We start from the raw sequence: 143,392 nt of genomic DNA, 5'->3' as shown, positions 1-143,392 counted from the left end.
CCGTGGCGTTGGTGCGACGCCGCCGGCACAGCGGACAGTTCCTGCTGACGGGATCGGTGTCTTTGCTGGCTGAGGGCGGGGGCTGCTCCTGCTGAAGGTGGAGGGGCGGGGGAGGAGCAGGCAGGGAGGTGAGGCTTTTGGAGATGCTGTGGTTGTCCGATGAGTACCACCACTCCAGGAACTGCAGGAAGAAGACCCCCGACGACAAGGCGGTGGACAGGGACGCGGCCGCGCCACGGGTCGCTTGGGACATCGACCGCCACGCTCTCTGCACCAGGCTGCAAACAGAAAGGCAATGCATTGTGGGTGGTGAATGTTAGAGTAAACTAACTACTGTTGCAAAGCTCTTGTTCCAGCCTGATTAATGACACCTGTCTGTGACGGCTAAAAGCATTCTGTGATGATACAATCAGCTTTGTGTCATTGGTCTGAATATAAATTTCAGTTAGCGCGGTATGTTTGGTTTTCATTCTGTTTTATTTCCCTCATACATGTACCAAGCTGTTATATATTTTTAACATTGTTTCATGCATGTTTTTGCTCTTCTAATTGTTGTACGCAGCGTATCTGTAACGTCACTACTGTTTGTTTCTTAAAAAGAGAAAAAAATGGCAAAAATTGCATGAATACAAAAACACGGTTCAAAGCGGTAAGACACATGGAGTATGTAAGACAGGACTCATCACACTGCAGCATAAGACGAGAATCGGACGCTCATAAGTGAATATGAGGAGAGAATATACTGATTTACATATAAGAAACACAATTTATTATCATACACATATGTAGCCAATTATAGTCAGATCTGTGATGATATAAGTACTCATTTAGGCATTTACAGTTTTTTTCTGAATTTGTCAGGTTCTTATGGTCGGGATTATACCGCATGCCAAATTATTATGCACATTGGATTAAAGTGTCATAAACATTTCATTTTTAGTTTTTCATGGATGAAACTCATGGATGGTATTGTGTCTCAGGGCTCTTTGGATCATTGAAATCAATCTCAGACACCTGTGTAAATTAGTTTGCTAGTGAGCCCAATCAAAGGAAAACTACTTAAGAAGGATGTTCCACATTATTAAGCAGGCCACAGGTTTCAAGCAATATGGGAAAGAAAAAGGATCCATCCATCCATCCATTCACTTCCGCTTCATCTGGGGCCGGGTCGTGGGGGCAGCTGCCTGAGCAGGGACACCCAGACCTCCCTCTCCCCGGACTCTTCCTCTAGCTCCTCCGGGAGGATCCCAAGGCGTTCCCAGGCCAGCCGGGCGACGTAGTCGCTCCAACATGTCCTGGGTCTTCCTCGGGGTCTCCTCCTGGTGTGGCATGCCTTGACCACCTCCCGAGGGAGGCGTCCAGGGAGCATCTGATACAGATGCCCGAGCCACCTCAACTGGCTCCTCTCGATGTGGCGGAGTAGCGGCTCTACTCTGAGCTCCTCCCGCGTGACGGAGCTCCTCATCCTATCTCTAAGGGAGCGCCCCGCCATCCTGCGGAGGAAGCTCATTTCTGCCACTTGTATCCGGGATCTTATACGACCCAGAGTTCATGACCATAGGTGAGGGTAAGAACGTAGATTGACCGGTAAATCGAGAGCTTCGCCTTTCAGCTCAGCCGATACAACGACCGCATTGCTGCGGCCGCTGCACCGATCCGCCTGTCAATCTCACGTTCCATCCTTCCCTCACTCGTGAACAAGACCCCAAGATACTTAAACTCCTCCACTTGAGGCAGGAACCAAGCTCCTGCTCCGATTGTACAGGGACCGTACAGCCCTTAGCAGAGGGCCCCCGACCCTGTACTCCCGAAGTACCTCCACAGAATGCCACAAGGGACACGGTCGAATGCCTTCTCCAGGTCCACAAAACACATGTGGACTGGTTGGGCAAACTCCCATGAACCCTCGAGCACCCTGCATTTCCTCGAGGCCGACCGATAGTCCTCCTCCATGGCCTCCCCGAACTTTTCCCAGACCCGAGCCTTTGCTTCAGCGACCGCCCGCACTGCAGCACGCTTGGCCTGCCGGTACCCGTCGGCTGCCTCAGGAGTCCCCTGGGCCAACCAGGTTCCATAGGACTCCTTCTTCAGCTTGACAGCATCCCTTACTTCCGGTGTCCACCACCAGATTTGTGGATTGCCACCACGACAGGCACCGGAGACATTACAGCCACACCTTCGAACAGCCGCGTCAACAATGGAAGCGGAGAACAAGGTCCATTCGGACTCAATGTCCCCAGCCTCCCTCGGGATCTGGTCAAAGCTTTCCCGGAGGTGGGAGTTGAAGACCTCCCCGACAGAGGGTTCCACCAGACGTTCCCAGCAGACCCTTACAACACGTTTGGGTCTGCCAAGTCTGTCCAGCTTCCTCCCCAGCCAGGTGCCAGATCCAACTTACCACCAGTGGTGATCGGTTGACAGCTCAGCCCATCTCTTCACCCGAGTGTCCAAGACATACGGCCGGAGAACAGATGACACGATCACAAAGTCGATCACTGACCTCCGGCCTAGGGCCTCCTGGTGCCATGTGCACTGATGGACACCCTTATGCTTGAACATGTTCGTTATGGACAAGCACAGAAGTCCAACAACAGAACACCACACCAAAAAGACCCCGGATGGTCCAGATGGATGGAGTAGTGGATGGTAGGTTCATCGAGACCACCGAGTTACCTCGCTAACCCCATATCCTGCTTCGTAGAACAGCACTCTGGTGTCAGATATCAGCAGGAAAAATATCAACAAGTTGGGGCATATTTATGAGAATACAAATACATCTGCTGCCTCTGATCCTCAAAGATGAGCAAAAAAAAAAAGATTGTTCTTTGGAGAAGGGCACAGAAAGGTTACAACTCTTACCCATGACTGAATTACCATTAATATAACACAGACACACACTCTCACACAGTCAGGATGTGTTTAAACTGAGCCTTACCTCCCCTCAGCTGGGTTGCCAGCGTCGCTGGTTTTCTGCTCCATGTCTCTGATATCTTGAACGTTCAGTCGTGCCAGTCTGACCCTGGCCAGCCACAGCAGGGGACTGTGGGTCCTGGTGGCTCCGAAGACAAAGAGCAGCTGCTGGCAGAAGACCCAGGCCTGCCAGGCGGAGCTGACGTATGGGTACGCTGCCACGGCCGCCCGGTACAGCCTCTGACTCCTGGTCTGTGCCAGCCGGATGGAGAAGTCCTCCTCGTCCCTCTGGCGCGCCAGCGTGGCCTCCAGCTTGGCCCGCAGGTAAGGTACCAGGCACAGAAGAAGAAGAGAGCGCCAGTGGGACTTCCCCTGCAGCCCCAGGCCGACGGGAAGACGCCCCCCACCTGAAACTCTCTTCAGGCCGTAAAAGTTCTCCGAGAAGGAGGCACTGCAGTGAGACAGGAAGTGGTTCTGGAGGAGGAGGTCCAGCAGGAGGTAGAGCTCATCAAAGCGTCGCCACAGGAAGCCAAAACGGGACGGGTTTGATTCAGCCAGAACCTGAGGGGAACCACCAAGGGGTTAAAGGCTTGGCATGATGGAAAAACAACACAAGAAGGTAACGGACACACTGACAAGCTGCACCCCCTCACCTTGACGGCGTGCCTCAGGGCCGGTCGGACTGCCTCCATCAGAGTCTCCTGTGCCAGGACCTCAAAGATGGACGGCTGCTCGTTCACGGCAGTGGAAGTCAGGTGGGCTCCGGCCTCAGCCATGGTGACTTCTTCCTTTGCAGCTCAAGTGGACAAATAGTGAAATGCCCTGGAAAGAAGCAGACATGGAATAACATTATAATCAAACTTGTTGTTTGTCTATAATCCTTAAAGATTTGTACTGAACCACTTATTGAGCGCTATTGTATCTAACCATATAGATAAAATAACAATTCTTCTGAATTTATGAGATTTACTACTGTATCTCCTTGCTTGTTGACGACGCACAATTATAAAAAAAAAAATTGTGGACATTCTGCAGATAGAATAACTGTTGAAAAATCACTAAAATGTTGTGCAGCATTGATGCTGACTTTGCCTGAGGGAATTACCCAGAGTTCATAGCTTTGGAACCCCGGAGGAATTTAAAAAAAAAGGTGAACAAAGAGGACGCCGCATGTGTGGAATATTACATTTAAACAGAAACTTTAACATTAAAGATTTAATATGGTGCATACATCGTGAAATCATAGGAATGTCATCATAGGCTAGACACCTGGTTTATAGTTATTATTACTATATTAAACACCTGGTTTATTCATCAACCAGTTATTTTAATTTAGCTTGTTGAAGCCGTTTGAACAATAAGCAAATACATGATGTGACAGGTCCGTCTGGTATGAGATCCTGAGAGATGCTCAAATCAGGCTGTAAAACGTGAAATAATGACCAACACTTTTAGTTCATATATTTAGTGTCATCAAAGTGCCGAGTGTTGTCCTATTTGTATTCAACATGTCGGACCCTCACAGCCTCTCACACTCACCATCTACCAGGTGACGTCAGTGAAGTCCCTGAGGGTTCAGGGTTTAGACCTTTGGGGGGACGTCGGGATTTGGCCTTAGTTTTGTGTCCGATTTGATCCCAACTCTCTCTGACGTCATGAACACGTGGGCAACGGTCTCACGAGATTAAAGTCAGTTTTTGGTGCCGCAGTCGCTCTCCACCGACTGCAAGCCCCGGGGCATGATGGGAAACGCCTCGCCTCATCTAAGGGCTGATTGTTTCTTAGTTTTGACAACAAACAGCACGTTTAGTAGAAAATGCACATTTCCTGTGTGAGTCTAATATTTAACACTGGTGGGCTGTTAGTCTCATGTGTGCAATAAAAGTTTGTTAACAAACAATCATCACAATCATAATAAAGGTTATTTATATAGCCCTTATATTTTAATCTACAGTGTGTTAAGAGGCAGACATAATAAAATGCCACACACACACACACACACACACACACACACACACACACACACACACACACACACACACAACAGTATAAATGTCAAACGTATACTTATTTGACTTGTTCTCCTAACTCTTATTGGGTAACTGCAGCTGTACAATTTCCAGAGGGATTACGATTTCCACAGATACTTACGAACAATATAAATAAATGGGACGTAACTTTTTCTATGACTTCCTGTTAAATCTTTGAAGGCTGCTAGAAACTGTCCGGCCGGAGCGCAGCTTTTTGTCTCCGCCTGATCAGTTCACCTCGAACGAACCTGACAACATACGCGCATTGATATCAAATCACGGCTGCGTCCGAAGCGGGTTCTGGGCGCACTTGTTGTACGGCTCCTCCGAGTTTACGTAAGCGGCCCGGGTGGAGCTAGCTGGTAATATCAAGTTCAAGAGAGGCTCATTTCTACGGAAGCCCTAAACGGCCATGCATACATATATTTTATTTCCTCCGTTTTCCCGTGATAACGAGATAATTCCTCCCTTTTCTCGTGATAACGAGATAATTTTACGCCGTTTTCTCGGGATAACGAGATCATTTCCCTCCGTTTTCTCGTGATAACGAGATCATTTTGAAGTTCGGTAAAGTTGGAAAGATATTCACAGAGTCGAACTTCCGGGATCAATAAATCAGAAGTGAAACGTTTTTCAAACACAAATGATGCATCAGTCTCACCGTAATATCAAAGACTACGAGCTACAAGCACCAAAACTCCGATTTTTTTTACATAAATAAGCCGTCCTGCGAGCTGAACGGAGAACATTGATCTCCATGCGCAACCGGCAGCCGGGCGAGTGCGCAGGCACCGTCTGCAAATTGCAAGACAATAAATAACTCCACTGTTATACAGTAGGCCTACAGAGACCCCAAAATCACTACACACATCAAGGGTCTCTTTATGGTCAGTTCGAATCTGTGAATATCTTTCCAACTTTACCGAATTTGAAATCTCGCCTATCACGTTTCATTTGTTATCTCGTTATCACGGGAAAATGATCTCGTTATCACGAGAAAACGGATGAAAATTATCTCGTTATCACGAGAAAACGGATGAAATAAAATGTATGTATGCATGGCCGTTTAGGGCTTCCGTACATTTCGGCGTACGCCGACCTCAATAACAAGCACACTCTCTCGGTACTTGCGTACAAGTGATTATGCATAAGGCTCAAAGTTCACTCAAACTTACTAACTCCATGTCAGCTCTAAAAGCAGGTCACTTCAAGCACAACACCTTTTGAGTTTTTCGAATGTAACCTCCTTCAAAACCCACTAACAAACGCTCATTACAAGGCGGCGTTTAACCGAACTAATTAAATAAATAATAAGGAGGACAGACGGGCTTGTTTCGGACCGGTTAGCCGTGTGGTTAAACTCCAGGACGCTAACTTACCCTCCTAGCTTGAAGTTAGCCCCGGGACGCGGATGTTTCCTGGCGTCTCAACATCACACGGCCATTTAAAACACGGCTGTGGCTCGTTATTTACCATTTCCCTTCCGTTATTAAACACCTGACGCTGTGCATGCACTGCTTCCCATAACGAGCGCCACTTCCGCACTTCTTCTTCTTCTTCTGCTGCTGTTTACGAGCGTTGGCAAACACAATTATGGCGCATTACCGCCACCACCTGGTATGATCCAAACGACTTCAAGCTACACGCACGCACACACACACACACACACACACACACACACACACACACACACACACACACACACACACACACACACACACACACATATATATATATATATATACACAGTGTATATATATGTAACGGAGTAATGTAATGTGTTAAATTATACCTGTAATAAGCGCAACACTGCCATCTAGTGGCGCGGCAGTGGCGAGGGAAAATTCAGTATGACGAAGCATTTCAATGCGGTAAGATGGCCAATTCTGTGTAGTCCGGGAAAATGTAGTTTTGAATGTTCGCACTTTGTATTTTACAGCGTAATGTCCTTGTAATGCTAACTGCTTTGAGCACAATATATGATTTGTTAGTTTCCAAAAATATTCACTCATTAAGTTAACCTTATATTAAGCTAAACTAGCTTAATTGTACTCATTCATAGTGTGTATCCCATGACTGAAGATTCCCTCGTCATTCCCCACTGGAAACGCTGTGTTGCAGGTAATATATTTTGTTGTCATATGTTCATGTTATAAATTGTATGATTGTTTTGTTTTGGTGTGAGTTGCCTTTTTACCCGTTGGGTTAAAAGGCCCACGTTATCCTGGCTAGCTTAAGATTTGGACTGGCAGCCCGTTAACTGTGAATGCTGTTGTTATTTATGTTCACCTTCATTGTAATGTGATGTAGTTTGCACACAATATATCCACTATACGATCAAAGCAAGGTTCAATAATGCTGTTTTGTGTTGAAACACTCGATTTGTATTCTTTTTAGTTAAAAGAAATTCAGTATGACGAAGCATTTCAATGTGTGTGTATCCCATGACTGAAGATTCCCTCGTCATTCCCCACTGGAAACGCTGTGTTGCAGGTTCGAAATAAAAGTGCTGTAATCAACCTGGTCGTCGTCTGTGGTTTGTGGAGCAACAACTGTGCGAAGTTTCAACACGAGCCACATCCGTCACATATATATAGCTTGAAGTCAGCACTATTCTTTTCTTTATACACAGCATAGTGTATCTGTATCTGTTGAAGTAGTAGTATCATAGAATATAGTCCACATAAGTATTATTGCACATAAGCTAAGTTTGACATACCAAAGGAAGACTGAAAGAAATGTTTCACAATTTTAACTATAACCACCAAATCTGGCAACCTACACAATCACATTGAGGTAAACCATCAAACCACTGCTCTATAATACTCGGGGTGTATTCCAGAAAGGGTGTTTTGTTCAAATTCTGAGAATGAGGATACTCAGAGTGGACTTAAACTTTAACTTAAAACTCTGAACGTAACCTGCTCGCTGGCAGAGAGTTTCTCCCTGTCTCCTCCCTTTTGCTGATTGTTAAAGCTACCAAGTTGAAATAGTAACAGATACTTACTTTGTTTAATATGTGAAATATGATTTAAACTGCCTTCGGGCTAACTGTTTGCACAATATTGTTATGCTTCATTTTCAGCCGCAGTGATTTTTTTGGGAAGGCACCTAAATCATAAGGAGTTCCTTCTTTCCATCCACTACAGTTGTGGAACACACTCCTGCGCTCACCTCTCTACAACACCCAGAGACTCTGACGGGGTTTGTTATGGTGGGAAGAGACAGGAGTTCAGGAGTTCAGGATTGTGGTTGAGACCTCGTGGCACTTTATTCGCTCACAACACACAGCGTTCATCATCCTCTGCTGACTTACTGCTGGCTCAACCGTAACAACATAAATATTTTATAATACTTAGAACAACACTAAAAATTGTTTTAGGGAACATATTTTTAAAATGCTTCAGACCATCATTAACACTACTTATCTTACAGAATGAATGACAGCATTCAATGAAACAATATGGCCTTGAGCCGTTTACTCAAAGGGAATAAACAGTACAACAGTAACACCCAGTGACTCATAGAAGCCAATGCCTTACATCTACCCCCTCTTTATTTGATGACGTCTCAGCCATCACACCAAACAAAATAAAAGTCAACCCTCTTGTGAGATAGCAAATATATACAGTTTATTTTATTTGAATGCATGAAAACAAAATGTCCAGAGAAGGGCTGAATGTCGGCCAAAGCAATACAGGGATGGAGGGCAACGGCATGGTTGAGTTAAAACTACATGGTTGGACCAATGTGAGCCTGGAACATTCCATCAGTGGTGCAAATATAGGGCAGCAATTAAAATGGTCACAAATTACATATCAATAACTGCACAATTCCATCTATCTATCTATCTATCTATCTATCTATCTATCTATCTATCTATCTATCTATCTATCTATCTATCTATCTATCTATCTATCTATCTACAATTGTCACACTACACATCAATTTGCCTATTCAATGCAAACAAAGGTGGCCATGCACACTAAACCACATGCAAAATTGCTACCCCAAGGCTCAGTCCCCCTCTTAAATGAGAAAACCAACAATAAATACATATAAACACATCTTACAAAAATATAGAAATAATATACCTTACAAGCCTGGAGCACAGTGTCCTCTCCCAGCAGGGCCGGCCCGTGGCATAGGCCGTATAGGCAAATGCTAAGGGCGCCGTCCATCGGGGGGCGCCACGCCAGTGCCACAAATGGTAAAAAAAAAAAATAATAATAATTTAAAAAAAAAAGTTGGTACAAGAAATAATCCCACGTTAATTAAAATGCAAAGCCTATTTAATAGAAATAATATTTGTTACAACATTACGTTGTTAATGTTAATTAAGCAATATCACATCAGAGAGAATGCTGTTTTGAATATGAGCACTGCTGTGATTCGGTCAAAGATAATCATAACATAACATTCTCATATATATTACTGCTACTTTGCATTCTGCTATTCAGCATTTTACTGTAATGATGACAATACATTGAATCTAATCTAATTTGCATATCAGTTAACATCATACATATACCTCTTTGGTTTTTCATTTATATTATATCATTTCATTTTATTCCTGGAATCATATGTTTTTATTATTAGACTGTAATACTCAATGGTGTCACATACTCCTCTCTTCAGATGCACTGTTGAAGTTTCTAAATCCCACCCCTGGGCCATCTACCACATCTACCACTGCTGCCTCCAACTCAGCAGCACAACCCAGCCATGATGCAGCAGCATCAAGCGGTCTTCCTGTTGCCTTATTTATACTGTATTTTTAATTTATTTTATGCAACTTGTTGACACGTTTTATTTTGTGTTTAGTTAGATCTTATACTTAAGACTATTTATGAATGTGTAAAAATGATTGTATTTCATATATTCATTTTATTTTTTGTATTCATTTATTTATTCATAATTTTTTTATCTTGTTAACTATTCTGATTGTGAATTTGCTTTCTTTAAGTAAAAAAAAAGGTCAAAGACAAAGCTATTCGGTTTCTTGTGAGTATATACACTACAGTGCCGATGCAAGGGGGGCGCCACCTAAAATCTTGCCTAGGGCTCCAGATTGGTTAGGGCCGGGCCTGTCTCCCAGTTGGGGGCATGCAGGTACGCAGACAACCAGATTATGTTGAATTGAAACAGACGCAAAGATTAATTCAACATGTCCACATTGTGTTTGTGCCTCAGCAATCACTTCAAGTTTACTCACCAAACATGAGTCTAGCAAATAAACCACTATTTATTAAAGTCCCAGTCTGCAACATGTTTTTGATCATATCCACTGAAGCCGACACTATGCTCCGTTAGAACAACATAAATCATCCGGTTTTAGAAAAAAAAAAAAGCGCCTCTACGTGCACAGCCTGTATGTTTCGCAAAGATCGATAGAGCCCGGATCATCCTGTCCAATCAGCATGCAGGGCTGTGTTCGTGCACACACAGAGCCCCTCCCCCCTCGGGTCATACCACTACCACAGGGTTAAAAACCGAAATGAGGAGGTCCAAAACAACTAAGGAAAAGAAAACACCGATGGAAAAGAAGGAAAAAAAGAAAGATGGCGAGGGTGCCCGTGATAAAACCAAAGTCAACATCGGACCCGTGTTTCAAAGGTGGTGTGATCTAAGGGATTTCAAAGGGACTTTAAATATTTAACAAAATGAGACCAATAAAGCAATCATTGTCCTACAAATGAACTTTTAAGACCATATTTTGAAAATCACGCTTTTAACATTTAAAACATTTTAAAAGAAGGGATCCTACCAAACAAGGACAGGGAGACATTGTAAAATATGGAAACCTTAACAACTCGTTAGCTGTTGGGTTAGCAAATCGGACGTTTCACTTCTACAAGTGGGGTAAAAGAATCCCACCTAGTGCCATGCCAATCTGTATTTAATTCAGTGACACTTTACACTCTAATTCTTCAAGTTGTACCAGAACAAGGTAACATTGTTTCAATGATTGTTTGTTTGTTTGTTGTTGTTTTTTTGCAAGAAGTACGATTTAAAGTGACAGTGTTGGCTTTAAGCTTGAAGATGGACTTTTTGCAGTGTAGGTGGACAGTAAGTAGTTGGCAGTGAGGGATATTGTGGAGATTAACGCAGAAGGGGGAGGGGGTGGTGGGGGGGAGGGTTGTGTGCAACACTACTCATCAGTCAGTGGCGGTGGATTTATCAAGAGCACATTTGGATGCAAAAGAAAAATAAAGGAGAACCAAGAGGGACTGACACTAAATAAGGTGAGTTGCACGCTGTGTTCGCTTTTATAATAACTATTATATATATATTTATTTATATAATTTATATATATTTATATATATATTTAGTGTCATTTGTTGCTGTAACCTTTTTTTTTTATATAAATAGCTTATTCCAGACACACTTATATATTTAATGAAAAGGGAGAAAAGCCGGCAAGCCATTGCATGTAATAAGCTGGAAACAACAAATGTTATGAAAATGACTTGATCCACAAACATGAATCATGTTCTGTATTTATTAGTGACTAAATTCATCTGCAGATTATTCGAATTGAAGCTAAGGTCACCTTACTTTCTCTTTCTCTATGTATTTCAGTCATGCAGCAAATCTGTAAAGAATCACGGGGACCACAAAGTTAATGTTCATTCATTGGATTTCATATTTGAATTAAAATTTCCAATGTCATTCTCCGTCTTTGGATGAGTGCACGTCGCTGCAAAGATCTCACGTGAGCAAAAGGTTTGATTTTTAAGCTTAGTGGAGGATCTTTTCTGAACCTAGCAAAGATTAGTTTAAGTGGATTATAGGAGGCTAATGTGCATCTATTTACAGAGTCTGTTTTCATGTGCAGTCGCCCACAATGCACCTCCATAATACTGATGTGGAGCTCTGCAGCCTATATGACATTGTGTCTGCTATTATAACCTTGAGTCCTGCAGTTTGATGTTGGAAGGACAAGCTTTAACAGACGCCAGACGTCGTTTGCACATCGCTCATTGGATACTGTAGTGTTTCTTGGTACGTGCCTTTTTGTACAAAGCTGGCCCATAACTTCACTTGTCCTAGATTCTTTGAAGAAAATTATACAAGCAGCATGCAGTTACACAGGTCACCATAGGTCAAATGCCACTGCCAGATATGAGGATTATAAAAGCAAATCCAGTATCCCAGGCACAGACCTGTTTATAGAAGCACTGGATGGATGCTACGCTAATATGATGCTCAAGTTAGCATCGTTACACCAAAGAATATCCGAATGAACAAATGCTCTCTCCTATGTCAAGGCTTCAGTGGGAACTCAAATAAAATCATGCTATTATTTTTTACAATATTTCAATTTCAACGTTGTTTCTCAGATCTTCTGCAAAGTAATGGCAACTTAAGAGAAACGTTTGTCGTGTTGAGGATAAGAGGAGTCATACCTATGTCCCGTCTGTATGGTAAATATGTAGCTACAGCTAGCATCTTAGCTTAGCTTAGCACAAAGACTAGAAACAGGGGGAAACAGCTAGCCTGGCTCTGTCCAAAGGGAAAAAAACTCAAACAAGATGGGGGCTGCTTCCCACCATAAAACATGTCATCGGTTAGCTTTCGGCTGCTGCTAGGTGGAGTTTGTTACCAGTAGACAGAGCTAGGCTAGCTGTTTACCCCTTGTTTCCAGCCTGCTAATTTAAGCTAACACGCAACAAATTCCAGCTACCAGACAAATTCCAGCTACCAGACTCCAACTCCTGACAAGAAAATAAACAGCAAATTAACGCATTTCCCAAAAATGTCTGTAATTATATCTTAAATCTAATATATTTCAGATTAGCTTGAATGTAAATACACTTGGGCAGAGCGTTAGCCTAATAGGGCCTCCAGTTCAGTTTAGAGCCATGAGCTTTTAGACAAAATCCCTCCGCCGGCTGTTCACCATCAATCTGTCTGCACGGAGGTCAGACCAGAGAGCTGAAAGGCAACCGGTGGAAGACGTGGACTTGTCTCACTACAATGGCTGACCAAAACTTTAGAGGTGTCTTGTACATATATGTTCACATGTATTTCAACCCTTAGTTACAGTAAATCAATTAGTAATGATAACTTTCATTATTGACTAATCTGCCAGTTATTTTCTGGATTTTATTAATGGTTTGATATTCAGATTCAGAAGCCCAAGAAAAGCAGCAAATACTCACACTGGAACACTGTCATTTTTGGGGGGATTTACCTTCGGTATAACTGATTATCAAGATAAATCCAAATACATTGATTTAATTAATTGTTAATTGACTATCATTTCAGCACTAAACCTTATTTTGTTTAGGTACAGAAATTTTCCCTCATATTGAAGCAACCAGAAACTAGAAAACCTCATTGGTAATAAACCTGTGAGACAGCTTGTATTATATCCTCCCTTGTCAACCCGTTCTGACTCCCAACTCATCAAATAACCTATACCCCCACTTTGCCAGTGGCCCTCAGCTTTCTTAGATTGATGTACAGAGGCTCCCTGTAGTGACTGAAAGCAGAACACCAGGCTTTCAACTCACAAACTAAAGCTTCCCGCGGCATAAGTGGATGGAAAGACCACATGCCAGAATAAAGCACGTGAGAGGGGTGATTTAGAGTGGGCAGGATGGATGGTGGATAGGTCAAACAAACACAGGACTTTCAACCAGAAGACCACTGTTTGTGAAACAAAGAAGTAAACCTTGACGCATTTTGATGTTTGTTTTTGTCATGTTAGTCAAGCTAATATCGTCACTTAAGACGTTGGTCATGTGACTTTTTCATCACTTGTCTAGTTAGTCACATGACTTGTCAGTATCGTGTCCTGGGCGTGGCCATGGCATAGTCACCCCAACCCCACCACCCCTCACCTGGTTCGGTAGGGTTGTGAACATCGTGTGGGTGGATGAGAGCAGATTGGGTTATATTTGCATAATATGTTTATTTTTTTCTTTTGATAACATTAGTTATTAACACAGATGACATTTTTTCAATTAGATTTTACGCCAGAGCATTTAACGTATCCATTGCTATTGGTATGTTACGAATTAATATAACAAAGTGTTTCTGAATAAAATGACAGATTCAACCTTTAACAGACATATTAAGCATTAGGAAAATGAGATAGCTCGTAAGCAGTACAGAGTATGACATTTTCATGCAGAACTTCCTCTCTCAGCTTTTTGTGCCATTACACCGCACTGGTGGTTCTTTAATGACTCATTTTCTTGTGGATGTGGGTTTTTAATGTGGCTGACTTTGTTCTTTCCAAGAGGCTGTTGTCATATTTTGACACCTTCATTTACCTGATCAACTATCTATTCAACCACCTCCCTCCCTCCCTAGTTTCCTCCCTAGTTCCCTCCCTAGTTCCCTCCCTACCTACATACCTACCTATCTACCTCCCTCCCTCCCTCCCTCCCTCCCTCCCTACTTAATTTCCTCCCTAGTTCCATACGTACCTACCTACCTACCTACCTACCTACCTACCTACCTACATACCTATCTACCTACCTACCTACCTACCTCCCTACTTAACTTCCTCCCTAGATCTATACCTACCTACCTACCTACCTACCTACCTACCTACCTACCTACCTACCTACCTACCTACCTACCTACCTACCTACCTACCTACCTATCTGCCTACCTGCCTACTTAACTTCATCCCCCTTCAGCCACATATCTACCCATCCATCCATCCATCCATCCATCTACCGACTTACCTAGCTACCTATCTACCCATCCATCCACCCATCTACTCACACACTGTGGTTTCCCTCTCTAATCCTCTGTTTATGCAGTCCACGGAGATAAAAGGGTCAATGTAACACATCTTGCCACCTAAATCACATCTCATTATGGAAATAAGTTGTGTATGCACATCTGCGTGTCTATGTCTCTCTTCCAGCTGTCACGAGGGAGGATAAATAACAGAGCGAGGGGGACAACAGAGGGGAGGAGTGAAGCAGAGATGATGGTGGGATGGGTGGAGGAGGGGGAGGAGACTCCGGAGAGGCAAACTGTCCTTAATTTGTTTAAGCCGAGGGATTTTTGGATTACCTTTGGCAATTAATCTTGTTACATCTCTGCACAGCGACAGAGGGACGTCTCCTGTGGGTGGGGCATATGAGTGTGTTTAAAAGTCAGTGTGCGTATGAGTACAACAACAGACCTGAACTCTTCACAGGGCAAAAAAGAGATTGTCATGACGACCAGAATCTGATATTTTTTCTTACTTTATTGCTTCTGACCCAGGGCCACAGGCAGGGATTATTTGGCAGAAGGTAAAGCCAGTTTTCTAGTTGCACCTCATCCACCTTTACAGCCTGTATCTCATTCTGGTAAATTCACAGTGTGCCTTATTAAAGTGTTAAACTGACATGAACCCTGTGAACACAAGGTTTGGAAGAGACCAAAGCAGTAAGTAATCATGTTAATAATTGTATTTTCTATCATTGTTCCAGACTTATTATGCATTGGGATAATGTACTCAATGGGCAGAAGACATTTTGACATGCTACAGTAGGAAAAGGTGTAAAGAAAATGTGTACTAATGGTTGAATTCCATTTAGCTGCTTCAGTTTCTGGGTCCTTGTACTGTTCATGCTGGCTCATCATCACATACGTCATACTTTACTTGAATAGAACAGAGCCATTGTTAATGCTAGAACATCTGTGCTTCGACAAGTCAGAATTTGTGCTGTGGAAATAGTAATTTTAAATACTGAGGATAGAATTATAGATGCATAATTAAAAGATTCAAGTACAAATACCTCTTAAGTGTTCTGAAGATCTGTACTTAATATATGCTCCTCTGGTTGACATTAGCCAAAAAGCTATCCAGCCTGTGACTGGTTGTTAGCTAGCCAATTTGCTAACATGCTAGCTTATCAAGCCCCGAGGTCGGATTTCAGACTCGGAAAGTCGGACGATCCACACAAGCCCGAGTTGACATTTAAAAATGGCTGCCCGACATGTCGGTAGTTCTTATCACCAAGTTGGGGATATCATATCGTCCTAATTTCTCTGACTCTGAACTACACATCGAGGCTGACATGAAAAAATGTCACCACTCCCAAACCTAATGTCTTTATCTTAATAACTGTGAAAAAGTGTTTTTGTTTTTAAACCTTGTTTAAGTAAGCTACAGTTTGCTCATGTATGGTAGTAGGTATTTACCTAGGTATTTATTTAGAACTGTATTTAAGTAGAATTCTAAAGGCACTTGACTTTACTTGAGTAACTTTTATGCTATACATCTTCACTACTATGTCAGGAGATAATATAGTATATATATATATATATAAATATATATGGTTATGTGTTTCTAATTAAAAATGAAAGCGTTTTGTTCTTGATGAGGATACTGTGTTAGTCCTTGTGAGACGCTTGAATCTCTCGGGTGGATGAATGGCGAGAGGATTTAGTGAATCGAGTGAGAGAGGATTAGAGAGATTAGGTAGGTGAAAGGTCAGACAGCGTGAAGTTTGGATGAAGGGTGTGAGAACAAATGTGTTGTTACCTCTGAGGGTTCAGCGTTTTGTGGGAGTTTGCGATTTCTCCCGAACCTCTCCTTTGATTCCACAGAGCAGCGATGCGATTGGTCAGCGTGGCCGGGTTACGGCACCGCAGGGCGGCCGAGGAGGAGGAGAGGGAGCGCCCGCCGGCTCCCCCGCCCCCCTCACACCACTCCAACCACCAGTTCGCCAGCATGAAGAACAAGTTCTTCAATGAGCTCACGCACCTGCCAAGTGAGCACACTGACACAACTGCATATACAGTATACTGCTATAAATATATATATATATATATATATATATATAGCAGCATAGACACTGTTGCCCATAAAGTTGGAATATTGATTGTTTTTCAGACATAAACTCTCTGTTTATTCCTTTTTTATTCCTAAATGCATCAGTAATCACTTTTGACCAGGTGCAAGGATTACATTATGTGTTACAATTCACATTCACCCAGGTGAAAATGTATTCATGCATAACATGTGTTTGGTGCTATAAAAGACGAGACATTTGCAAATTATACCAAATTTATATATATATATATTCAATTGGATGTGTTCTGAAAGAATACATTTTTCAGGCAATGTACAAAAATGTGCCTTGTTAAGTTAATGAGATTAACCAATTTGACACATAAAGGTCAGTGGACCAGCCTGTAAAAACAACAGAATAATGTTAATGTTTAGAGGAGCTTTGTTGAGTCTACAAAATCAACCCTGCTGATATTTGTTTAGTTTGTGGTCTACAATTTGTGTACAGTATAACCAAAGTAAAGTATGAAATCGCTGGGGAACCCCTTCAATGATGTTGATGCCAAAGGCCTAACGTACAGATCGCAGTTAAAATAAACACGAGAATCAACGTATCAAGTAAACATACCACGCCAACCTCAGGTTCTGAAAAGTGAAGCCAAGGCTCAAGTGCCTTAAATTGACATTTTCTCAACTTGCCATCAGGGGGCAACTCCAGTTGGAAAAATTAGTCTGATTACATAGAAGTCTATGAGAAAATGGTCCTACTTCTCTCTTGATGTATTATCTCAGTAAACCTTGTAAACATGAGTTTATGGTCTCAATCTCTAGTTTCAAGTCTTCTTCAATCCAGCATGATTTTCATTTAGTACATTATGGTAAATTTAGAGTCCAACAGACCAGAAAGCAGGGGATGCTTTAGGGGGCGGGGCTTACCTGCTGATTGACAGGTTGCTGCCAAGGCTTCACCACCGCGGCCTCGCTGCCACGCTACCAATGCAATTCAATTCTAAGAATACTTTAAAGGTGTGTTCAGACCAAACACAACACTATTTCTTTTCTTTTTTTTTTTTTTCGTGGCACATTGCATCAAGTCAATGCAAAGAAAAAGTGAAGCAAATACATGTCTGCCCAAAGCTGCCTGACACGGATGATGCAATTGACGTGGTGCAAATCAGGGTTTTTTTGTGCTGTGATGCGAAAGGAAATCAGGAAATCACAAATGAAGACACAACACCTAGTGGTCTTCAGCAATTAAATCACAACAGAATTGTTTGTTTTGGGCTCATACCACTGTAGCCGAAGTGCGTCTTGCTATTCACAGTGAACACAGCTCAATGAAATTCACCGAGCACCTCTGGGTGATGTCATGAACCCAGACAGGACGCTGTTGGTTCACCCGGCGTATCTGGGACTTCACAACATGTACAAAGCAACAATAGTGGTGATTTCAGCCATGAGTGATGAAACATTGTTGGTGTCTTCATGGATTTATGTCCTTCCTCTCCGTTGCATACATTGTATGTTATGCATTAATTTCCCATATTAGACATATGAAATAAGCAGGAATCATGAGGATTATTCTGGACTTGTATGGTGATAGTATTTTCAATGTTTTTCGAGGCTGTCAAAACTGGAAACCAGTTAAGCAGATGAACCTGTGCATCCAGAAACCCACAGACACACAAATTTAAAATAATCCATCTACAACCAGATTACAATCATTTAGCCATCACTTCATCTCATGTCCAAATTCTCATGGTGTTCGTTTCTTCATTCTGTCCCCTAACACTTCTCCATGTGACGACTCTGCTCTTCAAGATCATAAACTCAGGAGTAAGTCCATCTCATTTTTTCCTATCATTCACTTTTTCCTGTTGAATTCATTCATTCTTAAACTTTCATCACAGTATTCTTTATTATTATATTGTATAATGTATTAGTATGGTTTCTGATTGAGTGTCGTCTCGTTGTAGCTGTATATATATATTGATTCTTTGTTGTCTGTGTGTAAGGCGTTTTGAATGCAGGGGTATGCAAATACATTTTCTTTTTAGCCTCTAAAACAAAGTGTTATTATAAACAGTTTAAGCTCCCTGCAGCTCCTCGACTTGATTGGTTCACTCTCGATATTCGTCGACGTTGTGTTTGGCCACAGCAGGCAGCTCAAGCAGACACAATTATCTGGTGAACATAGTGGAGCATTCAGCAGCTAACGAGCAGTTGAGTGGAACCAAAAACCGAGCAAAAAGAGAGTATTGGACCTTGATTCAGAAGGGGGGCAGAAACACAACTCCGAATGAATTCAAATTTCTGCTGGACGTGTAAATGAGCAATTCAATTTAAGAGTTGATGATGTGGCATTTTTGTGCTTCTGCTGCCCTGAAGTGACCAAAACCATCAGTTATTGCAGGAAATGTGTGGATATGCGGCTACATGGCTACAAAAATGCTAACATGCTGACATTTAGTAGTATGTCTACTGATGTCCACCATCATAGTTTAGCATGATAGCATGCTAAGATTTGCCAGTTAGTCCTTAACACAATGTACGATTGAGGCTGATGGGATTGTCTAAATCATTTTAAATTTAAATTTAAATGTATTGTCTTGGAGCCATGAATGTCCAAAATGACATGCTAAAATGCTTAAATACTGGACCAGCCTTATCCCCAAACCAATCAACAGACAGTTATTAACATAACTACTTCATGTGGACACCAGTCTTGCGCTGTTTTTTACGCAGCACTCAAAATGCATCACAAGTCCAGCTCACCTCCGTAGGAATGAAAGCCCTCACCCAGGCAGTGTCCCCCGTGTTTCCTGTCAAACTACACAGAACCAAACTGCCTTTCTCCTTCCTCCAGTGCCCATGTGGGCGGTGGGAGCCATTGTGGTCGTGGTCCTTGCCCTTATCGCCTGCATGGGATTCTGCATCTACAAGAAGTGCTGCAACAAGGGCAAGAAGCCCAAGAAGGTCCGCGAGAGGAAGGGAGGAAGAGGACGAAAGAAGAAGGACAAGGACGGAGAGGACGGAGACGATAAGAAGGTGGGGAATGGGGTGGATCGTTGTTGTCACATGGCAGAGGACTTGTGTCAATTTGACAAAGTCAGCAGAGTCTCTACAGTTTCACTTATTCAGCTGGTCTCAAATTCAACAGGTGAAGTTGAGAGTTATCGTTAATTAAAGTCTGGAATGAAGAATAAATCATTCACAGATACTACTACTTCTGCCAAACGTGTACTTATGCTGTACTTTTAACAGTTTGAAAATACATTTAGCTGATAATCCTTCTGTAACTTTTACTTGAGTCGGATATGAAATACAGAAGTTTTACTTGTCATGTATTTCTACATTGTATTGGTGCCTTGACTGAAAATCGAGCTGAAAAGAAGAATTCATTTTAAAAATCTTCTAGATCACGTCTCCGGTAAAACTTTGCACTTATTTAACAATATATTCTGAAAGATCCAATCCAATGTTTTCAGATTTTGGAAATGTGCCATTCTCTTTCTTGCACAGAGTTAGATGATTAGATTTATTCCACTCATATTTGCAGGATTTTGTACCAGGCTAGTTGTTCCCCCCAGTTTCCATTCTTTGTGCTAAGCTAAGCTAACTAGCTGCTGGCAGTAGTATCATATTTAATGTCGGACATGAGTGTAGCATTGATTGTCTCATCTAACTACTCCTTTAACAAAAGCTGCCACTGCGGACAGGAAGAGGAAGTGCGTGGCTGACTTCACCTTCCAAAGGCCAACAGATGGAGTTAACAGCAGTCTGAGCTGCACGGATTGCAATCACTGCTTCGCTGTCCACAGCTGTTTGGCTTTTATCCAGGTCGAGACTAGTAATGGACGAATTGACAGCTTAAACTGGGCACAAAAGCCAAAAGAGATGAGGGAGTCACAGCTGCTGTTCCCTCTGGGGCTGGCGAAGCTTGTGGGAACAAACATCAATACAGAATATAGATCATTTCAAAGAATTAACTAACAAGTAACAAGTAATTCACTTTACTTGTTGCAAAACTAAATGGGTGAGCCCTGTGGCATTTTCCTTGCTTCAAACACATTTGCAAAGCCCATTTTTTTGTTGAACATTTGATGAAAACTCATCATAACACACTCATAAAAATGTCACTTCATAATGCCACTGGTGGTCAAAAACTCCAAATGGTAAGTTTAAGACATGGGTATGGTCAATGGCTAACCATGTTGTTTGTCTTCCAGGAGGGAGAGGAAGGGAAGGACGAGGAGGAGAAGGAGTCTCTTGGCAAACTAGAGTACTCACTGGACTACAACTTTACTGATAACCAGGTACACACAACATACATTTGCACCAATAGCCAACTTCCCCCACACAGAAACGAAAGCTAAGCTCCATTTCAGGATTTAGTCCCCCCCACCGGTCTACTAACTTATCTCTCCCTCCTTCTCCAGCTCATAGTCGGCATCCTCCAGGCTCAGGACCTCCCAGCCATGGACATAGGAGGGACCTCAGATCCCTATGTCAAAGTCTACATGCTGCCGGACAAGAAGAAGAAGTTTGAGACCAAAATCCAGCGCAAGAACCTCTGCCCCGTCTTCAACGAGACCTTCACATTTAAGGTGAGTACATGGATAGTGGAGAGAGTTTCTTTTTTTAAACTGTCAAGCATGAACACTTCCAACCACCTTTGTTTCCTTGCTATCCCTCTCTAGATACCCTATAATGAGTTGGGTGGTCAGACTCTGGTGCTGCAGGTTTTTGATTTTGACCGCTTCGGCAAACATGACGTCATCGGTGAGATCAAGATCACCATGAACAGTATCGACCTCGCACAGCCGATACACGAGTGGAAGGATCTGGTTGGAGGAGAGAAAGAGGAGGTACGTGATTGTTGTTTCTTTTTGAAACATATAGCGGATTATCTAACAGTCGTTTCTAGGGATGTGATGATGTAGGATCTGGATCATGTGCATATGTATATGTGACGTCCCCGACAGCAAGAGAAGCTGGGTGATATCTGCATCTCCCTTCGCTACGTCCCCACGGCCGGCAAGCTAACGGTCAACATCATGGAAGCCAAGAACCTGAAGAAGATGGATGTCGGAGGACTGTCAGGTGAGTGCACACACTTGCGACTAGCTTGAACTAAAGAAGCATACCGGATGGTGGTTATGTTTTTGCCTATGTCTATGCTGGCTCTTCTGATCCCCCATTGTGTCCCTCTCTCTCTTAGACCCCTTTGTTAAGGTGGTGCTACAGCACAACGGCAAGCGACTGAAGAAGAAGAAGACGTCAGTCAAACAGAACACTCTGAACCCTTACTTCAACGAGAGTTTTAGCTTTGAGATCCCCTTCTCCCAGATCCAGGTTTGGACACTACACAAGAACACATTCCACCAGCAGGGAAGACCAATTCACTTCTACCTATCAGCCCTCATTGATATATGGCTCTAACTATAGCTTCTCCCCCTCCACGTCTGCTGTCTCCACGCACAGAAAATCCAGGTGCTGATCACCGTGTACGACTACGACAAGCTGGGCAGCAACGATGCCATCGGCAAGTGTTGGATCGGCTACGGTGCCTCAGGCGTCGGGCTACGCCACTGGTCGGACATGCTGGCCAATCCCAGGCGTCCGGTGGCCCAGTGGCACACGCTGCTGACAGAGGAGGAGTTGGATGCTGCTTTGAAGGCCCCCATCCGCTAAACACACACATATATGCATACACCATCATCTGCATAGATTCTTTCCTTTAAAACCAACAACCCTATGTTTCATGAAATCACCTCGAACTTGGATAGAAACCTTGGGGATCTCTTTATATGACTACATATGTGCTTTTTATTCATTCATGTATTTATTTTTTTAATTCAAACTATTAAAATGTACACAAACACATTACGTGTACTTTTAACACACTGAAAACCTTAACGTTTTCTCTCACTGACTTACTTGTTTAGTGACTCACCTATTCATATATTAGAGGGGTACTGCAGCAGTTTAGTATTGTATTTCCATAAATTAAATAAATAAGGAGACTTGCAAGAGACAAATCCCTCGATACTACACGACCCATGATGCAACTGCAAATTAATTTTGATACTAAAGTATAAAAACACACTCTTTATTTCTGCAGAGCTGAAGAGTGAACCTTCCTCTTTCAGTTCCCGTTTCCTTATGTTTTCCTCTTATTTAGCCTGACGGCTCTTATCTTACATTCTAACTTGATTTTCCCAGTGAGATGTGTCATATTTAATTCACATGGTTTTACTTTGTCCATCTCTGTGTCTTTGTCTTTGTCTTCTTTTGTGTTCGTGTTTGAATGAGTGGAGCTCCTGCTTGGAGTGTCTGGTGCATGCACATATGGATCTGCAGGTGTTTGCGTGTGTGTGTGTTTGTGTGTGTGTTGCATATCATTTAAAAAAAGAGGAAAATATTTAACATTGTGATTGTAAATAAAAAGCTGAACAAATAAAGTGTTTCCCAACGATGACAGATTGTTAAAGGGATGTATGACTTTACATGCACACATGCTATAATGCCCTCATGCGAACATGATATCCCTCCTCTCTCCCTCTCTCTCACACACACACACACACACACACACACACACACACACACACACACACACACACACACACACACAGTCAGTTAAGTGCATCCTTTAGGGTAACAATATTCTGAAAAATCAGCTTGAACCAGAAAATATTTCTGATGTATCATGCTTCGGAATGGGATTGTGCTCTCTAATACAATCAACTGTATTGTCCCGCTGGCAGTCACAATAGCTGAACCGTTGACTATGATTTCCCGATGGTAACTAATCCTTCACCCTGTGATTATTGCTGCCATTTGTCCCAGTAATCCCATTACGTGCAAACGGTGGTCTTCACATTACAAAGGCACCGATGAAGTGAGGTCAGTGTGCATCTGTTTTTCCTGAATCGATGCAGTGAGTGAAAGACTGGATTACCAGTGTGCCCTCTTTAGTCCTAGTCTCACGCAGTGGGCCAAACACATGAGGGAGGAATTAAAGGGGGGGGGGGGGGTGCTCTGGTCATAAGTCTGATTGCATAGAAGTCTATGAGAAAGGGACCCTACTTCTCTCTTGATTTAGTGTCTCAATCTCTAGTTTCAAGTCTTCAATCCAGCATGATGTTCATTAAGTACATTATGGTCCATTTAGAGTCCACCAGACCAGAAAGCAGGGGATGCTTTAGGGGGTGGGGCTACCTGCTGATTGACAGGTTGCTACAACGCGACCAATACCGTTAGCTACTAAGATGACTTTAACACTTGGCTGTAAAGTTGACCTTGAATTATGAAGCTAACTTTGTTAACAGCTTCACACCAGAATCCAGATGGATCCAGATCCAGTCAGTTGATCCCTTTTTCTGTTGTAAACTTTATTTGAAATGGTCAGAAATACCACAAAAAGACATTTGTTTTTTTATAGGTTTTTCCCAGGAAGAATAAAACATTTGGGTTTGATATACAAATGAAGAAAAAAAAAGATTTTCTTGTATTTATTTCAGCATATATTGTTAAATAGGTGAACAATATGACCGGGGATGTGATCGAAAAGGTTTAAAAAGGTTGACCTTGAACATTTGAACATTTTTCTTCCAGAATATTCACTTTTGCTGTAAAATTGCGTTCAATGCAGCACAAAATTCAAAGCGGTTGTCCCTAATGCCATCGCACAATCTATCTAAACCAGAGAACATCAGCTAGAAACAGACCAGAGAACAAACTCAGTGCATTTCGTTTTATTATCAATACATCTCATCAAGAAACATTCAATCTGTTCCACAAACAGGAAAGGCCTACAGAGCGGCTCTGTTAAAAGAAGACCACGGAGAGGAAACGTGGGATTCCTCCGTTCCTATTCAGCCTCTGCTCCTCGTTTTCTATTGTGTTTTGCCCCCCCTTTACTTCCAGCGACCGCCCACCTTCCCTTTGCCGTGGATCTTTTTACTGCAGGAGAGGAAAAAGGAGGAGGGAAGTCAGAGAGGGCGAAACAGGGATTTGGAGGAACTGATGGACTCATCAGAACAAAAGTTAGCACTCACAATTTCTGGGCGTGTTGGATTCTGTTCAGCAGCACAATGATCTGCAGGAGGCAAGCAGAAGCACATTTAGAGGTACCAGGGAGACATTCTTCATCATATGAAAGAGACCACTACATCTGACAATTCATCTCCTTTTGAGTATTTCTTTATATCTTTTAGTCTATAACATACATAAAAAAAAAACGGAGCCAAGAGAGGTGGGCAATCGTCCAAGAAAAGCAAAACGTTGTCACATGCTGTGATGTATTAATTAGAAAAATACATTTCACATTAATGGGAAGGTAGCTAGAATAGATGCCGGTTGTTAGCATCGTAATAAAGTACTCTAAATGGACCATAATGTACTAGATGAACATCATGCTGGATTGAAGAAGACTTGAAACTAGAAAAAGCATTTCCTGTGGAAAATGCGTGGAAATGCTTTATGCTGAAGCAACACTGAAAAAAAGCTGAATATTTGAAGAGAATATTAAAAAAGCTGAATATGCGAAAAGTTGAATAAGCTGAATAGCTGAAGAGAATATTAAAAAAGCTGAATATGTGCAAAGTTGAAGAAGCTGAATAGCTGATCAGAATGTTAATAAAGCTGAATATGTGAAAAGTTGGAAAAATCTGCATAGCTGAAGAGAATTTTCAAGAGCTGAATATGTGAAAGTTTAAAAAAGCTGAATAGATGAAGAGAATTTTCAAGAGCTGAATATGTGAAAAGTTTAAAAAAGCTGAATAGCTGAACAGAATAATAATAAAGCTGAATATTTGAAGAGTTTGAAAAAGCTGAATAGCTGAAGAGAATATTCAAAGAGCTGAATATGTGAAAAGTTGAAGAAGCTGAATAGCTGAAGAGAATATTAAAAAAAGCTGAATATGTGCAAAGTTGAAGAAGCTGAATAGCTGATCAGAATGTTAATAAAGCTGAATATGTGAAAAGTTGGAAAAATCTGCATAGCTGAAGAGAATTTTCAAGAGCTGAATATGTGAAAGTTTAAAAAAGCTGAATAGATGAAGAGAATTTTCAAGAGCTGAATATGTGAAAAGTTTAAAAAAGCTGAATAGCTGAACAGAATAATAATAAAGCTGAATATTTGAAGAGTTTGAAAAAGCTGAATAGCTGAAGAGAATATTCAAAGAGCTGAATATGTGAAAAGTTGAAGAAGCTGAATAGCTGAAGAGAATATTAAAAAAAGCTGAATATGTGAAAAGTTGAAGAAGCTGAATAGCTGAAGAGAATATTAATAAAGCTGAATATTTGAAAAGTTTGAAAAAGTGTGTTTGTGTGTGTGTGTGTGTATGTGTGTGTGTGTGTGTGTGTGTGTGTGTGTGTGTGTGTGTGTGTGTGTGTGTGTGTGTGTGTGTCTGTCTGTCAGTCTGTCTTCTTTGAAAAACTACAACTCCCACTGAATGCTCCTGTCCGCCAATCAGAGCGCACCTGCTGTCACTTCTGAGTGAGACAGAGAGAGATAGACAGACATTTTAAAGTTTAAATGGAGTTTCTAGGTGAAAGTATGCCTGAGCAGGAGATGTTTGACAAAAAAAACTACAAATCCCACTGACTGCTCCTGTCTGCTGCTCCTGTCTGCCAATCAGAGCACACCTGCTGTCACTCTCAAGATCAGAGCCACAGGCGCGTGTGAAAATTTTCACACCTTTAGCGCCACAAGACTCTGCTGAAGACAATGATCACTTTTATTTTTTCCTAGTGTCAGAAATGTGGACGCTAGGGCGAGTTAGAAATGTGTGATTTTCAGCGTTTCTTTGAAAATCTGCTCCTCGATTCGCATTAGATTGAATGAGGAGGAAAAATAGACTTGGCCGCGCTTAGAGGTTGCTAGTTCAAATTCTGTAAATCTCACAGAGATTTTGAGCACATTGTGAGAGACAGGACAAGTTTCTCTACAAAATTGGAAAATATCACGTGTGTAGAGTGAAAATTGTGGCCGGGAGGAGTTTGGAAAGGAAAAAAATCTGAAGTATGACGAGGAGCTCTCACACTCTAACGATGATGTCACGCACTCTAGCAGGCGCAATACACACCCATTGTAAACTCTGATCAGGTCTTAAAAAACCATCAAACATAAACTGTGATTGTAGGAAAAGTGTAAAAGATACGAAAGTGAAAAGACATAGCCGTATAGATCACATTCTTGGGCATTTTAAAGTTTGAATGAAGTCTGTAGGTGGAAGTTTGTGGAAGTAGATACAGTTGAAAGAGCAGCATGTTTCAGAGGATTTTAAGCGGATCTCCATTGGTTTCCATTATAAAAAAAATATGGAAAAAGCTGAATATCTGAAAAAATATGAAAGGCAGTAAAGAAGTTGAAGAGGAGCCAACGTGAGATGAGAGAGCTGAACATTTTGATAGTTGAATGGTTTTTATAGCTGAAAGTGTGCAGGAGTTACAGGTGACCAAAATACGTACGGAATAATAACTAGAACTAGAAAAAGCATTTCCTGCGGAAAATGCGTGGAAATGCTTTATGCTGAACAGCAACACTGAAAAAAAGCTGAATATTTGAAGTGAATATTAAAAAAGCTGAATATGTGCAAAAGTTTGAAAAAGCTGAATAGCTGAAGAGGGAATTAATAAAGCTGAATATGTGAAAAGTTTGAAAAGCTGAATAGCTGAAGAGAATATTTAAAAGGCTGAATATGTGAAAAGTTTGAAAAGCTGAATAGCTGAAGAGAATATTTAAAAGGCTGAATATGTGAAAAGTTAAAAAAGCTGAATAGCTGAAGAGAGAATTATTAAAGCTGAATATGTGAAAAGTTTGAAAAGCTGAATAGCTGAAGAGAATATTAAAAAGGCTGAATATGTGAAAAGTTTGAAAAGCTGAATAGTTGAAGAGAATATTAATAAAGCTGAATATTCGAAACGTTTGAAAAAGTGTGTTTGTGTGTGTGTGTGTGTCTGTCTGTCTTCTTTGAAAAACTACAACTCCCACTGACTGCTCCTGTCCGCCAATCAGAGCGCACCTGCTGTCACTTCTGAGTGTGAGAGAGAGATAGACAGACATTTTAAAGTTTAAATGGAGTTTATAGGTGAAAGTATGCCTAAGCAGGACATGTTTGACAAAAAAAACTACAAATCCCACTGACTGCTCTTGTCTGCTGCTCCTGTCAGCCAATCAGAGCACACCTGCTGTCACCCTCAAGATCAGAGCCACAGGCGCGTGTGTATGACTGCCTTTAAGCCTCTCTTTCTCTCCATTTCAGCTTATTGGGGGCTCCGAACAAAAGCTTGCCACGCTCACACCAAAACTCCTATGGCCAAAATGTTTACACCGTTAGCGCCACAAGACTGTGCTGAAGACACTGATCACTTTTATTTTTTCCTAGTGTCAGAAATGTGGACGCTATGGCGAGTTAGAAATGTGTGATTTTCAGCGTTTCTTTGGAAATCTGCTCCTCGATTCGCATTAGATCGAATGAGGAGAAAAAAAGACTTGGCCGCGCTTAGAGGTTGCTAGTTCAAATTCTGTAAATGCCACAGAGTTTTTGAGCACATTGTGAGAGACAGGACAAGTTTCTCTACAAAATTGGAAAATATCACGTGTGTAGAGTGAAAATTGTGGCCGGGAGGAGTTTGGAAAGGAATAAAATCTGAAGTATGACGAGGAGCTCTCACACTCTAACGATGATGTCACCCACTCTAGCAGGCGCAATACACACCCATTGTAAACTCTGATCAGGTCTTAAAAAACCATCAAACATAAACTGTGATTGTAGGAAAGGTGTAAAAGATACGAAAGTGAAAAGACATAGCCGTATAGATCACATTCTTGGGCATTGTTTAAAGTTTGAATGAAGTCTGTAGGTGGAAGTTTGTGGAAGAAGATACAGTTGAAAGAGCAGCATGTTTCAGAGGATTTTAAGCGGATCTCCATTGGTTTCCATTATAAAAAAAATATGGAAAAAGCTGAATATCTGAAAAAATATGAAAGGCTGAAAAAAAGTTGAAGAGGAGCCAACGTGAGATGAGAGAGCTGAACATTTTGATAGTTGAATGGTTTTTATAGCTGAAAGTTTGCAGGAGTTACAGGCGACCAAAATATGTACGGAATAATAATAATAAGCATAAAGATTAGGATAGCTAAGGTTGGAAATGCTGCATAGCATTTCCACCAACTAGAAAAAGCATTTCCTGCGGAAAATGCGTGGAAATGCTTTATGCTGAAGCAACACTGAAAAAAAGCTGAATATTTGAAGAGAATATTAAAAAAGCTGAATATGTGCAAAAGCTTGAAAAAGCTGAATAGCTTAAGAGAGAATTAATAAAGCTGAATATGTGAAAAGTTTGAAAAGCTGAATAGCTGAAGAGAATATTTAAAAGGCTGAATATGTGAAAATAATATTTAAAAAGCTGAATATGTGCAAAAGTATGAAAAAGCTTAATATTTGAAGAGAATATTAAAAAAGCTGAATATGTAAAAAGATGAAGAAGCTGAATAGCTGATCAGAATATGAATAAAGCTGAATATGTGAAAAGTTTGAAAAATCTGCATAGCTGAAGAGAATATTCAAGAGCTGAATATGCGAAAATAATATTTAAAAAGCTGAATATGTGCAAAAGTATGAAAAAGCTTAATATTTGAAGAGAATATTAAAAAAGCTGAATATGTAAAAAAATGAAGAAGCTGAATAGCTGATCAGAATATTAATAAAGCTGAATATGTGAAAAGGTTGAAAAATCTGCATAGCTGAAGAGAATATTCAAAGAGCTGAATATGTGAAAAGTTGAAGCTGAATAGCTGAAGAGCATATTAATAAAGCTGAATATGTGGAAAGTTTGAAAAAGCTGAATAGCTGAATATGAATATTAAAAGAGCTGAATATGTGAAAAGTTGAAGAAGCTGAATAGCTGAAGAGAATATTAAAAAAGCTGAATATTTGAAGTTTGAAAAAGTGTGTTTGTGTGTGTGTGTGTTTGTGTGTGTCTGTCTGTCTGTCTTCTTTGAAAAACTACAACTGCCACTGACTGCTCCTGTCCGCCAATCAGAGCGCACCTGCTGTCACTTCTGAGTGTGATAGAGAGATAGACAGACATTTTAAAGTTTAAATGGAGTTTATAGGTGAAAGTATGCCTGAGCAGGACATGTTTGACAAAAAAAACTACAAATCCCACTGACTGCTCCTGTCTGCTGCTCCTGTCTGCTGCTCCTGTCTGCCAATCAGAGCACACCTGCACAGGCGCGTGTGTATGACTGCCTTTAAGCCTCTCTTTCTCTCCATTTCAGCTTAGCGGGGGCTCCGAACAAAAGCTTGCCACGCTCACACCAAAACTCCTATGGCCAAAATGTTTACACCGTTAGCGCCACAAGACTGTGCTGAAGACACTGATCACTTTTATTTTTTCCTAGTGTCAGAAATGTGGACGCTAGGGCGAGTTAGAAATGTGTGATTTTCAGCGTTTCTTTGGAAATCTGCTCCTCGATTCGCATTAGATCGAATGGGGAGAAAAAAGACTTGGCCGCGCTTAGAGGTTGCTAGTTCAAATTCTGTAAATGTCACAGAGTTTTTGAGCACATTGTGAGAGACAGGACAAGTTTCTCTACAAAATTGGAAAATATCACGTGTGTAGAGTGAAAATTGTGGCCGGGAGGAGTTTGGAAAGGAAAAAAATCTGAAGTAGGACGAGAAGCCCTCACACTCTAACGATGATGTCACGCACTCTAGCAGGCGCAATACACACCCATTGTAAACTCTGATCAGGTCTTAAAAAACCATCAAACATAAACTGTGATTGTAGGAAAAGTGTAAAAGATATGAAAGTGAAAAGACATAGCTGTATAGATCACATTCTTGGGCATTGTTTAAAGTTTGAATGAAGTCTGTAGGTGGAAGTTTGTGGAAGTAGATACAGTTGAAAGAGCTGCATGTTTCAGAGGATTTTAAGCGGATCTCCATTGGTTTCCATTATAAAAAAAATATGGAAAAAGCTGAATATCTGAAAAAATATGAAAGGCTGAAAAAAAGTTGAAGAGGAGCCAACGTGAGATGAGAGAGCTGAACATTTTGATAGTTGAATGGTTTTTATAGCTGAAAGTTTGCAGGAGTTACAGGGCGCCAAAATCTGTACGGAATAATAATAATAAGCATAAAGATTAGGATAGCTAAGGTTGGAAATGCTGCATAGCATTTCCACCAAAAAGCATTTCCTGTAGAAAATGCGTGGAAATGCTTTATGCTGAAGCAACGCTGGAAAAAAGCTGAATAGCTGAAGAGAATATTAATAAAGCTGAATATGTGGAAAGTTTGAAAAATCTGCATAGCTGAAGAGAATTTTCAAGAGCTGAATATTTGAAAAGTTTGAAAAGCTGAATAGCTGATCAGAATATTAATAAAGCTGAATATTTGAAAAGTTTGAAAAGCTGAATAGCTGAAGAGAATATTTAAAAGGCTGAATATGTGAAAAGTTTGAAAAAGCTGAATAGCTGAATATGAATATTAAAAGAGCTGAATATGTGAAAAGTTGAAGAAGCTGAATAGCTGAAGAGAATATTAAAAAAGCTGAATATTTGAAAAGTTTGAAAAAGTGTGTGTGTGTGTGTGTGTGTGTGTGTGTGTGTGTGTGTGTGTGTGTGTGTGTGTGTGTGTGTGTGTGTGTGTGTCTGTCTGTCTTCTTTGAAAAACTACAACTCCCACTGACTGCTCCTGTCCGCCAATCAGAGCGCACCTGCTGTCACTTCTGAGTGAGAGAGAGAGAGATAGACAGACATTTTAAAGTTTAAATGGAGTTTCTAGGTGAAAGTATGTTTGAGCAGAAGATGTTTGACAACAAAAACTACAAATCCCACTGACTGCTCCTGCCTGCTGCTCCTGTCTGCCAATCAGAGCACACCTGCTGTCACTCTCAAGATCAGAGCCACAGGCGCGTGTGTATGACTGCCTTTAAGCCTCTCTTTCTCTCCATTTCAACTTAGCGGGGACTCCGAACAAAAGCTTGCCACGCTCACACCAAAACTCCTATGGCCGAAATGTTCACACCGTTAGCGCCACAAGACTCTGCTGAAGACACTGATCACTTTTATGTTTTCCTAGTGTCAGAAATGTGGACGCTAGGGCAAGTTAGAAATGTGTGATTTTCAGCGTTTCTTTGGAAATCTGCTCCTCGATTCGCCTTAGATCGAATGAGGAGAAAAACAGACTTGCCCGCGCTTAGAGGTTGCTAGTTCAAATTCTGTAAATGTCACAGAGTTTTTGAGCACATTGTGAGAGACAGGACAAGTTTCTCTACAAAATTGGAAAATATCACGTGTGTAGAGTGAAAATTGTGGCCGGGAGGAGTTTGGAAAGGAAATAAATCTGAAGTATGACGAGGAGCTCTCACACTCTAACGATGATGTCACGCACTCTAGCAGGCGCAATACACACCCATTATAAACTCTGATGAGGTCTTAAAAAACCATCAAACATAAACTGTGATTGTAGGAAAAGTGTAAAAGATACGAAAGTGAAAAGACATAGTCGTATAGATCACATTCTTGGGCATTGTTTAAAGTTTGAATGAAGTCTGTAGGTGGAAGTTTGTGGAAGTAGATACAGTTGAAAGAGCTGCATGTTTCAGAGGATTTTAAGCGGATCTCCATTGGTTTCCATTATAAAAAAAATATGGAAAAAGCTGAATATCTGAAAAAATATGAAAGGCTGAAAAAAAGTTGAAGAGGAGCCAACGTGAGATGAGAGAGCTGAACATTTTGATAGTTGAATGGTTTTTATAGCTGAAAGTTTGCAGGAGTTACAGGGCGCCAAAATCTGTACGGAATAATAATAATATTTTGTTGAATAAAGATTAGGATAGCTAAGGTTGGAAATGCTGCATAGCATTTCCACCAATAATAAGTTGTTTAAAGATTAGGATAGCTAAGGTTGGAAATGCTGCATAGCATTTCCACCAACAAGAGATTGACTTCCATGCAAACTGATGTTTTTTTGCAACCAGAGGAGTCGCCCCCTGATGGCCAGCAGAGAGAATGCAAGTTTAAGGAACCTCAGAACCGGAGGTTGTGGTCTGAATACTAGGTTACGCGGCCGCGGTGATACCTCATATTTCTGGTGCTTCATGTACTCCATGTAGTCAAACTTCTCAGACTCCAACTGGTAGACGCAGTTCCACATCTCCTGGGCCTGTTGCCTTGGAAACAAAAAGACTAGATTTTAAAAGGGTCTGGACCCTTATTTTGTGAATGTTTGTGACAACATATTAGGAGGGGACTCACTTCAGACTGTCCTCCCTCATGTTTTCGGTGTTTAGCGGCTGCCGTCTCTCAGCCAGCGTCTTCTTCTTGATCTCTCTGCCCGTCAGACGCTTGCCCTTCCTTGTCTCTGCCTGGGACACAACACAGTCCACAGTCGTCATCATCATCATCATCATCATCATCATCATCATCATCATCATCATCATGAACTCTACTGAGGATAACAGCAGACCTTGGCCAGGAAGCCACCAAAGTTCGCTCCTATGCCGGACAGCACTTTCTTCTTCTTGAGTTCGTCATCGGCCTTCCTCTTGGCTTCCTCTTCCTCCCTTCTGTGACGTTCCTCCTGACAGACAAAAAACGATGGAGGAATGTCAGGAGTTTTACACCGTGTTGCACTGAGCAGCTCTTTAGACATCTTACTGATAAACAGTGGTTGAGAAAAGAGAGTGTGTGAGCTGGGTCATGTGTGTGTGTGTGGGTTACCGTGATCCTGTTCTGTCTGTCCTTCTCCTTCTCTGCTCGAACCCTCTGGATCTCAGCTCGCTCTGACCGACGACGCTCCTGAGGGAAAGGAAAGCAAAGAAGCCATACAACGTTTGGGTGCAATTTCTTCGAAATTATATCGTATTTGGTGCATGTAAAAGGTCTCCAGACTGTCAAAGCCTACAGTCCATAAAGGGAGTTCCTCTCCAACACAGAATATCTGCTCCTGAATTATAATTGTGATCTTGCATTTACTTCCGTATGCACCAAGTAACACATTTGCATAATATCTGCCCTCATGCATGGAGTCTCCATGTTGAGAAGACAAACATAAACATCCTTCATGGACTTCTAGAAGAGTTATCTGGTTCTGGTAAGGGGGTGGGACATTTCTGACAAACATACTTAGCGGTTGACCAATCACAAAAGAGTGGGCCAGCTGACCAATCAGAGCAAACAGGGCTTTTGGGGAGGTAGGTACAGGAGCATGTTTCAGAGAGAAGCTGAGAAGAGCTTTTTGAGCATTGGAATATGTAAACATATTTTAGCAGCAACCTGGCATACAAGTATGCAAAAGAAAAGGAGAAGAATAGGTATTCCTTTAAGTCAAGCTGAAACAGCGTTCCAAGGGCATCCGTATTATTATCTCCTACCTCGGGGTCAAACCATACAGTTCAGTTTTGGACTTTTCTTTCATCTTTGCTTTTTTCTGTATAAAATTGGTAGAGGTGTCAAAAGTTCATCCCTGTCATTTTGGTCCGGATCAAACTCAGATCAAATGAGGTAGATGTGCCTGATTTGAACTTACAATTCGATCCTTGAGGCCGATGAGTTCTTCCTCATCCTTCTTCCTCTGATCGAAGTGGACGTCGATCAGCGTATGCAGCTCCAGTAAGTCCTTCTCCATACGCTTTCTGTGGATGTCCTGGTGGGGAAAGGGAGTGTTTACTTCATGTGGGCATCTCTGCAGAGCTCCGTACGGCAACATCTTTTGGATTCTGCAGGTATGCAGGCCTCCAAAGGCACCACATTGCTCTGATGTCTATACGATCTTTAGCTTCCTGTCTCACAAAAAGGGGCGGGTCCTACTTTTTCCGAAGTACCCGTATGTGCCGAATTTGATGCATTGGCTGGTACAAGAAGATGTATATTGTGTACATTTAACAGCAATGATAATTGCATGGTATTTTATGAAAATATGATTAAGGGGAAGATACAGAACAAATCAGCTTAAAGGTTCTTGAAGACAAGAGGTTTCTTCAGTTCTCACTGGCCGCTGTCATTTTCCTCTTCAAGAACTTGAAGAGGAAAGTCGTCTAGAATAAAACTTTCAAGGATTATGGATATTGTACAAATTTGACTTTGGAGTAGAAACATATCCAGCACATTATGTTGAGTGACATTAAGTGAAACAAGCTAAATGTCCCATATTGTAAAAGTGAGTGATTATCTGTCTTTGTTTTATTTATTCATTATAAAGTGCAATATAAATACTGTGAAAGTATTGAAATGCACCCTTGGGATCAATAAAGTATCTATCTACCTATCTATCCATCTATACCAACCAAGTTGAACCAAGTCGTTGCTTAGCAACAATATCACATTGAAATGTGCTAAAACTGAGTGTTTCAGACATTTGATTACAGATATATTTAGTTTTTCATATATTGAAGCATTTAAAAAGGCCCAAAATACAAGTATGAACCTGAAAATGATCTTGCTATGTCTCCTTTAAACAAGCCGACTTTTCTCAAACTACAACACTGACAAGCTGTGGTTCCCATTTAAAATGACTTACATCAAAGTCCACCCTGTCCCCCTCAGGAATCTTTGGAGGGGCAAGTTGAGGCACCATAGGTCTGAAGAAAACATGACAGTTTTAAAAGAGTATTTGAAATAAATTTGAGAGAACATGACACATAAAAAAATGAATAAAATAAAAAAGAACCAGTGGAAACAAACAAATAGTAAAATAATGTGGAACATACTTGGGTTTGGGGCGCTCCTCCTCTGTTGATGAAAGAGGGAAAGACAAGCAAAAATCATGATTGCATGAATGGATAAAAAATATTTCCCCCAAACACATTGTTAAAATGAGTGTGACTGAAAGCACAGCAAGCATTGGACTGTGGGAACGGCAGTTTTCTATTAGTTACTAATAGATACAAATTTTTTATAAAAATGATTTTAAAAAGACATAGTTTCTTTATGACCAAACACATCTAAACGTTATCCTAAACAGATAAGGGTGATTATAGTTTGGAAGGTACAGCTTTTTTATTATTCACTCCATAACGTGGAACTCAAGTCTAGTGGTTGTAGATCATTTTCGTATGTAAGAGAAGTCATTTGAGCTAAAAAAGAAAAAAAAATGTCTGAATTAGCAATGCTGAGTTTGAGGAGAAAAAAGACTTTAACCCTTTTAGGGAACCACACGTCTTATATTTCTCACCTTCCTCCTGGGCGTCTTGATCTGAGGGACCAACCACATGAAGACAGAATGAAAGATGGCAGGAGGGTAACAAAAAAAACACATGGAGCAACACATTAATGATGAGTCATTAATGATGTGTGAAGAATACACGGGGAAGGCAAGGGAATGGAAAGGTAAGGTGGAGGAGAGGGAGCAAGGAAGAAAAAAATAAGATAAGAAGTGGGAGGACAGATGGGAGGAAGAATGGAAGGAATACGAGTGAAAATACAGAAAGAAAGTGGGAAAGAAGGAAGGTGGCAAAGGTAGGCGAGGTAGGAGTATGACATGTAAACGGAAAGAACCAACGGAAGGAAGGAGGAAATTCAGACACCGGGTAATCGAGAAGCATCCATTAAAAGAGTGGGAAAACAAAGTGACAAATCAAAGATTGGGGTAAAAGCACGAGGAGATAATTAGGCAAGACTGTAGAATGACTGGAACAAGTCCCAAGTTAATATCTGATACTGCACAGTCAGCAAACATAAAGAAAAAGTTGGCTCGATGAGAAGATTGGCCGCTCGTGTCTAGGCTTCTATTATAAGAAGCAACCACAAAAACAGATAGCCTGGCTCCGTCCAAGTTAAGCTGAGGGGTAAAGCTAACTATTAACACAGCTTGGAGGTAGCTAGCTAGCTAGCTGTTTCCAGCTTTTGTGCTCAGCGAATACAACCAGTTCTCACTGCCAAACATGTGAGCGTTTGGTTGTGGGACACCCACCTGCTGCATTATGGGTAGCGAAACAGATGTACTGTAAAAAGATGAACAGAGGACTTTTGTTTGGAGAGCGCTGTTTGTGTCCCGTGTCCAGTCACTAGTAACGTGAATCGTTAGTGTCAGTTTTGTACGTGGGTTTGTTGTCTCAATGTTACTTCCGTCTTGGGGGTTATATAGGGCGTCATAGTTTGACCCTTTTATCACTGACCAAGCTGCTTGATTTGATGTAATTGAGTGAGAACACTTCACTGCTGGCTGTAGCTTCAAACTGACCCTGAGCCAGTCTCAAGAGTGTTCTCAAGCTTCCCATCCAGGGGCAAGAAAGTGTATAAGCGTAGTTCTCACACTGTTTAACTTCTGCTTTCAAACATTTCCCATCATGCATTGAGAGCCACACCTTTCACTGGCTTTAATAGAGCTCATTAGTGACTGCCCACTTTTTGAGTTGCCATTCGTTCACTCCATTGAGGTTTCATAATGGTTTTTATAAGGAGTTTTAAGCATGGAAGCAACGAAGCCGACGAGATGAATCGTCATATTGGAATTGGGGAGTGGACCATGCAGCAGACACCGTGAAGAAGGACCTTCACTAGCTGTGACTGGCTGCGGTAACATTTCCGCCAAAAGTTCCACCAATCAGAGACATCACTATTTCAATTTAGGATCGTGGGTAGTACTTCTCCATGAAATGACGAACAAAATGTTTCACAATCCCATAGTTCATGTTTAAGTCTATGTTGGATGGTAACATTAAAATAATCATAAGCCTTGCTTCAGAATGAGATTATAATATATATGAGATTTCCACTTCTGGAAATTAGCTGTTGAGCTCTATATGAACCACTCAGTGTGGTGACTCATAGAAACATTTGTCTGAGGCACAATTCATATTATTGCTTGAGTTGAAACTTAATGGGCGTGGCCAAAGAATCACTATCTAGCCTTCTGACAAGTGTTCTCACCTTCATCGGCTAAATGATCATGAACGCACACAAAACCACTCAAGTATTAGTGCTGTAAAGACAGTGGCAATTCTCACTGTGAGTCCTCAGAGGACTTTAGAAGTGGACTAAGGACTAAAACTAAAACTCACATCCAGGATGTGCATGGTTATGAATGTCAGAACACATACAATTGCAATTGTATAAATTAACAAAACACTGTACAAGTTTTAAAGGTGAAACATATTTAAAGTGGCATACCCATATGATATTTCTATCATCTTTGACCAGTGATGAACAACTCTCTCCAAAAGTTAGACAAGACAGCTGTGACTTTCTGAGATAATACCTGAATACCAAAGTTGAAAGTTCCACTGAAAATGTAAAACTAGGACATTTTTTCAGCCAGGACACACAATTTCACAAATGTACACATCCAGCAGACACAGGACATTAGCATTTGTTTGGAGATGTGTTTCTGGCCATTCTCACTTTAGCTTTGTTTTGGTCTCCACCAGTCCTGTTATTTTTTTTTTTTTTTTTTGTAAATATGCCAAAATGTTCACCAGCTAGTTGCTAACTGTGTACGCTGATGACTTTGTCCTGTTGGGTGTTGGGCAGGTAGTGTACAGTGTTTTATCCCAGCTCTTTTGGTGACAGCTGATTGTTCATGAGAGTTTATCAAACCCCAAATTTTACACTAAAAGAAGTTAAATCACTCAATTTTACTGAGTGGAAATGCTGTTGGTTGATACTTTTGGTGGATTTGTCACTCCAGGCAACCCTTTTTGAATTACACATGGTCTTTTCCCATGTTAGAGGCCTCGTCGCAACAGCCAGTTCAAAAAATGCTTGGCAAAGTGTGTTGGGCAAAACAGCTGATCAGCCTGATCAACACCATCGGAGGTACAATCAACCTGTCAGCTCAGGTATGACCAGTGGTGTATGGTGGGTATACAGGGTATACAGGGGTATACCCACCTATCAGCCAGAAATCCAATAGAATATTTAGGAGAGTATACCCACTTCCTCTTCTGTAACCTACCCATCTACCTGGCAGTACACCCACCACATCAACTACCACTACACTACTGGGAATGACGTATGCTTTTATCCTAACGTGGAAAAGTTCTGTATGAGTAATGACGTGTTTCATCGCTATTTATTTATCCTATTTACATAGGATGCAGGTAAACGATCCAGTGAGCAGTGAGTTTTAGGGTTGGTCACGAACGGCGTCTTAAAATGTGAATGATGTTGTCAGCGTACCTTGATACTCTTGCTGCTCTGATAGCCCGAACCAGCACCATGTCAGCCAATGGGAAAGCAGGATCGAGGGGAATTTGAATCAGAGTTAGTACCATGTCATCCATAACAGTTATGAAATAGAATAGGGAACAATGATTGTAGCACATTTTTATAAATGATCACAGCCCTTTTAATCTTACGGTTTTTACTTTATTTGCATCAGCTTTAACACATTTTAACAAAACAGTTTTTATCTCTGGACTTGTTATACGACAGGTAGCTGTCCTGTTGCATTCTGGGAGTCTTCCTGACCTTACCTCCTCCATCTTCCTCTTGCTCCTCTACCTCCTCCTCGGGCTCGTCTTCCTGCTCCTCTTCGGCCTCTGGGAGAAAGGACACCCGGAGAAATGAATAAAGATTCATGTTGTTGAAACTGTGTTGACACGCGACACATATGGACGCCAAACTTACCCTGCTCCCTGGAGAGACGAGGGGAAGGAACAGAGAAACAGATTAACATCGCAGGTATGCATTTAGGCTGAAAGAAACAACTGAGGGATGCTGCTCTACTCACTCGTACTCCTCTTCCACATCTGACATGGCTGCAAGAAAGACAAACAAATGATAATCAAACAAAGTTGATCATGTCTAACAGAGAACTCTCAGCTGTTTTTGTCCTGCTTCTTCTGTTACCTGCAGTATGCAATTTGCATACTGTTATATTATCATGTTTCATCACTTTATTAAATATAAAACAAAAACCCACAAATATGCAGAGCTGTCTGTTGTATGTAGTATAAAGTATGTTACCCTATTTTAATAATTTATGGCGTGCTTGTAATTTGGTATAATTATTGTGTATTCTAATATATTCTTAATATTGTGTATTTGATAGTGTTGATATGTAGATTTCCTGTCATTAACACAATCATGTCCCAGTTTGGAATTAATGAAGTACATCCAACCATCCATAATCATAGGTTTCTATGTTTTAAAACTTACGTTCACAACAAAATACCTGCAAAACTAATGGCATAACCAGGGACGTCACTAGGATTTAAAGACAGGGGGCTTAGCCCCCAGGAGAAGCATCTTTTTATTGTTGTATTAGAACTACAACAAGTGAAGAAGTCCAGCTAGTAACAAGTTAAAAGAAACAGTCTTCTTCCGTTCTCTTCTGTTGAACAAGAGTTACTGTCATGTTAACTTTTAGACACATTAAAGCTGCATGCTTAGAACCTGATGATGTAAATGTGTCTTAAAGTGATAGCGTATCTAATTCCTCTCTCAGAGATAAGCTGCAGGTCTATGAATGTACTTGAATTACACCAGTTACTGTCCTGTAGATTGGTTCAATCAGAGTGTGATTATGTCATGAAGTATACAGTAGAATAAACCAAGACTGGGTTTAAAGGTCACAGTGAAATCTGACAACATAAATATGAACTTTACCCAAATAACTGTATTTTGTATGGATTTATTCTGTATTCATTCCAGCTAAATGAGGATTCAGTGTCTGTAAAATAAAATCAAAAACAAAAAGACAAATATGTTTTACAGAACTGCTTCTTTCTAAAGTATGTTCTTTCTACAGATATGATGCTACAATCCTAAAACTATATGTTTACCCTTTCATCAACATGAGATTATTCTGAAAATAAAGATTAAATAAATAAACCATCAGCCTCAGCTATGTCTAAGGAAGGGCTACAACTCAACAGGTGTGTTTGTTAACATTATAAATGGTTCTAAAAAAAGATGGCTACCTGGATTAAAACCATTCAAAACCGTATCAGGTGTGTTTTAAAATACTGACGTAAATGCAGGCTTGGCTTTTCACAAGTACGCGAGTGAGTCATCTTTGTTAAAGCACAGGTGGCCAGAGTCTCTACTCTGCTGTGATTAATCCCTTTGGAGATAGGGAAACACACGGACAAGCAGAGGCAGACACAATGCACACCGACGTGGTTTGGGCTATAAATTGTCCCTCTGAGCTGCCATTGTCCTGACATGAAACCACACAGTCGCGGTGGGTGTGGGCCGGGTGACACCTTCCTGGCAGGGGACGCAGGAGTGATTGATGGAGCGTCAACAGGTGAGAATGTGACGGGGGTTAAACGCAGAATAACCGGGGGGGAAGAGATAGAGTTTCTGTCGCCATCTCCTTCCCATTATGTCCTCACTCACCCTTTGAAATGGGATGATTCACGTTGAAAGACTGCATGCCTGTAACGCCTCATCACCAACAATAAAGGGTATTTCTAACAAGTATACTGAAACGTAACACCTCCAACGGATTGGTAAACTCCAGTGTTTTCACACAGCTCAACACATATTTCTACATTGTGTAAACCTTGTAAGAGACGCTGTTAAAACCAGATTTCAGACCAAAAGAAACTTCTTCAGACATCCAGCCCCATTTCCATCTATTATCCCTCTACATCCCTGTGCTCTGCCATATTTCTGTCATCAGGAAGGATTCATAGTGACCTTGTGAGGGCACGCATGAATTTATGGAGGCTGTTACTGCCGCCTGTCGTCGTGCCCATCGGCGTGCCAGACCCGGAGGTTTGGCATCGGAGACCTTTCGACTGCCAATCAGCAAGTCTTCTATGCGCTGTGATTGATCCTCTCTCTGTTTCTGTTTATACAAACAGAGGTCTTTAAACGCAACCGGTTCAAGCCTTCACCATTTTTATCTTCAATTTCAAAAGTGTTGTTCCACAGCCTTTTTATTTCTTTTCACTATCAAGCAAGAGCAAAACGAAAAAGAATCCGAGAGAAATAGTTTGACATTTGGGGAAATAAGTGAAGATTGGAAGATTGATATGAACTTAAGTCAATGCTGTAAATATGAAGCTACAGTCAGGTGCCCGGTTATCTTAGCTTAGCATAACTAGCATAACTGGAAACAACTAGGTCTGATTTCTATGAGCTAGGCCTATTTCCCTGAAAGTGACACCCAACCCAAGGAATAGTCTGTCTTATAACCCCTTCTAAATCCACAAATTGTTTTAATTTATAGAAAAACAGAAGAAAAAGTGACTTCTGTTTTTCTATTGATTAAAGCAGCTTTAATTAATTTATAATATCAATGTGTCAAATGACAATGTGAAAAGGGTGATGAACCTCTCACTGCTCTCCTGATGTCGTTTTTTTTGGCCACAGCAGAAAGCCGTTTTCATCAAAAAGAAAGAAAAAATAAACTTGTATCATCCCACTGAACAGGCATCCACAGTTAGCGAACAGTGGGTGAACAGAGTGGATGATTTGACAGCTAAAGTGCCAGATATTTCCCTCTGGAGCTGGTGGAGACCAAAAACAGAGCTAAAAAGAAAGAGAATATAGAAAAATAAACACAACAAATCACTAAATGATGATGTTTGCACAAGTTCACAACTTGATACAGTTTGTGACTGTTGTGGTCACAACTTTTTTCTGCTGCCCCCAAATGGACAAAAAAACATTATTGGAGGTTGAACTATTCTTGTTAATTAGAGAGCTTTAGAGGAGCTGGTAGTTGGAATTTGTACCATTGTGATTTTGATTGGGGGGGAGGGCTTACTCAAACGTTACGTGAAGGTAAGATCTCTGAATATGGATGGATAGAAGAATGGAGAGAAATCACGGATAGATGAATGAGAGGTGGTGGGGGTGGGGGCAACACAAGGGATCTGAGAGACGAGTTGAGTTCCAGGCCTTAGCAGGGCTAATTTTAGTCAAGGGCAATGTAGTAAAAGAGAATGGATGTGAAACAATAGCTCACTAGTTTTCAAGAGAGAGAGAGAGGCTATTGTGGGCTATCACTATTTTCCAGAGCAGAGAAAGAGTGGCTACATCGAGTAAATACTACGTGGTTTAAGTTGTGTTACGTCTTGTTAATGCCGAGAGTAACACATTGGGATGACGTCGCTTGACAATTAAATCTATTTAAAAATGACGCAGCATGTTATCAGAGTTGTGGCAGGATGAAAATATAAACGGTGCAGATTACATTACTGTATGCAGACACCTGTTTATTACTTTCCTCTGAGTGCTAAAGTTAGCTAGCCTGACCTCAGACCGTTAGCATTTGTGCATGTGGCTGGCAGTGAGCGTAGAGGAAAAGGAACCACACTCACACACACACTACTTGCGAAGTTAACTAGCTGTCACACCTTTTGACAGCTAGCTCTAGGCTAGAGAAGGAAATGCTAGAAAGCCAACGGTGGAGTCGATGATTTGAATCATTTGCTGAATGCGTTTGAGGGATTTTTAAAACTAAAAATATGGACATACTTTGGCACAGCTACCCAGCAGGTACTGTACCACAGTGCATAGAAATATCTATACACATAAATAATAAAGTTGTGGTTTGTACATGTCACGCGAGAGTGCCTGCTAACACAGGTAAAAGGTGACGGTTCACACAAGCCGTATGTCTATCAACCCGTTGATGTTATACTACTAAACATATGCTTGAATATTAAAGGGTTTTAAAATTAAAACATTTTGAAATATTACTGCTGGCTTTATTTGACGTTTTAGCAGCATCTGTCAGTAGATTTCTGCTGGCGCTGAAATGCAATGAGTTGAATGCATTTTTTACGACTTGACAGGAAAAATGCAACTTAAAAAAAAATCGCCAGTAATGTCTCGATTCAGAAACCCTTTCCAGCATACTCTGGGTAATCCAAAGTACACACTAAGCTGTTGCCAGCAAGGTCTGTGGACTGTTTAGGGTAACAAGCAGCTACATATTAAAAAACAAAAAAAACAAAAAACTGAAAGCTTGAAAGAAAAAAGATTGGTGTGGCTAAATAATAGAAAAGTCATAAATATGAAAATATGTTTAGAGTTTGTGATTTGAATGAGAAAAAAACTGATAACATAATCATAAAACTTTTTGTTTTGACGTTTGAAATGTACTGATTTGAAATGTTTTCAACAATGCGAAAAACAACAAGCATCAAGCAGATTTCAGACACAATAATTAAAGTAGTTGGATTTTTACATTGAGGTATACATTAATTTCCGTTCAATTCACAACAGTATGAAATTCACTTGCTGAGACTTGAGATTTTTGCTGCGATAGATAATTAGTTAACCTTTTCATTTTTATTCTTTAATGGCTATAGAGATGGGTTTGTCTATTTGTTTCTTCCACCGTGGTGCTTTCAGGGCTGCTCAGACACCAGAGATTGGAGAAATGACTGACGGATTTGAAATTGCAGTCAAGCACGCATGTTCAAAATCCTGAAAGTACTATAACATTTGGTTGCTGATTAGCTGGTGGGTCTCAAGCCGAAGCAAGGAAGAGTTTTCAAAAGCTAAAGAGGACATTAAAGGACAGACGTACCTGTATGCAGGTGTTGTATCGGCAGACACAAGAGAGAGTGAGAGGGACAGAGACAGAATGGCTATTGTACAGACAGACTGAGTTTTATACAGAGAGGTGGAGGGGGTACAGTGTGTGTGTGTGTGTGTGTGTGTGTTTGTGTGTGTGTTTGCTGTCCGATTGAATATGTGTGCATGTATGCTGTGAGAATTACTGAGTGTCCGAGTATACAATACAAGAATAACCGTGAGTGTGTGTGTTTGTGTGTGTGTGTGTGTGTGTGTGTGTGTGTGTGTGTGTGTGTGTGTGTGTGTGTGTGTGTGTGTGTGTGTGTGTGTGTGTGTGCGTGTGCGTTCAGGGCTGGGGGCCACATGTGGATTAAGCGGAGGCAGAAAGACGAGCACCTCGCAGGATTAGGGAGAACAGAGGGATGACCTCACTGGACAAATGGAGGGGTGCCACAGGGCAGGTGGAGAGGGGGATGACAAGATAGTGTGGGGGAGGGGGGTGACGGATGGCAGGAGAGAAAGCTGGCAGAGGAGAAGTGGCAGGGGTAGAGGCGACCGGGGCAAGGCCGCTTGTTGAAAGGAAATGGTTATTATACTTTGACAAGCTGCGGTGAGTAGAGGTAATGAGAATAAAGGCACGTTCACACCAAACGCAAAGCAACTTTTCCATACAGTGCTCTTCCATACAAAGTCAATGCAAAGATGGAAATAGACACAAATGTGTGCCAGATGACGCAAATAGAAGCGTATTTCCACGCTGTGACGCCAAAGTCTGTCAGTGTTAAGATTGGAGACAAAAAATATTGTTGCAGTCTGTGGTCACCAAGAGCTCATATGAGTACAGAGACCGACCCAAACTATGTGTGTAAACCAGAAACCGTTTATGGTACGAGTACAAGATCGCTGCTGTGTTTATGTCTTTATATGTTGATGGAGCAGCTACAGTGTTAGCCTAGCCCCGAATGATCTGAACTCCATTCAGAAAACAATTATTTTATTTGCAAAGTTATTTGCTTATCATCTTGCAGACAGACCTAACTAACCATGACTTTGGACTTCTTACAAATTGTCGTCATTATGTAGTTATTACAGCATCTTTTTCATCTGTTTATTGCAATGAAATTACAACAAAATAATTTATTTTGGGTTCGTTGGCTGTAAACAGCCGGTGTATCTTGGACTTCACAACATGTACAAAGCAGCAATAGTATATTCTGTCAGCCATTACGGATGTTTTTTTTTTTTTTTAGGTGAATCTCTCCCTCTGTGTGTGTTGTAAGTTGTCGTGGAAGTTTTGCTAGCTGTTGGCTCATGTGAGCATGAGCTACCGGCTAGCTCTGTACTTCTACAGCTGATCACGGCTAGTGCCTTCAAGTTAAACTGTTGCTAAATGTCACATCATGGTCACCTCATAGTCCCTTCATCATTTTCATGTCTTGTTTCCAGAGTCTTGTTTTGTTTGTGCAATGTGCAATTTGTTCAATAAAAGCATGCTAGAAAGAATGATTTCATTTCTTTATTCAGTGAGCATAGGCTATTTGCTGGGTCTATGTTAGCAGTGTACCTGTTAAAGCAGAGCATAGGTACTGTATAGCTAATATGCACTTCAATATTTGTCGCAAGTCGTATCGTCATCGCAATACTGAACAATGTTATGGCACATCGCAGATTTTCCTCATGTCGAGCATGCCTAGTATATAACTGGCCACTAAATATTGGGCCACTAAATTTAGGTTGCATTTGCGATCTTTGGTGATTGTTGCTCTTACATAATAATAATAATAATAATCATAATAAAAGGAATCTATATAGCACCTTTCAAGGGTTGCTTTACACTATGGGAGGAGGGACAAAGAACCAGATACACAATACACATACACACAAAGAACACAAGAAAAACAATAATAATCCAGGGGCCAAAGGCCTTGGTGAACAGAAATGTTTTGAGTGCTTTTCTGAATGTGACCAGGGTGGGGTGTTGAGGATGTCTGTGTACATAGCTTGACGAGCTAAGGCACTCGGTCGTACTTGCCAAATCCAAGTGCACATTAACCAACGTCTTCACTGATGTGGATGCCCAGGTGTTTGAAGCTGTACAGTGGCTGATGAGGTGACCTCTTCATCCTCATAGAGGGAAAGAATATCAAGTACTGCTATTTACTGCAGTACCCATGAGCCTCAGCAGCTGTTACTATTTTTTTTGTTGTTTGTTTGTTTTATTTCAAGGAAAAAAAGGAATAACATTCACAGTCAATTACACTCATGTCACTTGAAAGGGAGATGGAAGAAGCTTGCGCTTATTCGATTCCAAACCCCCACTCACACCACACTATACAAAACATACAATAAACAGAAACACAAGACAAAGACAGGCCCCAAACACTCTGACCATACACCCCTCTGCCCCATGAAAATACATGATAAACAGTAAACAGAACTTAAGTGTGTAGCTCCACTGGCTCACTGTTCACAATTGCGCATACATTTATATTTACAATATTCATTCATTTGTACCTGTACAGTTAAATGTACATATGAAATCCACTACACACAAATACAAAGTAATAAATACAATATTTCTACATTATGAATACAGTTATCAAATTGGTCTATCACACATACCCAGACCCATACACACGCAGTGTGCATGTGCCTGTTTATGAGGGCATCACACTCTCAAATCTCTTCCTGATACTTACTCATTATGTATTTTTTAAACATTTTTTTAAATTGACTAAGATTTGTACATGTTTTTATTTCCTCACTTAGGCTGTTCCACAATATGACTCCTTGAACTGAAATGCACATAGATTTAAGGGTTGTCCTTACTTTTGGTTGATATAGTTTGTTGATTCCTCTGAGATTATGTGTGTGATGAGCATCTCGATCTTGAAAAAGATTCTGGATGTGATCAGGAAGAGAGTTTTTTGATGCTTTGTACATAAGCTGAGCTGTTTTATAGTTTACTAAGTCATGTAATTTTAAGTTAAATGTGATATAAAACAGTGGATGGGTGTGATCATTATATTTTACTTAATGAACAATTCTGATAGCTCTTTTTTGGAGAGTAACTAAAGGTAACAGATTTGTTTTATAGCAGTTCCCCCAAACTTCAATACAGTAATTCAGGTAAGACATTATAAAAGAGTGATACAAGATAAATAAGGCATTTTGATTTAGCATTGGACTACATCTTTTCATCACACCAACACACTTTGCTATTTTGGATCTCAAATAATTGATATGGGGTTGCCAAGACAGCTTTTCCTCAATAATTACTCCTAAAAACACATTTTGCTGTACTCTTCCAATAATTGTATCATTAATTGTTATTTGTACTGTCATGTCTGTATTCCGCTTTCCAAACAGCATAAGTTTAGTCTTTTTTAAGTTAAGTGATAATTTATTCATATCAAACCATTTTTTTAATTTGTACATTTCTTGACTTATTTGATTGAGAAGATTCTCCAAATCCCCACCCGAGCAAAGGATAGTAGTGTCATCCGCAAATACAATAAATTTCATTAGTTTGGATACTTTACAAATTTCATTAATATAGAGTAAAAACAATGTTGGCCCAAGGATTGAACCTTGAGGTACCCCACACATGATCTTACTGCATGAAGATTTGTATTGGTCAAACTGTACAAACTGCTGCCTATCTCCCAAGTAGCTCTCCAACCAGTTTTGTGTTATTCCTCTAATACCATAGTTGTCCAATTTATGTAATAAAATATGATGATCAATTGTGTCGAACGCCTTTTGTAAATCAATAAAAATGCCAATAGTAAATTTCTTTGTTTCTATACAGTTTGTGATTTCTTCAACTATGAAGATAGTATCCATAGCAACCACAAACATTCTTTCAATAAAATCTGCCTTTATAGCAAATATAAAGATCATATATTAACAGGTTATAATTCATTTGTAGATCCAGCAAACTTTATAACCAACAGTTTTGGAAATGGTCGACAGTCTGAACGGACCAGTCAATTGGGGGAGGGGGGGGGTTACTTGTGGACCCACCCACTTTGTTACTGTATAGCAAAGGGAGAGGAGTGAAGGCGGAGCGGGCCCAACAGATGTGATGCTCAGCAACAGTAGGACGAGAGAGACAAAAGAGGAGTGAGGGAGGGGGTGACCGAGCAGATCCAAAAATAGAAGACACTTTTTTTTCCCATGAAAGGGGAGGTTTCCAGTTCACAGGAAACCCAACCTGCATCCTGATTGGCTCTGACCTCATGTTGTAGGAGGTCATCCTGCTTGCTACGTTGGTTGATTGAATTTTTAAAGGTCATACAGAATTAGAATGTAATGGTATTCTGGTCAAAGATATTTACTGAAGACATTGCTAAAAGTCTAAGCGATGCTACAAGGGCGTCACTACCAATGCAATTAGCTACTACGGGCGCGCACACACACTAGGCCCAGTTTCCCCATACTGTGCCAAAGCACGATTGCCCCCCCCCCCCCCCCCCCCCGGGTTGAATGGAGCAGGACGCATGTGAGTTGAGCACAGAGCAATAATGATCAGGGTCCATGTCGCCCATACTTGTGCACAAGCTACTGTACTGTCCCGAGAGACACGGTACGTAACATTCATAGTCAAACAAACGGGACTTTGGTGCTTGGGCACGGATTGCCTAGTGGGGGTGCACCCTAAGAAGACTTTAACATGTAGCTGTAAAGTTGACAGTTAATAATGAAGCCACTTGTTAGTCAGATTCACCAATCGCTCCTCCACAGTCCAAATATGGTCACTTCTGTTCACTGGTTTCAAGTGGTGACGGCCAAAAGGCTGAAGTAGTCCACAAACTATGTCTACTTCTTTTATATATATATATATATATATATATATATATATATATATATATATACACACACATACATACTGTCCCTAAAGTCAATAACAAATGTCCTATTTAAAGTCCCAGTCGGCAAGTCCGGCGGATCGAGGGCACTGTCAGATTTTGAAATCCCTTAGAGCACGCCACTTTTTCCACCAGTGTTTTCTTTTGCTTGGTTGTTTTGGACCTCCTCCAGGATGATCCGGGCGCTGTCGGATCTTTGCAAAACAAACAGGCTCTACGTGCACATAGAGACGTGCTTTTTTTTCTAAAACCGGATGATTTATGTTGTTCTATAGGAGCATAGTGTCAGCTTGAATATGATCAAACAAATGTTGCCGACTGTGAAGCAATGATGACATGATGAAAAGGGTTTATGAAGTCTTTCATGGTTGGTGGTCATGGTTGGCTCTTTTGACTGAACAGCAAAAACTCTGGTGATCTAGCCCAGTTAACTATGTTTCCATTCAGGCTGGCAAAACATAAAACCTGTAGGTACCTCCACTGATTCTGGCTGCTGAAGGCTGAAGCTTGTGAAAAATCTGGGCGTGGAGCATGAAAGAGTTCTTCATCCCTCCCCCAAACAGCAACAGTGTCACTGAAGCTCAGCGGGGCTTCAGTAGAGCTGCTTAGTGGCCAACTGCAGATGATGGGAAACCTCCAACTGTCACTGTGGGAATGTAAGGGAGGCTAAAAAATAACAAGCTTGGCATGGGAGGATTATTCATGGCCAAAGTTAGTATTTCTACTTTAAATATAATTATTCACACATAAAAATAATCAAATACTACAATCTGCTTTAAAATGTCATCTGACCGGTAAAATGTTTTACTACAGACTTCCTCTCTGGCATACATGGAGACACTGATGCTGCCTGGCAACGCATTCAACAGCCGTTCCAAAACCACAAGAACAGAAACAGGGCAGGGACATGTTGGGACATCAAGTCCAGTCGTGTGAAGACAGATTTGAACAACTCGGCAACCTGTTCCTGCAAAAAGAAAAACATTCTGTTGCTGTTTTAACGTGATTTAACTTGTGAATGAAATAACACAGAGAAACGTGACTTCATACCAAAAACACTTTTATTATCAGAGCATAATTTGTTTGAACACAATTAAATAATAAAGGGACTTTACTTCTGTAGTTTCATGAAGACACCACTGGCATAGTGACTGTAAGGATCTAGGAAAGAGAAAAGAGGAACACGGTGTACAGTATGTAAGAGATGTGAATTATGTTTATTTATCTACTTTACCTGTGTTCTGGAGTAGTGTGAATTTGAAACGTATTTGGAAAAAGTGTCTTATCCATTATCTTTGTAGCATGTTAAAGTCACACAAAAACACAAACTAACCGATGGAGGCAGCAGTAGACAAGCAACTCCTGTTTTCTGGGAGGTAAAAATGAGGTGGCTTTAATGCAAGCGTAGATACCAGCATCAGTTCCCTGTCGAAAAGAACCTTCTGACAGCAAGGTAAAGGGGTGAAAATATAAAAAAATATAGCGTAGACTTGGATTGTTTTATGCGTCTAAAATACATTTTCCTGCTGCCTCCGTCCACAGCACATTGCTTTGCTCCATTGCCGACCGCAAACTTAAAAACCCCACCTAGAAAGTATCCACACTATCCCTTTAGCCCCTTTTAATTGTGTCGATGTACTGTTGAACAGTCCTCATCCATCTTACCATTGACTCTCATTGTTCTTAATGCGCCACAGACTGCCTGTTTGGAAGCTACCCCTGAAATGTGCAATAACTTCCTGCACTTTTTTTTTTATTAATAAGGTTGTTGCCACAAGGGCTCTGATCTCAGCTCTCTGTCTCTGTCCCTTGCCTGACTGTTTTCAACCAGTTTGAGTCTGTGCTGTTAGAGGAGGTGGTTGGCCGTATTAAGCCTCCAGGCTCCCCTCGTGATGCTGTCCCTCCTCACTTTTTAAAAGAGGTTCTTTCCAGCATACGGCAATCTTTTTGCCATTATTAACAGCAGTCTATCTTCCGGTGTTCAACCCCTGCTAAAGAAAGCTGCCTTTTTTATCTAAAGTCTTGGAGAAAATTGTCAGCTGATGTTCTTTCTGGATGAGTATGATATCCTGGAGGTGTTTCAGTCTAGCTTTAAAACCCTGCATAGCACTGAGTCAGCGTTGTTAATGGTTTCCAATGATTCCGGTGACTTTGTAATTCTTGTCCTGCTAGACCTAACTGCTGCCTTCGATACAGTGGACCACAGCATTTTAATATCCTGTTTACAGCAGCTAGTGGGCATTTGTGGTAGTGCTCTGGAAGGGTTTAGGTCATATCTGACAGACAGAACCCCCCCCCAGAAAACTGGCAAAGGTGAAACCCATCCTCTCAACTGAGCACTTTGACAGTTGTCCATGCCTCACGTCTCCAGTTGGTTCAAAATGCAGCTGCTCGCCTTTTAACTGGAACATGAAGGGGAGATCACATCACTCCTATTCTGGCCTAAGATTATTTTATTATTCTATTGTTTTTAAATCCTTAAATGTTCCCGCCTTACCTCTCTGAGCTGCTCCACCCATACTCCCCTGCTCGGTCCCTCAGGTCAGCTATAATTTTGTGTGTCATGTTTTATGTTTTTATATTTTTTATTATTAATGTACAGCACTTTGTTTCAGCTGGTGTTGTTTTTAAAGTGCTTTATAAATAAAGAGTTGAGTTGAGTTACAGTTTGTGCCTGTTTGTGTTCAGTTCATATCCCATGCAAGTACATTGTTTTAGTACCTGAGTGCTGCTGTTGTACTGTGCCGCACTGCTCTCCTGGTCGATGAGGAAGGGATGGAAGATGTCTAGATCGAAAAGCGAGGGCCGAGCCGTCAACACCAGGCGGTCCTCTCCGACGTCCAGCACCAGAGAGCGAGACGACGCCTGCGTGGGAGACACGTTCAACCACGACTGTCTCTGCATTTAGATGTGCTGTACATGTGGCGTGACCACATATATTGTGATTCTACCGTGTATGAATGCATGTCAAATTTTCATTGTTATTCTCAATTACATTGAATAGATTTACGGCCTCAGGGTTGATTTTCTACCCTGACAAGAATAAAAGTAAGAGGAAAATCAGTACTATTAATGTTGAGCATGCCTCAGACATCACACATTAGTGTGGTATGAGCTTTTTGATACAGTAGATGATAAAATCTATTTATATATCCAGCATTTCAAAAAAGGAGGGAGTTATACAATCATCTCCCTAAATATGAAACAGAAAATAACCTTTTTGTCCTATTATGTCTGTTGGGCCTTTTCCATTTCTATCCTGCTTCCAGGTGGTATTTCCCAGTAAAAGAGCGGTTACTTTTAAATGGATCAGAAGACATAAAGAAACAGGGTAGAAGAGAGGTACGGTATAAGGTCTCACCACTCCTGGTAGCTTTATTTCTGCAATGAGGTATTCAGGGTCACCAGCAGGGGGCTCTACGAGCATCGTGTACTCTGGTCTGGGGAAAAGCAGACGGGACAAATCAGGAATGAGGAACAAAGACGTGTGTGGCACGTTGCTCTGACTTTACATGAAAGATATAACAGGCAGATAAGAGGTTTACCTTTTGGCTGCTGCAATGGAGCTCTGCCTGCAAGTAGACAGAGTGTGATATATGTGCATCTGATACAAAGTATAAACATACTGGAAAACATTTCACATCTAAAGTGCTAAAATGAAGAAAAAGGCAACAGTAAGTCAGTGGTAAGACAGAGACAGCGAGAGAGAGAGAGAGACAGCGAGAGAGAGAGACGTACTGTGGCAGCAGCTCTTGAATCACTGGTCGGTTCTTCGTCCGAATGTTCTGCTCGCTAACAGAACCCAAAAACCTCCTGTTCTTCAGCACCTTCCAGTCTGCAGAAACACAAAAACCATCTCAACGTCTGCTCCCAAGGATACTGACTGACTGACTGACTGACTGACTGACTGACTGACTGACTGACTGACTGACTGAAGCACACCGACCTCTACTGAGCTCCAGGTTGTATTTGTTCTCCAAACCCTCTAAAGACACCAGAATAACAAACTGCTGGAACAATGGATCCTTCTGCAAGACACAAACATGTTTCATATTGTGACACATCGTAAGGTGAGATCTGCTCTCTGAGCGTTCACACAGCAGCCTTACAGCCTAACAGGACAGAACTATGACATAGTTATTATAGAAATGATCAATGTTTCATGTTTCCATTATCAAATGGAAAACACAACTGATTTTCAGTTCAGCGTGATTATTTCTGTGATGGAATCAAATAAATCCATCACAAATGTCCTCTGAATGGAAGAACCATGTATTAAATTAAATACTAAAAGAATATGTATTATGAATATGAGCTCATGAATGTCATCTTTGTTGCCGTGGCGGCTTAAAGAGTGCAGCTGCAGGCTACGACGGTGTCGTCTCTGACTGAGAATTCCAGGAAGAATCACCGATCCTGCTTTTGACTCGGAAGGTCGAGATCTAAATTACATTTCAATCAATGTTCAATTAACGGTTAAAATCTTGACAGCCCTCCTGATATCAGCCAACGCTGACTCAAACCGCTGGATTGGATATATCGGTGACAATGGGCTTTTTTAAAACTATTTGCTGCTGTATATTAAGGATTTACACTTGAAATTCTAATTCCTGTTGTTTTTTTGTAATTATTTTTGTATTATTTTTAAAAACAAACTATAATAAATAACAGCACATAGCTATGTATTTATTTTCTACATTGTTGTACACACACACACACACACACACACACACACACACACACACACACACACACACACACACACACACACACACACACACACACACACACACACACACACACACACACACACACACACACACACACCTGGCACTTCTGGAAGAACTCCTGGTTGATGACCACATCATACGCTGTGCAACCCTGAGAGTCTGAAACAGACAAAGACATGGGAAACCCATCAATCGAGGACAAGCATGGGAAAATGAGGGACTGGGGTAAACGCTTTTATATTTTTAAACGCTTCCCATAATACTGGGAGATATAAAAAAAACACGAATGACTGTCAAAGCAGTTTATGGCAAAAAAAAAGAAAAAAATCAACACTGGATTTCAAAATCCTCTGGTGGCCTCACAGAAGACATCTGATGACTATTTTGCATTCCCTGTTAACAAAAAGGCTTCAAGTACTGCCTGTTTGCAGCTTGCATCCGCTCGCAGAAAATACATGTGTTGGTCTGACAGGAAAACAAAAACTAAATTAGACACTTCACTGACATCTTAGGAACTAACCTAAAACCTAAATTGATCACTTTCTTTGAAAAGGCGAACACAAAGCTCAGGTGTCAGACAACTATGTTAATGATCGGGGAAGACAAAGTACAAGGCACCACAAACGCCGAAAGGTGCAGACTCTTCTCTTCTCCCATATCTGTATTATGAACAGGAGCCAAGATTGGCTCCTGTTCAGATTTCAGCTGCCTGGGGCCAATGCCCCCATGGCCCCGCCCCTGGAGCCATCCAGCCTTCAGTTTTTACAAGGAACACCTGAGGTGCATGTAACAGAGAAGTTAATGAACCATCAGGCCAGAACTTGCTGGATCCATCATTTCTAGCATGTGTGACTGATATTTGTGAGTTTTTCTCTCCCGTCTGCACTCGTTAAGTCACTCCGGGAGGATCTGTGCCAAATGTTACACACTATTGAAACATGACTATTGCCTGGCATCTTGACAAAGAAGTGAGGCGTTCATGCAAGAACCTGAACCTGCATGTGAGGATTTTGTTTGTTGCTATAAAGCATGTTGAAAATGCAAACCCTAACACAACAAACCATGTGTGAACGTGCAAAAAACAAATCTGTAACTCGTGATGTTTTTGGCAGTGATTCATCATAACACTCTAGCAATATTGCAGTGACCGTAACATGAGACATGGCTGTGACTTCTGAAGTATTTGGACAATGAATCATTTTTTGTTACGTGGGTGTCTGTTCTCAACTCCAGTGGAATTTAAATGAAAGGATCCTCGCTGCACTGCATAGCTATTAGGATACTTTACACTTCAGACTACAACTGTTAAAGACTTGATTAGGAATAGGATGATGTGAAAATTTCATGTCATGATTATCCGGGGCAATATTATTGTGATTCATGATAATATTCCAATAATCATCAATATGTGCTCAAAACAAAACTGGACTGAAAAAAATTGCGGAAAAAATGCTTGGGATCTATTTATCCTTTAACCTCTTAAACCCGATGGGCCCGTCGAAGGGCCGAACAAACTACAGCAATATTAATCCGCTAAAAAAACAAAACAAAATGGGACAATGGTGTTTCTTTTCAGCTGTTGCTCAAAGTTTGGACCCTAATGTTCATAAAACAAGACCCAATGTCTATTTTAGGTCAAATATAAATGTTTAGAAATGGGTTTGAACATTTTGGGGCTCATTAAACGCGTGGGACAAGAAGAACTAAATGATTTATATGAATGTAAATCCATCCGCGGTGCGGCCATGTTTGTAGTCAAATGAAAGGGAAGAAACTACTCTGTTGAATGATACCAAACATCCTATCGAACACAAGACCCAGCCGACTTAAAATCCATGCGTACCGACGGCAACGTCATGGTGTTGCAGGAATCATTGTTAGCATGGCGTTATCCTCTGTCAAATAGGGGAAAACAATAGGAGGATAGAAATTTCACAATTCTCCTTTGATTTATTCCAATTTACTCAGGCATAGTAACAGACTCAATGTTTTTGACACTGGGAATACATTATCTGAGGTCCTAACCCTACTCAGACACCAAGAACAGCCATATGAACCTTATTTACTTTGTCTTTTTAGGCATTTTTTTCCCCCTGAAAATATGGCTATGGCTTAACAGGTAAATTATGCAGGGAGATTATGGTATCCTATTTAAAGGAGTCATAACCTGGTTTTATACGTATCCAGCCCCCCTTGGATCGCTTTGGATCAATTCGTAAAACTTATTAGAAAAAAAAAAAAAAAATTTAATCAAACATTGAGCTTGTTCTGACCCTTTTTCGTACCGCGATTTTATCACGCGAGATTACGCGCGAGGTTTTGACTGGTCCGGATGTGCATTGTATAATATGTAATGAGGCGCGCGTTGATTCGCCGCAGGAAGGACAGAGCCGGGGGGGCTTGCCTGCATGCAGACTCCAAAACATAATGGCGGCGCTTCGGCGATTTCAGGTAGCGGACGGGAGGGGGGGTTGGGTGGTGAAAGAGGGGTGGGCTTATGCAAGTAGCCGCCACGGTGACGTCACCGAAGGCGCAGAATCAAAATCTCGTGCTTTAGGAATGCACACCCTTGTGTGCTATTCCTGTTCGGAAAAAGAGCAGAAGCGAAAAAACGGCGCCACTTTCAAACTCCAGCCTTTCAGGCAAGTTTCAACTGAGGTCAAACACAGATATGCATGTTTTAACAAGAGAAATTGCGATTTCCTGGTGATGACTCCTTTAAGATTATTTCTCAGTAAAAAAGGATGTTCACTTCAAAAAAGTGTCAGAAAAATGAATGATTAGTTGTCTTTAGTTTTTTTAATTTGATCACAAACCCAAACAATCCAATACACAATGAACTAGTTACTAGTTCAGCAGTTTGTCTGTGTTGGTGAGACAGGGAGAGATAAACTGCTGAACTCGTTCATTGTAAAGGTTCTAAAAACACCTGCAAACAACTATTAGCTTTGTAAAGCTATTGGAGTACTGGCCAGCTAACGACTACCGTGCTTCCCACTGCTAACGCTGCCCCGACGCCATGTGGAAAGCTGTGTGGCGTATACCTCAAATCGCAGATTCCTTCTAAATTTGGAATTTAGCACCAATGACTATTTTAAATTATGGACAGGAATGAAGTCACCACAAAATGTAGAACAAAACAGCATTAATGGCTTTAGTCACATACTGTTGTCCATTTCTGTGTGTGGCTCGCCAAGGCTCATGGGAACCCTGTAGCCGCTGGGGTCCTCAGATTGGAGCAGGTCCACAAGCTCCTCTCTGGAGAGTTCTGGTGGGAGCGGGACTGAAGTGGACTGACAGATGTTGACGAAGACTTTCTGTTTCCCCGGCTCTGACAGAGTCTTCACACACATGCCTGAGAGGTGGGGACGGGAGGGGGACAGAAAACCAGATAGACACAACAAATCACGTCTATGTCGCCAACGTAGAGGATTTCATATAACTTGTATTGTGGAGCGACATACCGGGTTGTGGTCGGATCACTTTGGAGTCTGGATTTTCAGTCTGCATCTTTCCCATCGTCTAAATAGATAACCAGCATGAATGTTTTGCAGACCCATTAGGAAGTTTGACACATTCAACAACATCAGAAGAAAAGCTGTGTTAAAATAAGTTCCTTGGCTGAATGTAAAACCGGGAGTAATTCATTCATTTATGCTGTGATGGAAAAATCTAATCATAACTAGAAGCTATTACTAATCATTCCAGCAGCTTGGTCAGGAATTCTTCTCTATATAATAATAAGGTTACCCTGGAAAACGGACATGCAGGCTGAAATGTAACCATGGTGATGTCGGGAGATGCAGCAACTTAAAACCAAGAAGAGTGGAAGAGCTATGGAGAAAAGCATGCTAGCCGCTAAGCTAATTTATGCAGTGTAAAATGCCATAGGCTTACGCTCATGGTGATTAACGTGCCCCAGCCAGAGCCCTGGTCCTCTGTATTGGTTAACATTATAACAGATTCTGTCACGATTGGAAGCAGCTTCATTCCAAAAACAGCCAAAATCGGGGTACCATGTACATGACACCTCTCAGATTTTGCTGAAAAGCAGTGAAAATATGCCTTATGTTACCAGACAAAGGAATATGAAGTTTCAGGTCAATATCTCATGGCGTCCATTTGAATTTCAAGTGCCACACCCCTTTTTGAAACTTGAAATGAAATTTCGCCTTTTTATTTTTTGGCATTTTTGGAGGCCCATAACTTCTGTTCTAGTGATAGAAGGTTGGAAATTGATGTGTTATTCATGTTTTATGTTCATTGTAGTTTGTACTACACAATTCTGAAGGCAGAATCAACATTCCTTACTGTTTGGGTGAGAGGTGGGTCACCAAAGTCCTAAAAAAATTTGACGGCATGTGTGATTTTTCACTTTTTGGGTGCCCCTAGCACCACGATTAATGATCATATTTATTCTAAACAGGATTATTTGTTACATTTGGGAACTTTTCACTTGCCAAAATGAGTGGTACCATACCCTTCAAATTCATTTTGGCGGTTTTATGGGGGTCTAAAAACCCTCTCGGGCAGAGGTGACTCTTTTGGAACCCCATATTTGGACCCCAAAATGACCATGTGGGCACTTGATGATCCTAATGGGATTTATACCAGATAAAGATACATATTTGTCATTATGTTATATTTGGTCGTCTTGCTTGAATGCAAGTTACTTGAAAGCAATATTACCTGTAACAGCAGCTGCTGATACAGCTCCTCTTGCTGCTGTAACTCCAGCTCAGAGTTGAGGAGCGAGGCGTCTGTCGTCATGGCTACGGACAAAAGAAATTAATTAGTTACTTCGTTTAGATAATGACAAGGAAACAAACAACTTCCTGTGATGTGAAAGGGTTGCTCATCAAACACACAAATTCGCCATTATAAAACAATATGATGATTTGATTTATTTAGCACAATAAAAATGCAAAACAGACACAGAAACAGAGAGACAAAACAGTGAAACAGTGCAAGGAGAGGCATGAAACCCATAGGGGCTTATAATAGCCTCACCTATTATAAAATCAATAACAAAACAATAAAACAAAAAAGGGCATAGAAATATAAGAATAAAATAAAATATTATACAAAAGCACACACACACACACACACACACACACACACACACACACACACACACACACACACACACACACACACACACATTAATTTGTTAATGTGTCAGCATATATGGGCATGAGACTATAATGTGACTTGATTAGTCAGATAAGACCTTAGACTGTTCTTATTAACATCAAGAAAGTTAAATGTTAGTACTGAGGTAATTCTTCCAATGTACCACTGTACCGTTGTATATGAAATTCAAAACAAGCCACACAACGACTGATGGGCATCTTGTCCAAAAAGACAAGTTCTCTTCAACGCACCTGTGCGAAAATATGCGTATAACTTTATAAAGTTACATTTCACTAAACTTAAAGGTCTTCTTACAATATGACAGCATCAAAATAGGGCCCTCATAAGGCTAAGTAGGCTGGGTATTTGGAGGACTAGTGTTATGTCCCCAACTGGTTATCCTCTCTGTGTCTTTGCTCTACATCTGTTTTTTATTTTAATCTTCAACTATGCTTTTCATCTTTAGTTGTCAGATTAAAGCTGATCAAATATATTTTAAATGCAATGCAGACTAAAACGATAAATAAAAAGAAATGTGCATGTCCAACATTAACAGCTCTACTTTCACTGGATTAAACTGGAGGCTGCGCCTTGAATGTACCTGTTGCCATGGTAAACTATGGTGTCAGAGCTCCATTTATGATAGTTTCTTTTTTTTTTCACCGAGCTAAACTGAGAGACCTGACCAGACCAGAGTTGACTGAACAAACTCCTATCAGCTCGTCTGAAAACCTGAACTCCCCATTTCAGAGTTGCTGGTTCGGTAAACTGCTTTCTGAAACGGGACCCACGACTGCTGGGGTTCCGTAAACACAACGTGCAACCGTAGGGAAACCAGTTCGGAACGTTACGACACTTTTCAACGATTCTCAATGTTACCGGCAGGAACTAACGTTAGCTAACATTACCGGTTAACGTTAACGAACCAGCTAACTTTAGCTAACGGTACTGGTTCACTTTATGGAAAGTCGTCATTAGCTTCCGAGGCTAGAAACTCACTGGGTCTGCTACTAGCTTGGCTGGTCATTAGCTTCCGAGGATGGGAACAAGCTAACTAGTAGTGTATACTGGCCGACTGCCTTCGCTCTTTGTTTTTCTACATTAAATCATGTCTGTTCTGTATGTACTGAATGTTTACTAAGGTGAATAACAAGGTCTTTGCCTTCCTCACCTGTGTTGTGATGACTGACGTGAGATGCCGCGTCGTTGTTTAAGGCAGCAACAACACTTCCGATACGGAACCTTCAGAATAAAAGCGCCTCAATCAGTTATCAACTGACGTGATGGGAAGTTTTGTGCTGTCTTTTGCTTCAGTGGAACTAGAAATAGTCAAATGCTTTACTTTAATAAAAGTACACACACAAGAATGTATTTATGTTTTAGAAAAGTGTTAGTCTGTATATGAAAAGGGAAGCACATTATCGTGCTATATTATCGTGCTATTATCGTGCTATATTCCCCTGAGATGGCTCCAACCGCAGTGACTAATTGACAAAAGTGTTTCCTGTGTGGAAGTTACCAGTTGGAACGCTTACCTGAGCACTGGAATACCTACCTGAAGACTGAGATACTAACAATAGTATTGTTGAAGATTGAAGTGCTGCTGGGAGTAGACTACAACAGTGGTGAGAGCTGGAGTTTGGAGGGAGGCTGAATTCCCCTCCCCCTGACGGAACATTGTTTGACTGGGTTGAACCCGAAGACTGTTTATGGGGGGTGTTAAGCTTAGATGGAGCGGTGACTCCTCTTCTCTTGCGTGGTGAAGAATAAGCAGATCGATAGATTCTCTTTAGCCTTTGGCGTATTTATTCTCTAGAATACATGACTGACTACTGTCCAGTCAGTTCCAACAACAACAACGAACAACGGGGACAGTTGTTTCGCGCGCTGCTTCACAAGAACGTAGCGACGTCATCACGTTGTCCCTTCAAAGTAAGGGCGTAATCATATATTAATACTTGACACATATATTAACACTTAACACCCCCACTCGCACTTAGCTCACTGGGTTACCTAAAAAACAGAACAATAACACGGTTTCCCTCTTTGGCTTAACACACAAATATACTCTGCACTTTTAAGTGCCAAACATATCCTGAGCAAACTTCTTTAGCTTTAGCTTAGTGGCCGGCTTTGTCAACACATCGGCAATCATTTGCTCAGTAGGGCAATATTCCAAAGTTACCCTTCCATTATTTACAGTTTCCCTGATGAAGTGGTACTTAATATCTATGTGCTTGCACCTTTGCCTGCTTACTGGGTTTCTGGCTAGTGCGATAGTACCCTGGTTGTCTTCGTACACCTTTGTTTGTGTATATTTGTATTTGTCCATGCCTTCTAGTAGCTGTTCTAAGTAGATACATTCCTGTAAGGCTGATGCTAAAGACATGTACTCGGCCTCGCATGTAGATAGTGCTACTGTTGGTTGTTTTCTGCTTTTCCATGAGATGAGAGAGCTTCCCTCACTCAAACTGGCACAATATCCTGTCATACTATGCCTATCTGTTACGTCTGAGGCCCAGTCAGCATCACAGTATATTCTAAGACCTAGTCTCTTTGTGTCGCTTCCTTTGAAGCATAACTTCTGTTCTTTTGTACCTTTGAGGTATCTGAACACATGTTTTACTGTGTTCCAATGTTCTTCAGTTGGTTCAGCAAAATGCTGAGATAATTTACTGACCACAAAGCTTAGATCTGGTCGAGTGCATGTGGACAAGTATATTAAACTTCCCACTGCCTCCCTGTACTTCTTTGGCTCATTCATTTTGTCAGCATCCTCTGAGTACTCAAGCTTTGGCTCACATGGAGTCTCTCTTGGCCTGCAATCCTGCATTTCAAACCTCTCTAGTATCTTGGTTGCATATCTCTGCTGTGACATTGTAACCTGACTCTCTGTTTGGTTAAAGTCTATCCCCAGAAAATGGTTCAACCTCCCTAGATCCTTCATCTTGAACCTCTCTGCGAGCATTCTCTTCACACTGTTCAGTACATCGTCATCACTAGCGGCTACAATTAGATCATCAACCCATATGATCAAAATAACCTTTTTGTGCTGTTTTTCTCTTGTGTACACACAGTTGTCTGCAGGATTCTGTTCAAAACCATTCTCAGTAAGATATGTATGTAACATTACATTCCAATTTCTCCCTGACTGTTTTAGACCATATAAAGACTTCTGTAATTTACACACCATTTTTCCACCAGTTTCAGACTCTGTCTCAAAACCTTGTGGTTGCTCCATATATATTTCACAGTCAATCGGTGCATGCAAATAGGCCGTCTTAACGTCCATCTGGTGCAAAATAAGATTCTCCTGTGCTGCCTTTTGCATGACCACCCTCACACTTGTCATATCTGCTGTAGGTGAGAATGTCTCTTCATAGTCAATCCCTTCTTTTTGACTGTAGCCTTTCGCTACAAACCTCGCCTTGTACTTGTCTGATCCGTCGATATCACTCTTGAGTGCATAGACCCACCTACCCCCCACTGCCTGTTTACCCGGTGGCAACTGAGTGAGGCTGTAAGTCTTGTTCTCCTCCAGTGATCGCATCTCCTCATCCATTGCATTTTTCCACTGCTTTGACTTTGTTGATGCTATGGCGTCCTGGTAGGTTTGCGGAATGTCGCATACGGCTCTGTAACAGTAGTCCACAGCTGTTTGCAGTTTGTCAACCTTGTCCTCGGTTTCAAACTCCTGCAGGTGAGATGGTCTCCTCCTGTTTCTCGGTGGGTTCCTTCTGTTTACAATCTGTTCAGGTAAAACCTCTGAAGCACCACTTTGAACACCCTGACCTGGTAAATTTTTCACACATTCATCAACATTTTCTTCCATATTGACCTTGGGATGTACCTCTCTATCACTACATTCTATGTGTGACTCAGGCGTTTGTGTTTCTCTCTCTGTGGCTGCCTTGGTTGGGAATTTTACCAACCTATGTTTCTGAACCCTCTCTGTGTCAGGATAGTATACCAGGTAAGCTGGGCTGTTTTTGTCATAGCCTACGAACACACCCTGCTCACACCTAGAGTCTAGCTTGCCCTTTTCTTGCTTGTAGGCAAAACACACTGATCCAAATTTTTGCAGTTTGGATACATTTGGCACCCTGCCATTTAACAGCTCGTATGACGTTTTCTTTGTGCGTCTGCTGTAACACCTGTTTCTCACGTAAGCTGCTGTCTGGATAGCATAGTTCCATAGCTTGTCTGGTAGTTTACTTTCTATCAGAAAACATCTGGCCATATCATACAGTGTTCGCCACCCTCTCTCTGCTGTGCCGTTTTGGTGGGGCGAATAGGGCGCAGACGTCTCGTGCCTGATTTTATTCTTCCTTAACATTGTTTGGAAGTCTCCACATGTAAACTCAGTGCCGTTGTCTGAACGGATACACTTGACTTCTCCATAAGGTGCTATGTCTGCCAAGAACCATTCTGTGGCCTGTACTGCATCACTTTTGGACCTTAGAAAATACACCAATATGGTACCTGAGTAGTCGTCTGTAAAAGACTGTGTATATTTGTGTCCATCTATGCTCGGTGTTCGCATGGGACCTGTTAAGTCAGTGTGCACAAGTTCCAAAGGTTTCTTAGCCTTACTGTCTGGCTCCCTATTCCTTGTTTGGGTGAATTTTCCCTGTGTACACACTTCACAAAATGCTGGCCTTACTGCACCTCCCTCTATCTCCATGCCTTCCACTACACCCTTTAACTTCTGTACATCTTCGTAGTTACAATGACCCAAAATCTCGTGCCAGGTTTGTACATCATGACACACACATTGTTTACATTGATCAACATTAATTTCAACAGTTGGCAAGTAAAACAAATTTCGACTTTCATGGATATCAAACCTGCTGCCATCGTTGGTAACCATGCGACTGTCCTCTTTCTGAAAGGTGATCGTCGCTCCTCCGTTTACTGCTCTTGCAACCGAAAAGATGTCGTGTGGGTATGAAGGTATGTACAGCGCGTCTCGAAGTTGCGCTCTGTGCTGGCGTCCGGCGTTGTCTAGTAGGTAGATCACCGCTGTTCCCCTCCGTTGTGCTATTCCGCTGCACTTGGTTCCGTCGGCCAACTCCACTGAATGGGACTCGGGCCGGAATGAGTCATTGAAGCTCTTGAACTTTCCGATGTCATTGACAATGTGGGATGTCGCTCCCCCGTCCACCATGATGTCCTTCATGTTCACATTGTCCGGTGGTTTCTTTCTTTTGGTGTGGTTGACCTTGAAGAGTTGATCCTGGTTGCTATTCGGTTCCTCTGCGACTCTTCTGGCTCCATCTTGAGTCCTCTTTTTCCTGCATATAGATTCTTGGTGTGTGTTCATCTTGCAGTAACCGCACCACACTTTTATGGAGCATGCCCTTGACTTGTGTCCTTTTAGTCCACACCTGTAGCATGTTACGTCGGTGTCTTCACTTTTTCTGCTGCTGCTGGCGTGCGTTTTGGCGGGGCCTCGGCTTGGCCTCACACTCGTCTTCATCACGTTGTCTGCGGATTCTACTGTGTTTATTTTCTCTGACTCTTCATAAATCCGTAGCCTTCTCTTGAAGTCTGTGAATGTAACATTATCTTCATTCTGTGTTACATGGACGGCTAGTGGCTTGAAGGAGTCTGGTAGTCCGTTTAATACCATGGCTATGGTCAGTCCATCACTCATGGTCTCCCCTGCATCTCTCAAAGCAGTAATGACGTTCTCCGCTCTTATCATATAGTCAGTAGTACTCTCGTTCTCTGTCATGCTTAACTTGGTCAAAGACGTGTACAAGTTTATTATTCTAGGCTTGCTTTTTCCCGAATAATGTTCCCTCAATATTCCCAGGGCTTTCCTGCCGTCATCGGCTGCATCGTGCCTGATCAGCGATAGGCTCTTATCGTCTATCAGTCTTACCAGTTCAGCATAACAATCAGCATTCTTCGCGCCATCTTGGGCTAGCTGATCTGCGTTGCCGCCGGCAGGCTCATTCAATATTGTCCCTTTTAGCTTATGAATGTGCAAGTGGCCTAGGAATCTTGTTTCCCACAGTTCATATTTGTCTTCTGATCCATCGAATATGAGCTTTGTTCCAATGATTCCTGCCGTTGTGCTTGCCATTTTTGCTTACACGCCAATTTCACTCGGGGGCTATTAGCCTCTTTGCTAGTCTCTTAGCTTGCTATACGTTCATTGCTAAGCTAGGTTGTTATCTTCTTTAGCTTTCACGTTATACGACGCTACTCACGTTTCACTTCTTCCGAGAATCTAAACGCTCATTTATCTCCAAGCTGGTACACAAAGCATTCACGTTAGCCTAAGCATGTCCAAGTTCCGTGTCTATACTGCGCGGCAACTTCTTCTTTCGGTAATCCGTCCGAGATGCTTGTTATACTTTCATTGTGTCCTAGCGTTTCCTGGGCCCATAACCTGTTAAGCTTAGATGGAGCGGTGACTCCTCTTCTCTTGCGTGGTGAAGAATAAGCAGATCGATAGATTCTCTTTAGCCTTTGGCGTATTTATTCTCTAGAATACATGACTGACTACTGTCCAGTCAGTTCCAACAACAACAACGAACAACGGGGACAGTTGTTTCGCGCGCTGCTTCACAAGAACGTAGCGACGTCATCACGTTGTCCCTTCAAAGTAAGGGCGTAATCATATATTAATACTTGACACATATATTAACACTTAACAGGGGGAATACGTACCTGAGTTGGGATTTCACCGTTAAAGAGACTGGAGAAGCATCTTTGTAGTACTGTATTAGAACTACAACCAGTGAAGAAGTCCAGCTAGTAACCAGTTAAAAGCAACACACATTGTCTTCTTCCATTCTCTTCTGTTGAACAAGAGTTACTGTGATGTTAACTTTTAAACACTTTAAAGCTGCATGCTTAGAACCTGATTATGTAAATGTGTCTTAAAGTGATACCGTATCTAATTCCTCTCTCCGTGAGATAAGCTGCAGGTCTAAAGAATGGACTGTAATTACACCAGTTACTTTCCTGTAGATTTTTTCAATCAGAGTGGGATTCTGTCATAAAGTATAGCATAAACCAAGACTGGTTTTAAAGGTCACAGTTAAATCTGACAACATAAATATGAACTTTACCAAAATTTTGTATGGATTTATTCTGTATTTATTCCAGCAAAATGAGGATTCAGTGTCTGTAAAACAAATTCAAAAACAAAAAGACCACCAAAAAATAGGCCTAACAATGTCACTGACAGGACCATCGGTTTAAGTCATCTTAACAAATCAAAAAAAAAAAAACTTCACTGCCAGGACTGTAAAGGAGGCCATGACTGCGGTGGCTGAAACGTTATTCCAGGACCATAAAAGTAAGACAGAAATATTGTCTGTTATTGCCAATGTACAACTTAGTGTAAATACTGTGCTGGAATCAGACATGGAGAGGTGCATATGGTTTTTAATTAAGTGTGATGAGTCTGTCGAAGCCAGTGATGCAGCCCAGCAGGCTTTTTGGCTTAAATCAAGGCTTTAATGGAAACGAGGGAGGAGGATACCAGCCTATTATCTGATGTGACTGATCTTGCTTTCCTGACAGATGTAACTGAGAAAATGAACCACCTGAACCTACAGTTACAAGGCAAATATTTTTTTCATTTTTTTATTAACCTTTATTTATACAGGTAAAATCTCATTGAGACCCAGGGTCTCATTTACAAGAGAGACCTGTTCCAGGTAGGCAGCAGCAAAACACAAAGTTACAGACAACTGAACATACAGGAGACACAACACAGAATACAAACATTAAAATAAAATGCAAACTACAAAGTGCAAAGAAGAATAGGACTGGTTAAATACATGTGCAGACCCCCACAGACTGTCTCATCAGCTTTCCTACCAGCAATTTGAATCCCCCTAAAGGAAAGATAGAAACATAGCTGATAATGATCAGTGCTGTTAAGGCCATATTACATTCAGCAAGTGAAAGACAAAAGGTTTTATCACTCCCTGTCCATCTCAAAGAAGTCGGAAAGCCCCACATCACATGCTGCCAGCATTTTAAATGTTTTTGACCTCTTGTCGGGGCTTGGACAGGAGTTTGCAGACCGATTCAGTGACTTTGAGAAACTTGAGCCCTGTGTGACGTCTATGGCCAACCCCTTGGATGTGGTCAGATTTCAGGACAGATGGCTGAAGTTTTCTGCGTTGATCCTGTAGAAATGGAAAGTGAAGTTATAAACCTTCAAAATTCTCAGCATTTCTGGAGGTTTGTAGAGCCAGATTACTATAATAATCTTCACCAAGCAGCTCTGAAAATGTCTGCTTTGTTTGGGTCTAAATACCTCTGTGAGTCTGAGACTGTGAATGTCATAAAATCAAAGTTCAGAGCAAGACTGACAGATGAACATTTAACATTTATGAGAGTGAACCTAAGTGGCTAAGTCCCATGTTGTTGGTTTTATAAACGGCTGGTTCACTGACCGGCTTCAGGTCCAGCAGCTCCTCCTTCCTGTTTGTTTCATTTTTGTCAAACATTTGTAACATGATTAAAATAAATAAAAAATACCATTAAATTATTATCACTGTCCAAACACATTTATCAACACCATTCCAATTACTATATGTCTGCATGGAAGTAATTGTTAAATATGCAAATAAGCATAAATCAGCGTGATCTCCTTTCCTTTCGTATAGGAAGGTCCGTTGCATCCTATGCTAAAGGAGCTCTGAAAGGAAGCATTGGAGCTCCTTTCCTTTGCATTTAGAGAATTTGAACGGCTCTTATCATGGCGGCCACTTGTTTACTTCCGGGTCACTTCTTCAGTTAGGAACCTTCCTAAGAGAAAAAGACTATTCCACCGCAGCCAATGAGTGCAGAGCCAGGAGCGGCTTTTATAGACTCCACCCAAACCTGCACACAAGTGGTTGGAATCCACAAATCATGGAGCTGCACCTAGAAGAGAAAGAAACAGAACAGACACATGCATTATTACTGTATTATATCACATAATGTAATGTATTTGATGTTATAGGAAGCTGTATGAATGGGAGTTGTGATAAAGGGGACACTTTAGGAAGGTTTAACCTATCAATCACTGTGCACTGGAGGTTTCTGGCTGACTGCCCGGAGAAGGCAGAGATGCTCACTGGTTACACGGTCACTGGTGGTCAAAGCAGTTGGAGGAGGCATTCAGGAAATAATGATGACTCATGGGTCGGCAGAAAACATCCCGAGGCCTGAACCTGACTTCCAGCCCGGAATCCATTCATAAGTGAGACTTATTTGGAGATTACTAGACCTTATTTCCTTTTTGGCTGAAGCTGTGTTGTATGCTCTTTATGTCGTTGTGTTAAAATAAAGGTGTGTTTTTAGAGAACCGTGCAGAAATGGAGGAGGAGCCGGGGATCGAACCGGCAATCTTGTGGTTGCCAGCCAACCCACACTACCTCCTGAGCTAATGCCCCCCATTTTCTTTTATTCTTCTTTTTATTGTTAGGGCAGATAGTTTCAAATAAAGAGTATTGTTTGTCGTGTAGGCCGTACTCACCCTGAAATTTACGACCATTATTTCAAATAAAATTGTGTTCGGACTGCATCCTGTTTTGGTTTTCATCATCTCTAGGAGTTAGGGAAAAAGGGAGAGTGCAAACATTATGTTGTCCCGAGGCCGGGGCGTAACACTTATATCTCAACCATCAGTAACAACTAAAGTACTCAAATCCCATGACTCTCGTCAGTATGACAAACTCAGATAAACCCACTGTATGCTACCTCCCAGCAACAAAGAGCAGACAAGCTAGCATCTAGCCATTCAATCCTCATCTATGAATTATCTCATGGATGCAAACCTTGAGTTCCAACAACCAAAGTCAGTGTTGACCTATTTCAATTACGTAGGCCACGTAAGTTACATAAGCAGGTAGGCTGCATAAGTTACCAAAAGTCAGCATTGTCTCATCAAAATGATCCAGGCTACATCATTGTGTGACATAACTACGAGTGGATGGATGGATGGATGGATGGATGGATGGATGGATGGAACTACGAGTCATCACTCTAAATCATGAAGGCTGCTTATTTGAACTCAAACCATGATATTTAGTTCCTAAACCTGACAAAGCTACTCTTTGCTGTATTCAGAAACAACACAACAGTTAGTTTAATAAAGAAATTAAGGGAAATGTACGACCAACATCAATTCATGACTTTATTATTAATAAATATCATGCTTTGTGGACATCTTTAAGCTGTCGTCCAGTGGTAGTGAAAAAACACAGAGCAGAGAGATATGGCAGTGAACTGGGTGACTGGACCAGGTTTACATGGAGTTTTTTAAATCTATCCAGTGTGGTTGGAGTGTTCCCTTCATAATTATTCGAGATCACATCAAAATTCTGAGCACAATATAGTAACTGTCAGTAAGATTACATTTCTTCACATTTTGACAATATACGTACATCGCAAAAAAATGCTACAGAAGTTAAATAATATAAACAGAGATGGAGCATAGTTCCTACTTAAAAAAACATCGGGCCAAATTTCACTTTAGTGCATTTTTATTGGTTTAATTTAGTCGTTCTTCGTCATCTGCGACCTTACTGTTCAACTATAGGCTCCGACCACTGACGTATATATCAACCAATGAGATTCCTGCAGCTTGCATTAACCTGAGCACAGACCTGCCGTGACAATCCTCTTCCATCTGTTAAAAAATAAAACAACAAAAAAACACAGCTTCACACTTAGTTTTACAACATGAATGAACCGTGAATGCATTACTGTAGAAAGAAAAGGCACCAGAAAAGGGCAGGATTACAAGACAACATTAAACAGAAAGACTGTATAGCACTTCTATTAATGTGCATTTCACATCAGCTACAGCACGTTTTCACAGCTTATGCACATTGGGTTAAAATGCTGTGACCGGATGGGATCATCACATTATAAGATAGCTTACTTCCTAATGCTCAATAATATGAAATCTCCAAGCAGCTTCACAGAACATGCGTTTCAAAAGTTAATTCTTCAGCGCACGACAACTGCATGTTCAACACAATCAAACTCAGTGGCATGCAATTGAGTTCCCGACGGTGACGGCATTATTTTCTTCACAAACTGTGCAGCACACTTTTTCATGCATACTCTTTATGAGGAGCTTGATCAGTTGGATTACAGAGTAAAAGTGTCATATTAAAGCTGTTAATTAAAACTCGATACAGCAAACTGTATAGTGAAGTAATGTAACACAAAAGCTGCATTCAGACACCCTCCATACTGTGATATATACAGTATATATATATAGTCAGGTCTCTGTGATATATATATATATATATATATATATATATATATATAGTCAGGTCTCATCTGTCCTAGTTGGTGATCCCATGTTACCTGTCCGCATCACATCAGCATTTTTAACTTAAAAGAACAAATGTATAATTCTTTGTGTAGTTCCTTCTGATGACCAGTCTCGAATAGAGACGGGGTGACCGACTCCTTGTGGCGAATCCGGCGGTCCTGGTTATAAGAGGCGGTCTCCAGTTCAGGGGCAATGCTCCATCTTGTTGCGTTCGCATCTTCTGTCCCGTCACCAGGAGTTTACGGCTGATCCACCTGGCATCCGGACACTTGGCTACATCCCACAGCTGCATTTAGAGTATACAGAGGCCATGATGCAACCTGGCCCTTAATGCTGCCCGCCCTCTTCAATAGCACTCCAGTTGCTAGTTACATCATCGGCATGTATGATGACAGACTGACACCCAGAAGGCTGTATGACAAACAGAGAGAGAGAGAAATAAGTGTCCATCCATTACAGTAAAGCTGAAAAATGACTTTGTATTATTTTATTAAAATCCAATACACTTTTCTTTCTGTAAAACTAAATATGACGCATGCTTCCATCAATGAGTACCAACCAAATTAAACCAGCTAATCTTTTCAACGATGGATCACTACAACCCGCCTGCCGATCTCATTTCACTCCCATCACCTTACGGAAGCTTATTAGACTTGAATGGCGTTTTACTTTAACAAGGTCTGCAGCCATGCTAGCAGCTCTGTGAGGCTGTATAGGCACCGCGGTGATCTCAATGCTGGCATTAGCATCCAAACATGTCACAGTGACATGTCGATGTGAAGCAAGTACGTTTATACCATTATAGGCTACGCTCACGTAGCCACACAAGACGCAGCAATTTCCTGGAAAACAATGTTCAGACCAAAGAAGTCAAATAAGAGTAGAAAGGACATTCCCATTCAAATAAATGTAGCAGGATGGTGAGGGCGGCGACCATTTTAATCTTCACCTGCGCCCCTGCGAACGCTGAGGTGGACCAATTCCACATAAGGTAACTGACCTTTGGCTTAACTGTTGGACTCACAGAGGTGACGACTATCGGTAACATTACGATGTGTGGAGAGACCGAATAAATGAGTCTAATTTAACAACTTAATGCTTCATCACACACATATTAACACACTGTAGGAAAGAACATTGATATCGTCAGATGAGTGACAACTTTTTTTATTTAATTCGCCATTTTCTTTTCTACTAGCCAAACAGCTGCTGAAAATAGTTCAATCACCATTCTACTCTTATTGTCTTTCTATGATTCAGGACTGTTACAAAAAGGATCCCTCTCAACAATCACATGATCCACTAGAAGTTCTGGTTGGGAATCACAGAGTAACTCACAATACGATAATATCCCGATATTTTGCCCACGTTAACAATGATATCGTGATATACGATAAATTGCGAGATAATCATCTACGATATGCATCATGATATCTGTGTATCTGAAGGAGAAAAAATAGCAGTGAAAAGACAAAAGCAGGAATTAATCGTATGCTGTTTATTCACTGTATTGTGGTGTCAGTTTCTAGAACTGAGATTAAAGTCCCAGTCGGCAACACACACACGCACACACACACACACACACACACACACACACACACTGACTGAACATGTCTACATGTGCCATCATTCCAATACAGACATAACAATATTTTTCAAAAGTTTTTCAATTAATTTAATTTTAAATGTTTGAAGTGTTTTTTAATATTGATATTTGACACCACTGTATTGATAATGTATGGCAGCAGGGAGTATCACGATATATATATTCAATATATTGTCCCACCACCTCGAGAAGTGTGTGTTGGTGTCTGTATCTGCCTGTATTTTCACATTTCTTCTCATTTTGCCATGTTCGGGTACTTTTCTGGGCTTCAGAAAAGAGTGTTTGGACCCCACATGGGGGTGTAACCCTCAGCCAATTAGCAGGCTGCACAGCCCATTGTCATTCCGGGTCAAACACTGCCGCTTTGTCAGACCTCCTGGCGCACCGTGGGGCCGGCAGGCAGACCACAGCAGGATGAAGCTTGCCTTGGGTTCAATATGATGTAAAACATTTCGAGATACAGAGTATCTCTGCAGCTCTACCCAGCATGCAGCCTGGTTTCACCCTTATCAACGCACTCGACATGAAATGCAAACAAGCTCAGACAAGACAACCGTATGCAACCTAACCGAGAGATAAGCAGCTACAGACCCAGAAAGACAGACAGATGACCAAGAAGAAGATCAATCAAGGTTCAAAATGCCCCGTTGAGAAAAGCCTAATACAGTACTCAAGATATTCTGCACTGTGACTCATAATTACCTGCATTAAATGTCTGGACTCTGAATCCCCATTTGTTGAAGATGTGTCCGACTGAAAGAGAGAGAAGTGTTGAAGGTACACATCGTCTGAGGATGCAGGAACAGGGTTTGGAATACATAACCAGCCGTCCTACTCTTGAGGAATAAAAGGCTTTCGCAGTTTGGTTTCTATGTAGTTGTCAAAGTTAGATGTGATCACCAGGTCAGGGTTGGTTATGTTCCATTCACCGGGGATCATGTTAGTGGAGCAGAGGAGGACAGGAATATGAGGTGATGCCGGCAGACGGCATAACCGTCCAAAGATCAAATATGTTTGCAATAGAAAGCTAAATGCATTACTAGAATAATAATGTTGTTGTCTGCCTGGAGCCGTCACAAACCGACATTTCATCCAGTTTTAAAGCCACATTTTTCAGCCATCGTACATCTGAATGTTAAGACATCAGAGAAACAAGCCGAGCAAATGTGCCGAGGGACGGGAAAATTAGACATTGTGTAGTGAATTGCAGTCAACGTGTGTTTGTCTTTTGTTATGTTTCTGACAGCGGGGCTTCAAGTTTCATCATCACATTTAGATGACCTTTCATCCTAAACCCCCTCGTTTTAGGATCAACACATGTCAGCGGTTCATTTTTCAATACCTGCAACTCTATCATTGGTTGATCTCCTGGCTCTTCTCCTGCCAATGTTGCATTTGACTCAATGGTTAAACCCTGAAAAAGAAATCACAGTCACTTTGATGCAATACATAGAGTTTTGGAAACTCGGAAACCTTCAAAACCCTGAACACAAACAGACTAACCAATCGAGGCAGCGTTGGACCAGAAACTCCTGTTTGTGAGGTTAAATTGCTGTTTTTGTCAATGGAGTCTTGTGGATTTGAAAAGAGATAGAGATAGCAGCTTCAGTTCTGTGTCTGAAAGGGCTGTCTGACGGCAATATAATGCCACGGCCGTCGGACCCATCGTACGAGGGTGGACAAGTCCCACTCACTAGGCCGTTTTACACAGACATTACGCTGCAAACACAGAGGGGATCCCTTGATATGCCGCAATTATAAAGAACTTTGGTTTGCAGCGTAACGTCTCAACGGTGTCTCCTTTTACAGAAGCATCCCGGCTTTGTTGAACCAGAGACTTTTAAAATCATTAGCCCCCATTTCTACCGTGTCAAAGGTCAGCACATCCTATCCTGTTTCAGTTGCAAATCAGTTCATTTCAGTCCGACGTAACGAGGTTCCCCGTGCTGATCAATAAAAGCGTGACTGGTCCTGAACTTGTGTTGGTGTTTATTACCAGGATGTGGAGTTCTGTTACTTGAGAAAATGATTATTTTGCGACGCCCATGCTCTCGACTGCCATCTACAGCAACACAAATATTGTAATACATATGCCTTTTCACACTCACCCACGGTGTCCTCTCCTGCCTACACTTGTGGTAGAGCCGCTGGTAAAGAGCCATTAGAATCAGGCAACAAGCTACTAGGATCACGTTGGCGATCACAGATAGCAGGTATAAAATGCTATGGATCGAGGTGTCTGATTGAGAGGAGATCAGAGACGACATTAATGTCAGCGAACCAAAAAGACACACACATCATAAATTAATGGGAATTTTTTTTTTTTTTTATCTACACACGGAATCAATAATTGTAGAGCGATGATGATCGATTTACAATTTCAATGAATGCAACTCAAAACTCACCTTTGGTGCCTGTATTTTTAGCGCCTATGGAAAGATTTTTAAAAAAAGTATCAGTACAATTGCAAACTTACACACGGTCTCCCTTCACCAATGTGAACTGTTTTTTTTTTTTCAAGAAAGGTGGCGGTCTAAATATGGGTGTTTTTCTAGTAATGCAGTCAATAATAATACTTCACTACTGATTTATGGTTTATTGCCTGTTCTATACACCCGTTGACTGCCTGCTTATTCCTCGGGACTCTTAAGCATCCCCTACCCAGCAGGGGGCCACATCACATTTGTCACTGTTTTTGACTAATATACCAATTTGAATAAAGGTGAAAAGCTTACCTGTTCCACCTATCAACGTTGGCCCATGGAAAGATGAAAAAACAAGCTATTAGTACAACTGCAAACCTTCAGTGCAAAACATGACAAATACGTGTATTATTTACAAATACAGAAAAACAGAGTAAATTATTATTTAGTTATATGAAAGCAACATCTTGGGAGTTCTTCTTGTAAAGTATCGGAACAAGAAAATTACTCTCTCTTAAAATATTCATTTCATAAATAACAATAAGTGAGTGATCTTGCTTAGTGAAAGGTCAGACATTCTCGGCATGCAGCCCCTACTGTGAAAGCCAGAGCCATGCAGATATAGCCTGTTGGAAAACCGCTGGAAAACCGTGGATTCCTATACGACCACAGCTGTAGATGTGGGATGTGCACATACAGTAGTGTGTAGATGAAAGGAAATGGCTTTGTGACCGTCTTGCTGGTTACCACAGGGCAACAAACCCACGTACTCTCTCTGCTACTAAGGGCTGGAGAGGCGGGGTGGCAGGATGACATCACCCCTCAAACCGCTGGCCGGGTATGACAATTAAATGTCTTACTCTGATTCTTGTGGGGGTGTCAGGGGAGGAACACTCAGCTGGCAGACTGCAATACTCAGCTCAGCTATCATATATTATATATTTTGAGTAGTGAAAGTACACCCTGAGGTAACCAATTGGTGCATTGTCACTCCAATACCATGGCCTCATACCGTTAGTTAGTTCACATCCTTGAAGCCTTTTCTAAGATAAATCATGGTATTACACTCTGAGAACTAAAGGTGCTTATTAGAACCATTCAGGGTTCTCCAGCTTGTCACCAAAGGAGAACCATTTTTTGGTTCCTGGTAGAACAGCATTTAAAGCTTCCACCTTTCAGAGGGTTCTACTGTAGGTAGAAACTTAAAGGGTTATAAATAGAACCATCTCTGCTTGTTTTCACCCAGAACCCCCTATAATAGCTTCTTCTTTGGCTATCTAATAGTTCCATCCAGAACCCTTTCTGGAGGTTCTATCCAGAAACGTTGCTGCTTCTAAAGGGAAATGAGTCAAGCGCAAATGTGTCACCCCCCCAAAAAATGTTTTTTCTCTTGCGCCATTCGTCGCGTCACCAGGTGCTGAGTCGTCAATGTTACATCAATGTTACGTCAATGTTGGCCCAGGCAGCCAATCAAATCAAGCAAGAGGAGGGCTTTACTCTTAAGCTACTTCCTTCTGTTTTAATTCAGGAACATGTGGTAGGAACAGACAATTACAAATGCAGACAAAGGGTTGATACAGTGTATTTTCATTACGATGAAATATATATATGAACCCCTCAACCCCCTGAAGAGAGTTCTTTATGAAACCTTAAATTAATAAATAAAGAACCCTGAATAACAGTTTGTTCGATAAAGGTTTCTTCAGAAGCAAATGGTTCTGGGTACAACTTCAGTCCTTCAGGAAGAACCTTTTAGAACACTTCAGATGAAGCATAAGTTGCCATTTTGAACAACTTGTCCAAGTTTCTGTATGACAAGCATCCAGGAATGTCAGCCCCACCGTGGATGACGGAGTGCCAAACTCCTAAAAAATAACTCTAAAAGACGTTTACACCTAACGTAAAGATAATTATTCGCATGACCAAATTACATATAAAATCAATGCAAAGACTTGTAAATTGTAGATGGCGTGACTGGCATGACAGACGCAAATTTGGCGAAATGTTTCATTGCTTGTTTGAATATTTCAATTAGCTGGTGTCAGGGACAAAGCAGCAATAGAAAACACAGATGAAAGAAATAAAGACAATGACAGGAAGAGGAGGTCCAGTAAAGCCCCAGAACGCATTCAAGTGTTAAGGAGAGGGAAGTACAGTTTTTTGGCAATTTCTTATGCACTGAAAGCATTAATTTAGATAGTTAGCTAAACTCTTGACAGGAAATATATTTGAGGTTCTTTATTTAAAAAATCCTATCAATAAAAGAATGAGGACCATTTAAAAGAACATCTCCCATGGCCATGGTATAGGTGAGATTTACAAAGCTTACCATTGTCTCCACTAACCCTCTGCGTGACTGCTGGTGCCAGCGTCATTGCGGTTGGCGGCAATGCTGTGATTGCAGTTGTTGTTGGTGGCAATAATTTTGTTGCTGTTGTTGTTGTTGTTGATGGCAATACTTTTGTTGCTGTTGTTGTTGATGGCAATACTTTTGTTGTTGTTGTTGATGGCAATACTTTTGTTGCTGTTGTTGTTGATGGCAATACTTTTGTTGTTGTTGTTGTTGATGGCGATACTTTTGTTGCTGTTGTTGTTGATGGCAATACTTTTGTTGCTGTTGTTGTCGGTGTCAATAATGTCGTTTCTGTTGTTGCATCTTGCAGTGTCGTTGTTACTGATGGCGGCAATGATGTCTGATCAAAAACTGCTGAAAGGTAGTCAGTCAGTCAGTAATACAATCTTACAATGTGGGCATGGCAGGCACTATAAGCAATACAAGTTTTAGTATATCAAGAAGAAGAAGAAGAAGAAGAAGAAGAAGAAGAAGAAGACATACAGAGGGAATCATTAATAGTTGTAGCAGTGATTCAAATTCAAGGCTGGATTTAAAGGTACAAGAAACTGGACATGCCAAATTTATTTGAGCAGAGCTGTTTGCACATTACCTCACGTGTAGCCTACAGGCTACATACGAGGGCTGTTCTAAATGTTTTATTTTTTTTTTAACTTTACTTTACATTCAAAGCTTCAATTGAAGTTTTCAGAAGAGGCTTTTGGTGTGTTTCATTATATTTAATGACATTATCATTGAATAAAGTGACTCTCTTTGTGCGCCAAAGGCTGGACAGCAAATCGCTGATTGCTAAATATGTTGGGAATTTTGGAAATGATTACATCTATCATTTTTTCAATACATGTGGACAATGTTCTGGGGTTATTGGAAATGCGTGGATAACCAGCCAACATTCACCAACGGGCCCGTTTGTAATCGGTAGCAACATTAGCTTCTCTTCACCTGTGTGTCTAGATCAGGTGTGTCAAACTGATCCAGTAAAGGGCCGCTGTGGCTGCAGGTTTTCATTCCAACCAAGCAAGAACACACCTGACTTGACTTATTCACCTACCTGATTTGCCTTCACACCTTGATTGGTTGGATCAGGTGTGTTCTTGCTTGGTTGGAATGAAAACCTGCAGCCACAGCGGCCCTTTACTGGATCAGTTTGACACACCTGGTCTAGATAATATCAACAATTGTGATCTGTCATAATTCTGCACTTCCGCTGATTAATTTAGCGTAACCGCCATCTGAAACCGTGCAGAAATACCGGGTTAAAACTGAATGAATAGACATACAAAAAAATATGCTTTGAATTAAGCTCTAATGCCTACATATATGGAAGAGGTTCAATTCTCAATAAAGTTTCTTGTACCTTTTAAAGCAATATCTAAAGTCGAACATTAACAGCTTTGTCAATGCAGCTACTGATAGAACTCATTTGACAGTGGAACACACATACGATATTTCCTCCTCTACCAGGAGGAGGTCCAGTAACGCTCAGAATGCATTCAAGTGTTAAGGAGAGGGAAGTACAGTTTTTTGCGACACACTGAAAAGTGAACGCTTAGACAAAAGCGTCAAAAAGGTTTCAATTTTAAGATGTTCAACACAAGTTTCTTGCAGTTTCTTGGGAAGACACTTAAAAATGCAAAATAAACCTGGAATTGAGGAAGAGGAATAGACGGGAAAGGCGGCGACCAGGGCTGACATTGCTTATGATGTGGGGGAAGGTGATGGTGCCAGACCCGAACAGAAAGCGGCATCCAGAACCATCCACCATGTTTAACGCTATCTTTTGTTCACCACTTGCTGTAATTTTCCTGTAATTCAATTTGTTTCTGTGAGTTTAAAGGACCATATTGTATTGATTACTGTCCTGTATCTCTTCTTTTATTTGTGTATTTTGCTGTTGTTGTAGCAAAAACCTCCAATTCTTAAAAGCAGCATGATCTGTTTGTGACGCCTTTCAAGCACAGTCTTTCACAGAAGGCTGTATGAGAAAAAATATAGTATAAAAAGAACTAAAGACAGCAGTGTGTTGCATAAAATACATCACTGTGTCTTTAAAAAGCATTTGCAGTTTAGACTTTCAGTTTCATTTTGACACAGAAGTATTTTTCTCATTTGGCTCTTTGTCTCCCACAATGGCCCAAATGCGTAAGCAATTGCCAAAAAAAATAAAAAAAATAAAGACGAGACGAACATGAAGAAAAGGGCTGCAACACTTCAGACGCAACAATAACCAAAAGGTTCATGTATCCACGGTTCTCTGAGTGAATAAGCTTGTTGTGCATTTGGAACTTGTTACTGTGTGGGGAGACGAAGATCTGCACTTTTGCAACAGCAAGCACGACTTCTGGGATTTAAAATGCACAGCATTAACATGCCCTTCTCAGCCACCTCAAAATTAAAGTTAAACTTACCAGTGGATGCCATTTCTGTATTAAGCTGGCATACAGTGTCTGACGAAAAAACAAAACAATATTACATCAATGAATTGTATAAGCAAACCTTCATGGACTATACTTCTATACTACGATACTATACTATATAAGAAGTGGACATAGTTCGGTTCTGAAGCCTCAAGTTTGGCATCTTCACTCACTTCTCGATATAGAGTGAGTTCTCCATGTTGTAATGCTGTCTGAATGTAGAGTGACAATTATTAGACCTATAACCTGGACTCAAATTATCCCGCAATTAATCTTGAAAAGTGCAGAACTGATGGTCACTAACAGAGCATTATATACCATCATGCATCCCATTCATGCAAGTAAAAAATTAAAAAAATATATACATATATATACATATATATATAGCACTCCGTGAATAGAGTGCTGCAAAAAGTATTTATTTATTCATTTGGGAAAATCCGCTTATGTAAGGAATATATCACTCCTCACATTCTTACCTATCACAATAAAAGCCATAGACATATTCAGGGCATCATTGCAACAAATACAATTACAATATTATGTATTTATTACCCCAAAAAATGTCTGTATTTAATATGGGTGCTCTACTAGCCACCGTAGATCTGGCAAGTTTTAATTGTGCATCAGCAGAAACAAAATTAACGGCACAGAGAAAATTACCCGAGGAAAAGCTTTTTGTTTTTTTCCCCCCAGATGAGACCCCTACATAGAACTAACTCCCTTGTAAGTGAGTATGGAGGATGGATGAGCCGATAAACTTGCATGCAATCAGACTTAATTTTGCAACCAGAGGGGTTGCCCCCTGATGGCCAGTAGAGAGAATGCAAGTTTAAGGCACTTCAGCCTTGGCTTGATTTGTCAGACCCGGAGGTTGTTGCCTGGTCTACACAGGCTGACAAATACAGACCCACATGCCACATACTTCTCAACATGTTCATCACCGGGCCGCCACCCACACCAAAGCAAGAATGTTCACTCACCGTATTGGCAGGCTGTGATGCACAAAAGAAAAAAAGAAAAAAAGTTTGTAAATATATAAAATGATTTAGTATCACAATTATCTTGGCCGGGATAATCGTGACATGATATTTTGCCATGCCTCGTCACCACTGACTGTTATAGTATGTGTATATGAGGTACCTTCAAGATTGTAGCTGAAAGCTTTGGCCGACAAGCACATGAAGTGGTAGAAGACGAGAGTCGAAGAATTCTGAGAAATTGCCTCTTTACACTTTTCACTTTTCTCGGTTGGATCCTATGTCGGGGGAAAATCAAGAAACAACAGTAATTCATCAGCTTGGAAGAAAAGCGAGTCATGGAATGTCAGAATCAGTTGAGACTTGAAGTCTTGAAGAAACGTTAAGGAGAAGGCAGTAAAAAGTCCTGGTTAGTTTCCTCAACGAAATCTAGACGAAATATATTCGTAAATTAAAAAAAATCTGTGACTTAGACGATAATGAGACAGCACCGATGTCCTTAAACAGTGACTGTGGCTACATTGATATGCAATATTGTTGACGAGGATGAGACTAGAATGCGCTTCATAAACAAAAAACTTCTGGAAAAATACCGCTAACCTGAAGCCACATGTTAAGTCTAACCACCCCGAAATTTATGAAAGTTAGTGTCTTGGTCAAAATATGAGGTTGGTGTTTTTTTTAAGCTAACAGCCAAGTTAGCCGTGGTGATAAAGCCACATTATGCAGGCTGTGTTGTATAGTTCATTGCGCTAACGCTAACAAGCGTCAATGCTACGAAGCAGGATTGAGCCGGGACGTTAGCTTGGCTAGCATCTCTCAACGAGGGGACACTGCTAGGTGGCTAGCTAGCATGTATGACTTCATAATGAGGGCCAGCAGCTCAGCTGGAAAACTTTGACTTCAAGCTACAATGTATGTTTTTGTGCTATTCTCAGAGCCCTGAAACAGCTTTTACAGCATTTAAAATAGCATCAACTAGCTACAGCAGTGCTAACGGCGCTGTTGACAAGCCAGCTAACGTTATAGTAGCATAGTAGCTCATAATAAGTTACATTGATTCACGTTAAAACAAGCAGTTTAAGTTGTATTCTTTATCATTTAACGTGTTAATTAGGTAATAAAAATGTGAATCTTACAAATGACAAATATATAATTTGGTTAGACTAGAATCACTAAAATCTACATCAAAATGAATCTAATGGTTTAAAAAACACTCAAAAATATCTGAGACAAAAAGTAGACTAAAATAGTTTCTAATAAGAATAGAATGGCAAGACTTTTATTCTTCTAAAATGTGACGAAACAAACTAGGATAAAAACTAACAAGGACTTTGTACCTGATAAAGACAAAATGAACACTAGTCCTGATCTGGTTCACTCACTTTTTCAAAGCAGTGCTCTAGCAAGTGACATGCGATGTCTCTCTTCTGCTGGCACTCACTCTCTAAAGTACATTCCATTGTGTCCTGTGTTGGGAGGAGCGCATGTACACTTGATCAAATACAGCTCAGTCCAGTCACTATTCAGTAATATGCTTTTACACATTCAATCCCAACAGGTCATCTCTGTTTCAGTAAGTCACCTTTGGATCCTTCATTTTCACCAGCGACACAGTGTCACTCAGGTTTCCTCCCTTGGAAATGGACAAACAGAAGACATTATCATTTTTTTGTTATTGTTAGCTCATGATGACTTTTTTTGAGAAGTATGTTACCAATCATAGTAAACTATTGAACCTTATGACCACTGCCAATAGTGTTTATTTTGTGCTGGCCACACATATGGCACTCTGTGGGAAATAATAAAGCACCTGTTTCCTCAACTACAGTGTCCAGGAAATGACTGAGCTTTAAAAAAAACAACAAAAAAACCCATCTGTAACCATTTTTTACACTTGTATTTTCGGTAGGAACAAATTAGCACAGGGCTCAATGCCACAGACGGGGAAGTCATGACAAAGACTAATGATTGGGACCATAAGATTTATTAGCACTTTTTAAAGCTGCTAGGTGGAGAACTTGACAATCTCTTGTTCCACACAGCCAACAGCAGAATTTAAAAAAGCATCACGTTCTCAACTCAACTCGTCAAAAATGAGGCAGCTTGGTCGGTTGGACCTACGCTTCAAAAAGGTTGGAGTTCTCATGTCACTTTTGCACTTGTGACATGCATACAACTTTGGATAGGTTTAGGCAACAAACATACTTGGTTGGGTTTCATAAAATATTGTGGTTAAAGTAAGTGTATTTATTCCATACTTAAGGAAGCCACGTTGCTTTTGATGAAAGTTAAAGAAGTTGCGTAATATTGCAAAACCTAATGAACATTACATAACTTAAAGGTTCAGTAGGTGATTCCATTCAGAAACACTTTCTGTTATATTACTTGAACTCCTTGTAACATACCCATGAATACATATAATGCTCTGACATAAAACAAAATGTCATCTGTGTCTGTGGCAGGACTGTAAAAAACTCATCCAATCAAAAACGTTTGATCGGAGAAAATAATTGTTCGGCCTGTCTGTCTGTCAATGCTTACTTCCTGATTGCACTCTGCTGATCTTGATCACTAGTTTTTTGTCTGGGGGAGGGGTTCGAACAGAGGTCTGAATGAAGGGGGTGGGACCTTTTTGGTTCGGCGAGGCCTTCAAAGTCAAAATCTCTGTGGTTTTTACAAATGGCCTACTCTGCCTTTAAGTACATAATTTAAAATGTAAGTTAACGTTGAACGTGAACACTGGTCTTCTGGGTGAAAGTCTGATGTTTTTTTATGACATAAAACAAACAAAAAACAAAAACACTGAATAAAATACTATGAATACATACCCACTCCTGCATTTCGTAGTAGTCAAGGCAGCTCTCCTTTGAGAGGTTGACTATGCTCAGGAACACCACCTAGCATACAACAGCAGCATTAGAAAAAGGTCTGTTTTTAATAGTCTGGGAAATCGAGAGACAGCAAGTACGTAATCCACATAATGATCATTTATATTTGTACTCCCATTTCACTTACGAAGTAGAGGGTCACGCATCCCAAAGATTTCATGCTGACGCTGTGAACATCCACTCACGCTAGGGAAGAAGAAGCAGAAACAGGGCGGAAGGCAAATTATAGAGAACGATTCAGGTCCGTCCTTGGCTCTTTAACACACACAAACTAATACAAGACTGGATCCGAAAGAGTTACAATTAAATACAACCTGATCTCAAACCGTAGTAATACCGTAGTAATAGTCTGTGGTGAGGTCACTCATTAAAAGAAACAATTACTTCACTGTAGGGATACAGGTCATCCTGATGTCACCCACTGGTTTGTGGACTAAGCCTTTGAAGCCTCTGGATCCATTGGGATTCCGGTTTGAGGCTGCTAACAAAGTTTGCTTATAGTTCAAGGTCAACTTTACAGCTAAGTGTTAAAGTCATCTTAGTAGCTAACTGCATTGGTAGCGACCTGTGAATGACAATGTAGCCCCGCCCCTAAAGCATCCCCTGCTTCATCGTCTATTTTACAGTTATTTTACCATAATGTAAAAATGAACATTATGCTGGATTGAAGAAGACTTGAAACTAGAGATTGAGACTAGGGATGCTCCGATCAATCGGCTGCCGATCGTTATCGGCCGAAATGGACCCTAAACAGGTTTTTCAGTGATCGGTCAAAGTGCCGATCAGACAAGCCAATCGCATATTTATATATTTTTTTACCCGAGACCGTTTTTCTGCACCTGACGCAGGGTGGGATTTTCACGATGGCCATGGCGCCTGTCAAAGTTCCAGTGTAAACAACGCTAGTGACGCGTGGTGAGCTTTTATGGACTTACAGCCACCCTTGTGCACACAGTCGGCTCGTCCCGTGTCTGTGGATCAGAGCGCTGCTCTGCTTTGATTGTTTGAAAATACAACCTGCGGAACTTCGCAAACCACGCAGGTGAAGTATCAACATCACATGCAAGAAGAACGTCAACCGTTCGTCAGCTTAATTACAGCCAACCGAGTGGAGCAGAGCGAGCGGGCAGTGAAAGCACACAGCTGCATTTTTATTATAAAAGTACCGGTCCGGTTCCCGTCCGGTTCCTCCGGCATGCGCACATGTTTGTAGTCAACAGGAGACGAGCTGAGCGTGCAAGTGGCCACAAGCGGGCAGCGGATTTTCGCATACTATTATTATTATTAGTCTCCCATCCATTCTGTGATCGGTATCGGCCGATTTATGATTCCTGATCGGATCAGCCCCCAAAAATGCTGATCGGAGCATCCCTAATTGAGACCATAAACTCATGTTTACAATGTTTACTGAGATAATAAATCAAAGTCAGACTTAGGTTCTCATAGACTTCTCAGACTCCTTTTTGCAACCAGAGGAGTCGCCCTCCGATGGCCAGCAGAGAGAATACCAGTTTAAGGCACTTCAGCGTGGGCATCACTTTTCAGACCCGGAGGTTTCTGCTTTCTCTGAAAGAGGCAACGGTCCCGTGATTTTTTGCATTCTTTCTGTGCTTATGAACACAATGAATGAACATACTTTGCACTTTACTTTGCGGTTGACAGTGCTTCAGTGTTTAACAGCCTCTGTTGTGCGATAAGGTTGATCCAATGGAGCAAAGTATAGCGATGTGGTTCCTTGCCAAAAAACGCTTTCCTGTAATATTTTTTACAATAATCTAAAATCATTGAGGTTTTTCTTCACTAAGTTATGACTTAAAAATCTCAGAAAATAATCACGTTTTTTTTTAGTTGAAAATCGCCCCCATCTCCATGCTCCATCTTAAAATATATATATATTTACCCACAATGGCCCTAACACGTGAGCACACGCCTGCAGGTCGTGGCAGAGAAAGTGGAACATGTTTTGAATGTTTGGGGTGAGAGAGAGACTGAATGCAGCTTAGCAACCAAATTTGTAGTTTCTTGTTCAACTTCCTCTTTAATATCTTCATTGCCAAAAACAACATCCTGACAAAATGAGAAAAGACACAATTTCAGACGTGATTGTGACATAATTTGTAGGGACTTCATACAGTTGGATATCACACATTAAACCTACACAACGTCTGTAAAACATGTTTGGATACATCTAAATTTTGCTCCATGGTCACTTCAGAGATAATGTTTGCCACCAGCAAAGTTTCCGATTCCCTCGTCTCTTCTCCAAGACATCTTACACGACATCTTTCACGCACCTTTCAGGTCACATGGAATGGCTCTATGTACAAACCCTGTTCTCTGGACATGGGTGTCCCTCAAGGCTGAGTACTAGGACAGCTTCTGTTCTCATTATACACCAGATCACTGGGCTCACAAAGGATGCAACGCAACTCCTGGTCCAAGCACTGCTAATCTCCCGCCTTGACTACTGCAACTCTCTCCTGGCTGGACTCCCGGCCTCGGCGACTAAACCATTGCAGCGTATCCAGAACGCTGCAGCGCGCCTTGTCTTCAATCTACCCAAATTCTCCCATGTGACCCCCCTCCTCCATGACCTCCACTGGCTCCCTGTTGCAGCATGCATCCAATTCAAGACGATGACACTGGCCTTCAAGGCCATCAATGTAACGGCACCCATCTACCTTCAAACAGTGGTCAAACCACACGCCCCGAAGCAAGCACTTCGCTCCTCTACTTCAGCTGGCCGGCTGGTACCACCATCGCTGAAATCAAACAAATGTCGCTCAGCAAAGTCCAGACTCTTCTCTGTTCTGGTCCTCAGTGATGGAACGAACTCCCGACCAATGTCAGGACAGCAGAGTCACTGCCATCTTCCGAAAAAGGCTCAAGACTCAACTGTTCAGACTTCACCTCGACTCTGCATAGCATGACCCACTAACAACCCCCCCCCCCCCCCCCCCCCCCAAAAAGAGCACTTCCATGTTCTTACCTATTTGATCATAGCACTGTTGTACTTAGGGGCCGTCCACACGTAGCAAAACAAACTTCAAGAAAATCTGCATCCAGACGAATCCACTGAAAACGACTCAGTGCGCTGTAGTACATATTCCAGGCATATATGTGGCGCTGTTTCTGCTACAAAAATGCAGAAGAAGAGACGGAGATGTTTGCCGTTGCTATGGCAACACGTGAAAGCTACGGCTAATCTCCACCCGACCACCCAATCAATAAACACCCATAAGATGACAATTTGGCCCGTATAATCAATCAAAGCATCAACAGCCGTCAACCTAAGGACCTTGACGAGGCGTTGTCACACGGTGTGATGGATTAATTAGAAAACTAAATACATTCATGGCAATTTCGCTAGTGATTGTTTGTTAGCATCGTAATAAAGTAGCAAATCTGCGACTTTTTTCCCAGAATTTTGCCCCCTCTCTCGGCTCCGTTTTTTTCATACAGTGGCCCTGATACGCCGTCGTACAGATGAGCAGAATATCTGCTACGAGCACGGAGGCCGCCGTTGTTGTTGTTGTTACGAGACGTCGCGGGGCAAGAAGTCAGGCTCAAGGGTCGAGGGGCAGGCCGATGACGTCATCGTATTCATTTTTGCTGTCTACATGAAAACGAACACGAAACGGAGGGGTGTCGTTTTTTTCTTTTTCACCCTGAGAGGTGGTTTCAAAAAAGTGCGTATGGACGGCCGGCCGAAACACACAAGACTTGTGCGTTTACGCACAAAAAACGTTTCCATGTGGACGGGGCCTTAAGGTATGTTTGCTGAAGAGCTACTACTTTACTCATTATTTTTTTTCGCTCTTACTTTTTTTTCGCTCTTACTTTATCAGCAATGATATGTTGTGGTTTCTTTGTTTCTTTCTTTTGACAAATGTACTTATTGTAAGTCGCTTTAGGCAAAAGCGTCTGCTAAATGCCCTAAATGTAAATGTCTATCTTGTACTGAAGGTCATAGTATGGACAGCTCCATATACATACACTCAACAAAAATATAAACGCAACACTTTTGTTTTTGCTCCCATTTTTCATGAGATGGACTTAAAGATCTAAAATTCATTCCAGATACACAATATTACCATTTCTCTCAAACATCGTTCACAAATCTGTCTAAATGTGTGATAGTGAGCACTTCTGCTTTGCTGAGATAATCCATCCCACCTCACAGGTGTGCCACATCAAGATGCTGATCTGACATCATGATTAGTGCACAGGTGTACCTTATACTGCCCACAATAAAAGGCCACTCTGAAATGTGCAGTTTTGTCTCACAGCAAAATGCTACAGATGCCACAAGCATTGAGGGAGCGTGCAATTGGCATGCTGACAGCAGGAATGTCAACCAGATCTGTTGCTCGTGCATTGAATGTTCATTTCTCCACCATAAGCCGTCTCCAAAGGCGTTTCAGAGAATATGGCAGTACATCCAACCAGCCTCACAACCGCAGACCACGTGTAACCACACCAGCCCAGGACCTCCACATCCGGCAGGTTCACCTCCAAGATCGTCTGAGACCAGCCACTCAGACAGCTGCTGAAACAATTGGTTTGCATAACCAAACAATTTCTGCACAAACTGTCAGAAACCGTCTCAGGGAAGCTCAACTGCATGCTCGTCGTCCTCATCGGGGTCTTGACCTGACTCCAGCTCGTCGCCGTAACAGACTTGAGTGGGCAAATGCTCACATTCAATGGCGTCTGGCACGTTGGAGAGGTGTTCTCTTCACGGAGGAATCTCGGTTTACATTGTTCAGGGCAGATGGCAGACAGCGTGTGTGGCGTCGTGTGGGTGAGCGCTTTGCTGATGTCAATGTTGTGGATCGAGTGGCCCATGGTGGTGGTGGGGTTATGGTATGGGCAGGCATCTGTTATGGACGAAGAACACAGGTGCATTTTATTGATGGCATTTTGAATGCACAGAGATACCGTGATGAGATCCTGAGGCCCATTGTTGTGCCATACATCCATGAACATCGTCTCATGTTTCAGCAAGATAATGCACGGCCCCATGTTGCAAGGATCTGTACACAATTCTTAGAAGCTGAAATTGTCCCAGTTCTTGCATGGCCAGCATACTCACCGGACATGTCACCCATTGAGCATGTTTGGGATGTGCTTGACCTGCGTATACGACAGCGTGTACCAGTTCCCACTAATATCCAGCAACTTCGCACAGCCATTGAAGAGGAGTGGACCAACATTCCACAGGCCACAATTGACAATCTGATAAACTCTATGCGAAGAAGATGTGTTGCACTGCATGAGGCAAATGGTGGTCACACCAGATACTGACTGGTTCTGAGTCCCCAGACCCCCAATAAAGCAAAAATATGCACATTTCAGGGTGGCCTTTTATTGTGGACAGTCTAAGGCACACCTGTGCACTAATCATGATGTCAGATCAGCATCTTGATGTGGCACACCTGTGAGGTGGGATGGATTATCTCAGCAAAGCAGAAGTGCTCACTATCACACATTTAGACTGATTTGTGAACAATGTTTGAGAGAAATGGTAATATTGTGTATCTGGAATGAATTTTAGATCTTTAAGTCCATCTCATGAAAAATGGGAGCAAAAACAAAAGTGTTGCGTTTATATTTTTGTTGAGTGTACATATACATATGTGCGTTCCAATTCTCTAAATTTGAAGGAAAGGAGCTCCAATACTTCCTTTCAGATTTCCTTTCCTTTCCTAGCATCGGATACAACGGACCTTCCTTTACGAAAGTAAAGGAGAATATGCCGCCCACAATTCCTTGCGAGAGTGACATTTAAATTGCCGCACACCTCGGCGTTCATGAAAACAAACGATGTGTATTTACATATTACTCTCATGCAGACATATAGTCATTGGAATTGTGTTGATAAATGTATGTAATAATTTCATGGTGTTTTTACAAATGTTTGACAACTAAACTAAAGTTAAATCATAATCATATTATCTGAACTTTTTATGGACTGTCTATGACTTTTTAGATATGTATTACTACCTATTATATTTATATGTCTGTATGTCTTTTTTTATGTATCTTCTATGGACCGCCCCTGTGTCTGGAATAAAGATTGATTGATTGATAGATTGATATTTGTGACCTAACTGTCCATATTTAAGATTAACATTATTACACAGTGTTGGGCTGTTGGTTTACAGAGCACAGTCTATTTTAACAGCAGCAGGAAGGAGGAACTACTGGACCTGAACCAGCTGCTGGACCTGAACCAGCTGGAATTGAAGCCGGTCCGAGCTGTTTATAAAACCAACAACATGGGGAGAAGTGGGCGGTTCTTTTTGTAGTCCATTATTGTAGTTTCTCCAGCAGAGACCCACGCCAATCACCGGTGTCGATCATCAGCTGTCAATCATCAGCAGCATTATAATGACGTAGCTTAGTGAAAGTCCAGTCGGACTCTGTGAGCACCGTGGCCCACTTTTCCTAAATCCTGATGAGTTCTCCTCCCACCTTTCCTTAACCCCGTGACGGTTTCCCCCCCGAGGTCGAGGAAAAGGCCATTTTTTTTACTATTCCACTGCAGCCAGAGAGAGAATAGGCGAATTCGACTTGATGTAGCCGCCTGCAGCGCGCTACCTAACGTGATGTATTGTGGGTTGAAAGCGATGCATGATGGCTAGAATTGTGTCCGACTTAGCAGCCGACTGCAAAGACGTCACAGGGTCGCGACCATATCACGTGACCCAAAACATCGCGGGAACAAGTTTTTAAGAGGCGCTTCTTGCAGCGCTTGGCAGCGCGGTCCACGGTGGCTGCAACTGGCTTGTCCACGCCTCCGCTACAGTGGAATGGTTCTCATTGGTTAAAAGTTCAATGACTTGTGTTCAGGTCCGCACTCGGCGGCCACCTTGTGGTGAAATTATACTTTTTATTTTGGTCGCATTGATCTCATGGCTTGATCTAAAGTTCCGTGCATTGTGTTGTGAGTAGGCCTATTATATGTGAGGTCTGGTTAATACAAACATAGAATGATAATACAAATATACTGGGAAAAAAAGAATGCCTTCCACATGTTGCCTTGCGTGTGTGTGTGTGTGTATGTATTTATGTATGTGTGTAATATATACATATAAAACATATCCTCTTTGGTTTGCTGCTGTGTTCTATCGCTTGAGCACTATAGTCACGTTGACTTTGTTGTCCGACTTGACGGCGTTTGGCTACGGTCTCTTTTATAGCCCGCCGCCCCCTCAGACACCTGCAGCTCTCGTCGGCGGGATAAATCAAGTCAAGCCAAGCCAAGACCATCCCGAACAAGCCTAGTGACATTACAGCTATGAATGTAGCAGTGCATTGTGGGTACTGCTTATTTGTTGTTGAATAAATGCAACAGCTAGACACTTTTGCATAAATAGGGTGGGGGTGGGGTTTTATGCATCTGTGCCCAGGGCGACAGTAGTTCATAATCCGTCACTGTGATTTATAATGTTACATAATAGGTGACTCCACGGTGGTGGGAATGGGGCCCCAAATCAAATTCTACTTCGGGTCCCTAAAAGGCTTGGGCTGACCCTGCCTGAATCTCTTTACAAAGCCGAGATCATTCACAACAATCTGAACTCAAACTAAAAGATCTGAACACTAAACAATGTAATCAGTCTGTGGTGCCTTCACGGTCCGGTTCTCTGGAGCTTTCTACACACATGCTAGGTCTGCTACATCTGGGTCTTCTTTTAAAAGCAGATTAAAATATTCCAACTGTGATATTACTTATTTTAGAATCTGTACTTTTTATTAATCACATGTAATAATAATAATAATACATTATGACCACGCTGGTCATATGAAACGCGCTCTGGAAGTACGCCAGACTTGTTGATTAATAAGGTCAACGATCAGAAACATGTAAACCTCCTTAACATTCAATCCAAATAGTCCCGAGAGGTTTTCATCTGATGACATCAGCGCACGCGTGCACACACACAAACACGCACACACACGCGCACACACACACGTCTTACCTTTATTGTCTCCCCCACAAATCACTGCGACGTTCAGGAACACGCGAATCCCCTTCGGTCCTCCTTTAATCCACTGTTATCCAGCAGGTGCTGGTCTCGGTACATGTGTCTATATGGTGAAAACACCGGAGACCGTGTGTCCCACCTCAGCGTGCGCTCGTTTGCAAGACGTCTGATTAGATCGAGTCCTTTAACATTCTCCCTTTTTACTTTCACTTTCGTCTTTTAACGAGAGGACTTTCCATCCTCCCCCCTCCTAAACCCCAATGAGGGAAGGAAACGTTTTGACTTTAAAATCCCCTCTCACAGAAGGAGGAGCTTCCACTGTTCCTAAACGTCACATACTCTTATCTGCCGTTCAGCGGGTGAACTTTACCCTATAATGTGCAATCACCTCCGGTACTGAAGTGAAGCCAAACCTGAAATGCCTTAAACCTGTACTCTGTCTGCTGGCCTATGAGAGTCTATGAGGAAAATGGTCCTACTTCTCTCTGCTGGCCACCAGGGGGCGACTCCTCTCTGATTATATAGAAGTCTATGAGAAAATGGTCCTAATTCTCTCTTGATGTATTATCTCAGTAAACATTGTAAACATGAGTTTATGGTCTCAATCTCTAGTTTCAAGTCTTCTTCAATCCAGCATGATGTTCATTTAGTACATTATCGTCCATTTAGAGTCCAACAGACCAGAAAGCAGGGGATGCTTTAGGGGGCGGGGCTACCTGCTGATTGACAGGTTACCAAGCTAACAATGTAGTTAGCTGCAGATGACTTTAACACTTAGCTGTAAATCCCCTCTTTTGACATAGTATGTCAAAAGAGTATTTTTTTTTTCACCATGACTTTACTTGATGATGCCCTCCACTTAGACAACCAAGATATCCAGTCACTGCTAAAGTGGTGTCAGTATTTTATTTCACAAAACACACCATCACCATCTGTAAAAGTCCACAATCGACATGTAAATACGTTGGAAGATGAAAACCTGACAGAACACACAGCAACGATGCGCATCTTGTGGAGCGTGAATTTTAGACACATAACGTACAATAAGATCGGAAATGTTCAAGTGTCACTAAGAGTAAAAACAGCAGTAACACGTTCCATCCAAGCAAACAATATGTATGACGCTCATCATCCAAACTGTTGACAGCCTGCTGACTCCATGTCTTATCATCACATATTACTGAGGAATATGATCCCATGGCACAGTGGAGTAGTTTGAGGCACAGAGAGGGTTAACAGGCTTCGTGGTTTTCAGGCAGGCTGCGGCATGAAGCGGAGAATAAAGACGGCTGAATGACATCTGTATCAATGTGGATGCCTTGAAGTGAAACGCCGACCCAAAACTTAAATGTACTAACATTATAAGAAGGGACTCTTTGTAGAATTCCCTAGATTTACAAAAATATATATCAGCTATAACTGGTCATGTGATTTAGTGGTTACCATAAAATAAAACTATTGTCTGACAATAACGAACTGGGGGAAATGAACATGTTTTAAAAAGTCATGAATGGAGAGAGGTAGAGAAGTTGTTAGTCTACATTGCTGCAGCTGTAGAAACTGGCTTTACTGAACTGAGATCAGCCTCGTGGATCAGAAGAAGAAAAAAGCTTCTCCGGCAGTCAACAGTTTGGGAAATGAGCGTGTAAACGTCGGGATCAAGGCGGAAACACAAGCCCCGACGTTATTTAAATATCAAGCAGACAATCTCTCTAAAAAGACACATATGAGTATAGATTATACAAAACATGAGCATAGACGAAGTTAGTTGCAAAGCTGGTCGTTTTAGGAGTGTTAAATGTTGGACATATGCCAACGCTAACAAACGGACCAACTGAAGTACATTCTTCCTAACGCACACAGAGAAGACGCTGTACAGAAGGATACAAGGTTCCCCCGTCGCCATTGCATTGATTCAAGAAGAATTGCATTGAAATTGTTTTACTGGATGAATACTTGATTTCAGGGAAATTGGTTTCTTAAATGCCGTAGAGGTGAAGTCCCGCCCCTTTAACCCACGTTCACCACGGGTTCAGACAGATCGTTTTTTTTTGGATCTGGATTGTACCATGAAGGATGTTTGTCAACGGGGTAAGGCAGGGCGAGCCTCTCTATGAAACCAGGGATAAGTCAGTGCGAGTATTTTTTTTATCCATATTTCATTTTAAAAAAATGCACAGCTGGCCCTTGAAGTGAAGCAAACAAAGAACGTTGGCGGGAGCCTCATCCCTTTTCCTGCCAAACCGGCACCGGAAGTACCTGTGAGCCCTCACTGCCTTTCCCATTACATCCTTAAACTCACGTGATTTACTAAAATCACCCGTTGCATTGGTGTGCAGACTCCACGACAACAGAAGGGAGGAAGGGGATGCAAGAAGGAAAGTGAAATGCTTGAAAAAAGGTTTCCAATAAACTAAACCTGTTCAGTAAGAGTAAGACGACAACTGCTCTCAGGAAAACATTCCACCAAAACATACGATTAAATCCATCCACTGAACTGACAATAAAAAGCTACATTTGCATTTCCTTCCCCCTCGCTTCCTTCTTCCTTCCGTCCTCCCTACGCATGTTTACAAATTAAATAACATTACGAGTCATCACCTGATATCTGTCAATATGTGGCCTGAACCTCGTCTCCTACGTAGTCGTTTAATACTGAAAACAGTTTACGTCATCGGACAAATCCGATTCATACGAGACTAAACTAACTCCTAGTGTCGGGATACGGCAAATTAAATCACATGTGGGGGAATGACTGAAATGATTCTGTGATTAAAAAATAACAAAAAACATTTATCAGGATAATCCCCCCCCAAAAAAAAGAAAAGAAAAAAGAAGCCATCTACCTCCGAGCCTGGTCCAAAAAACAAATACGTTTCTATTTATTTATCCTTTATTATGCAGGGAGAGCTTCTCATTTATGATCATCCGATTTTAAACGATTTGATTCACACACAAAAGAAGATATATTATCTGTGACAATATTTGTTTCCTAAAGATTTAAAGTGACTCCATGTTCACTATCTCTAAGTGCCGTTTTAGGAGTTTTGAGCATATTTTGATGATTTTCTGGATGAAACTGAATTATTTTGGCCATGGTTATGGTGACATGAAAGTTTTGCCCCACGCCGAGTGTGAATGTTTCTTTTATCCAGCAACAACAAGCCTGCTTCCATGTTGATTCATCATTACTTTAAAATATTATATGATCACATGAGTAGACATTCAGCCACACAATGAGCACTTTAAGTAGACTTTTACATTTTGAATGCAGGACTTTAACGTTTTATGAAAATGTCACGTCACTCTATCCAAAATACTTTATACAAATTCACCATATTATCCACGATAATCACCAGAAAATATGCTTAAAACAAAATCGTAGCACAGATAGGAAACGGCATTTTAGGTGAAAAAACAAGCAAATAAAATGTAGTATTTTGCAAAGAAGTAACAGTTGATCACGACACAATCTGCTCAGAGATCAGGTGATGCGTAAAAGTAAAAAAAAAACGTAAGAAAAAACGTCTCCGGCAGCCAATCCTCGAAGAAGACTGGGACTTTCATTGGCTAGTGTGTGAGCCTCTAGTCCCTTCGATACATTAAATGACGATTTAAAACAAAACAATGGCTTTATTAGTTGTGGAAGTAACTCTTTCCCTTCATTTGATTCATCTCCTTATCTTTTCCCCTCAAGCTTCTCTGACTTTTATCCTTTTTGAGCTGCTCAGCTTCGTTTCGCACGGACACTTGGGTCCGCTCACAACCTCAAAGAGACATTTTCCTTCACTTTTATTGAGATTTAGAGCTTCTTCATGTTGATTTTGTGTCTCTTTCCCTCCTAAAGACTCCCTTCTTAATGCGATCACCCGTCCATCATGGGTTCAGCTTCTCAGAGAAAGCAGGGATTGGAAGCTCTCGAGCTCGGATCCCTCGGGCGGAAGCAGCTCGTAGAAATTATATATAGAAAGTGTACCTGTTAATGCTAAATAACAGTAAGATATGTTTGTTGGTGCCCGTTCACGCAGAGAGGCTTTTGAACTTTTAACAAGGAGAACCATTCCTCTAAATTTAGACCTTTGATGATGCTCATTCAATTGACATTTGTCAGTTTGACCAACCCTTTAGGCCGTTCGTTAATGTGTTGTGCTTTTAACATGACCGGTTCGAGATGCCGTGTGCTGAGACGCCTTGAGGGGCCGTTGGGAATATTCAGAGGAGCTTCTTGGCCTGAGGCTGGGCCGGGCCTTTGGAGGCGGTTTTGGTGTCAGCAGAGAGGAGGACCATGATGTCTTGGAGAGCTTTGCTTATCTGAGCTCCAAATCTGTGGGAGTCCTGAAATGGAGAGCATAAAGTGTTAAAAATACAAAAAGGGAAGATTATCTCAGACTGCAGGTTGATAATCAAAACCACATGGAGACGAGGGGGAAGAGAGGACAGGATTTGGGGGAAGGAAGTGGGTAAAAGTCCTCGCTGATTTATTGCCGTAGCTTTTTCACGTCCCTCAATTCCAATGTAAACATAAGATTGTGAAAAGAGAAGTGAAGAAGAAGAGCTACGAACTGCTGTTTCCTCTTTCCAGTCTGTGTGGTTAAACAATGAACAGATGGCGACTCAACCCTGACTCGTGTTTGGAAAGTGGATTTTTAATGAACATCAGCTATAAATGAATAATATAATAAATAAATGAATAATGCAGCGCAGGTCCCAGCATGTCCCCCCCCATACTTACAGTCTGACTGAAGGAGTGTTTGGACGAGACGTGGAAGTTGATCATATCTTCTCCCACGATGATGTAGGAAACCCCGTAACCATCATCAGCAACCTGACCACAGTAGACAACATGAGTTAAAGTCCAACTGAAATGAAAATAGATTGCATCCCCCACATCACACTGTGTACCTATTCAACAACATAAGCCGAAAAAAATCATCTATTTCTTCATATTTTTATATGTAAATCCAATGTTAACCAATAATATCACGACGTCCATCCATCAAGCTGCAACGTTCAGCAGCACAGAGACGGAGAAGCTGGTGAACTAATCTTTCAGCCATCAAATCAAACCGTCCCGTCTGTCCCGTTTCAACAGAGATGCGTCGTCATACAGAAGACAGAGGCTCTGGACATGCCGTTTCAACTTGACTTGAATCAAGACCCACACAGCACCCACTCTACCGTTATACCATTGTGTGCATTTACAATCAATGACTACTTTAAAAAAAATCATCACTCACAGGCCCGAAGCCCCCACCCAGCGATATGAACTCAGGGTGGTTCTTCAGGTCAAACAGCTCCATCTGCTGAACCGGTGTCTGGCTGGTGGAGAGACGCCAAGGCTCCGACAAAACCTGGAAGGGATTCAACCACAGTTCACATTCTGTGTTTGCCACCGGAAAAAAAGACTAAAACAGCAAAGGTACGCTGGAATAGAACAAAAAGCTCACCTCTTTGAGGAAGGGTGACTCCACCCCCAAGTATTTGGACACCACGTACAGACAGAAGAGGTGTCGGTCGATCCCAGCTCCAGTCATAGCCATCCGATAGAGGTTCTGGTGGCCCTCTGAGGCCAGCCGGAAAAGACGCCTGCACTGGTCCGCTGCCTGTCAGACCAGATCACACCTTTAGTGACATCCCAAAGCAGGTTCACCCCTGAAGGTCTCATTTCTGAAGCAAACCAATACGTGAATGATACATGGTTTGTATTCTCCAACTGGTCTTGGCAAAACAGGCAAAACTCAAGTGGTGCAGAAATTGTCAACAAAAGGTAACTGGATCTGGATCCATCTGGATTCTGGTGTGAAGCCGTTAACACAGTTCATGCTGCGCTGGCTAACTATCTACAGACATTGGAAGTCCTGCAGAGAGCAATGTGCGTTCCTACACTGTAACCAGAGTGTGTGGGTGAAGGATTAAGCACCGTCCGCTAGCTTGCTAACTCCACCATGAGGTCAGCAGTAGTCTAAAGTTTGTGTGTGACTCCATCAGTACCTCTCCACCCTCGAGGGCTCTGACGAAGGCACTGCTCTCGTTGGAGCAGGATCTCACAGTTTCTGTGCGGCCTTCCCTGAAAAGCCGGGTCATCGACGCCTCGTAAGTCAGACAGAAACCACCACGATCCTGGGGAAGAAGAGGGACAAGAAGCACACATGCTGTCATTGGTTAAACACATCAGGGTTTTTAAATACATCCTTCCTCGTTCTTTTAAGATTTTGGAGTTCCTGGATTGCCTTCCTGTTGTTTTCTCCTTGTTTTCCAAGTGACATGACATTTCATGAGTATCTAGCTTCTGTCTTGTGATGTATTTTAGGAACCAGGATGAACAGGCGGGACATAACTGTTGAGAAGATCAGCTCACCAGCTTCTCCATCTCTGTGCTGCTAAAAGTTGCAGATTGATTGATGGATGGACATGATGATAATTGGTTGACATTGTTTGGTACTAGCTGATGTAGCCGACCGGCAAGAAAAGATTTTTGGATTTTAGTTACAAATAAGAAGAAATAGATTTTTTAAAAACCATTTCTGCATATGTTGTTAAATATGCTGCATAATATGAGAGTGGATGTGATCTAAAAGAGTAAAGGGCATTTTACCATTTCAGCTCAACTTTAAGACAACGTCTTACTGGATGTATCTAAAGTGAGCTGATCATTGCCAACACTGTGAAACATCATCCGTAGAGATAGGCAGTGTAATGTGAGCATCCTACGTTTCAATGAACCAGAACTGAATTTATGTTCCGCTCAATCAACAAATCAATTATCATATTGGCACTTAAGTTCCACATGAAATAATGATGGTGAGCCATGTGATTGGTTCATTTCCAGCGTGTCTCAGACCTGGCTCGTCAGCTCCAGCCACATATCGTTTCTCAACGCCGTTTCCTGAACTGAGTATACATGTCTGCCACTCTACATGTGTGTGTTGAAGTGTTACCCTGTAGTACGCCAGTTGTAAGCCAATCTGTATGAAGGCGTCGGGGCTGACGCGGAGCTTCTTGATCCGTCCTTTTCCGAACTCCCTGAAGGGAAACACATGGCAGTCCACGTCGTCGGCCAGCGCCTGGGCAACAGCCAGGGAGCTGCACACCTGAGCCTGAACCTGCCGGGCAGACAGACAAACAAAAGATTTCCACGTTAGAGCATGTGGACTTCCACTGTCACTTTCTAAGAATCGCTCGTTTTAGCCTGAAGTCAAGTCATCACAGCAGTGACTCACCGTGCTGGCAGGCAATGCAACCAGAGTGGAAATCTACAGCCGTGTGTTAAGTAACTCCAGCCAAGCACGTTTCTCTCTAGATCATTCACATTTATACATTTCAAGTTCTTTATCGTCAACAATTACACAGATGGAGGGCTTAACAATAAGCACTACAACCTGATTGAGGGAAAGTAAAATGTCACTTCAGCTTCCTGCTTTATGGTAATAATGAACTCAATGAACGTCATGCTGGATTGAAGAAGACTTGAAAGTAGAGATTGAGTTTGTTTACTGGGATAAAACATCAAGAGAGAAGTAGGACCATTTTCTCATAGACTTCTATACAATCAGGTTGCCGCCGCCTGGTATCCAACAACAAAGGAGTTGTAGCGTGACGTGTTTGAGTTAAATGCAGACACCGCCCACAAGACACAAGAAAGAAAAGAAAAACCTGTTGACACAAAATGCAGCATGGAGGTCCTCAGCCTTCTCACCATCTAGCTCAAGCGAATCCATCAACAAACTTCACTGAGCATCGACTATAAATGATAGACATGATCATGTTATGATAGTTGATGACATACATGAATCCGACATGATCAATCAAGGATTCAAAACCCATCAACTGGATTTATTTGAAATAGCCTGGAGTCACTGCAGTTTGTGAATGTGAGTTTTATCAGCTGTGTCTAAACAGAGAGCGATCACTTGTTTAAGGAGAAATCCGGTCATTTTTGACCCCATTGTCGTTGTCCCCAGGGTCATCCCGACTTTTCAGAAGAAAAGCAGACATTTGCCCCTATGGGTTAGCATTGGAGCGAGTCTGGAAGGCTGCAGGTACAGATCTCGGGCTAGGCAACGTCAATTTGTGTCTGTTTTTTTGCTTGTAATAACTCGGGATGACCCTGGGGACAACGACAATCAGGTCAAAAATGACCAGATTTCTCCAACATTAGATGCTGAGGTCTTCAAATGCTGCGGTGATCCACTGTGGAGAGTTTTCCCACAGAGGAAACAAATGATCAGCCAGGACATCCAGACCTGCTACTACACCAGTACCCATACCGGTCCAGGGCTGGAGCTCATTTACTCATAATCACGCTTAATAACCCAACTGCAACAATAACCTGATGGACAGACATGTCCCATCATCATTTATCAGCAGCTGCAGGATGAAGCTAACAGAGTCTCGTTGTTATCAGCTGTGTGGCTGCTGATAGAACCAGGGTTAAAATGTTAAAAACTAGATAGAGTGTTATGAAAGATAGAGATAACGCTCTAAAGCAATTTGTTACAGTACTGTAATGGCATTGTGAAGCCATTTCCGTGCAGGCTAGCAACAATTACTGAAATGCAGAGTCATGACAGTGGCCCTGTTCACATTCTGACCCGTGGCCCTTGGCTGCATGTCATCCCCCCCTCTCTCCCCCATTCCAGTCATTTTGCTAATAAAGTATATTTTTAAAATGTCTACTAAAAAAAGGGAAACCAGCACTTTAATTCCTTCCGAGTTCTCTGTTGCATAGCCAGTTCAGAACTACGTCTTTAAATTGTGTGCGATATATATCAGTTAACCAGGCTAAAGCACTCAAGCACACGCAGTCTTTTATTTCATGTTAAATGTTTCCCGTGGGTTCAACACAGTAAAGATGTTTGAAAAGATCCATTCAGTACATTAACACTGCAACTGGAGAAGGAAACAGCAGTGAGAGGGAAAGTGTTCTTGAAAGCTCTTGCCAACTCAGTTCAGTGTTTCCCCTAGAATTTTTTTCAGGCCCGGTGGTACCCGCCGAAAAAACCCTAAACAGACGAGACGTGTGGGATGGTGTATTGGTGCAGTTGGATTAAGTCAGGTGGCACAGCAAGCAGTCTGCAATTCTGCAATTATTATATTTGCATTCAACATTTTTGTTCAACCAGAGTGTATTCAAGGTTTTCAAGGAGAGAGTGACTTATTAAGGTGCCGGTTGATGGAAATGATCCAAAATTAGGGGCCGGAAAAATATGTCTGGAAAATGAGGAGCATCACATTAATATCTACAGATACTGTAAAACACTATAACGACATATGAGTGCATATATTGTCTTATTTTATCAAGTAAAATATAAGTTATAGGTTTACTCAACAGCCTAATAGTTCATAGAAATCCAGGTAGAAATAGGTTAACTCAGAGTTCCACAGCTTATCAAAAAACAATCCTTATTTTATTAACATAGGCTGCCTAAGGGTGCGATCAGTAGCGTGCCTCGCCACTGCTTTGCATTCACACTGCTCCAGCCCAAACGGGCTTTGGCCCGTTAGCCGGTTGTACATACGTCATCACGTCCTAATACTACACACGCATGGCTTGATGTTGTTTTGAAGGAGCGCCGTCTCTGCATATATTTCTCGACAACGCTCGAATGTCCGCACGAGCGGATCTGTGCGAGCAGGCAGCGCGAGGAAAGTGGATTTTGGACAGAGACACTCAGCTGCATTTTTCTTATAAATGCACCGGTCCGGTTCCGGTACCGGTCCGGTTCCGCTCACACCACGAGTCTAAAGAGTGCAACAGCTTTTCAAAATACAGTGTCAACGTTCCGTGTTTTCAAAGTAGAGGTAAGATCGGGCCTAAAAAATCCAGCCCGACCCGACCCAGGCCCGCGGGATTAAAGCCCGACCCGGCCCGAACCTGAGCAATTAACTTGATTTGCAGGCCCGAGCCCGAACCAAACCCGAAATTTCATATTTTATTTGTGAGGACTCAGAGTACGTCCTTAAGAATCTAGCGCGGCACTTTAAGAGAGAGAGAGAGAGAGAGAGAGAGAGAGAGAGAGAGAGAGCGCGCAGAGAGAGAGAGCGCGCAGAGAGACAAAGAAGAGCAATGACGGGGTGGATAATAGACATTTAAATAGAATAATGCAAATAAATGTGAATATAAAAAAAAAAAAAAAAAAAGTCAGCGAGAGAGAAGCCCGGCCCGACCCGAACGTAATGATTGACATTTTATACCCGACCCGACCCGAAATTCGGGTCGGGTCGGGCTCGGGCTTAAGATCTTACCTCTATTTCAAAGTAGAAAGCGACATCGTGGTGGTTTAACGAGGCAGAGCTACATCAGAACAACATCAAGCGCGTAAAGTACACGAAGAAGAACGTAGCGGGAGCGCGCAGCGAGGATTGTTGCGGCCGCGCGTCTTGCGGAGCAAGTCTACTGTGCTGCGCGGAGGCGCTCCTAATGTAAATGATTATTGATTTATGAATGAATTGATAGGTGGCTTATTGTATTGATTTTTTTTTGTTGGCCTGGCGGCAGGTCTCCTTGGACTGGCGGCCCCGCCAGGCCTGTACAATGGTAGGGTAAACACTGGCAGTTCATAGTTAAGACGATGAAAGGTCAGACATGGGAAACTCCCAGATTCTTCCCGCGGCAGGGGAAGACTGAAAACTACCGTTTGTCATAGGAAACCACCTCACACTTCCCCTGCTGTTTCTTTAGATAGATACACACCGATTAACATTGTTGTTATTGTAACGAAAGTTTGGTTTGGCTGCTTTCTCTCTCTGCCCTTTGAATGACACACACACACACACACACACACACACACACACACACACACACACACACACACACACACACACACACACACACACACACACACACACACACACACACACACACACACACACACACACACACACACACACACACACACACACACACACACACACACACACACACACACACACACACACACACACACACACACACACACACACGAATAAATCCCCATGTTCCAACATGCCAACAGAATGGCAGGAATGTCACCCATGCACATGTTCCTTCACCACCATTGACTGTTCTCACTGTGAGGTCTTGCTTAATGTAGAACTTCATTATGAAGATGATTCAGTCATTCATCCTCAGATAGAAGCTGGCTCGGTGGTGGGAGGTGAGCTAGCAGCATCTCTGGTAGAAATGCACACTTCCTTGTAATTGGGAGAAGAAAGCTGGACGACCTCTGTCCACTGGCTTCCTGTCCATTTCAGAATGATTTTAAGATGAATCCGTCAGAACAGAAACCTCTTGCCAATGGTATTCATGAACTGACTTCATCATCTATTGTGCCACATATCTTATAGTATTAATATTTTAACTATGTTTATTGTATTCTTTAGAATTATTCCATTATTGACTTTTGATCGATTGATTTTAATTTTTGGAATAAAAAAACATTCAATGGAAAAAAAAAAAAAAAAAGAAGAAAAACAATTCTAGTATTTAAATATTTCACCCATTTTTTAAAATCGGAAAACAACAATTTAATTACAATATTGCAAAAAATCCCTGTACATCCGTCACTCTGTTCCATGAAAAAGCCCAAACCTGACTTCTATAACCCCCCTCTCATATGGAAAGACTTTATGGGTAGTGGAAGGCTGTTCCCTGCCATGACACCAGCATAAAAAAGGGAATGTTTAGAATTTCTGAAAGAGGCACATGCCACTTTCCACGCAAAAGTTGTGATCTAAAAATAAGGAATTTGCGTACCTTTTTTCCACTAGGATTAAAAGCATTCATTGTGTTTTTATGGATCACCAGAATTATTTTCTCACTTGCCTCTAAGGATAAATGAAGTCACATTCCCTCCGTGTCTGCACTGCACTCCCTGTGTGCCGTGTTGGCGTGGGAGCCAAACCTTTAGCCTGGATACAGAAGCAGGAAGTCTGAAATGCTTCAAATGTTTCTTCTTTCCACTTACAACCAGCTACATATTGATACGTGCTACATGCTGTGGTGAACGTGCATTCATTTTAGGGGAGTGGCTCAAAATGCTTTACAAAAGCCTGGTCAAGCAGGTTCCTGACAAACTTATGTAACAATGAGACATGACTATCTCCAAAAGTCAATACGCAAACAGGGAAACACCAAGCCAGTGTTTACCGTTCCTGCTTCAGCTTCCGGACCGCGGTCGGCTTTCACACCTAACCCGTTAAACTCAACTTGGGACCATTAGCCGAGAGTCTTCGTCCACTTTGTTCCTTCATTGTTTGAAAGCAAAACGCAAGATTTTATGATCACAGATATGTGATTGTAACATGATTTCAAAGCTAAACGACTAATAATTCCATCTGCTGATTATATAGATAGATCTTCTAGATCTGTATTTAAGGCCATAAATAAGCATATCAGTGCGGGTTATTTCCCCTGATTTAAAGCTGTAAAAATGATTATCTGCTTTCTGGTCTGTTTGTGTCAGCTAAACCAGGAGACCCAGAAAAGACAAAACTAAAAAGGCAAAGGTAGACTGGGAGACCTTTGATAAACAAAAGGGCTGGAGGAACAAACTCTCCAGAAGCACTAGTATTCACTGGGATACAGACAATGACAAGAGATACACTCAAAGACCACAGACAACAGGGAGAACCTCTCACTTCCTCTGATGGTGAGATAACGAGTCAGCACAGAGAGTATATGAAGGCTCCCCACACCTGACCTTCATCAAGCCAATGGAGTGAGGTGATTCACTCTCCACTCTCCCTGAGCCAAAAGACTGCGAGCCCTCAATGCTGGACTCTAAATGGACCATAATGTACTAAATGAACATCATGCTGGATTGAAGAAGACTTGAAACTAGAGATTGAGAACATAAACTCACGTTTACAACGTTTACTGATCAAACATTCTTCTAGTGATAGTGAGTCACAGGAAGTGGCTCACTATCAAAGCCATGCTGGCAGGGCTGCATGTTCATTCTTCCCTCCTCAACACGCACACAGTTACAGAGAGAAACTGATTCTTTCGCAACATGTAAACAGTGTACTACGTGTATTAAACTCATAAAGGTCAGTATGTATTAGTGCCATTTTAAGCATTAAAGCCCATTTTCATTTGATCAGGATAATATTGTGAATTACTTTGGCCGGGATAACCCTGACATGAAATTGTCTCGTCAAATCATAACAGCATATGACAGTTGCTTGCAAGCAGGTCAGTTGGAATAACGCCACACAAGACCACTGATGTGTGTTGGTTGTCATGGTGTTTGGCCTCATGAGTTCTTGTACAGACAGGTACAAGTCAGGGAATGAAACATTGACATTCAGGCATTTTCTTAACATGCGATATGATAACAACTGCACCAGTGTTTCCCCCAGAAAATTTGCTAGTTACGGTGGTTTCTGTCGGGGGGGGGGTTATAGGTTTACTCAACCGCTTAATAGCCCCCCCCGGTTTGCATTCACACTGCTCCAGCCCAGACAGGCTTTGGCCCGTTAGCCGGTTGTACATACGTCATCACGTCCTAATACTACACACGCATGGCTTGATGTTGTTTTGAAGGAGCGCCGTCTCTGCATATATTTCTCGACAACACTCGACCTGCATCAGCGAATGTGCGCACGAGCGGATCTGTGCGAGCAGGCAGCGCGAGTGCAGCGGATTTTGGACGGAGACACACAGCTGCATTTTTATTATAAAAGTACCGGCCCGGTCCGGTTCCGGTACCGGTCCGGTTCCGCTCACACCACGAGGCTGAAGAGTGCAACAGCTTATCAAAATACAGTGTCAACTTTCCGAGTTTTCAAAGTAGAAAGCGACATCGTGGTGGTTCAACGAGGCGGAACGGCATCAGAACAACATCAAGCGCGTAAAGTACACAAAGAAGAACGTAGCGGGAGCGCGCGGCGAGGATTGTTGTGGCCGCGCGTCTTGCGAAGCAAGTCTACACTGTGCTGCGCGGAGGCGCTCCTAATGTAAATGTTTATTGATTCATGAATGAATTGATAGGTGGCTTATTTTTGGCATATTGATTTTTGTTCTGTACAATGGCAGGGGAAACACTGCGGCGAATATCGCTAGTATATCGGTTTTTTTTTGTTTTGTTTTTTTTACGACGTTAGTTTAGGCGGCAGCCCTTTGTTAAGGCGGCCGCCTTAACAAAGGGCTGCGGGAAACCCTGTGCACATACGGGGTCTGTCTGGACCTGAGTGTCTAAAAGTCAATTTCCCAGGGTGAATGTACCTCTGCGGGGATGTCCCAGAAGAGCCTTTGGGGAAGGGGTAGTGAGCGATCCACCTCGCCTTTACAGTGGCCGTCCTCGGTGTAGCCCAGCTGGAAGGCGTCCGTGGCCAGGGTGTACTGAGAAGGAGACATGCTTGTGTTAACATACAACGACCTTGGCAATACAACTGGAATGACCCAACAATTCATTTTTAAAGTAAAAACCAGGAACTTTCATTTTGTGCTGATTTTGGCAGCCCATGTGTTTCTGAGCACCAGAGTTTGTATGTGTATATGTGTGTGGCGTCCTGTCCAGGGTGTACCCTTCCTCCAATGACAGCTGCCCTGAATACAGGATAAGCGGTAGACAATGGATGGATGTATAGCCAATCCTCTTGATAAGGGTCTCTTTGTTTTATGTTGGTCACCGAGGGGTATTCAATTATTTCAATAATCATTGAAAAGTCCATTGCAGTTAATTTTTTATGTGCTACATAGAACGACGAACAATGGAATGAATGATTAAGTCACAAAACAGTTGGTAACTCGGCATCGCTGGAAAATAAGTATTGGAAAGATAAATTTCGGAAAATTCCACTTCCATCTCAACAAAAGGTCTTCGTCGCAGTAGGTGTGATCATGTAGCATTCACAGAGGAGTGTCAACGGCCGATCAGCGCTTGAGCAAACCCACACAGTGGCTTTTCCATCATCGCTCAGACATTTGTACACAACTACTTTAAAAAAAAAAAAAAAAAAAAGAGAGAATGAGTCAAAAAGCCTCATGTTTCCCCTGCTCAGCCGACCACATAAGATACACGGGTGCGTCACATATTTAAGTCTAGCTGAAGTGAAAAATGCCCTTTTAACCTTTTAGATCAAATCAAATGCACTACTTCACAGCTCAACGATGCGCCCATACATTTCCCATCAGATTTTTGCTCTGGAGAGCAACGACATTTCAGTCAGCAGTATTTGCTCTTCATGGAAGGATAAACAGCTGACAGATGTCCTCCAACAAACAAGTAATTATGTGGGATTCTTTTCTATTATTATTACAGCATCCCAAAAATATGACTCCAGTTGTGTAGCGGTAGAAGCAAAGGCGGAAGTAAAGTGATGCTAAGCAGCTGTGGCGATGTCATTATCTGTGCTGCATTTTCTCTTGACGTTTCTATTCTAAACCTCCACGGCATTTCTTGGAAAAGGTTCTCTCACTTTGGTAAAAACAACTGTTTCACTTTCCATGAGAAAAATAGTTCGGCAAGCAGAAATTCACATTTAGGAGATAAAAAAGAAGCCCTAAAACGAACAAACAAACAAACAAACAAACACACACACAAACACACACACACCTCCCAAAGGTGAGCCACGGTCGGTGCATCAGCCCAGGAGTGCTCTGCATTTAGTCCACTCTTCCCGTTTTTGTAGATCACAATGGAGAAGGATTTATCAAACCACCTGAGGGAAACAGATAGGGGGAACATGAGGAAATATGATCTTGTTTTTACTACTGACTGACAGCCTGCAGACCAGTCAAAAGTCCCAATGCCCCCCCCAAGGCCTTAGACCCTGAACCATCGGGGACTTAACTGGTGTCACCTGGTAAATGGTGGAGTGTGAGAAGCTGCAAGGGCTTGAAATGGTACAGGTTAGAAAAATGTGGGGTTATACTTGACATTTTCGTCTGCCTGATTGGAGCGTCTTCCAGGCTCTTGTTGTGCTCGATGAGAGGAAATTGTCAAATTATCTATTTACCTGTTTAAGTTAAAAACACTTCTTCTAGAAGTCCAGACGAAGGATGTTCACGTTTGTACTCAAAACATGCATCTCCACGCTCAGATCCGCTCTTACTAGCTTTGTTTGAGGGCGGGACTAACTAGCGGCTGGGCAGATATTATGCTAATGAGTTAGTTGGTGACATCATCACTTTACGGGAGAAAAGGCAGCATTTCAATTGAGGCGATGGAATGAGTTCAGGAGCAGAGTTTCCGTTTGGACGTGGACTTTAGGCTTCAACACAACTCTGGAGCCCTTTTATATGGCGACAAACTATAGAACACTGAAGGAAAAGGGGAAAAGCACAAATGCATAATAGGTGCTATAGTTTTAGTTATTAAATGTGTTTTTGCTGAATAGTTTTATGGTCTCCCAAGAATGAGAAAATAATAGCTTTTCATTGTTTGGGATGTTTGAAAGAAATGTTATTGTAGGTTTGATATTAAATAGACCAAATTCTCTGCCAACAATTTATCTATTGATTTGCTTTATTCCATTTGCTTGATTTTAAGAGATCCAACAAAGTATTGTATAGTGTTTCACAGTTTAGGAGTATTCAGAGACTTCATCAGTGTATCCTAATGTATCTCAGGGGCCGTTTCTCAACAGTGACCATCTAGCGTCTTTCCCGTTGGTCCTCCTCACCTATCGTAACATTTGCCATGCAGTATGGACTTGGCGTAGCGGTCCAAGTTTCCTGCCGGGTCCTCTCCCCTCATGCCTTGCTCTTCGTCGTCCAGGGTTACGAAGAAGGCTGCCCTCTCGATGGAATCCAGCGAGCGCTTGTTGACGCCGGAGCTGAAGTGCTGCTTCCTCATCTGAGACCAAGGAACCCTGAGAGGGACGACGCACACAAACAACACTTCAGACATGTGATCATCATCAGTCATCGTTATCAAGGTAATCTGAAAATTGCAGATTAAGAAAAAACATTCTCTCTTTCCCCTGGCGAGTGACGTCGTTTCTATGTTTGTGTTGCAACTGTTTTAGTCACAGTTCTCACTGGTTATGAATCTAACTGGAAACAGACGGCTGGACTCTTCGCAACTCTTGACTATCAAAGATCAGATTAAGTCAACGTCGTCATATCACAGATGAAGACGTGCAGAACTTGAAAACAACAGGATACAACCCACCACTTCTTATATGCAGTCCATGGCTAGAACTATCTAAGTTTATAATATAGTACAAGTTGTATTTGTGTAGTTATCATCCCTATAACCATGTTTAAAAATACAGAAAAATAATCTATAAGCAGAGCATGCTTTAGAAAATAGCCAGGTGCTTAAACCCAGTACAAAACCCACGAGGCAGTCTTTAATTATGAATCTTCAAAAAAGCACATCAAGATGAATTAAGAATACTACTTCAACTTGGACCATGATGCATTACAGGGCTGTAGCCAATGTGATAGGCTCCCATTGCTGTGATGCACTTCTTATATAAAAGTGGTGGTGGAGATAAATGTGGAGCACAAAACCAAACAAAAGAGAAGTGAAATCTGTCGGTTTGACCCAGGGAGAAAGAAAAAAGTCAGTGGTGGCTTCAAGGCAGGATCAAAACGTCTGGTGATAGAAGTGATACAAGAACTAACAAGAAGTGATACAACTAATAACAAGACGTTTAGCCCAGGCTTCCTCAACTACTGAAGAAATATCACTGACATAAGCACAATCTCCAGCTCACACCACGGAGATCTGTAAGCTCGGGTGACTCCGCAGTGTTCATTTTGGCGGCTATTTTAGATTCAGTCTTAGTCTTTAAACGAAAATGCTCATTAGTTTTAGTCACATTTTAGTCATTGTTTACCTTCATAGTTTTAGTCTAGTTTTAGTCGACGAAAAGTAAAAACATTTTAGTCAACTTTTAGTCATTACTTTTAGTCACATTTTAGCACTACCACCCCCATGCGTCTGCTTTAAGCTGCCGGTCCATAACTTGGCCTATGTTGAATCTGTTGTCTCATTCTTTTCCTATGGGCTGCATGTGGCGAGCTATTACAACAGGACAATTCCATTCCATCAAGCTTCTAGCTGCTTCTGTCTATGAAATATGGATATTATTTTGAGTAGTGTCCATGGGCGGTTTTGTTGCCAGGAATGGTCCTTTCCACTCCCTGCCCTAAATATGTGTGTATATAGTGTACTTCTTCTGTGCCATTTATGTATTTAACTTTCTCTATCACTACAGTAACTCTTTGACCGTCATTTGCTCTGCTGTGAACTCCTCCGTGTCTCCCGTTTGGGCAAACACAACAACTCACGGCCAAGCGTAAATCAGGCTTTCCGATTGGCTGTAAAAGCTGCTACGGGAGCCAATACGAGCGTCCGATGCATAAACGTGACTCTATACGTCACTAGCAAGATGGCGGATGAAAATAATGATCGATATACATCAACAAAACGTAGAAATGCGCCACGGAGACGAGGAGACATCTAGTCACATCTTTACAACTTTACGCATTCGTTTTGATGTCAGAAATAAATCGCTCACATGGACAAGCAGGGTACCGTTGTTTAGCCCCCTTTCTCTAGTTTAAGAGGAAAAAAACCACATGTTTTTTTTTAATGTCCGTAGAACACACCTTTAACATTTTAGTCCCGTCCCGTCTGGTTAACGAAAACGAAGCAGACATCTCGTCATAGTTTTTATCATCAAGGATCTATTTTTAGCTCGTCATCGTCTCGTCTTAGTCATAGAAAAAATGCTTTTGACGAACATATTTCATCATAGTTTTCTTTAACGAAATTAACACTGTGACTCCGCACACATGGAGTGGATCATGCTGCAGGTCACACGTTTCCTGGAACACTCCATTAACATAGAACTATGTTGACCTGTGACCCCTACATTTGTTTGCAGAGCTAAATCTGATCTTGGACCATGGATTAGATCATCAACTGTGTGCAATACATTTTGGAACATTAAATAAGCATTGGATTGGTGAGGTGGGTGTACTCTGGTGCCACCCAGTGATCAGACACACCTCAGCTTGTTTCTAGCATCCTAAATGCGACTGACAAGGTGGATCCTATTTCCTTTAGGCCAATTCTGTAGCGCTACAGAGCCTCAAATAACACAGATTCACATCCAAAAAAAGAGTCAACGAAACAACTAAAGCGACCATCATATAACATATTGATATTATTTTGAGTTAAATTCCTTTTCAGAAATGCAACCCTTCAAATAACAGTATGTTTGCATAATGCTGTTTTTGTTAATTCTTTGTAGTGTACTAAATGCTACGGGAACATTTTTATTTTGCTAGTGTGACACGTCAATGATTAGAAACAGCACTGATTTTGGTGCTCAATGGCTCAATCTGGTGGGAACAAAAGGACTGTTTTGAAGGCAGGGCTCTAAAACGTCTGATAGAATGCATCATTTTATGCTGTAATGGGAAAAAAAGTAAATGTAGGTTTTAAGGGGTTTTTATAGAGGCAAAATAATGCCCCTTGGTGTTCCACATTTCTTTTTAATTGTACCATTAATTACACGTTTGTCAATTTGAAAGATGACTTGGCAAGTCAAGAAAGACTCAGTCATTGTTTAGTTAAGTGTGAAACCACATTGTCTCTCATCTTGCACAATGGAAAAAAAACATCTGATTTCCAGCTGGGGTTTTTATAAATAATACTGATGTGAACCACCCAAGAGTAACCCATGCATTCAGCCATTACTGCTGCATTAAAAAAACCTGAACAGATAGATTCCAGTGTTTAGCTGGCCTTCTATAGTTCCTACCTGTCTCCAGCAGTGAGCGCTCCCAGTTTCTCCTCTCCAGGTTGCGGGGGAGAAGCATCATCCAGGATCCTCTGGATCTGGTACTCGATCTCCCTGGGAGATAGCAGCCTGCCGGCGCGGTAAACCCACAGACGGAAGAAACGCCCCTTGTGGTACACTGCCACAAACTCACTGTCCTGCCAGTGCTGCAGCACATCTGTGGAGGAAGGGAGGGATGCAGCACTGGGATCACGTGTCTGCAGACTCCATCAAATATACATTGAGCTGCGTTAGAGTGTGTGTGTGTGTTACCGGTCTCTTCTCCTGGTGTGCGTGTTGTGTTGAACATCCTCTCACACTGAGCGGCACACAGAGGGATGACCGTGCCGGGAACACGACTCTGACAGAGACACATACGTCTAGTATGAATATTCATTGGAACAGTCTCTTTGGAAGGATTGTTTCCAGAATAAAGGCTATGCATGTACAAGCAAGACAAACTGGGGAGGAGTTTCCAGACAGGATCACACTGTGGACTGGTTCATGGCTGCGGCACGTTCGCTCAATACGGGTAGAAAATGTGTTGTAAAGCTATTCCATGACACCATTTTTTTCCCGATGACAACATTGTGATCCCGCTTTGATCTTGGTTAGGTCCAAATGTTTTAACAAAAAGAAAAACACACCTATATTTATACAAAATGTACACCAATCAGCAAAGATGCTCCATGGCAGCTGTGAGTCATATTCATATCGTTTTATTCCGTTCAAAATGATTATTTTTTGAGAAAATGTTTGACGTCATACTTGAATCTGACCTCTACGTGTGAGACATCCTTTATTTATGCAGGAAGACCTTATCATTTGATTGTTTTTTTTTAAAAACATAAGGTTTCTGATCTGGGACTGGGAGTTTTCAGCATATTTAGTGAGCATTTGTTGCTCAACATCCGTCATAAAAAGCACCTTATCGAGTGTATCCACTGATATCAGCACTGATATGACTAATAGTTCCTGCTCACATGCTCCAATGTTTACCACGTATAAGAAAGACGACTTGGATCATTACGCCTACACGGTAAACATCATTCCCACAAAACAAACACAATGCAAAGCGTTCTTACCGGTTTGAGTTCCTCCCGGTTGACCTTGCGGCGGTACAGCAGCAGGGCAGTGATGGTGTTGCCGGCCCTGGCCGCCTGCACCGGGGTCGGGGTCACATACAGGAAGTCCTGGAAAGCAAGCACACGGGACGTTCAAAATCAAAGATGTACGCTTTTGAAAACATAAGTGCAAATGGAGGAAGAGTAATATGTAATACGATTCTCGTATTCAACTGTAAAGAAGAAAAAGACGATGAGAGGGTTGTGAAGGAAGTACATGCTAGAAAGGATCTGTCCTGTTCTTTTTGTAATCAGAACAACAATCAGCAAGATGATTATCTATTTCTATAGAATGTTAGTTATTCTTAATGTGTGTCATTGGTGCCACCGGAGTGGGATTTAGGCAAACATCTGATTCCTTCAGTTCAGACACCAGCAGGGCCTCCAGCAGCGACCAGCCCAGATCTGGCTTTGCTGCCTCCTTCAATCTGCGGTCAGAGATCCACCGGGAGATCACCGGGAGGGAACACTGACACCAGACAGCTGGAGGCCCAGGAAGTATTGAGGGAAGTGAGTCGTGGGAGAACCAGACTGTCAGACCCTGCCGCAGTAACATGAGAGGTTTTCTGAAGGGATTCTGGTGTCCGGACACAGGAAGGCTTTTGTCTACAGTGGCCGCCAAAATGATGACAAAGTGAAACTTCCTCGTTGTAATTCTAAGATTATAAGCAATGATAAATTTAACCTTGAACTGGACTCGTGACTCCATCAAATTACTAGATCCTGAATCTGAAGCAAATCACTCACTGTTTTCAATAGAAAATGGAAGTGAAAATGCACCCTGTGGATTACTCAATGACTGAAGTCTGTCTGACCCACATAAACACATGAACATTTGATTTTTTTCCACACAAGACCGATCCGTTCTAGCCGCAACCTGAGGGGACAACAGGAAGGAAGCAAGAACAGGATTCAAGAAAAATTGAAAAAAAATAAAGAGGTGCTTTCACATATACACACACATATAATACAAGACTGACTGAAATAATGTAGAAAGGTGGTTGGTTACCATGCCATAGTAGTTACTGTTGACCATTATAGGACCTCGGCTCCTCAAGTAGATGTATTCCTCCCACCAGTCGCTCACCTGGAACCATAACAGGACAAAACAAGACAATTACTTCCTATACAGTTGAAGATTACTTTTTTTTTTTTTAACCGAGTGTGCAAAGCTTTCCAACTCTCCGCTGAGCAGAAAACTGGCCATTTATTTCATTTATCAGAATGAAACAATTACAACTAATTGTACCGAAAACTGGTTGCTGGTTTACTGCTGCCTCGATGGCTGAGTTGGTTTGTTTAAGTGGGACATTAGTCGTTTAAAGAGTTCGTTCAGATGCACCAAAGTCCACTGATAATATACACGACTCAGAAAAAGTTAGGGATATTCGGCTTTCAGGTGAAATTTCAGGATGAACCTCAAATGCACTATGACCTTTACAGGTAAACTCTTTACATTTTCCATTTATTTCCGACGGAAGCCAAATATCCCTAACTTTTTGTGAGGAGTGCACTTTTTCCCATGAGCCTTTGAGCTTCCACTCGCAGGTGCAGCTTGACCGTGGCATATTTGGATGATTTACTTTGATCATTATTGTATTATACAGACTGCTGCTGTTATCTTTCGTGGTAATCATGTTCTACTTGTTATTTTGTCTGCCATTACCGTCCTCTGCTGCTATTGCTGCTCTGACTCAATGCGTCATCTCTATCATTTTTGTTGTTTATTCTGTACACACATCTATTGCATTTCTGTCAACCCTGGGAGAGGGATCCCTGCTCAGTGTCTCCCTGAGGTTTCTTCCTTTTTTCCCCCGTTAAAGGTTTCAGGGAGTTTTTGCTGTTGGTAATACGCTGACTATGGACAGTTATTTAAATAGTTGTTTAGCCTGAGGATACTTTGAGACTGAGCGGCGTCGCTGCAGTCTATTAAACGTACGTAGAGCAATACACTTATATTATTGACGTTAGTTACTGGTGGGGTGCAACCCACTCCTCAGGACAAAAGGTCAACAACCATTGCATGACACACGTGCCCGTGTGCACAAACGTCCGAATATAGATCATGCCAGATCCAAACCTGGCTGGAACTGAAGGTGAAGGAAACTTCACCGGTTGAACATTGTTGCAGAGTACTAACTGGTCATGGAGCTAGTAGTTTCAGCATGTGTGACGGGGTATGCTTACATAGTTGGTGGCCCACAGGGCTTTGAGTTTCAGGTAGCGCTGCAGGCGGTTCCCCAGGTTAGACTCAAACTGAGTGGCGAGTTCATTCATCCGGTTATACTCTGGATCAGTCAACAGAGGGCGCGCTGACATCAGATACTGAGAGAAATTAAAAGAAGAAATGGTTATGAAACATTCATTGATATAGTACAAGTATGTGCCAGTGAATATACGATGTGTGTGCCCCACCCTGCTCAGTGTGTCCTTGATGGGAGGGACAGGCAGGTGAGGCAGGGAGGTTTGATAGCTGTACAGCAGAGGCTTCCTGCTTGACAGTAACCTCAGCAGAGTCTGAAAGAGACACAATTTTAGACACATATTTTCAACATCAATATCACTCACTGAATCACTTCATTATCTATGGAGTTCTACAAAGAGCTCATCTGCAAAATAATAAAACATGCCAAACCTACAGCGGCTATTGGACCAGCCATAATAACTACACATATTTTTGGCAATAAACATATTTTGTAAGCTCATTTGTTGTAATTTAAGTTCCACAGGTAAGCAGTGATGCCGCTTATATGTCGAGGGCTTTTATTGTGAAAACGGTACATGCTGCCCATTATTCAGTTAATACAAAGTACTCAATGGACGTTTGTGTTGCTCCGATGACATTAAATATATGAATTTGGCGCCACAACTCATGGATTAATTTGTCTCAATTGTGTTGGTCACTCTACTCTAGTCCATCCGCCGTTCAGCGCAATGCATGCTGGTACATAATGCTGGGTTAGTTACCATCACACTACATCAACGTTGGATAGCTTACCACCCAGACTTTTGTGGTGTTGGAAACTCGGCCGTGCTGCTCGAACATCCATTGGTGGTAGGAGAGCAGCAGTTTGAGGCAGAAGCGGAGCGCGAGGATGAGGGAGAGCCAGAGGAGAGTGCTGAAGACCAGCGCCGACAGCATGGTCTGACCCTGGGCGCTGAGGGAGACGTGCAGACTGGACAGAGACAGGGGAAAGAACAATCGCTGCTGAAAACGCCAAACTGGTTCAGACATTATAGGAGCAGCAATAAAAACACAAGTTTGTCACACGTTTCATTAGCTTAGATCCATGCACTTGTGAAATAGATCTTAAATAACACAGGTGAGACGGAGAATGCAGCTCCTTTTAAAAATAATTTGGAAAAGTATGTATGAGTTCTGTATCCATTGCTCTCCTCCTCACATCTCACTCATATGAGGAAACAAATAAACGCTATGAAAGTGCTACAGCGACATCTGCTGGGGAGGGAGAGAATTTGAGATTTATTTCCCCCCACAATCACACAAAGCAGGGAAAAACAAAACCCTGTAGAAACCAGAGTATAATATGATGTGTATGGACAGTAGAAAAATAGTCAGATCAAATTTATTTAGATATTTAATAAATAAGTAATAAACCAACAGGGTTTTATTATTTAAGTTAGGGATGCTATATCAGATGGGTCATCTAGTCTATAATATAATATACATACAACGACATACATTATATACTGGAATTTTAATTGCTGTTTAATTTTGACCAATTTAGTGCTGCATTTAAAAACTTTACACTTGAATTGTATTATGGGTTATATTTTAGGATTTTCAACAAAGTCGCTGGTTTACGACTCATTATTTTAATACTAAATAACAATTCAGTATATTTATATCAATGTATTTATTCATTTGTTGTCAAAGCTGATGTTGTCTTCCACATAAGAGAATGATCCCAGTCACTGCCACAGAGAGGCGTACAGCTGGTTATCAGATCAGAACTCAGCACAGCGATCACTCGGGCTCATTGTTGAGTAGAGGCGTCACCAGAATCATCAAAGCCACTACGCTATAGTCGCCATACTAAGTCTCAATATCATCTCATTGTCATTTTAAACATTTTGTGATATGCTGTGATCCAAATGCAATGTATTCCTTTATGTAAACTGTTAATGATGCCGTTAGTCTGACAAGATACTATTCACTCTGTTCATCTGACTTCAATCATGTTTATTGCAGCAAAATGTGTTTTGTTTTGACCAACTTCCTGTCAATCCCGCTGACTTTCCTCATGACTGCACCAAGTACTCAGCGCCATCTAGTGGCCTGAAGAAGCAATGGTCCATCAGATTGCCGTTTAAAATCCTCCTTTTAGCTCAAATTCAAGCTTGAAATTCAGTTGTTGTAAGGAACTATTTTTCCAGGCGAAATAACCTTCAGCAACATTCAAAAATGGCTCACTTGGCTCCGTTTTTGTCTAACAGCATCGGAGGGCCGCTTACGTAAACTGGAAGCAGCTGGACATCAACAACAAGTGAACCCAGAATCTGTTTCTAGATTCAGACGCAGATGTGATTTGATCTCAACGCACACATTTGAATGGCTTTCATGAGAGTAATACAGTCATTTTAGACAAAACAAACAATGCTGGGGTTCTCACAAGGTTGAATTCCATAAACTCAGATACTGTCTTTACACCGTTTCAACATGAACAGCAGTGAACGGAGGTTAAACCAGGTAGAATGAGTTCTGCTGAATTAACACTGCAGGACACTGATGCACACAAGATGTGGTGCTTTAAAGGGGGTCAGAACTAGACCGGTAACAGTCAATAGGTTGAACTACTTGAAACTGCCGCCAGTTGAAAGCTCAACATCAAAATGCCGTCCGTCCAGTCCAAGAAACTGCCTTGAGGAATGGGGACGGTCTGAACTAAACAAATAAAACATTCTGTGGAGGTGTGGGTGTGGTGCCGGCTCTTGAACTCTCACCTACTTCCTTCCAAGTCTATTATCCAATTGTAGCTATACACCTAGCTACCACCTGCCACATTCAACCCTGATAATATTCATTCTGAAATGAAAAAGTGTTTTAGCAACGCGGTGCCTGACATTTGAAGTATGTGGACAGGATGGAGCTGGTGGAGATTATAAACTGAAGTATTTCCTCTGTGTCACTTTGCTGCTGGAGGAAACCCTCAGCTGGAATTGGCAGCTCCGGTTTTCAGGCCAGTCTGACGAGCAGGAACAATGATTTCTCATACCTGAACCCAACATGGGGGCTGTTTATGCATCTATACTGCATATCTACTACTGTAGAAGAAAATGTCATACCTAATAGTATTTTAGATCTGATATTGTTGATGTGTGATTAAGAGTTTGCTCTTCTATGTGTCGTAACAATAGCAGTTGGAGAACAAACATATCGATACAGCAGAGTATCATAATACTTTTTATAAACTATTATTATTGCAAATACAAGTTAAGGCAGATGTTGACGTCGAAATTTAGGTTGAAAAAAAAATCATCCAATGCTCTTTTAAATTATGCAGATTTGTCTTTTTTCTTCTTTAAATTGTTACTCTCTCGTGGACAAACTGCAATTTCTCATTACTTATTGGCAATACACACAGCTGTTATAAAACAGCACTATACAGGTACTACTCGGAAAATTAGAATATCCTGAAAAAGTGCATGTATTTCTGTAACTCAACTTTAAAGGTGAAATTTACACATTATATAGACAAATACAATGCGAATCAATATATTTCAAGCTTTTATTTGTTTTGATTTTGCTGATTTGGACTTGCAGCTTCAGAAAACCTCAAATTCAAAAACTCAGAAAATTAGAATACTGCTTGAAATCAATTAAAAAAAAGGATTTTAAATACAAAAATGTCAGGCCTCTGAATGTAAATTCTTGCATCTGTACTTAGTACTTGGTTGGGGCCCCTTTTGCACGAATGACTGCCTTAATCCGGCGCGGCATGGATGCTACCATCTTGTGGCATATCTCAGGTGTTATGGAAGACCAACATGCTTCAATCGCGGCCTTGAGCTCTTCTTTATTGTTTGGTCTCTTCCCGTTCAGCTTTCTCTTGGCAATGCCCCACAGATTTTCTATGGGGTTCAGGTCAGGTGAGTTTGCGGGCCAGTCAAGCACTGTAATCCCATGGTTGTTGAACCAGGATTTTGTAGTTTTGGCAGTGTGGGCAGGTGCCAAGTCCTGCTGGAAGATGAAGTCCTCATCCCCATAAAGCTGGTCCACTGAAGCAAGCATGAAGTGCTCTAAAATTTCCTGGTAGACAGCTGCGTTTATGCTGGACTTGATAAAGCACAGAGGACCAACACCAGCAGCTGACATGGATCCCCAAGTCATCACAGACTGGGGAAACTTAACACTGGACTTCCTGCATCTTCCATTTTGCGCCTCTCCGGTCTTCCTCCAGACTCTGGGACCTTTGTTGCCAAATGAGATGCAAAACTTGCTCTCATCAGAAAAGAGGACTTTGGACCACTGGCCAACAGTCCAGTCTTTCTTCTCTCTAGCCCAGGTAAGGCGCTTCTGGCGTTGCTTGCTCGTGAGGAGCGGCTTGACAACAGGAATTCGACATTTGAAGCCCATGTCCAGCATCCGCCTGCGTGTCGTTTCCCTTGAAGCAGCAACTCCAGCCTGAGTCCACTCCTTATGAAGTTCCCCCACACTTTTGAATGGCCCTTTCCTGACCATCTTCTCCAGGCTGCGGTCATCCCTCCGGCTTGTACACCGTTTTCTTCCACACTTCTGCCTTCCACTTAACTGTCCATTTATGTGCTTTGAGACTGCACTCTGAGAACACCCAGCTTCTTTTGCTATCACTTTTTGTGTCTTACCCACCTTGTGCAGGGAGTCAATGATGGTTTTCTGCACAACTGTGAGATCAGCAGTCTTCCCCATGATTGTGAATTCTTCTAAACCAAACAAGCAACCAAACAGACTTTTTAAAGGCTCAGGACCCTTTTGCAGGTGTTTTGGATTACTTACCTGATTAGTGTGTGACACTTTGAGCCTACATTACTGAAGCTTTTCACAGTATTCTAATTTAATGAGTTTTTGGTTTTGAGGTTTTAATAAGCTGTAAATCATAATCAGCAAAATTACAACAAAGAAATGCTTGAGATATCTCACTTTCCATGTAATGAGTCTATAGAATGTATTGGTTTCATCTTTTATGTTGAATTGCCTGAATAAAACAACTTTTACACGATATTCTAATTTTCCGAGTAGTACCTGTAATATATATCCACTATATTGGCTCACCCATCCAAATAATTGAAATCAGGTGTTCCAATCACTTCCATGGCCACAGGTGTATAAAAGCAGCACCCATGCAGACTGTTTCTACAAACATGTGTGAAAGAATGGGTCGCTCTCAGGAGCTCAGTGAATTCCAGCGTGGTACTGTGATAGGATGTGTATATATATATATAGATATATATATATCCTGGTACTGTGATAGGATGTGTATATATATATATAGATATATATATATATATCCTGGTACTGTGATAGGATGTGTATATATATATATATATATATAGATATATATATATATATGTATATATATATATATATATATATATATATGTGTATATATATATATATAGATATAGATATATATATATCCTGGTACTGTGATAGGATGTGTATATATATATCTATATATATATAGATATATATATAGATATATATATCCTGGTACTGTGATAGGATGCCACCTGTGCAACAAGTCCAGTCGTGAAATGTCCTCACTCCTAAATATTCCAGTCAACTGTCAGTGGGATTAGAACAAAGTGGAAGTGATTGGGAACGACAGCAACTCAGCCAAGAAGTGGTCGACCACGTAAAATGACGGACCACTATATGAGGCCTACCTATGTGCCTCAGCGGATGCTGAGGCACATAGTGCACAGAGGTCACCAACTTTCTGCAGAGTTCATCGCTACAGACCTCCAAACTTCATGTGGCCTTCAGATTAGCTCAAGAACAGCATAGAGAGCTTCATTGGATGGGTTTCCATGGCGATCAGCTGCATCCAATCCATACATCAGCAAGTGCAATGCAAAGTATTGGATGCAGTGACGTAAAGCACGCCGCCACTGGACTCTGGAGCAGTGGAGACGTTCTCTGGAGTGACCAATCACGCTTCTCTATCTGGCAATCTGATGGATGAGTCTGGGTTTGGTGGTTGCCAGGACAACGGTATTTGTCTGACTGCATTGTGCCACGTGTAAAGTTTGGTGGAGGGGGATTATGGTGTGGGGTGTTCTTCAGGAGCTGGGCTTGGCCCCTAAGTTCCAGTGAAAGGAACTCTGAATGCTTCAGCATACCAAGAGATGTTGGACAATTCCATGCTCCCAACTTTGTGGAACAGTTTGGGGATGGCCCCTTCCTGTTCCAACATGACTGTGCACCAGTGCACAAAGCAAGGTCCATAAAGACATGGAGGAGAGAGTTTGGTGTGGATGAACTTGACTGGCCTGCACAGAGTCCTGACCTCAACCCGATAGAACACCTTTGGGTGTTTGAATTAGAGTGGAGACTGAGAGCCAGGCCTTCCCGTATGTATGTATGGAGAGAAAATAAGAGAAAACTGAAGCCGTTATCTGTCAAAGGAGTCTGGCTTTAAAGAGAGCATGAGATAACAGTTCCTTTACCACTGGAGATGGCTGCCTGAAGCATAGATATACAAGAAGTGGACGTGCTCATCGTGACATCACCCACTGGTTTATGGACTATGGTAAAGTGGTCAAATATTCCTAATATAGCGTACACTTAAACTAATATTGATTTTGTGTCTAAAACACATTTTGCTGCTCTATCCACAGCAGTACGTTGCTTTGTTCCCATCCTGGTTCTCCAAACTGGGAGCGAGCCAACCACCATCTACTGCTGGTAATACACTAAACATTGATGAGTACCTCAAAGAACCACGTTCTTCACGTACCTTCAAAAAACCCAAACTATCCCTTTAAGAAGGTAGAGACAGGTTCTCTGTGTTTGTGTGTACCTTAGTGGCAGGTGTTGCTGTATCTTCTGGATGAGCCCCATGCTGGGATCCGAGCGCATGTACATGGTGGCCAGGATCGCTATGACGACAAAGAGCCAGGAAGAAGGGCTGGCAGGGTACACTCCCTTGATCACCCTGTTCTGTTACCACAGAAGAACAAACAAAATGCATTGGGATCAGTCAAACATTCACCTCTTTACCCTGCGGCAAATCAGGGTGCTTTTGCAAATCAAACAATTTGGGAATGTTAAAATCCAGAGTGAACCTTTTAAAAACTGACACTCCCTTTGCATTTCCCCTCTAAAGCCTTTTCCAAAATGTTCTCTAATATCATATGGATATTTTATACCCACTCGATCCTACACGTGGTGAGTTCATTCTTCAAGCCCAGTGTTTTAACAGCTGTGTCTTCAAATACGGTGATTGCACACTCCCCAAAAGGGCAAACATGCCACATTTGTATCTTGACTTTCAAATCTTGACTCGGCAAAACAAATACATTTGAACAACGTTTGGCTTCACGGCATTCACTCGGCAGGAGCAGTAAGGAGTGAAACTTGTTATGGAGCGTGACCGCTCACAGCTGCATGTGCACATTTTAACAGCTGTGTGTTTGTCGCCTCAGAAGGGGAAAATGCAAGTCAGTACATGTTAGGAAAGGCTCTTCACTCCTAACCTATACAGCTGGGAATACATTGACATCCTGTAATAAGGCCTTCTAGGCACCGTGACTCAGTACAACTCATATTTCTCCTCCCTGAAATGACTGGCTCATCACAGACATCCAATCATTCAAATGGAGACATTTCCATAATATAAACCTATCTGGATGGCAGGTTAAGTAGCATGGATGTCAAATCTAAGGACAAGCACACAGACACACAGGGATTTCCCATCATTATCCTCACCCGAAGGCGGCTGACTCGTTTTTTCCAGGATCGCACTCCGGATAGGTAGATCTGGTTCAGGGCCTGATAGGACAGCCGCAGGTCGATCCCCTCTGGCGTTATGGTGAACTGGAACGCCACTGCCTGGTGGGCCTCCGCCATCGCTATGGAAACACAGGGGAGCAAAAAGGTGAACACCAACATCACTCCTTTGTATTAATCAGTTCCGAATGGTCAATCAGCATTATGGCAGCAACGCAACAATTCATCTTGGCGGTTTGCGTTGTCAACAAACAACCAGCGTATTTACCATAATTTATTCATAACTTCATGCATCTGCATCATTTGTGGGAGATTACTAACAGGATTGTATCACCGTGTTAGCGTTTGTATTCGGACCCGTCTGTAAGAGCCAGTTTTACAAGCCAGCAGCTCAGTGCGACTGACAACACTTAGAGTAATTGGATGTGTCAGTGGAATGTTGTTGTGGCACTGAATCCTGCTGCAGCACCAACAACACAGAGTAACAGCTGCTCATACTACGCCGTGTGATACAGCAGCTTGGTATACATGCAACTGGATAGCTAGCTTGTATTCATCAGGACACATAAGGTGCAGTGTGTCCTACGTTGTTGTGTGACCATGAATACTTTGTCACATTGTTGCTTCTTGCATTTTCACTGTGAAAGTGACTCTGGTTCTCACAATAAGGAAGTGAATATACTGTGCAGAGGAAATGGCTAAAAGAATTGGAAGCCATGTGGTTTTGTGGGTTGATCTAGTGTACCAACAGAAACATATCAACTGTTCAGCTCAGGAAACCGAGCGCTACAATGAAGTCGATATAGAGCATCCGCCTGGCGAGACGTCAGCCAGACATTATTAATGATTTAATACTTATGAGCTGCCCGCTCTGGCATCATACTGGCAGCAGAAATGTTCCGATGCCAGAATCGGAAAGGCCTCCAATACAGCTTAATGCTGGTGATCAACATCACATGGTACAATTCAAACGGGATCACCAACATTATTGGTTTCTCACCGTTGAGTAACATACATATTACCTAAGAGGACCTAAGTTATTTATTGGTACTGCAGGAAGGGGCGGGACCTAAGTTATTTTTGGTACTGCACGTGTGCAACTTTCAACAGAGATGAGACGAAAGGAAGTTGCCGCAATCGTGAGCAACTTCCAGCATGAGCTCTGGACAAAACTGTGGCTGCGTCTGAAATCGATGACTGAAATGGCAGACAGGAGCAGCAGAATGAATAAAGTGACTGGCAACAAGATGCAAAGACGTGGCCACAACAGGACTATTCTCTTCCCTTAAACGCTGCACTCTGGAAATGACATTTTTGGAGGATGCATAAAGCTGGATGTAAAGCTGGAAGGTCAGCTTCCCTCTGACATTAGTACGACTCTTCATGTGTGAGACTCTTATCAGGGCGCCGATGCAGGAATCAGAACAAAATAGATATCATAGCTTGTACTATTCTTACGGTCAGGGAACCATGACGTTATGTGGGCATGGGACGATTATGACAATTTCATGTCACGATGACTGATGGCTAAAATAATAGCGACTCACAATATCATCCTGAGAATTATCAAAATGTGCTAAAAACCCTTAAAATGGCACTTAAACGAACTGGAATCACTTTGCATTTTGTTAAGAAACAATTTGTTATATTGTGTTACAGATGAGACATCTTTTTTGTGTAAACATCCCTTTTAGTAATAAATAATCTGGAATAAGATGATATCATAAGGTCTCCCTGCATAAAGATTTATTAGGCTATTTTCACTTTCACGACAGCTTTTTCCAAGTAGGCCGGGAAGACATTTAGGATTATTCCGATGATGGAAATTCACCACGATCAACTTATTGGGCTCATTTATCGTTTCATTTATTATTTATTTTTACGACAAAGGCATGCACAGTTAGATTTAAGTTGTAGCGCCTTCATGGTACACATAAATATACACCATACACATATTTCAAATGAATAAAAGGGAATAAAATGAACAATGTATACAGTTCTCTCTATAAATCCTATGGATATATACACTGCTGAAAAAAATGAAGGCAACACTTCATTACAGAATAACACCAGTCAGTTCATCTTCAGGGAGATCAATCTATCCATTCTATAGCACAAGTTATGGTGAATCAGTTTCAGCTGCTGTAAATTAAAGTGACAACAGGAGCAATGGAGGTAAAAGCAAGAAAACCTCAAACAGAGTTCTGATGTGGAGACCAGATCGTTGCTCTCTCCTTCTCCTGCCTGCCTCGTTCTTGAAGCATGAGGTGATACATGCAGACCGATCAGGTTCACAGGTAGTCCGGGTTCCTGCTGGTGCAGGACAAACTTTGGCTGCTCCAGCTCCAGTGCACTTAAGGTGGGCTGACCTTTATGGTGGACCAGCACTATCCTCCGATAAGTCACAAGCTGCTCACTTTGATTTTGGGTGTGATTTTAAATCCAGCTCTCAATGGGTTGCCGATTCTGGTTTCCATTGACCGTTGTTGTGTCATTATGTTCTCAAACAATTATACAATATACATCAGTGAAGATTTTCATGTTAAATAATTCACTCAAGATATGATCTGTGTGATTAGAGTGAAATGAAATGTCGTCTAAAACCTTTTTGTTGGGAGGAAGCTGAATTCTATCCTTTTTTTATTTTACTTAGAGGACAAGTTTCCGGCAAGTGTGCGTACTCGGCTCGAGACAATGCGAGTCCTGGCCAAAATATTCATGATTCAAGATCATAAAAATGTGTGTAAAATGCGACTTCAAGATACTGCTATCACTTCAAGTCACTTAAAATATTTTATTTTGTGCAAGATAACACACACAAAATAAAAGTCTGGACCGTGATAGCAAATTAGACAGCCTTTAGGATAGCATTCATGATTATCCTGACAATGGAAATTCACCACGATCAACGGGATTCGCGATAAAACCCTATATCCATGCCATGTCATCGTCCCGTCTAGGGCTGTTGAGATGAAATTCAGCAATCGAATATAATTTGAATAGTAAAGAAGTCAATACTTATTAAATGCAGAATTTAATATTCAAATGTGTTTTTTTTTATAAACGTGTTGTCTAACGTTCTCAAATCTCGCCCTGCTCACCTTGGACTACCCGCACAAAGGAATGCTTTTGTCACATGAAGTCTGATGAACGATACAGAAGCGATGCATCGTGACAAAGATGCATTCATGCTTCTTACTGCTAGCTAGATCGTCCCGCGTCTCCATCGGCTTATTCATCAGGAATGAGACCAACAGGATGCGTGTGACAAAGTGAAAGTAGAGCTGACGGTGAGACGAGGAGGAAGACGAGGAGGAAGACGTGGAGGGCGTAGCCATGGCAACGGGGAAACAGCATCCCCAGGAGAACGCAAATGTGGTTGTTTCATGTTGTGCGTAAGTTTAATTATTAGCAAGAAAGCTGTCAGCTGTTGGTAATTCAACATATTTATTGGTAATGTTTTGGAACGCCCTCTAGTCGACAAGAATGAAAACAACCACATTGCTGATAATGGCATTTGCAATGTATAAGCCTGTGTAGTGTTGTTAATATTTTTAAAAGGCTGAATTTGAGGATTGTTGAAAATTCAAATATAAATTTGAATATTGAAAAAAATATGGAATGAAATTCAAATAGTATTATAGATGAAAATGACAGCTCTAGTCCCATCCCTGGTGTATACATTATCACATCCTTGTCATTTTAAGCAGCATATCGCTTTGTGTCTTTCACATTTCTAGTCTTGCTGCAGGGAGTTTAGACAGGAATATTAAGCATTCAGCCTCCAGCAGCAGACAAAACAGGGTGTTGCCGCACCGATCAGTCACTGATTAGACAGGAATCTGAGAGTCACCGCTGGCTTGGTTCGGTTTTTTCTCCCTTACTTCATGTGTAACCAATTCACCAATGTAGACACGTGCCCGCAGTCTGAAGGAAAACTTTAGTCATTGCTGTCTCATTTTGACCGGCTCAATAGGCAATGACGACACAGAAACAAATCAGTTCCAAACAAACTTGATTTCGACTCAGGACAGGAAAGCCCGAGAGCTCTCCGGCACGTGGTGGATGATGACATGGCAACTATACAATCATTCAAGTTAGTTAGCACACTTGTGCCGTGGCTGATGCTGAGATGGACACACTAATGCAGCGGCTGCTAGCGGATTGCAATACATATCGTCTATGATAATATCTTAATTGTTGTTTATCAATATGCAGAATGACAATATATTGCAAAAAAAAAAAAAAAATCAAAACACGCCTTGAGAGTCAACAATCAGTCACTTCATTTCAAGCCTAGTAGCACAGACTACTTGCACATGTGCATTAAGAGCATGCGCAGTGTATACATCACAACAAACTCCACTAGCGTAGCTGCCTGCATGGCGGAAGTTGAAAACAAATAAACAAACAGCGTCAGGAGATAAAACCTAACCAACGTTGTTCGATTTAATAGCAGGACGTGGATCAAAGTCACTCGCACGGAGCTGGTTCGGCTTCGAACAGACGGATGTTGTTCAAAAGTAGCCGATCTGCGGCCATTGAGAATTGCAATTGAGAAAATGTTGTCTTGTTCCCTCCTTCAAATGCAGCCCAGAAATGGAATTTTCCCAGATTCGGAAGATCCAACCGATGGAACCTTCACATCCCAACTTACCCAAGATTCATTGCAGTAGACTGACTATTGGTTGGTTTTTAACACGGTGTCCACAAGTGGATCAGCAGTGGGAGATGCAGCAGAATATACTCTCTCAGCATGAAATAGACTGCAGAGAGTGAAGCCTGCATCCTCCCAAAGGTTGCAACCACTGATTTGGGACACAACTACAGAATAATTGTACGACATAGAGACCTCCAAAAGATGTACACAACAATTATCCTTTCCCTAACCTAAACTTTCCAGTCATAATCCAAACACTAGAAAAGTGTATTACCTTTATCTCAACAATGCCCAGAATAATACTTCTGCAGGGTATAGGATTTGGTGGCATCTAGCGCTGAGGTGGCAGATTGCAACACACTGAAACTTCTCCTGTTTGTCTGTTCTGGACTACTGTAGAAACAGAGCTGCCGGCTCCTTATGTAGACATAAACAGCTCATTCTGAGGTAGCAAAAACACTACAAGGTCATTACACTGAAGAAAAAGCACTTAATACGTAATTAATATTATATTCAATGTTTGCCCACTATATTAGACACATTGGGGGCCACTGTTGCCTGGGAGCTTCAACTATTCTTCTGATGGTCTAGTCAGTCAGCAGCACTAACAGATCCATAACCCGTTTCTCAAGTTGAGACTGGGTTTTCAAGCTCGGCAGCCAGGAGGGATGTGCCGTTGCTCGTTTGAAGAGACACATAAACACCAATGAGAGGGGGGGAGGGGGTGTCGTCATCACCCGGAAAAACTCCCAGATCGGAAAAGTAATGCAACAATAATTCAATTCTTGATTGAGTGTTAACTCCACTACATCTGGGAGGAGTAAGGTTATGCCTTTTAATCATAATCACTGACATGGAAGGTGGCGGGAAGAAACGCGCGTGCACAGGCTGACACAGTGCAATATTAGCATGCTATACTTAATAAAAAAGGCAGTAATATCATTTATATCGTTGTGTTTGCATGTTTCATGTTGGAGAAAAGTTCTCATTTGAATGTGACGTAAGCTACACTGTGTAGTAGGCTACCCCCCTCTATATTTAGACGAGTTATCCATGCTGTCGCATACAGGTTGTCATAGCAATACGTCGGCCCTTTTTATCTGGAAGTATCTTAACATAAATACAAAGTAGGCTACGTTTCACAGCCATCTCCGGGACTGGTTTCCTTTCAGTTAGCTACCGAGCGATGCGACCACTCAGCTCACCATCACCATCACCATGATTCCCGTGCAGGCGGAAAGAAACACCCGCGGCTACCAAAACACCACAAACGCGAACCAGACAAGCGTAGAACACTACTGTGAAAGTACATCGTATTGTTAGCCGGAGTATAAACTGCCATTGAACACACAAGTGGTCTATTCATGCTCGGCAACGCCTCCCACCCCGCGCGAAGAAGCACAAAGCCAACATAGAGCAAAAATAATACATTAAATGGAGGGGTAGGCCGGTACGAGAGGAGTTGATTAAATATGATGAAAATGTACCTGAGGTGTCTTTCGGAGAGCTTTCTCGGTGAGAAGGTCGACACAGAAACGTTGGCACGTTTGCACCCCTCCCTTCTTCTCAAGCCTGCCGCTGAGCGAACCAGTGAAAGCGAGCTTCTCCTCCGACAAGGAAGGCAATCAGCGCCAGCGGCCAAAGATAGTCGGAGTGAGAGGATGAGGCGCTTGTAAAGAAGACAAGGGGCCGGACTGCGTCGCTTCGACGCATGCGCGGTGGCTACACTACAAGTTACTCGTCTGGTATTCAAACTGTTCACACATTCAAACTGTTCTGTTTATTTGCTGAAAAACAAATAAACAGAAAACAAACAGGACACACGGCATCTGCGGCGCCATTTTGGTTAAGAGAACAGTAGCATATATACGACATAACATAGAGAGACGATTAGTATAACTAATTATAATAACGATTAAGTAATACATATTAATAAATAATGCTTTTTAACAGTGTGGGAGGGTTACGATTAGGTTTAGGGGTCATCACTACATTACGATTCATCTAATAAAAATATACAGTTAGTTTGACTTTGACTGGATATAACCACTGCCGTACACGTTGTTAGTGTCAGAGGGAGAGCTCTTCGCTTTCCACCTCTGTCTGAAGGAAGCTACGGCCGTGAAGACCCGCCTCCTTGTGACGCAAGCACCGAGTTCCAAGTGGTCTGTTCCTTCTACTTCATACCGTAAAGGAAGGTTGCAAACTCCGCCGGCAGCTTTTCACTCGATGATGCCGGGGGTCGACGAAAAGACGCGGTATATTCAGCACGCAAACATCACGGAAAATAAATGTACATCCCTAAATCAACCAAAAGCCCATTTTTAATGATCCTGCGTGGGGAATGCCATGGTGACGTCATGCTGAAACTCCTTTTCACTTAAAAACAACACAAACCTCTCCTTAAAAAAAGTTTTTGACTTAAAAGTTAATAACATTTTCAGATTAAAATATGTGTCATGTATTTATTTATTTATTTATTTAAAGTAACTCTTTATGTATTTTTTTTTTTTTTTTTTAACTGTTATCATTACATATTCTGTATATTTTTTCCCTCAAAGTGCTGTTTGAGGGCTGGCTGGCTGGCAAGTTCAACGGATTAATTTGACTTGCACAAAATACACTACGCTTCCCTTCACTTAGTATAGTCAGTATAGTCAATACTGTCAGTAGTAGGTTCATGTTTACTGTATTGTCCAAAAATGTGGGAAAATGCACACTCACCTAAAGGATTATTAGGAACACCATACTTATACCGTGGTGACCCCCTTTCGCCTGCAGAACTGCCTTAATACTTCCTGGCATTGATTCAACAAGGTACTGGAAGCATTCTTTAGAAATGTTGGCCCATGTTGACAGGATAGCATCTTGCACTTGATGGAGATTTGTGGGATGCACATCCAGGGCACGAAGCTCCCGTTCCACAACATCCCAAAGATGTTCTATTGGGTTGAGATCTGGTGACTGTGGGGGCTATTTTACTACAGCAAACTCATTGTCATGTTCAAGAAACCAATTTGAAATGATTGGAGCTTTGTGACCTGGTGCATTATCCTGCTGGAAGTAGCCATCAGAAGATGGAGGTCATAAAGGGATGGACATGGTCAGAAATAATAAGCTGTGACATTTAAACCATGCCCAATTGGTACTAAGGGGCCTAAAGTGTGCCAAGAAAAGAAGAAAGAATTACACCACCACCACCACCACTAGGATGCACAGTGGTAACAAGGCATGACGGACCCATGTTCTCATTCTGTTTACGCCAAATTCTGACTCTACCATCTGAATGTCTCAACAGAAATCGAGACTCAGGCAACGTTTTCTGTCTTCAACTGTCCAGTTTGGGTAAGCTTGTGCAAATTGTAGCCTCATTTTCCTGTCTTTAGTGGAGATGAGTGGTACCCGGTGGGGTCTGCTGCTGCTGTAGCCCGTCTGGCTCAAGGTTGTGCGTGTTGTGGCTTCACAAATGCTTTGCTGCATACCTTGGTTGTAACGAGTGGTTATTTGAGTCAAAGTTGAGCCTCTATCAGCTTAAATCAGTCAGTCCATTCTCCTCTGACCTCGAGCATCGACAAGGCATTTTCGCCCACAGGATTGCCGCCTACTGGATGCTTTTCCTTTTCCAAACCATTCTTTGTAAACCCTAGAAATGGTTGTGTGTGAAAATCCCAGTAACTGAGCAGATTGCGTAATACTCAGACCAGCCCGCCTGGCACCAACAACCAACTCCCAAAACCTTTCATTCTACAGAAATATACCAATGATATGGCTTTAAAGGTGAGCTGAAATGAACAATATATGCCAAAAAATCCACAAAAAATCCAATAATTTGTACTTTTAAATCAAAAATCCAATGTTCTCTCCTTGTAAAACAAAAAAACTACGCATGTTTACATCAGCTAATACCAATTAATTTCAACCAATAATATAATGACGTCCATCAATCAATCAGCAACTTTTAGAGGTGCAGTGATAGAGAAGGTGGTGAGCTAATCTGTTCAACTTTTGAACGTATTTTCACAGTACTTATACTTCAAAAGTTGTACTACAAAATGTGTATTTCTTGATGCGTAAAACTATATTTGAAAGAGATTCAATTCATACAGGATCCAAAACATTCCTTGTCTCTTGCCCATTGACTGCCGTACATATTTTTTTCCAAAAATAAGTTTCCATTGAGATGAGACACTCGTTGTTATACTCCACAAACAGCTCAGACACCACGGAGGAGAAGTAGTTTGTACCTGCAGCAGATCACACAATTAACACAAACACCCAAATATATTTCCATTGTTGTTTATTGGTCAGTATTTCTCACAGGCAATAATAATCATTGTCATAATAGTGCACTTTATCCTTTTATGCAATTATACTACAGACATTTCTCTTCGTCGTCGTCGTCATCATCGTCACTTATCGTGTCAGCTGTTTTTCTCGACCCACCCTCCCTCAATTTTTTTTTTTTTCTGACATCACAAATTCCTCCTACCGTGTGGACTGGAGGTTCACAAAGATGTGGGGGGTTTTGGGAGTGGATCATGGGCGGGAGACAAGAGATTATAGTCGTACAAGAAGAATGGACAATAATGATGAGAGGAAGAGTCGTACGATGGCTACAATGTCGATAAAAGATAGTGTACATAGATATGGATGGCATACAGTGGAGACAGAGACAGGCATAGAGCGTATACAAATGTATACAGCATTTGCGTTGAAGTATAAAATGTATACAAGGGGCGGGATGATTATATAAGGGGGTGGGATATGTGCAGATGGGAGAATGGGCGTGGAACAGGATTCAAGAGATACAAAGAGAAGGAATGTGTAGAAAATGTAATGTGAATGGGGTGTGTTTGTGTGTGGGGGGGGGGGGGGGGGGGGGGTGGAGGAATAAGGGAGGGAGGGGTGAGATTTCTTTCAATACGAGAGTTTTGCAAGTATCTCAACGGCAAAAGTGCCAAGGGTCCCGCCGTGTCTTTGAATGGATTTTAATGCAAAGTAGAGCTAGGTTTCTGCTTTTCTGTCCTCTTCCCGTTAATATCTTAACTTTCTCCCTAAAAGTGGATGAAAGGTGAACTTGACTCTGACCAAAAAACACAACAAAATAATGATGACATAACACTGTCTTTTGGGTATGTGGAACTTTAAACCTCTCTGACCTTCGACCCTTCAGATGCACGTGTCCTCACTGCCGGATTCTCCTAAGGGGCCTAAGCTGAGCACCAGGAAACGTGACAGGGGAAAAAGTGTTAATTCAGCGCAGATGGAAAATCTCCACATGGAGTAGTTTTCCCAAAGCGTTCTAAAATGATTCCAAAGGCCAAGGCCGCACCTGTGGCTACGGCGTACTTGTCTACAGAAGGGGCTTATGGCCACATGTGGGAAAAAACATTTGAGTTCGCAGTTTCATCTCAGAGCTCAAATAACTCTTTCACATGTGGCCTTTGTCAGATAAGATACTCTGAAACAGTTCAGTTAATGTGTTGGTAACGTATGCAAACAGATTTACTATTGCTAACCACATTTTCCAGTCTGTGAAAGGCTGAAAAAAAGCAGAAACCGGCCGTTAAAACCTCAAATGAAAGTTGTGTCCTTCCATTCTTTAGCGGCAGTTTCAGACTATTGAAAGTCAATGAGGAGTGTGTGAAGGTTTCAGTGGAGTGTTGGTTGGTGTGAATATTCACTGGGTGTGAATATTCGCTTGAATGATGATGACAAGAAACTACATTTGTGGTCGCTGTTAATGAGCGATTTAGCATTCTGAACAAGAGTTGACGGCCGTGCTAGCAGCTGTGTGAGGCTGCACTAAGGCACAGCAGTGCTTTGAGCTAAATGCTAATGGATTTTTAGCCGGTCTCATGTTTGCCATTTTTCACCTTCTTGGTTTAACTAGCATTTGCTAGTTACCGGTGAACACAAAGCACAGCTGAGGCTCATGGGAATGTCAGTTTTGTCATAACCGAACGTGTTGGTCACATCTGAATTTTTGCGTGATTGTGCAAGATGAAAAGTCAGAGGATCATGATTATGGTTCATTCTCTGGGCATCATGAATGGAGATATTTCCATTGAAGTAGAATGGCCATTGACTAGTAGAAAAGAAAAAGGACAATTGTTGTTAGTTGTTATGGCAACAACACATCAGTGGGGCCGTAAAGAGAGCAGATGCGTGGCTCTTTAGCTTTTCCTTGTCTGGAACGGTGGGTAACATTTGTGAGGCGGAGGGACCAGAGGGATCCAGTGCCCGTTCAGTCATTTTGTATGACTAATGTAGCATGAAAGCATGGCGGTATTAGCAGGCTACCTAATTAGCTAACTGTCCACTAGTTAGTTAGCTAATTCCACAATGGCAACAGAAAATGAGCCAAAGTTGTCACTGATGATAGAAATGAGCTGTCCACGCTGTGACAAAAATGTGTTGTTCAATTTTCTGCTCATTTTCGTCATTACGGCAAATCCTCGACTCGGGTTAATCGCCAACTTCCGGTTCTGTTCATACGGACGTTTGCCCACTACCCCGGTTGCAATGGCAATGGTACACATAAACTTGGCCTTCCGGCTACATTTATACATTGTCCTACTCCTATTTTATTTCTACGGATATTTTAGCCCGCACCGATGTGGTGGACCCACTGACAAAACCGGCATCGCCATCCACCAAGTGCCACGCCACCGTGTTTTGTAATGTACGTCCAGACATCTTTTTATCTAACAAATTCAGCAGCTTAGCACTCTTTTGTCTCAAGCGTAATTTCAGATGAAATAAAATGAAGTTAGCACGGACAAATGAGTAAACAATAAAATAACTTATAATAAATAAACGTATCTCTCATTGTTTATGTGTAATTTTTTTGTCTGGTGTCGTTAAATGTGAACAGCTATCCCCAGCCAACAACACAAAAATGAACTGAACAAAATTAAGAACACAATGTAAAGCAGGGAGGTGTTTGTGCAGCATCTTTTGCGGAATGTTAAAGAAAAAGTAGAGGAGTTGCTTTTCAGGTTTTTTTCTCAAGGAAACGTGGTCAGACAACTTCAAAGTCACATTTCCCCATCTTAACCCACCTCCTTGCTTTTCCATTCATGAGGAAAAAAAATCCCACCCTTAACAAAATACATGTCAAATAGATAAATAAAAAGATAAATAAATACATTTTCAATAAATATATGGAACACAAACATGTTTACACTCAATATTTTCCAAACGAGTTTTTGACATTCACATGGTTGCCACTTTTCTGCTGGTGGCAAACACGAAACCTTTTTTTTTCTTTTTTTAAACACACATAGAGAAAGACAGGAGCAGAGTAGTAAAAAATAAGGTATGGAAAGTAAAAAATAAAGCAAGCTGAATTTCAATCTTTATGTGTGGCTTCCTTTTTCCTCTTACTCCCTCCAGGCAGTATGTGTGCGGTGATTTCATGACAACAGACGTTTATTTTTACTTCTCACTATCTCTTTCTCCTTCTTTCTCCTGAGGAGGCTTTTAATTGGTGCTTTGGCGTCAGCCTGCATCCTTCTACATCTATTGTCAAGTGAAAAGGAGCATAGGAAGGGTTCCGGTTGCCTAACTGTGGGTGGAAAGAGGCGTGGTCATCCTGTTTGACCAGCCGTTTTATTCTAATCACACTTTCCCTTCACCTTCAATTCCTGTCATTTCATGGACTTGAATTGTCTTCTCAGTTAAAGGATAAGTTTTGACTTTTTTCATACAATAACCACATGCCCATGTGTACTTTGAAAGAGTTATCGGTCACTGTAATAATTCCTCCTCTCCATGCCGGTTGTGAAGTGGTCCCTTCCTAAATCCGCACTACATGAATGCATCCGAAAGTTCAGCTGAAACTAATATGAGGAAAAACAGTGAGTTAGCTAAGAGTTGGGAGTCAGGCAAGGGAAAAAACAATTTCGTCAGCCTTTTTGTAGTTGGAAATTCTGACAGCGATGATATCTACCCATTGCTAAAAATAACAACAGAAATGTTGCGACGTTGCCTGAACGCTGCATCATTCTGCTCATTGATATGGATTGGGAGACATCAAGCCGCCAGATTGGTTAGCTTTTTCAGGCACTTCTGTACTATTAAGTAGCCAGTCACATATATCGGAGCTTTCAGAAACGTTTGCACTTATAATAACGACTTAGATATTGGCGCGTACTTGGCGTGTACAGCAGCGACTTACATGCGTTTGCAAGTCCACCGTGACTTAGCAAGAAAACATAACGTTAAGTTATTGGGGTTTGCTTCAGCCAGGTTAGCCATTGTTAGCCATTATTAGCCGTACCAGTTGATAAGAATGTATTTTGCCAGTTTTTTGGGGCTTACAAATACGATAGCAACATGTCGTCATCTGACAGTACTGTGAGCAACTTAATGAGATACAAATAATACAGACATCCTAATTAGCTGCATATTGACGCAGCCGTTTTACTGTTGATGCAGCCATCTTGAAATTTGAGGTTGAGGTTGGTAGTTGGGAGTTTTCCGATTCAGAAATCCCAACTTTTGGGCGACGTTCCAGTTGACATTTCCGATTGGGAATTAGGAACATTTCGATGTTAGCATGCTAGTTTCGGAGTGGAGTCGCACTCGGAAAGGGATTGCTTCACAGCCAGTATGTATGTAATGCTTTCCATGCGGCATGTAAATGTTGTATTGAGAAAAATCCCTACAGAAGTGGCTTTCACTGTCTTAGTTCACGTTAGGCTGCTAGTTTTTCCTTCCTAGCCTTCCTTTTTCTTCCCAAACAGATACATGTTGCTCGCCATCCTCCTACCTATCTGTTCTTCTCCCTCTCCTCCAGTGTGAGTTTTCACTTGTGAGACATTCTACCTGTGGTGTGACTAGTGTCCTCAAAATGGGGCTACATCTACCTAACTATCCACTTTTCCTCCTCCGTTAAAGGCAATACGGTATCATAGCTTGAAGATGTTGTCCTGTGTGTCTTAGTTTGATATTCACCTAGCTGTAGGGCCACGTCAGATCTGTTCTCCGTCACTTTTCTCTGCTCTCAGAAGCTGATTGTTAAAGTCACAGCATTGCGTTTGCTCATTATCGTATCGATACAATCCACTTTAACAATCAAGCCTAAATTGAGACTCTCCCTGTGGTTCTTTCTCAAAAAACATCCTCATTTTTGTTGCTTTGTTCGGCAACACACATTTGTTGTCGATCTGCAAAGTGATGGGGGGGAGAGTGGGTTTTTCCTTTTCATGTGAATCAACATGTTTGGTCAGGTGGTGTTGGAGAGACGTGATGATCCAGGCGAGAGAAAATGATAAAAGAGAATGACTTTAGGGGTCTGTCTGGGGCCCCGTGTCTTCCTGTGCCACATGACTGACTGATGGAGGTTTCCTGTTGGATTTGAGCCATGTATTGCATCTCATTGGTCGGTGGGAAGGTCCTGTGCTTTCTTGATTTGTCGGTGAACAACGTGTTTTCCTGGCTGTGAGCTTTTCCTGTATTTCTCTGGAAAGGTGGGACCTTTTGAACATCCAGGCTGATTAGAGATCAGCTCAACCTGCCTCCACCACCCCACACGAGTATACATTTCTGCAAAAATCAGCCGTGTGTGGGCGGATTCCCCATCATATCCCTCGATCAGGTTCAAGGAAAAACGTCCCGCTCCTTCGTCCCATTGCTTTGGAATAATGGTAGGAAGCAAGGCAGGAGGTAAGGAAACAGGGGAGGAAAGAATGTGGGAAGGATGGAGGGAAGGAAGAGAAAAAGGCCAGGCAGATGACCCTCGCCTCTCTTCCACAACATTCTTTTTCAGGGATGAGACTGCGTCCCGTTGGACGACGAGAGAAGTCTGGTCTTGTCTTTCCCCGACCCTCGCCTTTGTAAGGCGGTGGCATCGTTGCTGCTCCCACTTCCGCTGCCCCCGTCGGCCGCCGGGCGCTCCTTCTCTCCCCGCTCGGATCCGCTTTCCGAACGCCGGGAGTTCTGACGCGAAGGAGTGCTGGGCTGGCGGGAGAGCTGCCCGTTCTTCTCATCTGAGGGGCCAGGGGGTAAAACCGGGGAGAAAGACACGTGAATCACAACTAAACTACTGGTCCATGTCGCTGTGTGTGTGTGCTTGTTTTATGTGTCACGTGGGGACATCTGATAACAAACTCACATTGTGGGGACTCGCCTGTTTTTTGGGACCAAATGGGGACAATTGCAATTTGTATGCTCCAAATATCTGGAACGATAATATCTTACAGTGCACAGTAAGTTTTATTCTTGTATTGTATACACATCTTATTCTATTTAGCTAGTTTTTATTTCTATTGTCTTGGTTGTTATATTACGGTAGTTTCCAATTGTATTTAATTGTGCTCTTATAATGTGTTTCATTTACATTTTTCATTTGGCATTTGGTGCTTTATGTTTTTACTTGTTGCTGAAATGTGCTGTATAAAAAACCCTCCCTTGCCCCAGGGTACATTTTCAGGAAATGAAGGCCCCAAAAGTCATGAGAACACAACGGTGCACGTGTGTGTGTGTGTGTGTGTGTGTGCGTGTCAGTGTTTGTGCTACTTACCAGCCAGTGCCTGCACAGAAGGCTGATCATGAGTACTCAGGAGCTGAGCCTGAATGGTTTCCACTACTCTCTTGAATCTGCGACTGGGACCTGAACGCAGAGAGAATCAACTCATTTGGAATTTCTTTAAATGTTTAAAGCCTAAAAAGGTTGACATTGAAACTCTAATTCTGAATACATACACAGAAATGTATCTTTGAGGATATAAATTGCAAATTTAAAAAAAAAAAACCTGTCATGAGTGCAAATTTTGATGACTGATTTTTCAGAAGCATCAACAGATCACGTTGTATGTACAACCAACACACCAAACTTTGATCACACCTTCCAACCACTCTTCTTACCTTCCACAATAAAAGCCCTTGATATACAAGCAAGTAAATGTTTTCCAGAGGGAACTCAAATTCACGTTTCACTAAAAGAGACTTAATGAAATAGCTTCCAGTAGCTTTACGTGAGACGGACTGCCAGACGTGAGGATCCCGCTCGTTGCTCCTCTGCCTGTGCAAATCAATTTGAACGTTGCAACTGTTACTGATTCCCATCGCTATCGGTAAGAAAAGTTTTGACGTAAAATATTTTCAGGCGAGTATTTCCACATTGTTTACCCCTCATTTTGGCCAGAGGCAGGAGACACGCCGCATGTCTTTAGGATGTTGTATTATTTTATTTTTTCATATAACCATACCCAATAATACATCTACTGCACTGAGATTGTACTTAATGTACAGCCCCTCCCACAACAGCGTGTGAGTGTCTTACACCTCCAGCTTCCTGAACGCATCCTCCTACCTGTTATGAGAGTGAAGGTGACACTGTAGATGCCCATCTCTCGCCTCCCTTCCCTCTCCGCTCGTTCCCTCTCTCGCTCCCTCTCTCCCTCGGAGAAAGCGATGTCCACCTGCAGGAGGACGGATGAGAGTTCATGATGCTCAAATACTTTTAAAATAATTCTAAATGTAGAAAAAAACATCACTCGTAAGGTATTGGAACGATATATGGTGAAAGCCTGTTCAACTTCAGCTAAAAGGTTAAAATATGATTAAAGTATTGAAATTGTGTTCTACGTTTTTGGTGTGTTTTCATCAAATTTGAATACATAAAAACAGAAAACATAATTTTTCCAAAACATTTCTTAACGTAGAAACATAGGCGTAATATTTCTCAACACAAGTAAAGTTTTTTGAAGTATGTACATTTTTTTAGTTTTTGCCCAATGCTTATTTTTACGAGCAGCACAAAGAACAAGCTTGGCTTTACGCTCTAACCAGCCTGCTGATTGGAATGGGAACTCTCTCACTCTGTGCTTGGGTTTTACTACCACTACCACTTGGGGGCGCCAAAGTTGGACATTTTCAAATTCTACATGGTGGCTTTAAAGCTGTACAATAAATCTAATGCTTGCAATGTGAAGTCATATATCATCTGACAACATGGATGTATATTTATTTCACTACACGCACAAGCATCATGTGTCCACTGCATACATTCTGCTTAAATGTTGTCTGCTTGAAAGTTTGAGGTGTAAATTGTTGAACTTCATGATTGACTAAAACATGCATCACGCGCTGAGATTAAATAAACTCCCATGGGTTTGAACGTTGTAACATGTATTTGTAATAAATGGAGTGTTGGGGCTGAAGAGGTAAAAACCAAAAATCAAAGATGTTCTAATACTTGGAACTTGACAGGCTTCTGGAAGACAGAGGGACCGCCGGAGGACTTGTACTCTGCCCGGAAACTGTTCTGAGACACCACACTGTGGCTGAGCGACGGGATCTGCAGAGGAGAAAAGGTCGATGAAATACTCATAGTTACATATATATATATATATATAATATATAATGCTGGAAGTCGTTGAGGCTTCTCTAAGCTCGATCGCACTCACGGAGAGGAAGGCGTGGACGATGTCAGCCTTGATGGAGCTGAGCGGCTTGTCTCGAATCATGACGAAGATCTGCTCATCTTTCTCCAGGCTGATGAAGTTCCCGAACCAGGACTTCTTGGCCAGTCTGCAAATGAAACGAGGGTTTGAAATGCGACAGATTAGTTCCGTTCACGCATAACGAGTACAAATGACACACAATGAATCGGGGTTGAATGTGTTATTTTTAAACTGGCCTATAATGGCTGACATAGTGTTCAGTCACAGACACTCGACGTCAAGGAATCGACTATTTATAGCATCCTGATGGTTATACAGTTACATTTGGCAGGGAAAAAATGTGAGCGGTGATGAAAATTCTGCTGCGTGGGAGAACGACCCCGAACAAACACATCTAATGTGGACTCAAAGAAATAGTGGTGAACGTGTCACTGGTATGATGCGATTGGAGGTGAATATGAAGCATGAACACGATGATGACAATCACTTCATGTGAACTTCTCTGACCAGCGCAAGTGAAAGTCCTTCTTCATTAACGTTAAATAGAAAATACACAGAAAGCTATTGTGAGATGCCTTAGATACAAAAATACAACATGGACTGCTCGAGGCAAGTTAGACACACACACACACACACACACACACACACACACACACACACACACACACACACACTCAGGGCGGATAAATCAAGATGATATAACTCCCAAGACTTAAGGTCGAGCTCAAATGAAAAAATGCCCTTTTAACCCTTTTAGGTCACATGCCAAAAGAAATACATTTCTATGTAATGTCCACCGACAAAATAACAACATTTATGCATCAATCCAAGGATCAGAATTGATATAGCAATTGGGGGGGGGGGGGGCTACCTCCATGTAGGTTTCATGTATCATGGCTGAAATATCACTGTGTCCTGTCTGAGTTGATATCATCACCCAGAGGTTCTCATGGATTTCATTGACCTGTGTTCACTGTGAATAGCAAGACGCACTTCGGCTGGTTTACTAAAGCTGTATGAACCCTAAAAAAACATTGTTGTGATTTAATGTTAATAAACAGATGAAAAGGATGCTGAAATAACATAATGACGACAATTTGTCAGAAGTCCGATGTCATGCTTCGTTAGGTCTGTCTGCAAGGCGATGAGCAACACCTTTTAAAATGCTTGTTTTCTGAATGGAGTCTGGATCGATCAATACTTAATAACGTCATCTAGACATGGACCACCACAGTCTGGACTTGGTCTCTGTACCAATGTGAGCTGGAGGATCTCAACGCTGAAAGGCTTTTGCATCACAGCGTCGCACAAATGTCTTGCTTGCGTTGAAACATTTCTACGTGTGCATCGATGTGATTCAAGTCTCCCCATACCCGGAACAAAGGTGCATCTATTGGCATCTTTGACTTTGAATGAAATAGCGTTAATTTGAAAAATTTGCCTCGTCTTTGGTGTGAACGTACCTTTAAAGAGAAAGGAGTTAAAATGTGTGAGTGTTTGAGACAGAGGGTCACTACAGGCACATTCATTATACATTATATATTAAAGCATGTTAACATGCTCTCGTAGAATCCCCAAGTACAAGTATGGCCCTGGAAATGAGCGTGATGTGTCTCCTGTGAGTACTGAGCTAAGGGAAGAAATGAGTGAAGCTGATGCTTCTAGACTAGGATCATGAAAATGAATCAAGTTTTTTCCTGATTTTGGAAGTTAGTCGTAGTCAGTAGTTGACAAACACGTCTCTGTTCTGGAGCTGGGAAGCATGGGAGCTCTAAATGCTACTAATGGACATTCTGGGGAGATTGTCACAATAAATAATGTTGGAATGTTGTATTGCACTTGGATTAAAGCCAAATAGAGACTTACTCTGGACTGGACTCGGGAGTCAAACTGGACATGTCCTCTGACGTGGGGACTAAAAAAAGAAAGAGAGAGAGAGAGAGAGAGAGAGAGAGAGAGAGAGAGAGAGAGGGAGAAAAAAGGAAAAGGGCAGTGAATGTTGATGACAGGCCCTAATCTAATTGCCTTAATTACAGATTATCACACAGACATTAGTCAACACAGCCGCAGGCTGTGGGGCCACATGGCCGCTTCTTGGTAAGAATAGATTCTATCTCCGATGTGAACGCAGAGTAAAACACTGAGGGTTTAAAGCATGGAGGTCACATTCATGGAGAAATATGCCACTTCCTCCTACGGTTGAAGAATTAAAGAATGTGTTATCTCCATCAGTGGAGAGGATTCACAGCATCATCATTATCATCATCGTCAGCATCACTCACCTTGCAGCTTGCGCCGGTGGAAGCGCGGCGAACCCAGCAGGTTGTTCTTGAACGAGTTGAGCCTTGTCCTCCAGTGGGCGGAGCTTGAGGCGGCCAGGCCGCCGCTGCCGCCCGGGCTCGAGGGCGGCGTCAGCGACAGCGAGGCACCGCCGGCTCCATCCGCTCTGGAAGAAGAAGACGAGGAGGAAGAGGAGGGTGGGGTGGTGGAGGAAGGGTGCTGGATTTGGTGCACAGGGGTGCCCAGCGGGGTGGGCAGCGGTGAGCCCTGCGGCGTGACCTGCGACACAGGGGGAGGGGTGGCAGAGGAGTTAGAGGACGAGTGGGCCTTCTTGGACTTGAAGACGGATGGAGAGGGGAAGTTGAAGAAGCCTGGGATGGGGGAGATGAGGGGAGAGGGGGAGGGGGAAGGGGAGCGCGGGGTCTGGAGGGGGAGGGACTTCATGGAGTGGAGATGGGGTCGGTCGCTCTGGCCCTTTGAGGGCAGGGTCTGTGTTTTTGGGTCAGGTGGCGGGCGGGCGGGCCGAGACGTGGTGGCACTTCCTGGTTTGGGGTCTTTGGAGGATGAGGCGGAGGTGACTTCTGATTGGCTGAAAGTGAAGACCGGGCTCTGATGGGCAGACAGAGAGAGACGGAGGGGAGAAGGAGGGATGGACAGATGACAGAAAGCAATGGTCATGAATTATGGTTCATGGAAAGGATTCCTCAACAAGCCTCGATCAGACGCGCCGACGTGAAGGCGGGTCACGTGTGTGCGTTTTGGTCACGCCAGCGCGTCTGTACGAGGCGGCGTGGTGCGTCTCTGAAATGGCGATGTGTATGACAGCATGATGGAAAGGCGTCGCTAGCAGGGACAGTCAGAGCAAGAGTTATCAGAGACACAGGATATTTGCTTTTGTGTTTTTGATGGCCAAAACTGATATTTCTATATTGAAGCTGCTGATAATGCATATTGTCTTCACAGTGTTGAGGGTGTGTTCAACAGGAAAAGTCTAGGAGACAAACATGGGTGGCCTTCTGGATTACTAGTTGAGGGAGAAACCTCACTGTCAACAAATACAAAGAGAAGACCACTCGTTCTTATTGAAGATGCAAATGATTTGTTTCCAGGCTCATTTAAGCACTAGTTATTGTTATTGTTATTATTTACAGCAGCGGGATGGTGTATGTGAGATAAACCACCCTGCCTGCGTTCATAGTAAAGGAACATGTCGCCAAGGGCAACGCTGTGGCTCATCGCATTTGTAATCATGCACAGAAGAATAAGACATATTAAGGTATAATCAGCTCATGGTTGGTTCTGTTTTTTTTCATTGGATTGTTTTCACAACTGAAACATATGATCAAATGTGTTTGCACATTATAAGGAGGGTAAATATGACAGTAAATATGAAAGTCTGATCTTTACTGTATGTGCAGATATACATGTAATGGAAGCCTTGTCAATTGTTACTTTAACTGCAATACTGTCTATGATTTGCAAATTTATAATAATTATAGAAAGATAACATGTGCCCTTTGCTCAGTAAAATGTGTGAAACTGAATGTAAAGTATATGCAGAATTACTTTTCACCCCATTGCTGCAAAATGCAACATTTGATGTCGTTTAAGGAGTTTTAATGAATTAATGCGGCTTTCAGCACCAATCCCCACTCTCATGAGAGTAAGCATTAAGTCAGATTATGTGATGTCAATTACAGAACAGCACATTTCACAGATCAGGCCGGGGAGGTTCAATTGGGGAGAGGTTATTTGGGAGAACGAAGGTATCCGCTGTCGTAGCTGTGTCACATAAAGATGTAGTTTGAGATGCATGTTGGAGAGAGTGACGTTCTCACCCTGGGACTGCTGAACGGACTGGAGGACAGACCCGTGGACGCCCCGCTGACCGAGCGAGACCTTGGAGACAGCAGCAAACAATAAGAGTCACATCGATAAAAACGTTTTCTGTCGTTATCTTCTCTTATAGAGCGGCTAAGTCCTGCCCTCTCCGGCGTCCCCCATTGGACCTTATTTCAGAAAAACTATGGACGAGAGACAAATCATTTTTTTGATCCTGTTTGAATTGTACCATGAATTACACACTGTCAATTTGACGTGTCAAGAAAGTCATATTTGATCATCGTATCATTTCGTTTAGTTTGAAACCGCTCAATGGGCCGCTAGCTCGGCTTGTCACAAAATAAAGTCACATGGTGGTCCACCGGAAGGGGCGGGGGCTTAACCTTTGATTCCCACTTGTAATTGTAATATGAACTTGACTGTCGACAATCCATCAATTAAAAAACAGCCTATGATGGTGCGGGTAATTACCTCTGGCTGTGTGCATTAGTATCCAGGGCCCTGCGAGGTGGTGTGGGAGACCCCTGTTCTGTGACGCTGAGGACCTCCAGACTCTTCCTCT

The 143,392-nt window shown here is 41.9% G+C and overlaps 7 protein-coding genes across 14 annotated transcripts in view; 1 reads left to right on the top strand and 6 right to left on the bottom strand.

Annotated features, from left to right (window-relative positions):
- pex12 (peroxisomal biogenesis factor 12) overlaps positions 1 to 6,484 on the bottom strand; it is a 6,919-nt gene extending 435 nt beyond the window's left edge. The window contains exons 1-4 of the mRNA XM_084036926.1: positions 6,320 to 6,484; positions 3,564 to 3,732; positions 2,936 to 3,471; positions 1 to 278 (exon numbers count right to left, since the gene is read on the bottom strand). The exon at positions 1 to 278 is cut by the window's left edge and continues 435 nt beyond it. Coding sequence (XP_083893052.1) covers positions 1 to 278; positions 2,936 to 3,471; positions 3,564 to 3,686 — 937 coding nt within the window. The 5' untranslated portion in view covers positions 3,687 to 3,732; positions 6,320 to 6,484. The remainder of the gene's footprint in view (positions 279 to 2,935; positions 3,472 to 3,563; positions 3,733 to 6,319) is intronic.
- Positions 6,485 to 11,055: 4,571 nt separating this feature from the next.
- On the top strand, positions 11,056 to 23,169 carry syt5a (synaptotagmin Va). 4 transcript variants are annotated; one of them, XM_084036645.1, is made up of 10 exons: positions 11,056 to 11,185; positions 16,509 to 16,672; positions 18,514 to 18,528; positions 19,559 to 19,740; positions 20,922 to 21,008; positions 21,132 to 21,299; positions 21,393 to 21,560; positions 21,678 to 21,795; positions 21,914 to 22,047; positions 22,177 to 23,168. In XM_084036645.1, exons 2-10 carry the CDS (start codon positions 16,516 to 16,518, stop codon positions 22,384 to 22,386), a joined length of 1,239 nt encoding a protein of 412 aa, XP_083892771.1. In that variant the 5' UTR covers positions 11,056 to 11,185; positions 16,509 to 16,515; the 3' UTR covers positions 22,387 to 23,168. The 4 variants fall into 4 exon arrangements, with proteins under 4 accessions (XP_083892771.1, XP_083892773.1, XP_083892772.1 ...); XM_084036646.1 differs by lacking the exon at positions 11,056 to 11,185 and adding an exon at positions 15,089 to 15,205 and having other exon boundaries at positions 22,177 to 23,169; XM_084036647.1 differs by lacking the exon at positions 18,514 to 18,528 and having other exon boundaries at positions 22,177 to 23,167.
- A 1,265-nt stretch (positions 23,170 to 24,434) lies between these two features.
- Positions 24,435 to 39,185, bottom strand: tnnt1 (troponin T type 1 (skeletal, slow)). Of its 2 annotated transcripts, XM_084037047.1 has the most exons (12): positions 39,124 to 39,185; positions 38,828 to 38,845; positions 35,883 to 35,903; positions 35,419 to 35,440; positions 35,229 to 35,289; positions 34,239 to 34,355; positions 33,431 to 33,508; positions 33,177 to 33,290; positions 32,966 to 33,075; positions 32,790 to 32,880; positions 24,753 to 24,793; positions 24,435 to 24,657 (listed from the first exon to the last, which is right to left on the bottom strand). In XM_084037047.1, exons 5-12 carry the CDS (start codon positions 35,283 to 35,285, stop codon positions 24,612 to 24,614), a joined length of 654 nt encoding a protein of 217 aa, XP_083893173.1. In that variant the 5' UTR covers positions 35,286 to 35,289; positions 35,419 to 35,440; positions 35,883 to 35,903; positions 38,828 to 38,845; positions 39,124 to 39,185; the 3' UTR covers positions 24,435 to 24,611. The 2 variants fall into 2 exon arrangements, with proteins under 2 accessions (XP_083893173.1, XP_083893172.1); XM_084037046.1 differs by lacking the exon at positions 35,883 to 35,903.
- Positions 39,186 to 49,109: 9,924 nt separating this feature from the next.
- On the bottom strand, positions 49,110 to 60,106 carry pih1d1 (PIH1 domain containing 1). Of its 3 annotated transcripts, XM_084037043.1 has the most exons (12): positions 59,865 to 59,907; positions 58,422 to 58,504; positions 57,197 to 57,254; positions 56,899 to 57,087; positions 53,830 to 53,891; positions 52,949 to 53,030; positions 52,741 to 52,837; positions 52,548 to 52,574; positions 52,364 to 52,442; positions 51,724 to 51,867; positions 50,118 to 50,163; positions 49,110 to 49,969 (listed from the first exon to the last, which is right to left on the bottom strand). In XM_084037043.1, the coding sequence occupies exons 1-11, from the start codon at positions 59,890 to 59,892 to the stop codon at positions 50,128 to 50,130; spliced, it is 885 nt and encodes a 294-aa protein (XP_083893169.1). In that variant the 5' UTR covers positions 59,893 to 59,907; the 3' UTR covers positions 49,110 to 49,969; positions 50,118 to 50,127. The 3 variants fall into 3 exon arrangements, with proteins under 3 accessions (XP_083893169.1, XP_083893170.1, XP_083893168.1); XM_084037044.1 differs by lacking the exons at positions 49,110 to 49,969; positions 59,865 to 59,907 and adding an exon at positions 60,037 to 60,106 and having other exon boundaries at positions 50,046 to 50,163; XM_084037042.1 differs by lacking the exon at positions 49,110 to 49,969 and having other exon boundaries at positions 50,046 to 50,163.
- Positions 60,107 to 69,004: 8,898 nt separating this feature from the next.
- On the bottom strand, positions 69,005 to 91,065 carry LOC311030712 (uncharacterized protein). Of its 2 annotated transcripts, none has more exons than XM_084036649.1 (14): positions 90,829 to 91,065; positions 82,968 to 83,026; positions 82,781 to 82,849; positions 81,535 to 81,585; positions 81,335 to 81,418; positions 80,113 to 80,227; positions 79,953 to 79,964; positions 78,961 to 78,999; positions 76,520 to 76,906; positions 74,182 to 74,205; positions 73,885 to 74,015; positions 73,119 to 73,190; positions 72,479 to 72,529; positions 69,005 to 70,581 (listed from the first exon to the last, which is right to left on the bottom strand). In XM_084036649.1, the coding sequence occupies exons 2-14, from the start codon at positions 82,998 to 83,000 to the stop codon at positions 70,498 to 70,500; spliced, it is 1,152 nt and encodes a 383-aa protein (XP_083892775.1). In that variant the 5' UTR covers positions 83,001 to 83,026; positions 90,829 to 91,065; the 3' UTR covers positions 69,005 to 70,497. The 2 variants fall into 2 exon arrangements, with proteins under 2 accessions (XP_083892775.1, XP_083892776.1); XM_084036650.1 differs by having other exon boundaries at positions 76,520 to 76,903.
- Positions 91,066 to 91,721: 656 nt separating this feature from the next.
- Positions 91,722 to 127,933, bottom strand: cpt1a2b (carnitine palmitoyltransferase 1A2b). The gene is made up of 19 exons (XM_084038213.1): positions 127,783 to 127,933; positions 121,615 to 121,757; positions 120,707 to 120,846; positions 114,682 to 114,859; positions 114,099 to 114,200; positions 113,871 to 114,008; positions 112,693 to 112,770; positions 111,645 to 111,752; positions 110,833 to 110,920; positions 110,542 to 110,737; positions 107,443 to 107,631; positions 106,374 to 106,479; positions 105,041 to 105,157; positions 97,773 to 97,937; positions 96,826 to 96,954; positions 96,282 to 96,437; positions 96,072 to 96,185; positions 95,567 to 95,659; positions 91,722 to 95,169 (listed from the first exon to the last, which is right to left on the bottom strand). Exons 2-19 carry the CDS (start codon positions 121,753 to 121,755, stop codon positions 95,047 to 95,049), a joined length of 2,361 nt encoding a protein of 786 aa, XP_083894339.1. The 5' UTR covers positions 121,756 to 121,757; positions 127,783 to 127,933; the 3' UTR covers positions 91,722 to 95,046.
- A 5,251-nt stretch (positions 127,934 to 133,184) lies between these two features.
- brsk1b (BR serine/threonine kinase 1b) overlaps positions 133,185 to 143,392 on the bottom strand; it is a gene marked incomplete at its 5' end in the record, with an annotated part of 24,029 nt that continues 13,821 nt past the window's right edge. The window contains 9 exons of the mRNA XM_084037728.1: positions 133,185 to 136,290; positions 136,824 to 136,913; positions 137,616 to 137,724; positions 138,501 to 138,602; positions 138,712 to 138,835; positions 140,575 to 140,623; positions 140,991 to 141,597; positions 142,827 to 142,887; positions 143,302 to 143,392. The exon at positions 143,302 to 143,392 is cut by the window's right edge and continues 60 nt beyond it. Coding sequence (XP_083893854.1) covers positions 136,067 to 136,290; positions 136,824 to 136,913; positions 137,616 to 137,724; positions 138,501 to 138,602; positions 138,712 to 138,835; positions 140,575 to 140,623; positions 140,991 to 141,597; positions 142,827 to 142,887; positions 143,302 to 143,392 — 1,457 coding nt within the window. The remainder of the gene's footprint in view (positions 136,291 to 136,823; positions 136,914 to 137,615; positions 137,725 to 138,500; positions 138,603 to 138,711; positions 138,836 to 140,574; positions 140,624 to 140,990; positions 141,598 to 142,826; positions 142,888 to 143,301) is intronic.

The sequence above is a fragment of the Eutrigla gurnardus genome (assembly GCF_963514095.1).
Source record: "Eutrigla gurnardus genome assembly, chromosome: 20".
In the NCBI taxonomy this organism is placed as follows: Eukaryota; Metazoa; Chordata; class Actinopteri; order Perciformes; family Triglidae; genus Eutrigla; species Eutrigla gurnardus.
Note: the sequence above shows the minus strand (reverse complement) of the source record. Positions and strands in the feature narration are given on the sequence as shown.

What these genes read in the sequence shown, in the direction of transcription:
- syt5a (XM_084036646.1), top strand. Translation starts at nt 16,516, where the DNA reads ATGCGATTGGTCAGCGTGGCCGGGTTACGGCACCGCAGGGCGGCCGAG. An exon ending in AGGACGGAGACGATAAGAAG is followed by an intron (nt 19,741 to 20,921) that starts GTGGGGAATGGG and finishes TTTGTCTTCCAG; the next exon opens with GAGGGAGAGGAAGGGAAGGA. An exon ending in GGATGTCGGAGGACTGTCAG is followed by an intron (nt 21,796 to 21,913) that starts GTGAGTGCACAC and finishes TCTCTCTCTTAG; the next exon opens with ACCCCTTTGTTAAGGTGGTG.
- tnnt1 (XM_084037047.1), bottom strand. Translation starts at nt 35,285, where the DNA reads ATGGTGCCTCAACTTGCCCCTCCAAAGATTCCTGAGGGGGACAGGGTG. An exon ending in GGGACAGGGTGGACTTTGAT is followed by an intron (nt 34,356 to 35,228) that starts GTAAGTCATTTT and finishes TTTCCCCACCAG; the next exon opens with GACATCCACAGAAAGCGTAT. An exon ending in ACAGACAGAACAGGATCACG is followed by an intron (nt 33,291 to 33,430) that starts GTAACCCACACA and finishes TTTGTCTGTCAG; the next exon opens with GAGGAACGTCACAGAAGGGA.
- pih1d1 (XM_084037043.1), bottom strand. Translation starts at nt 59,892, where the DNA reads ATGACCAGCCAAGCTAGTAGCAGACCCA. An exon ending in CCAAGCTAGTAGCAGACCCA is followed by an intron (nt 58,505 to 59,864) that starts GTGAGTTTCTAG and finishes TTTTGTCCGTAG; the next exon opens with CCATGACGACAGACGCCTCG. An exon ending in CAACCTGGAGCTCAGTAGAG is followed by an intron (nt 52,838 to 52,948) that starts GTCGGTGTGCTT and finishes GTGTTTCTGCAG; the next exon opens with ACTGGAAGGTGCTGAAGAAC.
- LOC311030712 (XM_084036649.1), bottom strand. Translation starts at nt 83,000, where the DNA reads ATGAAATCTTTGGGATGCGTGACCCTCTACTTC. An exon ending in TGAAAATGAAGGATCCAAAG is followed by an intron (nt 81,419 to 81,534) that starts GTGACTTACTGA and finishes CTCCCAACACAG; the next exon opens with GACACAATGGAATGTACTTT. An exon ending in AGTCCAGACATTTAATGCAG is followed by an intron (nt 70,582 to 72,478) that starts GTAATTATGAGT and finishes TTTGTCATACAG; the next exon opens with CCTTCTGGGTGTCAGTCTGT.
- cpt1a2b (XM_084038213.1), bottom strand. Translation starts at nt 121,755, where the DNA reads ATGGCGGAGGCCCACCAGGCAGTGGCGTTCCAGTTCACCATAACGCCA. An exon ending in TCAAGGACACACTGAGCAGG is followed by an intron (nt 114,009 to 114,098) that starts GTGGGGCACACA and finishes AATTTCTCTCAG; the next exon opens with TATCTGATGTCAGCGCGCCC. An exon ending in CCGTGGCTCACCTTTGGGAG is followed by an intron (nt 105,158 to 106,373) that starts GTGTGTGTGTGT and finishes TCTCCTTCTCAG; the next exon opens with TACACCCTGGCCACGGACGC.